Source organism: Rhamphochromis longiceps, linkage group LG17 (genome assembly GCF_057381845.1).
Source record: "Rhamphochromis longiceps isolate RC_006_pf linkage group LG17, R_longiceps_female_GT1.1, whole genome shotgun sequence".
In the NCBI taxonomy this organism is placed as follows: Eukaryota; Metazoa; Chordata; class Actinopteri; order Cichliformes; family Cichlidae; genus Rhamphochromis; species Rhamphochromis longiceps.
This window is the reverse complement of record NC_140573.1, coordinates 21,470,955-21,615,133: the sequence shown is the minus strand read 5'-3', so window position 1 is coordinate 21,615,133 and position 144,179 is coordinate 21,470,955. Positions and strand designations below refer to the sequence as shown.

At 39.2% G+C, this 144,179-nt stretch overlaps 7 protein-coding genes across 9 annotated transcripts in view; 2 read left to right on the top strand and 5 right to left on the bottom strand.

Annotated features, from left to right (window-relative positions):
- LOC146649661 (bestrophin-3-like) overlaps positions 1-3,416 on the top strand; it is a 14,201-nt gene extending 10,785 nt beyond the window's left edge. Inside the window, exons 11-13 of the mRNA XM_085385935.1 lie at positions 1,212-1,330; positions 1,487-1,744; positions 1,910-3,416. Coding sequence (XP_085242061.1) covers positions 1,212-1,330; positions 1,487-1,744; positions 1,910-2,285 — 753 coding nt within the window. The 3' untranslated portion in view covers positions 2,286-3,416. The remainder of the gene's footprint in view (positions 1-1,211; positions 1,331-1,486; positions 1,745-1,909) is intronic.
- Positions 3,417-3,688: 272 nt separating this feature from the next.
- nots (nothepsin) lies at positions 3,689-10,309 on the bottom strand. The gene is made up of 9 exons (XM_085385936.1): positions 7,920-10,309; positions 7,508-7,688; positions 6,803-6,920; positions 6,438-6,556; positions 6,081-6,280; positions 5,129-5,254; positions 4,844-4,988; positions 4,539-4,637; positions 3,689-4,069 (listed from the first exon to the last, which is right to left on the bottom strand). Exons 1-9 carry the CDS (start codon positions 7,973-7,975, stop codon positions 3,893-3,895), a joined length of 1,221 nt encoding a protein of 406 aa, XP_085242062.1. The 5' UTR covers positions 7,976-10,309; the 3' UTR covers positions 3,689-3,892.
- A 142-nt stretch (positions 10,310-10,451) lies between these two features.
- Positions 10,452-20,531, bottom strand: cct2 (chaperonin containing TCP1, subunit 2 (beta)). Its single transcript, XM_085385934.1, has 16 exons — positions 20,448-20,531; positions 19,592-19,666; positions 19,432-19,497; positions 19,224-19,335; positions 16,311-16,387; positions 16,086-16,198; positions 15,797-15,999; positions 15,616-15,716; positions 15,361-15,488; positions 14,401-14,504; positions 14,150-14,269; positions 13,946-14,074; positions 13,327-13,430; positions 12,226-12,325; positions 10,892-11,033; positions 10,452-10,812 (listed from the first exon to the last, which is right to left on the bottom strand). The coding sequence occupies exons 1-16, from the start codon at positions 20,448-20,450 to the stop codon at positions 10,782-10,784; spliced, it is 1,608 nt and encodes a 535-aa protein (XP_085242060.1). The 5' UTR covers positions 20,451-20,531; the 3' UTR covers positions 10,452-10,781.
- Positions 20,532-21,061: 530 nt separating this feature from the next.
- LOC146649658 (uncharacterized) lies at positions 21,062-30,944 on the bottom strand. Of its 2 annotated transcripts, none has more exons than XM_085387476.1 (5): positions 30,845-30,944; positions 29,280-29,341; positions 27,447-27,612; positions 22,629-22,808; positions 21,062-21,359 (listed from the first exon to the last, which is right to left on the bottom strand). In XM_085387476.1, the coding sequence occupies exons 1-5, from the start codon at positions 30,860-30,862 to the stop codon at positions 21,237-21,239; spliced, it is 549 nt and encodes a 182-aa protein (XP_085243602.1). In that variant the 5' UTR covers positions 30,863-30,944; the 3' UTR covers positions 21,062-21,236. The 2 variants fall into 2 exon arrangements, with proteins under 2 accessions (XP_085243602.1, XP_085243603.1); XM_085387477.1 differs by having other exon boundaries at positions 22,666-22,808.
- Positions 30,945-33,101: 2,157 nt separating this feature from the next.
- On the bottom strand, positions 33,102-56,280 carry myrfl (myelin regulatory factor like). The gene is made up of 24 exons (XM_085387097.1): positions 56,045-56,280; positions 54,299-54,440; positions 53,168-53,261; positions 52,516-52,577; positions 51,525-51,975; positions 50,730-50,942; positions 50,448-50,643; positions 46,638-46,714; positions 46,122-46,232; positions 45,949-46,039; positions 45,645-45,845; positions 45,223-45,331; positions 44,615-44,724; positions 44,132-44,277; positions 41,595-41,756; positions 41,441-41,512; positions 40,470-40,516; positions 40,097-40,252; positions 39,954-40,001; positions 36,992-37,076; positions 35,752-35,826; positions 35,406-35,517; positions 33,605-33,676; positions 33,102-33,302 (listed from the first exon to the last, which is right to left on the bottom strand). The coding sequence occupies exons 2-24, from the start codon at positions 54,369-54,371 to the stop codon at positions 33,210-33,212; spliced, it is 2,856 nt and encodes a 951-aa protein (XP_085243223.1). The 5' UTR covers positions 54,372-54,440; positions 56,045-56,280; the 3' UTR covers positions 33,102-33,209.
- Positions 56,281-61,526: 5,246 nt separating this feature from the next.
- On the bottom strand, positions 61,527-115,240 carry LOC146649656 (leucine-rich repeat-containing G protein-coupled receptor 5-like). 2 transcript variants are annotated; one of them, XM_085386206.1, is made up of 20 exons: positions 114,330-115,240; positions 100,193-100,264; positions 97,284-97,355; positions 95,051-95,122; positions 86,972-87,187; positions 85,533-85,604; positions 80,085-80,153; positions 79,689-79,760; positions 79,132-79,203; positions 76,966-77,034; positions 74,358-74,429; positions 74,034-74,099; positions 71,663-71,734; positions 70,738-70,809; positions 70,196-70,321; positions 69,660-69,802; positions 68,211-68,291; positions 67,508-67,751; positions 66,767-66,921; positions 61,527-65,646 (listed from the first exon to the last, which is right to left on the bottom strand). In XM_085386206.1, the coding sequence occupies exons 1-20, from the start codon at positions 114,605-114,607 to the stop codon at positions 64,925-64,927; spliced, it is 2,817 nt and encodes a 938-aa protein (XP_085242332.1). In that variant the 5' UTR covers positions 114,608-115,240; the 3' UTR covers positions 61,527-64,924. The 2 variants fall into 2 exon arrangements, with proteins under 2 accessions (XP_085242332.1, XP_085242331.1); XM_085386205.1 differs by having other exon boundaries at positions 68,211-68,294; positions 114,330-115,238.
- A 6,450-nt stretch (positions 115,241-121,690) lies between these two features.
- Positions 121,691-136,780, top strand: rab21 (RAB21, member RAS oncogene family). Its single transcript, XM_085386608.1, has 7 exons — positions 121,691-121,834; positions 127,123-127,182; positions 127,265-127,372; positions 128,012-128,075; positions 133,382-133,436; positions 133,618-133,706; positions 134,199-136,780. The coding sequence occupies exons 1-7, from the start codon at positions 121,700-121,702 to the stop codon at positions 134,336-134,338; spliced, it is 651 nt and encodes a 216-aa protein (XP_085242734.1). The 5' UTR covers positions 121,691-121,699; the 3' UTR covers positions 134,339-136,780.
- The last annotated feature ends 7,399 nt before the right edge of the window (positions 136,781-144,179 follow it).

Here is a 144,179-nt window from a genome sequence, read left to right as displayed (position 1 = left end):
TATGACAACCTCGTACTGTAGATGGATTATCTCAGTTGTTCTCCTGAGTGAAATTTGGTCCGTTTACAGCATCCTGCCATGCGATTGCCTTTGCCCCTAACCATCGGGTGGTTTTATCGAGTGGAAAAAAGTTAACATTCATCCCCCAGCTTCATTGTGTTTATGTTATGCTAACATAGCTGTGTTGCTAGCGATCACATGGCACATCATTATATACCAGCTAGCCCAACTTCAGTAAACCTACAAAAGTCACTGCTGTTTAGTTTTCTGTCTTGGGTCTGTTGGAAGTGATAGCAGAGCTGTACGTTTTAATTTTTTCAGTAATCTCTCAGTCAGAACATTACATATTCTGTTTTGATGGGTGCCTGGATGTTAAACTTAATTGTTACATCTGGTAAAGCAGCAACGCTGATCATTTTATTAAAGATGAAATAATTTAGACAGTTTGTAACGCTCAGTGATGCCGCAGTGTTTTGGACCTGAAGCGGACGCGTTTTGGTCCGAGATTACCCCGCGAGACTCCTGACTATGGTAGCCATAATGCTCCGACAATCCATCAAGTGGTGTGGCTTCTTAGCTTACCAAAGTCATACTAAAACATCTTTTGACAGATTTTTTGAGTGCCGTATACCACATAAAATCGGTTCGAGGTCAGTAAGCACAACCAGAAGTCATACATATGGCGCACCGGATTATAAGGCGCACTGTTGATTTTTGAGAAAATTAAAGGATTTTAAGTGCGTCTTATAGTGCAGAAAATACCGTAACCCCTGTGTGGTAAACCCTAAGGCTTTAAATTGTTCTAAATGCTTTGTTGCTGGTGATTTTTTTCTGCACTCGGACCTGTTTGATGTCACAGAGAAGGGATGTTCCTTTTTTGGTCATCAGATTCACAGAAACCCCACCCACGTTGTGTCAAAGCTGTTAATTTATGAGGGGCAGCCAATCAGAAAAATGTTGGCTTATAGGGATGGTGACCTTAAAGGGATGGCTTGTTTGATAAGTAAGATGGACTGAAGGACACCATCAAAGTCCAGTAAATGATACATAAGAATGATTTTTGAACTGTGAATCATACAAAGCTACTCTTGTACAGAAGAAGAATAAAAATATAGAACAATTTGAAACCTGTTAAATTTAAAGCTTTGACATTAGGTACTAATGATAAAGTCTTTAAGTTCAGATTCTGAGTATATTTTTAATGTTTGCAGGTTTTGGGTCGGGTCCGCCGTCTGCTTAGTGTTCAGGAACCTCCTGACCTCCGACCCCCTCGACCCATCTTCAAACGACATAGCAGTGATGCAACTGGCAGTTTCTTCCCAGATGTCAGGTATTAGAATATTTAAAGCATGAATAGATGTGTAACTGGTATCCTACTGATAGTACCAAAGGTTCCTATTTAATAATTTATATATTAAGATCCAGCTGTCCACAGATTACAATGATCTGATCTTTTATGTTTTCTGTTGGTCATTTCTAAATCCAGGGTCAATGCAGGACCAGGGATCAATGTTCCACTGTCCTCGCTGTTCATGTCTCAGCCTTCCATGGACACTTTGTCCACCTTAAGGGAGGTCAACAGCAACCCACCCTCACCGGAAAGCTCCATTTCTGTTTTCCCCCAGCTTGTCATCAGCCCTCCATTATGTGGTGACGTTTGCCAGAATGTGGATTCGTATACCAAACCTCAGAATGGCCTGAATCCTTCCCCCACTGATGAAGCCCCAGGCTCAGAAACCCTAAGGTGATCAGCCAGTGTCCTTTTTAACGATATTCAACTCCATGTTCGGCCATCAAACTTCATTTTGAGATAAAAGGTTTTGAAAATTTAATAATTATACCCCAGTATTTTATAATCTTAGACTTGCCCTTTAGGTGAGAATTAATTTTTTTCTTTTTGTATTTCCAGGACTGCGTCCTCTCTCTGTTGTTCCCCCACTCAACTTGGGCCCAAAGAATTTCGGTGGACAACTGTCAATGGCCATAATCGTCAGCCAACCAAACCACGGGGGCGTCAGTTCTCACTCCAGTTCTCCAGGCAGACTTCAAAGGCATCGGTCCGCAGCCTGCCAAGTCCTAAAGGACTGGGGCGGCGGAGAAAAGGACTGGCTCGATTCCAGTCCAGGAGATCCCCTGGTCCAACCTCAGACACTCTGCAGCTCCCTGACCCCGATTACGACTTCCAGGGAATAACAGGGACTCAGGAGGATGAGAAGGAAGAAACCAACGACAATGAAGAGGTCAAAAACACCAGCTCCCAATCAGAGAGTTTCGAAAAGAAATAAGAACCAGCCACAACTTCAGCTGTTCAGTAAGACCAAACTGAGTAACATGAATACCCACGTTGCCTAAGAAGAAGACTCTTTAATGTTGTTGTTGTTTTTAACCAAAAATACTTGGAAAACAGGATATACATGGCCTCTTAAGGGATGTATTTAAGCTAGGTTTTTGGGTTTATCAGTTGTTGCCACCATGATCTATCAAAAATAAACCGCAAACAACTATTCTTCAGTTCTAGCATGAACCCCCATTTTAATCCTGTGAGGTTTAACTTATTATTAAAGATAAATACTCCTGACCCCGCTGACAATGTTTAATAGCATGTAGTGTTTTTTTTAAGAAATGTTCTCCCAAGCTTCCTCATTCTAGCAATCAAATCATTTTATAATTAAATCAATCATTGTAGTAACACACATCAAAAACAATGTTCCCCCCCCCCAAAAAAGCCCCCCAAAAACAGATCTTCTCATACAGTTACTGAAAAATATTTTTATCCAACAATATATTTATGCCCAATCTTAATTACTTGACTGAAATACCTTGGAAATTGAACAAGTTTAAAACTTGTACCCTTGTAAACCCTTGTACTAAATGGTGAACTTCAAATTTAAAATGGGAAATCATGAATCACTGTGATGAGCCAGACTCTGGATGGTTAAACACTGAAATCCATCACTTAGATCATTCATTTTGCCATCTCAATTCAGGAACTTCATCCAGGGCAACTGCCGATTTAAGCTAATTATCTGCATATTCATCTACAGTCCAAATGCAATTTTTTTTTCCATAAAGATGCATAAAAATTGTGCTGTTTAACTCACCATATGGTGTTTTGTGTGAATTTTCTTTTCCCTGAATTTTTGTATCAGAATTTGCAAATTAAGCATGGCCCAATGAGACGTTAAGTAGCACATTAAAAAGAAATTTGCTGGAATTACTCTTTAATCCTGGTATTCCAAAGATTACAAAACCCCCATAGATGATTCCTTAAAAAATTAGAAATGAGGCAAAATGAGACAAAATAATCAACAATTATTAGAGTTGAAACGTGTGCAAAAACCCCCAAACAAACAACAACAAAAAAAAAAACAAGCCTATGTATCTTTGTGATTTTTCTAGCTGAAGAATAATTTCCAGCCCACATGAGAACATTTCAAGTTAGCTGTTTATGCTGAAAGAATGGGGGGGAGGGGGAGGGGGGTTTCTCATCCACTTCAATAAACTCTTCTTGGAAGCCATCTGGTGGCCATTAGAGGAACTGTAACACTTAATGAAACACTGGTACTCAGGGGATAAGAACAAAATCTTCTTTCTTTCCGTGATTACTGTAAATCACACGTGCTTTTGTAAATGTAGATAAAGTGATGAATGTACAATCCCTGTTGCTGCTGTTAAATCTCCAATAACTGTACCTTTTCAAATAAAATGTTAACTTTGTGGTCATTGGGGCAGAAGTAATGGCTAATGTATTGTCAGCAATATTCAGCAGTTTCTAGACAGTTGTTTGTCCTTGATGTATTTGGAGAATGATGTGAGAACAATAATAGGCCAGAGAATGACAAAATGCTTTTCAATTGTGCAGTATTTATTTACTGTTGAGTTCGCCAATAAGTTATGGTTCAGGAGAGTGTTTGGCACGTGCTAAGCCGACCCGGTCATGTCCTTTATCAAAGATGGAGTAGTACTCTGTCAGAAATACATCTCCCAGAATCCACTGAGGGTCTGTGCTGGAATAAATGTCCATAGCCTGGAAACCGCTGAAACAGAACTCATTCCTGCCAAGTGTCTCCTGATAATGACAAAAAGTGGATTGTGTAGTTGTTTAGTAGCTTCATGTATAAAAGAGACATTCTATTTCTTAAGCAATTTTAATTGTTAGTAAAAATATGAAAGTATATAAAATAAATATAGCTGCCAAATTACTAAATTTGCACTTAAGTCTCAATGTATTAATGATCTATTTATGATTTTTTTTATGTGGTTTCTTCTAGGCGTGAGGTAAAAAAAAAAAAAAAAAAGCAAAGAATCTATAAACAGAAGTTTAAATGCTAGCTGCATTTCAAAACAATCTCTGATTTCAGCCATTTGACAGGTGCATCATTAAAATAATAAAATAATATGCATTTTTGAATACGCCAAAACAATTACCCTTCCTACTATTTTATCAAAAAAATAAAGAAAGAAAAAGAAAATAAAAAGAAAGAGAAGACTGGCAGCTGTTCTAACACAAGCTAAAGAAAACAATAAGCCTTCCTTACCTTCCTGATGTACTGTTCACTTGTTAGTGTGTACTCTGTTCCATTCAGGACAAAAGTCACCTGAGGCAAACTGGACAACCTGGCACAGTCGATAACAAACTGAAACACACAAAATGAGGAGTGACATGCTGAAAAAATTCAGTTACGGTAGTCATATAGTATTCTCAAGAAATATCTGATATTGTTTTTGAAGCAGGAATAAGTAGTAGGTCTAAGTGTCCCCTCTGTAGGTTAAACATCTTCTTTGAAAAAGTCATAACTTTCTCTGGTCTTTCAGTAGACTATGAGATGACATATTTTGGTACCTCTCCCAAGTTTGAGGGTGTTGCTCCAATCAGCTGTTGGAGCCTCAGAATGTCATTGGTTGGTCCAGCAATGAGGGAAGTTCCAGTATCAACAATCGCCTGACATCCACTTGGACAAAACAAGTTCACACCTTGTACTGCTACACTGAAATATTAAGCATTTTTATGTTTCTATTAATGAATGTCTTCACAAGAAAGGGTAAAGGTCTTGTGCCATTTCCCCTACTGTAAGTGGTTCATAGTACACTGCCAAAGTGCTGTGCTGTTGGGATATGAAAAATGTACCTGTCCATCTTGATCTGCCAATACCCCTTGGCAGTGACAGGATGCCAGTTGATTGGTCCAATATACAGCGCTTCGTTTGTTCCACCTAACAACAATTCCCCTGCTGGATTGGTACGGCCGGTTTTTCTGCGGGCACAAAACTCACATTTACGTAAACAAAAGATAAGAACTCTCATATTAAAAACAACAAATACATTTATATCCCTCAAGAAGTACAGCATCTCTGTCGAGTGCCTAACCAGATACTCTTGGACTGGACCCCTGAATGCTTAAATAATTACAACCATGTGGATCTTCCTGGTTCACCTGGTGATTGTTCTTCTTTATCCTAACATGTCTATGATCGAAATTGTAGAATTACCCTGTCGTACTTAAGCATACTTAGAAGCCATAAGACCTCCCTAAACATCAAGTATCTCTGAAACACTGCTCACCAGATGCTCTTGTCAGTGAAGCCAAGCGGATTTGTTCTGATATCACTGTAGATGGTAGGAAGTCTATAAGTCTTGGACCTAGACACAGACTAGGCAGACCCTATTTAAAAAACTGAAACCTTGGGAAAAACTCTCATCTCCACAGCTCACAGTAAAACCCCTTTGAACTTCCTGGTTACCCTTGACCTTTCCATTTCTCTGTGGCTATCTCTTGCTCTGCCTTTCCCTCTTGACCAACCAAAACTCTATCAAAACTTAAGAACTAGTTGTGAAACTTCTGCCTGTTTCAAAGCATGATTTTTAAAGCTGCTTACCCAGAAATTCTAAAAATAAACCCTCTTAACATCTACAATGTAAGAGTAAACCCATCCATATTTTCAGCAGGGCTGCCAACAACCAGGTGGGTAGTAAGAGGTTAATAGACAGGAAGAAGTAATTATCCTCCCTCTCATGCTCCTCTGAGCATGACAATGAGCATCTAATTGAGGTGAAATGGTGAGCTCCTGATATGAATGCACCTGCTCAGGTAAAAGGAGAACACTGGCTGGTCCACAAGCTTCTGTGCAATCATGTTGTCAAAAACATTGGTGCCCAGAATCTCTGCAAGGGATTGGTAACTCATTCCCAGAACACCGTCAAACTTCGCCGTCAGGAATGATTCACTAGGTTCGAAAACGGACTCCCCAAACTCTTGGTTCAGGATGGTTAGACCACCAATCTGGAACAAGTTGATTAAGATAAAACAGTACTCCTTTAGTTGTGCCTGAATGTCAAACTGAGTTTGATGGATGAAAATATTTTTGAAATTAATCGTGGCAGCTGTTAGTTAATTTTAATACTGAAGTTTAGCTTTTTAATTTTGAGAGCTTTTGGACCTTCAGTGTGTCTCTGGCCATAGTTCCAAGCAGGTGACCTGATCCGTAGTAAATCCCAAATCTCCGACCATCATGCCTGAACGAAGCTGATTTAAATGCCTTGAAACGCTTGTGGAGCGCTGTGAATGCAAACACACACATAGACATTATCTTTTCTTATATTCATTACATGTTATTTACTTTATGTGGACTTGCCTTTGTCAGATTTATGTGCCTACAACATCTTTATACAAGTACACACAGACACACACAGACTTTGAACTTCTTATCAGACTGGAACAAAATAAACCAAAGTCAGGCTGCCCTGACCTGCAAATGCAACACTGGTGTTGTGTGGTATTGTGTGGTGCTATGTAAGGTGTTACCGCAGGCCTCGCTGATGCAGTAGGATGATGGCACCCAGAGGTCAGCTGATCCAGTGTCAAAAATCACAGAAAAGTTCTGCTCTGGAGTCCCCAAACTGATCTCACCATAAAACTGAGCCTGAAACGCAGCAGGGGCACAAAGTGTGGCTGAGATTTTAATTTGAAAAATTCTGAGATAAATAAAAAGGTAGCTGGTTGTGACATGCTCATGCTAATGTTAGCATGTATGCTAACATATTTTGGCCAGCTTGGCACTCCCTTTGTTTTCATAGTATAAATTAGTTAAGTTAGTTTCTATTCAGTAAACTGGGCTGTGTTGTTTTCATTTTAAAGCTTCTATATGTAGGAAATAACTACGTCTTACTTTGGGAACATATATCTTGTGAGGACATAAAGAATGGAAATGCAGTACAAATGATAACTTTTTATTTATTATTTCTTTTATTTCTGCTTCTGTAATAATACTTAATACTGCTTCTGTCCAGCTTGAGTTGCATACTTAGGACATACTGATATTTCGGAACTGAGCAACTTTCCCTTAAATCTGATAATCATTCTTAACAAATCAGCATATTTATGAACAACACTGACCCCTAGAGGAATATTTAAATCACTGTAACAAGGTTAAAACTTCTCACTGGATATTTTGATAATAGCTGAAGGCTTTGAACCAGCAACCCTAACTCTCAGCGTTGTTCTTCTTACATCCATGAAGTTGTAGATCCTCTCGCTGGTGCGTCCGAGCCTCAGTGACGGCATGCTGGACGGGAAGCACTGAGCGTAACGGCGATTAATCATGTCAGGGGCGTGATCCTTCAGGAACTCATTCAGCAGGCCATCAGCTCGCAATCGAGTACGAATTGAGCGCGTCCGTCTAAGAGGTATGCTGACGATGGAACATTTTAGTATCTCTGTAAACTTTTTATATCAAATTGTCTTTTTTGATTTGAAAACAGTTGGCCTAGTTTTGGCTCAACAGAGGAAGGTCCACTAAACAGCACCTCGATAAATGTACAACAAAGAAGAAAATCAGACTTTATATTGTTAAATCCCTGGTGGATGGACAGCTGTTAATATAAAGAGAACAACCATATTAACAAAGGTGTAATTGTCCTACCTGACCAGCGCTGAGGTCATCCATGTTAAAAACAGCAGGAGCAGCAGCCTGAACATGTCTGTATCTGCCAGTCTGAGAGACTGCTGTTTGGCACCCGATGGGGACGTTTATCAGACTGAACTGTAAGTCTGATTGGATCTGAGTCTGTGAATAAACTGTGAGAAGGTCCACCCCCAAAAGCTTAAACAGACAGAAGAGGTCTTTATTATTCAGTTATTTGATCACAGAAGATTTTAGATTACGTGGATCAACAAGTATTTAAGTCATCCATGGCTCTCTCAGCTACCAATACAGCATATGTCCAAATCTGGGAGGTCAAGGCTTTTTTTAATGTATTATTTTTTATTATTAAACTAGCAACCTGACTTGAGCCCCTTAGACTCCCATGTTAAAACTTTACAGCAGAAAAAAAGACGTTTGATTTCCCCTTTATATGTAAACCTGTTTAAATTATTTAAACAGGTTTACAAATTAAATTGTATAAAGGTTTAAACTTTGCATTATTAGAGGCGTGACCTCTTTGACTGACAGGTGGATGGTGACACGGCTGAAGCTGCTGACTGTCTGCTAGATTTAACTTCAGCTAGCTGGAGTCCCTGAACTGGACCTCTGTTATGGCCACCAGAGGGCACCAAACATTTTTCTGGATGTTACTAATAAAGCCCGCTAAATTTTATACCCGCCCTGCAGTGGCTTGTTAACTGCGATGTACGATAAAGTTGGCATCAAATTGACATCATATGCATAGCAACCATTTCTACAAGTTAAACAACTCTTGCTTTTTGTAACATGGCGCGTTGTGCTTTTACTGCTGCCGCTGGGTTGAAGGCACGAGTGTAAGATAGTGTTGATTTTAATGATTTATCAGTACAGTACGCTCAGAGACTCATACAGATTCAAAGATGAAAAAAGCTTTGCTCCAGTTATTAAATCTTTCCCTGTTTCTTTTAACAAATGTTAATGTGGCGCTACCATCTGGTGCTGACACCTACTGTTCAGGAGACTCAGCGGCCAGAACAGCGAGCAGAAATCAATGTGTAATGATGTCACAGACGGCATGAGAGTAACATGGTGGGTATACTGGCACCTTTAGCTGGTAACTTAGCACCATGCCATCAAGATATGGTCAAATGGATGACACCATCTTGCCAGGATGTTATTAGACTAATATTATATTAAATTAGTATTTTTAAACTGTTGGGCTGAGTGTTGTCCATTATTAACACCCATCTTCTGACTGGGAATGTTCCAGCTGACTTTAAACATGCCATACTGCTTTTAATGATCTCCAAACTCCTTTTCTCTGTTGTTTGTCACCAGCTTCAGCTCCAGGACCGGGTACTTGCTACTTTCAGATCCAAGTGCTGCATTACACACAGTGGATTATTGCATGCTTGTCTGTAGACTGGAGAGTTGTGAAAGCATTACAGGAACTGCTCTTTAGCAGTTTAAATCTTATTTTAACCAGCAGACATTTTTTCTGTGGGTGGCTTTTCAGCATCACCTACTCCCCTCACACTGTTATTCAGATGACTCACAAACCTACCCTCCTCCCAAGAACAACCTTGCTGAGATACAATCCCAGATACCTCTAAACATCTTCAATCTGAATGAGCAAAAAACAGAAGTGACCCTCACTCCTCGTGTAAATGGGAACTTTCTAAAATTACAGAACCCCCTTTACAAAAAAGAAAAAAAAAAACCCCTGGGTGTGCTTTATGACAACAACAATAGCATTTTATGTGTTTTCTGGCACTGAATGAGCGATTTTTTTTCTAGTTTTAAAGGTTTAAACATTTTTCTATGAAAAGCCATCTGTGTGGTTAAGTCTGATTGAGTAACTGTTGACACTCTGAGGTCTTAGTCACTTTGACCTTAGTAAGTTACTGCAGATCAATCAATAATCAGCACTCCTGATCTTCTGCTTGCTCATTTCCAGGTTATGAAATGTAATTTCTGGAGTATCTCACCACAACAGCTGATCATAAATAAATCTGTATATATTTTACATCTTTATATATAAAAGTACTGATTACGTGCACATGCTCAACGACATGTTACTACAACTGTCACATCAGCCAGTCATAGATGATGTCACAGACACCAGATGGCCATCCAACAGAGGAGCTTTGGGATGTTGCAGAATGAGAGAATTGCATCATGAATGTGAAATGTACTGATGCATGACTGCAGCTGTGCGATGGAATCATGTTAACATGGGCCAAAATATCTGAGGCAGTTCTGAAGGCAAAGGTAAAGCCAGGTAACAGCAAAATGTAACTAATAAAGTAACCAATAAATGCATTACCTTGAAAATGAGTGATAGACTTTCAGTTTCCAAGCTGCTGATCTCAGTAGAACAACTCGATCAGAAACCTGCACCAACCTAATGTACAGTCTGACTAATTATACAAGATTAAATCTGCTTCAGATTTTTTCATTTGCAGTGATTACTTCTATTATTTGGAAAATGTTAAATATAAATGCCAAAGAATGAAAAACTAAATAAATAACAACAACAAAAGAATCAGGTAATGGTGTCCGGTTCATTTATTCAGTAAACAAAACAACGTTCAAACTTCTTTCCTAAGCGTAGCTGGCACCAACCAGCCTCGGCCAACAGCTCAGCTAATGTTAGCATAAAAAACAAAACAGTGTGAAGACTTCTCATCTTCACTTTATGCTGAAACTGCACAGCATAAGCTAGCATTAGCAGAGCCACTGATGTTAGCTGTGTCTGGTGGTTAGCATCAGCCAATTCAACAGAGAAAAAAATTTGACAATTTGATGTAATTTGAACTACACAGAAGTGATAAATAACTAAAGTGATCCCCGTTTGTTTTTTCTCATCCTCCTCTTCCTCTAGCAGGGGTGATGGTCGGGAACTCTCTTCCTACAGAACAGAGATGAAGAGTAAATTTCTGTAACCTGGTACGAACAAACGCAGATGATCTGAAAAGGACTGAACTGACCTGGGTGCAGCTTTGATGATGTTGTCCACTCTTAGGATCATCTCGGCGGCCTCAGACGCGCTCAGCAACATCTGGCGCTTCACTTGGAACGACTCTGTGATGCAGAGATCTACCATGTTTCCCACCGTGCCATCAGACATGTCTGCGGGGAAACACAGACGCTGTTAGACTCTAACAGCTGCTTAACCACCAAATCACAAGAATAAAACAGGAGAAACAGGCATGCTAAGCTAGTCAGCAGTTTAAATTATTCACAATAAAATGTGATTTAAGCTAGGTAGTTAGCCTTCTTTGTAAGATGTTAGCTACCTTTTTATGGTGCAAGTGGTAGTTGTTTGTCTTTTTGTGGCTTTAGCTCAGTTGCTATCCTTTTATGATATTAGCTTTTTGTCTATAACACCAGCGTTAGTTAACTTTTTTTGCAATTTAGCCAAACAGTCATTTTTATTTCACACAGCCTTAGTTAGCATTTTCACCTGTGACTTTAGCTACATAGTTAATCTTTCTAGATTAGGTGTCTCTGCAACATTATCCTGTGACTTTAGCTAAGCATTCGAGCAAGATAACAAGATATTGCACGTCTGTACAACAGTCTTTCGTCAGCTTTCTATGCGTAAGTGTACTTAGGTAGTTAACCATGTTTATGATACTAGCTGTCTATGACATTAACTTTAGTCTGACATTTTTAGGTTTAGCGAAACAGTTAAGTGTCTTTAGCTGTACAACCTTAGCTGTAGTTACTAATTTTTCTGTGTTTAGCTACATAATTGCTCTTTCAATTCCTCTTCAATGTTTGCCATCTTTCTATGCCCTTTTCTATAGTTGACCATCTTTGTAGGATGTTAATTGTTTATGACTTCAGTTAAGTAGTCATGCTGTTTTGATTTTAGCTTTAATTGGCTTTCTATATGTGACTTTAGCTACAATTAGCCAACCTTCTGGGACTTTGGCTTAATAAATAAGCAATTAAAAAAAAAAGTTAGATATTTATATGTTAGCTTAGTTATTTGGCCATCCTTCACTTTAGCCACATAGTTAACCATCTTTCTAAGATGTTCACCCTCTTTATATGATATTAGTTCTAGTCTTTCTAGGATGCATATTTTCTCTCTAGCATTAGCTGCACTTACCCATCTTCATAGGAAGTTAGATTCAGTTGGTATGCAGCTAGCTGTGGTCCTGACTGTGTTAGTAGAGCAGCACAGGTTCAAGGATAAACCTTGATATATATATATTTTTTAAATAAGGCAAACATGTGTTTGTTAATAATTATAGTTATTATTCCTCTAGTTCTGAGATGAGGTGATGTGTGCTTGTCTGTGAGCATCACTCACTCAGTCCAAACGTGGTCTTGTTCTCCTGATGCGCAGCTCTGAGCTGAGCCACCAGGTCGGCGCTGTCGTATCCGGCGTTGTCTGCAATGATGGTTGGCAGCTGGAAGAGGAAGCGGATGATGACACATGAGATCAAAGTCACATGTGGTTGTAATTAGGGCTGCTCGATTATGGCAAAAATGATAATCACGATTATTTTCACTGAAATTGAGATCTCGATTATTTGACGATATTTATTTAACAATAACAATGTATTGAATAATGACTTTAAAGATTGTCAAAAAATAATATAAAATAGTGTGCAAATACTGATAACAGTGCAAATGTTTGCAATATAAAAAATAAATGAAAAATGTAAACATCTATGTTTAGTGAACTTTGCAGTGTTGCTCTGTGGTGCAGCTACGACACTATGTCTACTTGATCCACGTCTGACTCTGCGAACCCATAATGTTTCCAACCACTGAAGCTTTTTTTTAACCTCTCTTTTCAACCAACGGCAGTCACTCTCCTCTCCAAATAACTCAGCTTTCCGAGCTTCCCTCGGGTCCTCTTAATCAGCGGTCCCCAACCCCCAAACGACTCACGGACCGGTACCGGTTTGGTACCGGTCCGTGAGAGTTGAGGCTCAGGTGTGAAATGGTTTCAGGGTTTTTATCGGTTTTCAGCGTTATTTTGTTAACGTTTTTATCGTTTACTTGGTTTTCCTTGGTCTTTTCACGTGTGTTATGAATAAATTTTCTTTTTTTCGGTACCGGTACTAGTTTTATTTTGTTGTATTTATCCGCGACACCTTAAAGGCCGGTCTATGAAAATATTGTCGGGCATAAACCGGTCCGTGGTGCAAAAAAGGTTGGGGACCGCTGCTCTTAATTGTTGTGACACGTGTTCGAAATGCAGAGAGGTGCGCTCGATTTGCCACACGGAGCAGCGCGAGAGTAAAGCACGAGGGAGGGGCTAATAATCGGCTCAGTCATTTTTAATGATCGTTGAAAGCCCAGATCGTAATCGTGATTAAAATTCGATTAATTGAGCAGCCCTAGTTGTAATCAAAGAAATTCCTATAATTTACAATTGTAGAATCGGAGTTTTAGTATTTACCATCCTCAGAGCCTTGGCAAATGACTCCATGGCAACTGACTCCTTTCCTGGCGTCCTGTTGGCCAGATCACTCACAACCTTAGCCATCAGCATCTCAGAGCAGCCTGATGAGAAGGAGAACACGCAGGTGTGAGATGTATTAGTTCATCATTAGGGATGGGAATCAAGAACCGGCTCCCAGTAGTTCAGTTCCCCGGAATTGTAAGTCTGCCTGCTGATCGATCCCACCTATGCTACAATCAGCTGATTTCAGTTCGTGTGCCGGAGAAGGAAAACAGCAGCGCTTTCTGCAGCGTGGATTTAAACATTAATTCTATTTTCATTGCACTAAAGACAGTAAGCACAATGGTAAAGTGGAGACTGCATCCAGGACAGAAACAGCTTTATTATGCTGCTAACACAAATTCCCATCCTTAACTCATTCACTGCCATTGACGTCTATAGCCGTCAATTGCAGTGAATAAGTCAATGGGTTTAACTCATTCACTGCCAATGGCTGGCAGTGAATGAGTTAAGAACCTTAATGTTCCACATGTGCCGCATTTTTTGTGCTCTGCTGTAAGGTGGGTGAAGAATGAGGACAGTGCTGTAGTTTTAGATCAGCTGTATGTGCGCCTACCTCCTCCATAGACCGTGCGTGGCTCCTTCACTGTCTGTGCGAGCACACACAGAGCATCGTGCAGTGAGCGCTCCGCTTCATCCAGGATCTGCTGGGTCGCTCCCCGCAGGACAACGGTGCATGCCTCACCTGAGGAAGAGGAGGAGCTAAAGATGAGTATGTCATTATGAAAAATGAGTTCAAGTCCTCAGTGTGTGTTCGTACCCATGGCAACTCCAGAGAAGTGGATAAGCGTGTCCTCGCCGATCATCACCTCCTCGATCAGCTTGCAGTGCCCAAGCTTCACCAGCTCTGGGTGGTCAAAGGTGGAGGTGATCTCCCCACCTGATCAGATTACATCAGTAATCAGTGAAGGTCACATTTTTTCAAGTATTTAACACATGAAAAAGATTGTAAAACACGCCTTTCGTTAAAGAACAGTTTATTTTTGTGTGTTTCTATATATGCATACACACCGGTGACGAGAGCGAGGCGCTCAATGCCAGCGAAGTCGGCGTGCTCGATGGCCATGACGCCAGCCTGAGCAAAGAGCTGCTCTGGGTAGTTATAGATGAGCTGCCTGTACGAAGGGAAAACAAAACAAACACTGGGGTGAGTGACACTGAGATAAAGTGAGCAACTGTCCCATTGACCACTGCCTCAAACAAACATGGAGGTCATCATGCTGAAGCTGACGAACATGGCTCACTATTTTACACACTGTTAATATTGGATTCTGTATTCTCAGGTTTATTTACACAAAACTAACGCCTTAACCATCTTTGAAATTTGTCTGCATTTTGCTAATTGTGTGTAGGAGATCAGTGAGTAGTAGCCTCATATCCACCAAACAGATTTAGCTGCTGCTGTTTTAAACCCTGTGGGACCGCTTTGTGTTTCATGGGAACACATCAAAATCCAACATGTTGCCAAGAAAAAACATTTAATACATTTTTTTTTAACAAAGAGCACCTTCGACTTTTTAAAACATCCCTGACCAAATTTTAGGCAGCTGTGTTAATCCAGCTATGAAGTGCACAACAAGATGGTGCTATGACAGCCCCTGAATTCTGGCATGCAGGCGTGTCAAATCAAATCAAATCACTTTTATTGTCACATCACATGTGCAGGTACACTGGTACAGCACATGCAAGTGAAATTCTTGTGTGCAAGCTTCACAAGCAACAGGTGTGCAAAATACAATACAATAACAGAAGTGTTTGCATCAACCTCTGATTACACGTGTGAAGTTTGGGCCAGACTGGGCAATAATGCAGCTGCCACGGGCTTTATGAAAAAGTAAAAGAAGCTTCACAGTTCAGCATCACTAAGACTTTCAGGTTAGACTGACAAAAACAATGTGATTAAACCTCGGGGAGGACAGAAGCAGAACACCTGACAGGTTACAGAAACGTGCAATGGCGGTTCAGTCGTACCTGTTGATGAAGCAGTTGATGCCGTGTTTCAGGATTCTGTCGACCTTCTCCTTCATCTTCTCTTTCTCTGCGAGTTCGATCTCTGCGACCTTTGCCGTCGAGTCAACGCGAACCCTGGAGCCGAAGATCTGACAGACGCAGAAACACAAACAATCACGATATCGATCACACAGGAACAGGAAGCATCCGATTTAGATCCTCTCGCTTTCTTTCAGAAACTTGCAACGTCTCCTGACAGTGACCTGGTGTTTTTACCTTGATCTTGTCAGTGTCCATGCCGGTGTTGGCGATCAGGATGTTGACGTTCTCCAGCCTCTTTGGCTGGTTCACTCCGATCTTCTTGTCCAATAGGAAACCTAGACATGCACAACAGACATTAAAGTCCTGCAACCAATCAGGAATGAGACAGGAGATCCGTGACGTTTCATGACCTCACCTTCATCCAGGTAGGAGTCGGTGAGGCTGCCTCCCAGCTTCTTGATGATGTGGATGGCCTCCAAGTTTCCAGAGCCTTTCAGCCTCATGACGGCGTTGACGGCGAGCTTGGCAAAGTGATCTTTGTGGTGAGTGAGCAGCTTGGAGGACAGTGTGGTGCGGGCGATGTTCAGCAGGTCCTCCTGGAAACGAGCTGGGTCGTTGCTATGGAGACCAGAGAGAATGATGAGGCAGGGAAAGCGGAAGGTGAAAGCAAGGAGACAAACACGGACATCTTAATTTTGCCTCACCTGTGGTCGACAGCGGCGTCCCTCAGAGCCTCTCTGGCCGCCTGAGTCGCTTTCCTCCAGCCAGAGATGATAGTCTGTGGGTGGATCTTCCTGGCGATCAGAAGCTCCGCCTCCTGAAATGGCAACACTGACAGCTGAGACTGCAAGCAAGACCCACATGGCCACCACAGCAGGGAACCAGGGTGGCTTTACTTTGAAATCTGAGTCTGACAAATAGGTATTTACCCGCAGCAGCTCTGCAGCGAGCACGGTAACGGAGGTCGTCCCATCTCCGACTTCATCGTCCTGAACTTTGGACATGTCTGCAAACACAATTGTTCTCCCATCAAAACCTCAGATAAAAGGTCTCAGTGTGATATCATTTGATTACAAAGGATCTCTAAATTACACTTAACCCTTTAAAGCCGGTCAGAGCGGGCACGCTCTGTTTTGCGTAACTATTTTTAAATCCCGGTAGCACTGTAACCACTAGGGGTGCAACGATACACAAAATTCACGGTTCGGTTCGGTTCGATACTTTGGTGTCACGGTTCGATATTTTTTCGATACAAAAAAATGTTCATGCATTTTTAATTTGTCATTTATTAAGATTATAATTATATATTTTAACTCAAAAGTACAGTTTTTAAATTTAACCCTAACCCTTGTGCGTGTTTTTTATTTTGACAGCGAATGCGCACCTGCGGACCACTTATGTGCAGCCCTGGTTATTTAGCTCGTCATATCGCAGCCACAGAGATTCTTTTGTCCATGAAACCATAAAGCTGCACTTTCTTTTTGCCTTATAGTCTGATTTGTCATAACTTTTCCGTTTTGTGGTAAGCTTTTCTTTGGCTGTCACTTCTTCACCCTGACCTGTCTTATTTGGCTCAGCAGAACTGAAATGCTTTTACACGCTCACTCACATAAGCTCAGCGATTCTCTGCGCGATCAACCTCTCACATGTTTAAGCTTGCTGCGGGAGATTTCACTTGTCATGTTTGCATAGTAAGCTAACGATTAATAAGACGATGTCAGAGGAATTGGTGCACAAATTATCATCACTCACAGATCAGTGCTGTCGCTCTCTATACACAGTTCACACGATTGCAAAGTGAAAGCAAAAAACAAGCGCAAATTCAAACGCGACTTCAATATGTCACATATTGACAGTGGCTCACCGATGCCAATGACATAATTACCCAGCTACATTTCCGAAAGAATGCAAAAGCATTGACATATATTTTTCCTACAATAGCCCGACGGGCAGGGAAGAGATAGATTTTGGTAGCCCGACTGAAAAAATCGCTAGCTCCGGGACGTCGGGCTAGCGATTTTGCAAGCCCTGTATCTGATTGAGGAATCACATCATCTTTGGAAAAGAGAGTTTATTACAGAGAAATGGCTCTTTCCAAAATAAAAGCTATACTATCGCTTCTTCTGGGCTATATTCTCAGCAGCATATTAAACATATAAGGAGAATCATGTGCTAACAGCTGTCTAAATGACTCGGCTAAAGTTAGTAGCATGCTTGTTGTTTTTGTCTTTGCACTAGGATGATGTAAATGTGCAGTCATATTCGTTGTGTTCCCACTAGTGCTTTCAGGTTAATCTCGTTGAAATGACCTTAATGCCACAACACGGCAAATCTCCGTTAACGAGCTACCGCGGATGGGGCTAGACGGCCAACACCTTAACGAGCTAACTGCGCTAACACACTAGTTCACACCAATGTAATTGAGCATTGCATGGCACATCCAACATACTGTTTTACTTTAGTCCATGACTCGCTTACCTTCAGGGTCATACGTCACATGAAAACCAAAATAATTCCAAACGCCAGATCTGAATGAGGTTCAATTTGCTTGTTGCAAGGAGAGCTTAACTTCTGTCTCGCTAGCTTGCCCTGCGCTCTTCCTTCTGAATATGCTGTCTGTGTTGAGCGCTCAGTGGATCTGCGCTCGACAGTGCAGCCTAGGCGGAGTAGTCTAACGCAGATTCACTGAGCGCTCCACACAGACAGCATCGTCAGAAGGAAAATTGATAAAATAAATTACAAATGTTGTATTGTTCGATACCGAACCGAAAGCACTGTATCGAACGGTTCAATATCGATACGAATATCGTTGCACCCCTAGTAACCACGTAAGCTAGCACAATATTTTTTTTTTGCATATGAGACCGGAGGAGTTGTACTTACATCTTATGCCATCAGCTTGTCCTAGGTCACAGTTTCCTTCCACATATAGCTTTGCAAAAACTGCATAAAAGCACTTGCAGCAACAAAAACACAATATTCCAGAAACACGCTTTGCCGATCTGATCAGCTGTTTGTAACACTTCCATCAGCGCGAACTATCGCATGTCCGCCATGCCCTGCCCGGAACCGGAAGTAACGTCATTTTGCGGAAATGTAGTTTTTTTACCATCAGGGCCTTATGAGCCTATACTGGTGTTTTTAAAAGTTATGTTTGACTTTATGACTTTCTGTGTCGTTTCTGTGGTGCTTAGGACTCATATTGCACTGCTGGAAATAGTTTATTTTGATGCATATGCTGTTTTTTTTGCAAATTTGCACTATAATATTTATTTTCGTTTTTCCTGCAGTGTATAAAAATTGGTGTATTTCACAAATAAAACTATGAAGACACTTAAAATAAATTTCCTGTGGTGGGAAACTATTTTGTGCAACTTTTTTGTATTTAGTTTTGAGGGATAAGCCTCTTAAATTTCTCTAACTAAAAATATATGTTAAAAAAACAAAAACGATTTTAAATTGTTTTGTAGTTTATTGCACTTTTTTGCAATTTATTTAATTACTATACACTTAATGCAGACATATTATTAAAATTTGGGTTATAATGGTTGTATTGATGTATATCAACTTGAAATGCTCCCAAAAATGGCTCTACAGCATGTAAAAATATAATATAAGCTCTGGCGCACTTGGTTCTATGGTAGGTCTTAAAGGGTTAATTAGTATTTTTTACTGTGTCTTAACCAATAAGCATGAACACTCTACTTTAAATCAGCTTTTTTATTCGTTAGCCTACTTTTAGTGAGGTAGTGCAAATTCAGCACCAAGAAACCTTCATTAATGTTTATTTTTTCTTTTAAACCTTTAACCTGGCTCTTAAAGTGTCAAGCGTCTCCACTCACCAACCAGAACTTTGGCAGCTGGGTTGTCGACACCGATAGCTTTCAGGATGGTTGCACCATCATTGGTCACAGTCACTGTGCCACTCTTCCCGCCACCGAGCAGGATCTTATCCTGAAGAGAAAGAGAAACCCTCTGATTACAACTTATTCTTGTGTTTCCTTAGACTAAAATTCTACAGTAGCACTCTTGAGGTTTGAATCAACCTACCATCCCCTTTGGGCCAAGAGTGCTCTTCACCAGATCACCAATAGCGATGGCACCAATAAAAGATGACTAGAGGGAGAAAAATTCAAAGATTTAACTGAACTTGAAACAGAATAAACACATTTTTTTATGGCGAGTATGTATCTCATACAAAGCAACTCACCAGTCGAGCAGTCTCTGCTTTTTCTTCATCTGCTCCATGTTTGAAGATGTTGACCGGGGCCATCGATAAGGACGCCTACAAAGAAAGGCAACAATCAAACAGTCAGTCACTGATTACTGATCATTACAGTAACTTTTGTACAGTTCACAAAAAAGCCACAAAATGTTACACTTTAACAAACTTGAATTAAATGTATATCTATATGTTGCTGCTAGGCGTGCACAGGGTATTTTTTTCCTGCGGCCGTGAAAGCAGCAGCGACAGTCGAGACCCGCCCCTAATACACTAGAAACCGCTAGAAGCTTTTAGACAAATTAATAAGAAAATAAGCACAACGTAAAAATTTAAACATCTCTGTCTCATGTTAGCTGTTTAAACATTTACTTGTCGGTCACGTTCCCTTTTTTCCGCCTATAGCGCAATTAACCAATTATTACCGTCTAGAATTGCTGAGTTGTTCCTCAAACAGTCACAAAGCACAAATGACAACCAACCCTCCGTTAGCATGCTAACGGGTTAAACGAGAGGAACAAGAGCAGCCAGAGGGGCACCAAAGCAACCACACAGATTAGTTTTCTCCGTTCGCTGCCATAAATCTGCCAGCTTCATCACAACCTATGTAATGACACACAGGTCCACATTTAAGCTGTTAGCTTAGCTGCTAGCGCATTCACAACGTCCATGTGCTTGCTTGCCGGTTAGCACCGCCAGCTAATGGGGAGCCAAACTGCCTCTGAAACTGACTAATGACTTAGAAGCTGCTGAACTGAATCTGTAAGCGCTTGTAGACAAATAGGAGCGAATCTGTTTATTTAGACCTGTCCAAAATATTAAAGAAACAACGGTAAAAGCTCACCATAATGTCTAGTATTCAGCGGAGAAGCTGTGCACGCACACTCAAGAAGGGAGGGACGACGCTGTGACGCTGTGACGTACAAACGTAGTGCTGCATTCAGAGTCGGTCACGGAAAACACTCCGTTCCAACATCTGTTCAATTTTACACCCATATACGGTATGTATCATACAGAAGAACAAATATATGATTTTAAACCATAGTCTTCATCAAAGGATTCTTAATGTGGTTTAATTACCTTCGTTTGGGATTTTTAAATTCTAACTTATCCTTGTGTCTACTGTGTTAGTGAGATTAATACACTTGCCCTTTTCAAATGCAGTATATGAAAGGCTCATTTTCTCACACTGAAAGGTGAGGTCTGGTATGACCATAGTATATGATCATATCCAGATCATATTTGAAATATGAAGTATAATATATGTTTTCCCGTGAGCAAAAGCTAGCAAAACTAATCAATAGGTCGTTCACAAAGCAGAGACATCTTTTGACTTCAAAATTAGAAGCACTTAGAAGTACTTTGTGTTAATGAAAGCAAACACTAGGGGGTATCATCAGTCCCTAAAGTTGCGGATAAAAGACACTGCAGTGGACAATAAACACTTTTAATCTCCCCAGTTCTTTATTATTATCATTACATGATGTTATCTAGATGATCAACACACCTGACACAATGATCAGCATCTAAACTAAACTAAAAACAATAAATCAGAAAGTTTTGCCAAGAATGAGGAAATGACATTTATTTGTATGATAAAAAACATAAATAAACGCATATTTTTCCAACAAATTTACAAAGTGTAAGTCATCTCCTCTTCTTCAGTCCCCACCTCCTGCCTTTGCGACTGGGGCCCTGGACTGGCAGACAGTAGATGTGCATGGGAAACGTCTTGAAGTAGCTGCTGACCCAGGGTCTATACAGGGAAAAGATTACACTCAAAAAAGTTAATCATCAGTTAATTATCCCTGACACTGTAAATGTGTCAGGATAAATGCAGCTGTTTTAATTTATCTACTCTTAGACTCATTTATACTTTTTAATTCAGAGCCCAGCCATGTTTCAGGTTAGAAAAAAAATGTTCAGAATTTCTAAATTACCAACAATAAAACCGTTTAATATTTCAACATCCACCATATCAACTTTCTAGGGCTAGGGGTGGGTGAGATTTAGCCACATTTTTCTAGAGACTAGAAGACATTAGATTTCAAATGAAGTCTTTTTCTGTTAAAAGCCCTTCCATTATGATGGTTCGGTAACAAAGCTGTAAGTACAAGGTGATATTATAATAAAAGATCAGACGGCTTGGCTGAAAGAGAAATTTTCTGTAAACTATTTGCTGGTATATAATGATGTGCTACGTGATCGCTGGCGACACAACTATGTTAGCATAACATAAACACAGTGAAGCTGGAAGATGAACGCTAACTTTTTTCCATTCAATAAAAGTTAGCGTGAGGGTTCCCGATGGTTAGAGACAAATGCAATCGCATGGCAGGATGCTGTAAACAGACCAAACTTCAGTCAGGAGAACAACTGAGATAATCCATCCACAATATGAGGTTAGTCATTAATTTACTGCTGCATGGGCTGGGCTGTGGTGACACTGTAAGGTTTTAAAAACCGAACTTTATAATGAAAAGAAAAACCGAGAGAGACAGAAAGTGAACACTGCCTGTTTTTACTGGTTTGTTCAATTTAAATAGAACAAGATACAAAACATTAAAGCATGTTAAAAACACAACAGCCTTAATAAACGCAGAGTAATTTGGACCCGCAATCAGGGTTCATACGTCATCACTTAAAGATCGGACGGTGAAGCTGACAAAGGTTTTTTTTTTCTTTTCTTAAATTTGTGGTTAATGAAGCTGAATGGAAGAGAAATGCAGGGTTAAATAGAGGAGCAACAACAAAAGGAAAACATAAAACATTCAACAGGCTTTTCTGATACATTTTAGAAAGAGGAATTTTAGCAAAATTCCTCAAATCTTTATTTTTACTTGAATATTTCTGAGTCAACCAGCTCAGCTTGAATGAGTTTTATCAGAAATGACTGTTTCTTACAATATTTTAAAGGATTTTAAAGGATCTCTTTTTAACCAGAGTACTCACAGAAAGCAGAGGGTTTTTGTGGAGAGGTTATTTTGTATGCTTTAAAGCAAACAGGCTAAAAATACTACATAACTTTAACTCCTCGGGTGTGTTTGCGTATTTTTGCGTACTTGGTGATCCGCTGGCTGAGACTCAGGTAACAGAGGTTTTGCCACAGCAGCTTGTTTTGCTGTTGACGGAGGAATTCAGCTTCCCGCTGTCGCTCCTCATCCAGCTGCTGAGACTCTCGAAGCTCTTTCTCGATATGAGCTAACTGAAAAAAAAAAGAAAAACCCACTCTAATCACCCAGCACGAGGATGTACATCAAGCTTTAGACACAGAAACATTGATTGATTGATTGATTGATTGATTGATTGATTGGTAATTTATTTCAACATGTGAACAATATACAAGTACATTTAGAAAAGAAATAAGAGAGAAAAAAAATACTATACAAATTACATACAAAAAAACATTCTGATTAATTTACATGTTGAAAGGGAGTGGGAAGAAGTATACACTTATTTAATCCCACCCCTTTGCCATAAATTATCAGTGAATATTTAGTCAGCTTCCTTACTGATATAATTTGTAATAAAAATAGTGAACAGATTTCTGATATACTATATACTATAATATCACATCATGAATTTTTTGTTTGTTTGTTTGTTTTTAAATAGAGACATTCACTTAATTTAAATATTTTCCTTTTCTTTATAGATCGAGAAGATAATATTTTTATAACTCTTTTTGAACTGTTTTATGTTTGGACATTGCTTTAATTCCATATTCAGTTTGTTCCATAGTTTCACTCCATGAACAGAAACACAAAAGCCTTTTCTTGTAGTACGTACCTTCATTGTTTTGAAGTTACAAAAACCCCTTAAATTATAACTTCCTTCTTTCAAAAAAAACATACTCTGAATATTACCTGGCAGTTCTTTATTTTTTGCTTTGAATAGAATTTGTGCTGTTTGGAATTTCACTATATCGTCAATTTTCAATATTTCAGACTGCAAAAATAGTGAGTTTGTATGTTCCCTATAACCTGCATTGTGGATGATTCGAATTGCTTTTTTTTGAAGAGTAAAAAGTGAATGTAATGTGGTTTTATAGTTATTGCCCCAGACCTCTGCACAATAGCTTAAGTATGGTGAAACCAGTGAACAGTAGAGAATATGAAGTGATGTTCTGTCGAATACCTGTTTTGCCTTGTTTAGTACTGCAATGCTTCGTGATACTTTGGAATGAATATATCTTACGTGAGCTCTCCAGTTAAGTTTTTCATCTATTATTACCCCCAGAAATTTATTTTCACTGACTCTTTCAATATCAACACCATTTATTTGAATCTTTGCATTTGTATTTAAACTACTATTTCCAAATAACATCAGTTTAGATTTATTCAAATTTAATGATAATTTGTTTTTATCAAGCCAGAACTTCACTTTACTTATTTCATTAGTCATATCAAATTCAAATTCAATTCAAATTCAAATTTTATTTGTCACACACACACAACCATACACAGTATGACATGGGGGTGAAATGCTTGTAGCTGTACAATGCCCGACCATTAAATGACAGAAGAAAAGTTTTACAATATTTACAATTTAATACAAAAATTTACAAATTAACTTAGGAATTTACAGTAAAGAATGTGCAAATAGCAGAAGAGATTATAAAGATAAGGATTATAAATTATAGGAATTATAGGATTATAGGAAATGTGTGGTGGTGCGTGTGGTGACGTGTGTGAGAGTCCAGTCTTATAGTGACGTCCAGTCCTACACCTGGTTCAGGCCCCGAATAGCCTGGGGGAAGAAGCTCCTCTTCATTCTCTCTGTTTTGGCCTTAAGGGAGCGGAAGCGCTTCCCAGACCTCAACAGTGAGAAGAGTCCATTGTTGGGATGGGAGAGGTCCATCATAATCTTCCTAGCTTTGGACTTGCACCGCTTGGTGTAGATGGACAGCAGGTCAGGGAGCTCTGATTGAATTATCCTCCAATAAATTCTGCAGATCATCACCAGAGCAAAAAATGTTTGTATCGTCAGCAAAGAGAACCATTTTTAATACTTTGGACACTTTACAGATGTCGTTAATGTACAAGTTGAAGAATTTTGGACCCAAAACTGACCCTTGGGGTACACCACAAGCAATGTCCATACATAAGGAGCAACCACCATTTATTTTCACAAACTGCTTTCTGTCACTTAAATAACTCCGGACCCAATCTAAAACTACCCCTCTGACACCATAACGTTCCAGTTTTCTTATTAATATATCATGATCTATAGTGTCAAATGCCTTTCTCAAGTCTATGAATAACTCAGCCACATATTGCTTTTTGTCTATGGAATTTGTGATGTATTCTATTGAATGTAATAGTGCCGATGATGTTGATCTGCTTGATCTGAATCCGTACTGACTCTCAGTGAGTAGTTTATGTTTATCTATAAATTTTTCCAGTCTGTTTTTAAGCAGTTTTTCAAGAACTTTTGAGAATTGAGGTAGTAAAGAGACAGGCCTGTAGTTTGTGAAATGGTGTTTGTTTCCAGATTTGTATAGAGGTATAACTTTTGCTATTTTCATTCTGTCTGGAAATCGACCAGTTTGAAATGATAAATTACAGATGTATGTAAATGGTTTTATAATAGCCTCAATGACTCTTTTAACCACTATCATATCAATATCATTACAATCCAAAGATTTGTGATTTTTACATTTTTTGACAATTTCAAGAACTTCATTTTCATCAACGGCTGTGAGAAACATAGAATATGGATTTCTGTCAATCAGTGTATCGGGTTTTTCTTGTGCTTTCCCAGGATGAGTGATTGTTCTTGCTAAATTTGGTCCAGCAGTTACAAAGAATTCATTGAGACTATTTGCCACAACATCCATACATTTTATAACACTGTTCAGGATTTCCCATAATCTTTTATTATTATTTCTATTTATATCTAATTGCTTCTTATAGTATTCCTTTTTACTAAATCTAAGTACCGTATTTCCCGGACTACAAAGCGCACCTGAATATTAGCCGCACAAGCTAAAATCAGGGGAAAATCCTGTTTTGTACATACATTAGCCGCACCTGACTAAAAGCCGCAGGTGTTTCAATATTGACTTATCATATGTAAGAGAATATGCACAAAGCGAATTGTCAGGAAAGAGATGGCTGTTTGGAGACACACCCCTTTTATTAATATTTTGAAAAACAAGTTATGGGTACATATTTGCACATGTGCTGTGCTTCATAAATGAGTAACAAATGTAGTACATAACAGTAACCTACAGCACACCAGAAAAATAGATTCGGACTACCTTTTAGGCTCAGGTGCAGTGACACGGCTTTAACAAGAAGAAAAGTCAGTCATTCACCACCATCTTCCTGCGCACTAAAACCACCAAAGTCCTCTTCTCCAGTGTCGGAAACGAACAGGCTCAGGATGGCTTCGTCATCCACTCTCAGCTTCTTTCCTTCGTTGTCACTTTCAAAACCAAAGATAATCCTCATTGTCATTGTCAGTGTCGGAGTCGAACACCCTCTGAAGGGCCGTGGCGGTGTCCTCCTCTTCATCATGCAGCAGTCCAGCCCTTCGAAATCCGTTGGTGATCGTGGATGTTTGCACACTTTTCCACGCTGTCAGAATCCACCGGTAGAGTTGAGCACAACTTGCTTTTCGCAAGTTTATCGCCGCTCATCATCCACGACTCCCGCTGAACGCGTAGCGCTACTTTGAAGTTTGTTTTTCGCGCTACTTGTACGGCACTATGTTGCCTGGCGGATGGACATGTGACCAACATACCACTCTTGAACCCCGATCCTTCCGCCAGGCAACGTAGTGCCGTACAACAGCGGAACAAACAAAACAAATCGTCTTACGATATGACAAAAATCATGGAAAATCCATAGAAAAGCCGCACCTGACTAAAAGCCGCAGGGTTCAAAGCTTGTGCAAAAAGTAGCGGCTTATAGCCCGACAATTACGGTATATTAGTTAACCTATTTTTATATCTTTTGTATCTGATTTCAGCATCTTTAGTTCTCGTTCTTAAGAACTCTCTGTATAGAGCATTTTTCTTTATACATGCATTTTGCAGACCTTTTGTTATCCATGGACAGTCCATATATTTCTGTTTCCTACTATATTGCTTTATTGGACAGTTGGTATTGTACAGTAATGTAAATATTCTAAGGAATTTATTATAAGCACTATTAACGTCCTGTTCCTGATATACTTCACCCCAGTTTTCCTTCAATAAATCTTTTTTAAATGCATTCATTCTTTCTTCTGTTCTTACTCGTCTGTACTCTTTTTTACTGTCCATTTTATTGATCTTGTAATTCCTATCATAGATTGTAAAAATTCCTAGCAAGGTTTAGCTTATCAGTTAATTCCATTTTCTGGGCAAAGTTCCAAGAAAGTATTTTATTTTGGTATTCATACATTAATTTAGCTGATAAAAATGATTTATAAATACTAATAAATTAATTAATTCACATCTCTCTTCAAATGTAAACACTGTGTATAAGTCACAGTTCACAGTTTGTCCGCTTTCTTGTGATTGGCCGTTTTAATTTGAAGAACATAGACTATCGAATTTTATGAAGTAAGAGTAACAAAGTAACAAAAAGAAAAAAAAATTATAAGGTTTAAAACTGACTGTCTTTAAATATACCCATACCCAAATGTTACAGGCACAGCTAGCTAGATCGTTTTGTCTTGTCTTTTTTAAAACATATTTTTTACATTGTGCAGTATTAAGTCTTAAAATCAGTATTTATCTGGTATTTATATATTAAATATACCTCAGAAATTGTAGTGGGTGAGCTGCTTCATCTTGATCTTCTTCTAACAATCAACCAGCTGTGATGTGAATTTGTAATATCTTTGTAAACATTACCTCCTCCAGCAGACTCCTGTTGTCCTCCAGCTTCTCCTGTTGGCTGCCCAGAGGCAGCGAGGCTGGATCATCAGACGGACTCCTCTCTTCCTGTCTCTCCACCACACGTGCTTTCCTTCTTTCGCCTTTCTGCTGCTGCTGGATGATTGGCGGCAGGAAACAGGAACTGACAGAGCAGGAGGGAGAGTGATGAGTTCACATTTCAGCCCATCATGTCTTAATCTTGTCAAGCTGACAGTGCGTGCTGATTGGCATAGCAATTAACACACAGACACACACAGAAATTTGCCATCCTATCTTTGTGTGGACCCATGTTAATATCATGTTCTCAGGACCAAAACTGATTTTAAACATGAACCCTAAAAACCAAGTCGGAACTCTCAAAGAGCCCTTTGAAGATTAAATCTTTATAAAAGAGCTAAGCCTCACAAAGACATATAGTCACACGTACGCACGCACGCACACACACACACACACACACGCACGCACGCACGCACACACACACACACACACACACACACTGTGACACACAAACTCCTCCATGTAAACCAGTTTCCATTCAGATTTGTTTACACAGTGGGTCTGATCACAGTAAAGTATCCCTCTGCCAAGGTTGTGCTTCAGTGCAGATTATCTCTCTCTTACACACACACACACACACACACACACACACACACACACACACACACACACACACACGGTTATCAGATTGAACTGCCCTGACTGAGTTTCCAGGTCCTCTATTGCCAGCAGCAATGTTTCCATCCAAGTTTAGTTTGGATGACTTTGCTTTATAGTTCTTATTTTTAATTTTTTTAACCACTTTACTAACCACCAAAATCTAAGTTGTGCTTTTATTCTCTTTTGGAAATTTGAACCTTCTATTCCTATTATTTAATCAATTTAAGTCAATAGTTAAGGCTAATCGATTGTTCATTTTGTGTTTTTAACGAGCTATTTTATTAAATACATGCAGTATAAATGCTAACCCTAAACCTTCCCCAGTGTTCTCTTACTGCGTTGTTTCATGCAGATCATAAAAACAACAACCTGATTTCTGAATGAAATAAATTATAAATCATCAGCATTAAAATGTTTCCTGCTAGAGAGATGTTGGACTCTAACTCCAATCCTCCTCCTTGTTTAGGATTTTATATGACTATTACTTATGCAATTAAGAGGCCATTGTGGGGACATAACTAATGGAAGCTTATTTACAGGGAAACTTAAGTATAATTAATATTGCTTATAATCTTGATTTAGAGAGCTTATATAAATCTCTGTTGCAGATTTTATTTGATGCTCAGAGTTCAGCTGTGGGTTTAATGGTCTGTTATTAAAAATTGAAAACATATCAAATTATGTTATGAAATGGACACATATACTCAACATTTACATGATATGCACTACTTTGCTTTGCTTACTGCTTTCATTAATCGTCAGGTGGTGCGTCGCTATGAATAGATAGATGGCACTGTCTGCTTCAAAAGATGCTCCAATGTATCCTCTGCTAAAGGAGGTAACAAAGGAAGCACACATGCGCCTTTCCTTAGCATCTAGAGAAATCAAACAGCTCTTAATACAGATACTCCCAGGTCAATTTGCTCAGTTAGGAGCCTTCCTATGTGAAATGATGACAACAATGATGTGCACGAACGCACTATCAAGACTGTCCCCCTCCCCTTTTAGCCTCTCTTCCTGCTTGTGTAATCCTACCTTTGCCTGGTAGCTTCTTAATCAGACTCGTTTGTTTCAGATCAATTTGTCATTTCCTGTTTTTTCTTTCTTTCTTTTCTTTCTATCGGTGGTGTATCTCTTCACCTGACCGGTTACCTGTGCTCTCTGCTGTCCGACTCCTCCTGAATCTGAGAGAGATGTCGAGCTCCGATCCGGCCCTGCAACACACACACACACACACACACACACACACACACACACACACACACACACACACACACACACACGCATGCACGCACACAGAGGGTAGAGTGTCAGTTAATTACATGTTGTCAGAGGACAGACGGAAGCCTGGAAAAGAAGGAGACAGTTACCGTGGTGACAGGAGACATCTGTCCATCAGTCTCCGGGCTGACAGACGACACCAGACACACACACACACACACAGAGTAGAGATTAGGTGGTTATATCGGCTCAGGAACGCTACACCTGGTTTTTGTCTTTTTTGTTTTGTGTAGATTTACCTCACTGGTCCAACCAAATTAACCCAGAGAGGTCACTCCAGTCCTGAATGACCTCACAAGCTCTCAGCTGATGCTTTTGTTTGTTACCCAAGGCCTTTGAGTACCAGTCTGTATGAACTCACCATCAGTGTAATATACATTACAAAGTGGTAGTGTTAAATATGCAAAATGTAGATTTAAATTTTAACAGGTTGGGCCATCTTTGCAGCAACAACTGCAATCAAGCATTTTTGACAACAGTCAATAAGTCTTTGAGATCTCTGTGGAGGAATTTTGGCCCAATCTTTTTTGCAGAATTCTACAATTACAACAAGTCATACAGGTCCTCAAGTAGCAAAGCAGCCTCAGACCAGGATACTACTACCACCATGTTTGACTGTGATGTTCTTTTTATGAATTGCTGTGTTAGTTTTGCTCCAGATTTAATGTAACCCAAACTTTCCAAAAAGTTTAGCTTTTGTGTCATCAGTCCACAGAATATTTCCCCCCAAAACTTGGGGGTTCATCAAGATGCTTTTTGGTAATGTCAGACAAGCCTTTGTGCTCTTTTTAGTCAGCAGGGGTTTTCTCCATGGAAGTCTCCCATGGATGCCAGTTTTGCCCAGTCTCTTTTATTATTGAGGCAATGATCCACTCAGACTACTTCTGGTAGGCTGGTCACTCCTGGGTAGGTTCACAGATGTTCCATGTTTTCTCCATTTGTGAATAACGGTCTTTGTAACCCTTTCCAGACTGATAGATATCAAACACTTTGTTTCTCAGCTGTTTGTTTCTTTAGATTGTAACAGGATCTGTTGATTTTTGAGATCTTGAAACCTACTTCACTTTGTCACGCAGGTTCTACTTAAGTAATCTAATCTAAGTGTGACTAATGAAATTGTACTCAGCTATCCAAACAAATATGGTTGATCACACTTAACTCGTGATTTTTAACTCAGGACCAGATAGGCTTGGATTATTTTTTTCCTTTATTAATAGAGGGAATCATCATTTTAACTAACTGTTATGATATGAAACTCACGTAATTCAATCTGCATTCAGTGTCAAAATCAAAAGTCAACGGACCCATGCAGCAGCTGAGAGCTTAGGCTTTCTGTTTTCCTTATAATTTTTAAAAATAATGTTCAATACAGCATTTTTTTTAGTAACCACAAATAATGTATTTAAATAAAGAAAAACAACTCAGCAGATACTTACAATGTGCTGAGAGTCCATCTTGGTCCTTTGCTTTGTCTCTGTCCTGCAACTTTAGCTTCCTCTGTGCAGCTGAGCTGGTTCACTCAGATGCCTAATTAGCTTGGTGTTTCTGCTGCACCTCCTCCACCTGAATTAGTCATCAGTGTGTGTTTGTGTGTGTGTGTGTGTGTGTGTGTGTGTGTGCTTTCTGCTGAACAAACTCACATGGTCAAGAAACCAGATTCTCTTAAAAAATTATGTTCATACATACAGCACTTTGAATCATTCAGTGACTTTTAAAGGTGGCCTCTACATATTTTTGATGAAATACAGCAGTCGAGCCTAGAAATAATAAATACGCAAGCAAGCATGAGCATTACTTTGAGATAGGATGTTTCTAATTTGTATTACTTTAATTTTGAATGCATCTCCTTGATGTTTGTGTTAGCATGTTTCATCTTTCAAGTAGGAAACTTTCAGTTTTGCATTTTTTACCTCTGAGCTCGTAGAATTCAAGAGGAAAACACTTTTCCCAACAAAATGTGACCAGTCTGTTTTAGAGTAAATACACACTGCACGCTGGATTTATGATGGAGGAGCCCATTTGTGAAGCTAAAACTGGCCGTAAACATAAAGTTAAATTTTTTACCCAATAGTGGTGCAATATAGAAAGTCAGTAATTACAAGGTTTGATTACAGGTTGAAGTCAGGACCACGTTTACACTATGGTAATGCATAGAAAGTGGCACATCCCCATAAACTTGAATGTTGAATATAAAACTTACGAATTCTAAAAACACTTAACATTATATTTAAATGATTCAATAATCATTTTGTAACTAAGTGTTACAATCCCTGATAAAACATTGCTTCAAATGGTGAAAGTCTTGAGGAATGGCACCCGGAAACTTTACCAACAGGACACATCGTCGTGTGCCTCAACTTCAAAGGGTGTTTCGGTCTTTTATCACAAGCTATTCTGCCATTTCCTTGGTTAGGTTTATAGATAATATTTAAATATTTAAAATGAACTTTTATTATTTTAGGAAATGATGATTACAGTTATAAACCAAGACAAGTTAACCCTATGGCCATATTTGCATTTTGTATGCGTAAACTAGGAGGATAGGAGTGTTTGGCATTTGCCAGAGAACACCAAGATTGGCATCTTCGCCACTGGTGACCTGTGCTCTTCACAGATGAAAGTAGGTTCACACTGAGCACATGTGACAGATGTGACAGAGTCTGGAGACACCGTGGAGAATGTTCTGCTGCCTGCTTGTGTCAGCAGTTCCTGCAAGACAAAGCATTGATGCTATGGACTGGCCCGCCCGTTCCCCCAGACCTGAATCCAAGTGGACATATCTGGGACATCATGTCCCGCCTGATCCAGGAGTTGGCAGATGCTTTAGTCCAGGACTTGGGAGAAGATCCCTCAACAGATAATCCATCATCTCATCAGGAGCATACCCAAGCATTGTAAGGAGGTCATACAGGCACGTGGAGGCCACGCACACTACTGAGCCTCATTTTGGCATGTTTTAAAGGCATTACATCAAAGTTGGATCAGCCTGCAGTGTGTTTTTTTTTTTTTCAATTTTAATTTTGAGCGTGACTCACAATATGGACCTCCATGGGTTGCTAAATTTGATTTCCATTGATAAATTTTGTGTGATTTTTTTGTCAGCACATTCAACTATCTGAAGAAACAAAGTATTTAATATAAATTATTCATTCATTCTCATCTGGGATGTCGTGTGTATATAAGGATTTTTATATCTATCTACATTTTAACAGTTTCACAGACACAAGGAGGTAAAATTGCTCATATCAAAGAAAAACAAAAACAAATATTTGAGAAAAGGCAGAAAAATAGACAATTTAAAAATGCATATAAAAAACAAATTTTCACATGGCAGAAATATACTTTTTTTTAAATCTCGATGATCCCCGCATGTGTGCCTACACTTATCCTGTCTGAACTGCAGTCACAGTAAATCCCATCTCTGACTCCCCCTCTCTGATTGGAAGATGGGTCGTTGTAATGTTTTTTATTTTTGGCATTTCCATGTTTGCCAGTCTGTGTAAAAGTTAGCACAAAACAAAGATATGAGTAAAATACATTAAATAATACAACGTCAAAGTTAATGTTTTCAACTTGTCGTTTTTTTGTTTTTTTTTTAATTAACCAGCCATTTTTCTAGAATAACAAACCTGCCCCCCCATCCCCCACCCCACCCCGCGAAACCCCCCAAAACAAAACAACCAAACATAAAAACTTGCAGAAGTGATTGGAGCATACTTGGATTTCTCTAATTGTCATCTTTGCAGAAATAAAGCAAATTTTCCATAAACATGTTTTTGTAATTTGTCTGTAATTATGTTTCTAAAATTCCGTGCAGTGTCTGTAGAAGTAGAAGTGGTAGTCTGTGAAGAGCGCCCCTGCGTATTGATAGTTGGTACTGCAGTCTGCTTGACCCTGAAGAAAGATATTGATAAGCATATACATTATTATAGCCCAACAGTCTGTAGGATCCATGTTTCTGTGAAAATATTTATATAAATAACATCAATAATGAAAATTTCTATGACAGGCAACATAAAATAAAATGTTTTTATAACACTAATGTTTCCATCAATGTTCTTAGTAAAAGTGAGGATTGTTTAAATAGTGTTTTCATGTTCATGCAGCAAGAAGAGGACTGTGTGTCTTTAAGGTTTCATAACCAGTGAAATGTAGGTCTTTTATAGAAGAAAAATTTATAATTTTTGGTTTCTTACAGCCACTGTTGAGCGGAAGTGATACCAGCTTTGATAAAGGCGAGCCACATGAAGAGGCCATTCATGTTCCCCCTGCCGAAAAAAGGCCAAAAAAGGTCAGTTACTATTTATTCAGCAAAACCTCTAATTTTCAATGGAAACAGTAAAAAAATGTCACATTAAGGTCAGAAAAACAATTATTTGAAGCTAATTCTGAATGAATGTTATCATGATCACTTCTTTGCTCATTTGGGGAATTAGCCCATAAAAGTGAAAAATGGCCATACCTACTCAGATAGCAATTAAGAGCCTGGTTGCTGCAACTCATCTGCCAGTTCTCCTCCTTGACAAGTGTAGCATGGGCCACAGATGCCCACACTACACTTGTCATGAACCATAAGAAGTCTGGCTTGTGACATTTGGGCCAATTGATACCGAAGTGCTAAAAGTACCCCAGATTTTATATGTTTGTAAGATTGGAAGGAATATTAGTAAAATTCTCATTTTGTCTTAAGAAGATAAGCCAAACTCATCACTTCATATTAGAAGAAAGAAAAAGGCTTCAAACTTCCCCAAATGAACTAAATTCATTCCCAAAGTTAGAAGTTCGAAATTATTCTGAATTATTGATGAAGCTTTACTTAATTTTTGAGAATAATTAAATGGTTTTTGATAAATATAATATAGTTTTTAAGAGACTTAGTATTTAACTTTAAAACAAGGGCAAAATCAAACGATTTCTACAGCTGGGTTGATTTTCATCAGTGCTGCCCTTGATAATTACTTTGACAAGGCTGAAAATTCACTCAAAGTAAGTTTCACAGATCCAGATAAGTTTATTTCTTCTTTTTTATTCCAGAATCAGGACTGATTCATTTCATGCCTCAAAACTCACTTAGTAGAAAGAAAACCTCGACATAAATGTAAACGTATGACAAAGTATTCGTATGTTTGGTCTTCTGGACAGTCCTCTGTATATCAAGGTTTAAGTGTTACTGTGATTAGCATGTTGTCATCCCACTGTGAAGAAAACCTGCCACACATTCATTATTCATCAGTGATTGGCCCACACTTCCTGCATTATTAACTGCCACAGTGACTGAGTTAGTGAACTGGAACCTCAGCGACCCTCAAAACAAATTTCTGCCTAACTGCCGAACAACCCAGGCCTGATAAATGGAAGAAAACTGATGAATGGGTGGATTGATTTTGACCAGCAATGTAACAAAAAAAACGATGAAAAATGATCCATTAATTTGCATCTTCACACAGGCTTTTGTGTTTTAATACACAGCGTCACAGTAAACAATTAGATATTAAACACATTTCTGTATTGTCTCATATTTATAACATAGACATAGTAAACAATAATTTTTATATATATATATATATATATATATATATATATATATATATATATATATATATATATATATATATATATATATATATATATATATTTAATTTTCATGAATTAGAGCACACCATTCTACTTTTTTATTTTTTTTTTAAGTTCCAAAGTCTGGATGAATTTAATCTATTAAAACATTTTTTTCAAATTTCATGTAAATGATAAGAAGTTATACTTAATATTGACTTATATTCTTAAAGATGAAAAAGCCTTAAATTAATGAAAAACAACGAGGAGATTCCCTTATTTTAAAAATGGCATTTATGTTCTAAAGAAGATAAAAGCTCAGATTACAAATAAAGAAAAACCCTGTTAATTATCCTATTGTTTTGTGTGAAGCTTTTACATTTACATTTATACTTGCATGCTGTATATAAGTGACGTTTAGGGAAACAGATTATTGATTCTGACCTGTGTATTTGATGGGTATCTGCTGTCAGACACAGCGCTGATATCCAGCTGAGCAGAACAGACTGTGGACTCATCAAAATTGCACAGATGGACTACCAACTCCTCTGTAGAGCTACATAAACCAGACACAGATTTATATACACAAACAGAAAATAACATTTATGTCAATTTATTTCAATGTCGCATGTAAATTGGCATTTGAAAATCTAAAGTGTCATTCCAACATTAGCAGATAAAAAGGGAATAGATTAAGCTTAAATATAAATAATAAGAATAAGAATAACAAGAATAATAATATTAATAATACATGTTTTAATAGCATGTGTGAGTATATTAGGATACTTACTTCATGAGCAGGGTTACTTTCATGTTGACAGGAACAAACTCACTGACAGGAACTCTGAAGATGTATCGACTGGGGCTTAAAGGAAACAACAGAAGTATAACGTTATTTATTTTTACTACATATTTAATTAATAGCACGAGGTAGCATGTATCATTACTGAGGACCTGCCAAAATTTAATTGAGATTTTACTGGCATTTAAGATTAAAGGTCTTTTTGACTTTGACATCGACATCCACTCCACATGCACAGTCAAGCATTACTGCAGCCTGTTTTCTTAAAATATCATTTAAGTTTATATGATTTACATAAATGTAAATCACGCAGAACTTTACTGTCTCAAGTTTAAATCTCTCTTACAACAAACTACCTTTTCACAGTCTTCTCACTCTTTTTACAAAAGTGTCTCCTTGATAAAGATCTAAGAAGGACGTCCAGTAGATGGAGACAGTTACATCACAAAGGTGTGAAAACTTTCACTGTGGAACTATTTTGCAATAATTGAGTCTATATAAAGACATTTAACGTAGTGCTTTAGAAGAGAGTGACATGACTCTCAAAGAATCCTATAGTGAACTTTATGGGAGAACTCTCCAACAGCAAAGGTAATAATAAGAGCATTTTATTTGTGCATGCTTTTTAAGGCACTCAGGGACACCTTACAAGCAATTATATACCAAAATCACAAGCATTACAGATAAAATAACAGTTGGCAAGCGCCATAGAAATAAAATGTTGACATAGGAAAACCTCAGCAGATTTTTTACAACTTGCTGGTGATAGAAGTATAACAAGGAACTCCTTAAAATTAAAATTTACGAGATTTGAAATTAAATTTTGCTAGTGGTTCTCTACATGTTCATATTCATATTCCGTGACCACTGAAAATAAAGGCAATAGTTAAAATGACAGCTCAAAGGTGTAGAGTGGCCAAAGAAGATTTTGGGAGTGCATTCTTTCTTTGTTACGCCCACGATCCACACAAAGAATAAACAAGGGCCACCAATTTGCCCACGAGCTGCACTTGGAGAGCCATGGGCTTAGGATGAGATTTAACCCATAAATGTTTGATATTGGGACAAAGTCCACTTTATTTGGCTCTCATGGTGAATCTGGTTATTTAACAAGCTCGCAAAAGCTGAAACACCCTTTTTACAGCAGTGTTATCAAATGAAGAATATACTAAACAGTCTATAACCTGCATACAATCACAGTGTGTTTATGTTCGCTTTCTCTACTTACCCACATTCGTCTCTTAGGCAGTATTTTCTGTCAATCACCAGCTGGCTTTCTTTGATCGTGATAGAGTGGATAGTGGTGTTCGTCCCTGATAGAAACAGAAAAACAGATGTATATATATTTTTTTTTTTTTAAAGAAAAAGAACAAAGAAAATCATAGGAGCATTACTGGTGTCACTCAGACTGCAGTTCTCATGCAAGTAAATGATGATAAATGAAAAATTATGAAATTTATGACCAGAAACAGCATCAAAAATCCAAGTCCAGGAATTCAAGGTTCAAGTTTAACATGTAATAAACATCCTTTATTTTAGTGGACTAGAAACATTAGGCAATGCATCATCTTCCCTGTGACCCAGTATATACTGCTGCTACATGCACTTATGAAACCTCATGCCAATCAGGTTCAGATCAGGCAGGGCACTCACACTCCAAGTCTCACTGTTATTGCCCAAAAGACTGTTCCCCAACCCAAAACCACAAGGAATGTCATGGACATCAAGAAAGGGGAGGAGAGAGAGGAGGCTACATGTGGGCAAATAATGTAAAAAATGGCTCCTAGGAACATTTGGTGTTGTTCTTACTCTAGTTCTTACATTAAGTTACATATTGCAGCAATAGATGGCAGAAGAGCAACCACCGCCCAAACACTGTGGACCCACGAATTGGTTTTATATTGGTTTTCTGGGTATATTTTTTGGCTTTTTCTCTGCTCATTTTTGCTGTGTAAGATTATAACTTTCAAGGATTTGGCTTCCTTCCTATTCTAGTACATCTACATGGAAGAGAGATAAACGCATTGTGGCCAGCCTCTCTCCTCTCAAGATTAGCATAAAAAAGCATAAAAAATCCAGTTATTTACTAAATGCATGGATTAGAGGCGAGCTGCTGATAACATTGGGACTGAAGGAGGAGGGCTTGACGGCTAGGCCACACAACCAAGCAGGCCTTCAGAGGGAACACGATCGGCATCAGCGGGACTGAAAAGCAGCTGGAGCTGGGAGGGTCTCCTCCCTGACTCCATCCAAGCTCTGTTTGCCTTCTAAGTAATACTGATACACAGCAAATTCAAAAGTGTTAAATGTTTTGGTGTTAATAGTCTTCTTGCAAAAGTAGAGTTAATTTTACTCTAAGCAGAGTCACATTCTTTTAATGTAACTCTGAGGTGTAAAATGATAGTAGTTAAAATCAAGTGTTAAAAATGAGTGTTTCTCTGTCAAATCTGGAGGTGTTACAATGGAAACATTAACTCTTGACCTCTTAACTCTGAACTCCTAGAGGGGCTATGACACCAATAGAGTAAATTCACAGACTCCGCCCCCAGCACGGCTCCAATCGAAGCTGAAGTGAAGCCGTTTCAGAACATTTTGCTCTACATATTTGAGTTGTTTGCCATGCTTGGTAAGTCATTTTTCAAAGATTGTTTCAATTATTATTATGAGCTTTTACTTCTGTGGCTCTTTGGAGTTGAGACAAAGCTGTGTGAAAGGCATTAGCCATGTTGCTCGCTGATAGCATAATATTCTGTTTTAGCTAGCTGAAAGGTATTGTTTGCGGGCAAATACCACAGCCTTGAAAAAAGCTTGCATGTGAATTTTCAGTCAAACTTTTGGTCAAATACACCTAAAACAATGTCTAGAATGTGAAATGTTGGTATAATGGTGCTACTTGAAGCCTGAAAACGATCGCCCATAAAAAAAAAAACGAGCAAACAGCAGTAGCTGACGTCCTGACTGGGTTCTACGTTAGCATAGATCCCTCCAGAGTTTTGTGCACACGGTTTAGGTAAAAATTAAAAAGGTTGAGGTTTTACATTTAGTTCAGTATTACCTGTTGCCTGTGTCCTTGTCTTTTGGGAAAATACTTTACGCAAGTAATGGCTCAAAGAGGATTCCTTTTTTTTTTTTTACTGTGCTGCAATTGTTTACTGGATTATTTGTGCCATTAATTAGTGTCAACTAATTTTTATTCGATCTCCGCACAGGATATGCTTGTGAAGATGGAATATGGGGGAGAGCAGAAGTGCGTTGAAGTTCCACAAAGGGATGAATGAAGGACATGCATATTGTATTGAAGAAATAAGTGATGAGAATGCTGTTATTTGCATTTACCATGTCAGACCTTTTGATAAACAAAATTCTAATGAAAGTGAGAACATGTATACTGTTACATCTTTCAGAAAATGTTTTGAAATTGTGGTGCACAGTTCAGAATAAATGTTTTTCAAAAACCATTGCATCTTTTTAGTAAATGTTTATTTCCAAAAGAAATTTCTAGAAGTTCAGAACAGTAAAATTCCCGCTTTTTAGAATGAATTAGAAGATAACTCTTACGTAGTTAAACTAAAATACTCTTTGAGAGTTAATATATAAACTCTTAACACCAAGTGTTAAATTATCAACTCCAGACAGATTTGGTGTTTAACACTAAATCAGAGTTAACGTACCAACTCTCCAAAAAGAGTTAAATTAACACTCTCTGGTGTGGACCCATATAGACACTTTAATAGTGTTGAAATCAAATCCGACAGTGTTAATTTGGACATGCTGGATTTGCTGTGTAGGATCAGAAACCCGAACTATTTAAACAGATGTCCCTATAGCCAGTTTTGGCAACTGAAGATTGATCCACCAAGGCATCTGCTTACAATCAGTCCACAAAGTATTAAACCCCTATGGCTCCTCCTGTGGGACCAGAGGAGGATTGAGCCATTTGGTGCATTCATGCTGAACCCAGAGGAGTTGCATGCATTAAGACCCGGTGTGCTCTGAAACCGAGCTCTCGCCCACTGCCAGGCCCAGGCCTAGGCTGGGGTACTAGTATCTCTGGTCGAGGTGAGGCTTCATGAATCCTTGTTGAAGGATCTTTTGAATAACACTTTGTTTTTCCCTTCTAAGTTAAAATCAGTCAAAGATCTCTCAATAACTTTAATATATGAATTGAAACTATATAAAATTTTACTCACAGTCTCCAGCACTTTTCAGTTGTCCATAAAAATCTTCAATGTTTTTTTCTGAGGAGCAGAAATATCAAATGGTGAACCAAAAATCAGTTATGATGAAATTTTCTTTTAACGTAAGCAAGAACTAGAGAGTGAAATGACTTTACCTTTCATAACAGGTATTTCTGTTGATTTGGAGATGTTGATGTTTGAGTTAGTGGTTCCCTCTGTTGATGAAGGGCAGCAGTACACCTTATCACAGTATAGCAGATCACAGAAGTCCACAGCAGGGGGCCAGAGGCCAGGACTACCAGTTGGCAGGACTGGAAGAGATTTATCGTATTATTACTTTGTTTTCTCTGTTGCCACTGCTATTGGAATTCAGAAGCACTGAAAAAGCTCTGAAATAATTTAATCCGAGTATTTAGGTGAGTGTATTTAGGTCTCTATCTGATCTCTAAATGCTTATAATACTATTTAAACCATTATTTGTCTTTGTCCTTTTGGCTTTAGACTCAGTGTTAAAAGGCATAACATTACCTGTGCTGGTCCATGATGAGGTTTGCAGAGGAGTCTCAGTAGTATTACTAACACACAAAAACATAAAACTTGTTGGTTAACATAACAATAATAATGGAGACAAGCTAACAAGTACTACATTTCAGAACTTTTTAGCACCCTTCATTTTCATTTGTCATTTCAAGGGGTAAATAATGCTGGAGCTTGCCAAACAAACAAACTTTGACACTTAAAAATAGTCCAAGTCCAATAAAATGATCAGTGTGGCTGTCTCCCCTGGTGCTATAATAAAGTCTGGATATTTAGGATTTTTTTTTTGCTTTACAAAGTGAAGTAGAGTTATCAGGAAGCTAGCCAACTAATAGAAATTTGAAGATGATATATTACGTTCTGACCAAAATATGTATAAAATAACTAAACTGTACAGCATTTCTGTGACGATGGACATAAATGAAGACAAAAAACAAAATACCAGTTATGTTTGGAGGGTTAGTTAAGGGCCATTTCACACATGAGGCTACCTGGTGGCTACGGAACAATGGCAAGGCTAACGTAAGAGAAGAGGGTAGACTTCTTCTCAATAAATGTCCATATTGAGACAAATGTCATCATATAGCATAAATGCATCAAAAACAATCAGAACAGCCAAGAGAATCTCACGCGAATCTCTGAGATGACCTATCTACAACAAGAGGATAGTTATTGATCTGTTATGGTGTGGTTTCCATTACTTTCTCTGTGAAAGTTCTAAAATCCACTGGAAGTTTAACCAGCCTGAGAATGATTCTTTTGGAAGTATTCAAATAAATGCACAGTAGGTTTCAAACAAACAAAAACAAAAATGCCCTGCACATGACGTGACCAGGGGGAGGGGGCTAGCAAAAAATGTTTGGGAACCACTGCCTTAGTGTATCTGAAACAACATATGTAATGATGGTGATCTGGAACTGTTTCAGTGACGAGGAATCACTATGAAAGCTGTTATTGTTTACCTGTTTCCAGGAATGGTTCCAAAATCTTCCTCCTTCACGTTAACTAGGTATAGAGTGGTGATGGAGATGACACTGCACACACAAACACATTACAAAATAGAATTTCTTTCTTTCTTAATTTAACATATCATTTCTAAGTGACATCATATCTCACCAGAAAGCCATAGTGGCCAGCAGAGCGAAGACGCTTATCTGGAAGACTTTATGCCGCAGGCACCGACTGTATTTGTGACTTTTCTCCTCCCTTTGCACTTTTTCAGTCTTACATGCATCAGGTATTGATATTGTCGACATGCTGCTGTGTTTCTGAGGTCTCCTGTTAGAAATAACATAAACACTGCTTCATTTTCAAATCACAGAATAAATTTTCCCAAAAAAAGGAAGAAAATTAAAACTCTACTCCTGCTCCTGAAATCCATCCCTCCACATGCTTCTTGAAGGATGGAAGATAGAGCTCCTTCAAGATTATAACAATAAACTATATTTATTTGAATAGTGATGAGTCTATCCATGACATTTAGCAAAGTTAAGAGGTTATTTTGTACAGAGGTGAACGACAGTCCTTCAACTTTCTACAGGGATATCGGCTTAAGGTACTATATACATTTCTTAAGATGCGTTTCAACTAGCCCAAGATAAGACCTAAAGCTATAGTAACTGATCCCTTGGATGTTATATCATCTGTTACCTGTGGTGATTTCTTGTCTATTAATGCCTTTCAATGTTACCCACAGTAGCCTTCAGAATCTCAGTTGTCCTTGACCTGTGCTTTGCACTGATATAGTACAGTAATGTTGCAATAAAGACTTCATGAGTCATTTTCCATGGTGCTATATACTTTGTAGTAGGACTCTGCCTTTAGACATAAACATAATGGAGTTATTTTAAGAGAAATTATGAAATGCATCCTTTTAAATATTAGATTTCCTTTAAAGGATGCCATTTTATGATATTGTAATATTCTGTTTTGATCCATTTTAGCATTCAACAACTTGTGAAATTGAACTCATAAATGTAACAGTTAAGAAGGTTTGCTAAGACAAACCCTTTCACTTAGTTGAATGGAAAAGGTTTGCTTGACATTTTTGCAAATGTGTTAAAAATAAAGAATACAATTATTACAAGTACATACATAACAATCAAAATTTAGCTCAAGTGCATCATGTTTCCTCTGATAATCTGTCAGATGTTTCTGTAAGTCATTTGGAGTCCACCTGTGGTCCAAGAAATTGTTTGTAGACCTCTGAGATAGGATTGTAACTAGGCACAGATATGGGAATTGGTACAGAGAAAGGTCTGCAACACTGAAATCTCCAGTGAACACAGCGGCCTCCATCATTCAAAAACAGAAGAAGTTTGGAACCAACAGGATTCTTCCTAGAGCTGACCACCAGCCAGTCTAAGTAATTGGCTTAGAAGGACCTTAGTCAGGGAGGTGACCAAGAACTCAAGGGTCACTCTGACAGAGAGCCTTTGTTGCTCTGTGGAGAGAGGAAAACCTTCCAGAAGGACAATCATTTCTGCAGCTCCCACCAATGATGATGAGTGGCCAGACAGAATCCACTCCTCAGTAAATGGCACCTGAAGGATGTTCAGACCATGAAAAACAAAATTCTCTTTGACTTGAATGCCAAGTGTTTTCTGGAATAAACCAGGCACTGCTTATTACCTGGCCAAAACCATCTCTACTGTAGTGGTGGCAGCGTAATGCTGCAGAGATGTTTTTCAGCAGCAGGAAGCGGGACACTAGAAAGGAGTAATGAAAAGATGAATGCACTGTATAGAGAATTGGTGAAAACCTGCTCTAGATCACTCTGGACCTTGGACTGGGGTGAAGGGTCATCTTCCAACTGGACAGCGACCCTAAGCACAGAGCCAAGATAACAAAGGAGCGGCCTCAGGACCACTCTGTGAAAGTCCTGGCCGAGCCAGCGCCCGACTTGAACCTCATTAAATATTTCTGAAGAAATCAGAAAATGTGCACCAACACTCCCCATCCAACCTGATGAAACTTGAGAGGTTCTACAAAGAAGAATGGCAGAACTGCCTAAATATAGGCGTGCAAAGATTGTCCCATCATACTCAAAAATACTTGTCAGCCATTTTACGCTACTCTTTCAAGAATTCTTGAAATAGAAAGACGACTTCAATTTAAGACTGAAGAATTCACTTGGATGAGTGACAAAACATTTCTCCCACTGAAAACGCAACATCCAGATGAACAAAATGAAATTTCAGGCATTTCCTTACCTGGATGATTGGGCATGCATCAAAAAATTTCTTGGGTTAACTCTGCCTAATATTAGATTTTGTTTGATCATCTGAAACATCTGTGAACAAGTGTGGCAAATATGCTGAAACTAAGAAATCAGGAAGGGGTCAAGTGCTTTCTCATACCACTGGAAGTGGTTCTTCCATGGCTAGGGCTGTTCTCCCTGATAGACACAGCATTTGGTGATGTGCATGGCTTCAAGACTTCAGACTGTCATCAACTGCAAAATATCTTTATCGAAGCAGAACAATCCTTATCGGTTTGAGCCTCACAAAATGAAAACTGTGTATGAAAGCAGCTTAACACAGTTTTGTTGAATCTCCCAAACCTGAATTCTTCACACAAGAAGTGTGTGAAAAAGTGTCATTCTCTGAATACATATGGATGTAACTAAGTGATAGATGGATGAAGGTAAATACCCAGTGGATCGTAGACTACCCGTCAGACTCTTCAGCTTTGCCAGTCGACGGTTCCAGACCTCAAGTTCGTTGATACGAGTTTCCAGGTTGTCAGTGAGCTTTGACAGCTGCTGCACTGCGCCCACATTTTCCATGAAGATCTGCTCCTGGAAGAGGAGAGGGAGGGCATTAGTGCTGGTTGCTAAGATCACTGCAGGATGTAGTTGTCAGGCAACCATTATACTTTCAAAATGTTATCTTAAATATTTCTTCTAATGACAACCATTTTTTTCCTTGTGTTGTGTGTGCATGCAACCAATGTAAGATTTGAAAATCACTAAAGTAACCTAAATTTGGTTGTATTTGAAGAGTAGCATAAATGTAGAGTATCAGTAAAAAAACAAAACACACACACACACACACACACGCACACACACACACACACATATATATATATATTAGGGGTGCAACAATACACAAAATTCATATGTAAGCACTTCTTACCTTGTCCACCATGAGGAAGTTATTAATTTTCTCTCCGTCAGAACAGATGACATCTCCAACATCTTTCACTGCAGAAGGCAGCAGCTCTTTCACCTCCTGAGCTATAATACCTTAATATCAGAAGACACATGGATAAATATAGTATATATATTTTATATATATATATATTGATATATTTTTCATATTATTTTGTTATAGTATTAAAATCCATATTTTTGGGGGTAAATTTACTGGTGTATAGAGCTTGACCCAAGACTAGACGACTGGCTACCCAAAGGGTTGCTTCATAAAGTGTCTCATGACATGAAGATGGTCACCCAAATGTTGTGTTCTTATCACCACATTGTTGTCATCTTGTCACCAAATGTGTGCATGGTGAATGCAGTTGTAAGGTCACAATTTGGTGCTCAATTGATTTGCCAAATATATAAATATATATAAATATTGTGGGATTTGTACAAAATATTTATAGACACCATATTGATGTTGGCACTCGCAATGCCCTAGGCAATGTTTATGCAACGTTTCATCAAGATTGGGCCACTCGTCTCAGAGGAGAATAGAAAGATTCAAACATATGGTATGATCAGCATGATGAATTGCAGCACCTGTCTGGTGGGTGTGGTCTATTCCCATTTTGGAAGCAAACTCTGGTTTATAATCAAACTCGACTATCTTCATCTGATTAATTCTCTTCAGCTGCTGCTCAGAGTCGACCTAATAAGCAAAAAGAGGAACACATTTTTGGTCATTTTTAATGTGTAAAGTCAGAGGGACAATAGGACAAACAGAATTCAGCTGAACCACTGAATAAATGCCAAAGATATCAGTGGTGGTCTTTAAGACATTGCCTTTTTTAATTATACTAAAACTACTTAACTGTCGATTCAGATTCTACAGATTTCTGTGCTGATGTAGATACTACTACAGAAGACTAGAGAGTCGAACATCAACCACAAATGAAAAAGCTACCTGCTACAAATGGACAAAACTCATCATTTAGATATTCAGATAATGAAATTTTTTTCACCTGCTGTATGTTCTCCTTAGCGCGACAGTCAGATGGCTGCATGATGGTGCCCATCACTTTGGCATTACCGCAGACAACCAGTGCCTCATCAGGGGAGTCGGTGTTGATGCCCACCCGACCCTGACACACCAAATCTTCTTGCACCACTCCGCGCTGCCACATTGTGTCCCCATCCGTCTCAAACTGACCAGGGTTAGACGCCTGTGGCAAAGATTTATTTATTTTTAATGGAATCTTAAACTTTTTAATACAGTCATTGAGTTATTGGTTTATCAATTTTTGGTTCATAGATGTATTTTTTTACCCTGACAATAATCTTCTCCGACACCAAAGCTGTCAGGGGAAAACTCTCATCTTTGACTACAGCATACAGACCAACCACCATCTGAAAATACCTGAATAAGCACAAACAATTATTATTGTTATCTACTGCTGTTATGCCTTCATTAATTTTTTTATATTTATACATTTACAAACCTCTGGTCAGGGTTTGGTTTGCCTTTTTTTCGCATGTTGTTGGCCGTCGTCTCGCTGAAGTGCAGTCGGCCAAGTGTTACTCTGGTTATTTTGCCACCGGGTAGACTGACCCTGGAAGTTTTGATAGCATTATGTTTAAAATGCTGTATTTGCCACATTTTTAACTCTATCATCTGCCATTTGGTAGTCTAGATAGCTTGCCAGAGGCTAAATAATTTGACAACAAAGGCCTAAATCAAATCAATCCATACAAGGTCTTCTGCTTATCGAATTCAGGATAAGACAGTTTTGGTCTTGAAAAATGGAGTGTTGGAAAAAAAATGGAATGCTCTAAAATGCTTTTCTCCTTCAACACCCAGCTGCTTTCTTAAACATTGAACTGCTGTACATCATACTGTACTGTCTTCCATGAAGACAATAAGGCTCAAACATTATTCAGGCAAAAGAAAAGCTTTTCTACAGTAGTTAAGTCATATGTATCTGGTCAAAAATATGGACTTTAATACTGTTACATACCTGACTGGATGAAAGGGTTTTTTGCTGCGGTCAGGTTGAGATTGTTCAATGGTCACAAGGTGACTTGGAGTTTCCAGCTTTGATAAGAAGGAGACAAACAAACATTACACAGATGAGTAATGTCGGAAAGCATACTAAGTATTTGCATGTATGAATTGGGTGGACAATACCAAAGTGCTGTCAAAGGATGGTAGGAACAAGATTTTAGACCTGAACACGGCAGAAATGAGCTACAAGAGCTTTGGGGTCCTTAGGGACTAGTAAAGCGCTATATAAATACAGGCCATTTACCATTTACCAAGAGCATCAGTAAGAAGCTTGATGAGAAGGTGGCAAGTGTTATTGTGATTATTTGGAAATCAAATAAATAGAAGATGACCATCAAATGTCCAGTCTGGAGCTCCATGCAAGAGGTTGCCTCATGGATCATAAGAAAGGTGGTGGTTTAGTCCAAAACTACAGGTGAGCAGTGTTGGTCAAGTTACTTGAAAAAAGTAATCAGTAACTAATTACTGATTACTTCCCCCAAAAAGTAATCCTGTTACTTTACTGATTACTTTTTCAAAAGTAATTAATTACTTAGTTACTTAGTTACTTTTTAAAAACACGATTTACAACCTGAAGAGGTGATAAAGCGATAGGTCTTTCAGCCCAATTCTACTTTTTCTACATAATCCATCATACAAAATGTAATCAAATGGAAAGGTCTCTTTTCAAAACTTGTTTTATTAGTTTTAATCTTTTAACTTTATGCATCAAGCAAAAATGTAATTATATGCAACATTCTCTGACTGGAAGAAATTTGTTTAATATTTAAACCTAATTTCTGCACATTCCAGCACAAAAAATAGTTTTTTTTGTGTGTGTGTTTACACTCACTCTTTCAAACAGATGCAAGTAAAACACAGCAGAAAATGAATAAAATCAAAGACTAGTGGTCCTTTTGCTCTATTTTCACCTGTAAAGCGGGAGTAGGGTAGGCGGAGGTTTACCCTGGTGCAGGTGTGCCGCAGTTATCAGTGGAAGAATCCGCGAGTTTCTCTGTGAGTTTCCCATTACGTCGTAGTGCACTCGGTGCTTGCTTGGAAGTTTAGGGGGGTTTTTTTCGCTGAAAAAGAAGTTTTCTTCCCACGCACAGCGGACACTAATGTTTTTGTCACTTTTTATGGAATCAAACTCAAAATAAGGTCAGTATTTCCACGCTTTAAACGCTGCACGCTCATACTCTCTCCCGCACTCGATATGTTATCCATTGTTGATCTGCACACAGCTGTTGTCACAAACGTGGCACTCGCTTACGTCACTGTCATGAAACATTCTGTTCTGTTTTACCAGGAATGTATTAGTCAAACCAAATCTGCTTTTTACTCTGCTATTGTCTGCTCAAGTGAGAACTCTACCAAGACCCTTTTCTCACTATTCAACTCTTTTAACAGGCCACCTGATTCTCTCCCTGCTCATCTCTATTCATCTAACTTCTGTGATGCTCTAATGCTATTCTTTATTGATAAAATTCATAAAATACACTTAGACCTGGACCCTAATGCTCAATGTAGCTTCTCTGTCCTAACTTCTCCCCCTTCTCACTTCCTCTCTGTTTTTCAACTTCCATCCTTAGCTGATATTGCTGATCTCATCCATAAATCAAAGCCTTCTACCTGCCAGCTCGATCCTATCCCCACTGTCCTCGTCAAAGCCTGCTTACTCCCTCTCCTTCCCCTCATATCTGCTATTATTCACTCTTCACTCACCCTTGGAACTGTTCCTGCTTCCTTCAAAGTTGCTGCTATTACCCCAATTCTGAAAAAAACTGGTCTAGATCCCAACAACTTTAATAATTTTCGTCCTATCTCCAATCTACCATTTCTCTCAAAAATCCTTGAAAAAATAGTTGCTTCACAAGTCCATCTTCACCTAACTGATAATAACCTTTACGAACAGTTCCAGTCTGGCTTTCGTCCTCTACATAGCACTGAAACTGCTCTTATAAAAATAACAAACGACCTTCTTATAGCAGCTGATTCTGGTCTCCTCTCCATCCTTATCCTTCTTGATCTGAGTGCAGCTTTTGACACCATCTCTCATCCCATTCTCCTTAGCAGATTAGCTTCTATTGGTCTCTCTCACACTCCACTAGCCTGGTTTAAATCATACCTATCTGACCGCACTCAGTTCATTCAATTAAAATCCTTCACTTCTCAGCTTTCTCCTTTATCCACTGGGGTGCCCCAGGGATCTGTCCTCGGGCCCCTTCTTTTCATCATCTACCTTCTTCCACTCTGACATATTTTTCGTAAATATAATATTCAGTTCCACTGCTACGCCGATGACACCCAGCTCTATCTCTCTACCAAACCTGACTCTACTCTTCCTCCACCCTCCCTCATCCTCTGTCTAGCTGAACTTAATTCTTGGTTCTCCTCCAACTTTCTTAAACTCAACAGCAATAAATCGGAACTTCTTCTGGTTGGCACTAAACGACTGCTATCCAGAATTAACAATTTCTCTCTCACCATCAATAACTCGCTGGTCCCTATCTCTCCCTCTGTGAAAAGCTTGGGTGTCATTCTCGATAGCACATTATCCTTTAACTCACATATCAATAATATTACACGTGCAGCATATTTCCAACTCCGTAACATTAATCGCCTCCGCCCCTTCCTCACACCTCACGCCACTGCCATTCTCATCCATAATCTTGTTATCTCTAGAATTGACTACTGCAACTCATTATTATTTGGCCTTACACAAAAATCTATCAACAAGCTCCAACGTGTCCAGAACTCTGCTGCCCGTATTATTACTAGGACTTCTTCTACCCACCACATCTCCCCAATCCTGAAGCAACTTCACTGGCTCCCGGTCAAATTTCGCATCCATTTTAAAATAATTCTGTATACATTCAAGGCTATTCATTCTCTCTCTCCACCGTACCTCTCTGACTTATTACAGATGAAGCTCCCATCCCGCTGCCTCAGATCTTCATCTTCTCTTTCTCTCTCTGTTCCCTCTGCTCGTCTGATCACAATGGGAGGGAGGGCCTTTAGCTGCTCTGCCCCTCGACTTTGGAATTCCCTACCCCCGGACCTCAGAAATATTAGTTCATTCTCTCTTTTTAAGTCCACCCTCAAAACTCATCTGTTTAAAATTGCCTATTCTTAAATTTCTGTATGTTTTAACTTTTATCTTCTATTTTTATCATTGTGTATATTTCCAGTTTTTATCTGTTGTACAGTGTCCTTGGGTGCTTTGAAAGGCACTATTTAAATAAAATGTATTATTATTATTATTATTATTATTCTCGCGAAAAAAAAAAACGGTTTTAGTAATGCAGTAACGCAGCATTCCTATGAGAAAGTAATGGTAATCTAATTACCGTTTTTGCAATAGTAATCCCTTACTTTACTCGTTACTTGGAAAAAAGTAATCGGATTACAGTAACGCATTACAAGTAACGCGTTACTGCCCATCTCTGCAGGTGAGGAGTTTATTAATGATCTAAAAGCAAAACACCATAATGGACTGAAATCTTGCAGCGCCTGCAAGGTCTTTGGCACTCACTGTGTTTGGCAGAATGGAGGTGGGAACATAATACTTTGAGGCTGTGTTTCTCCTACGGGCACAGGATGACTTCACCCCACTGAAGTTATCTTGTACCCTTAGCCATGTAATGTTCATTGGCCCCTCAATGGAGTTTCACCATTTTCATATAGTATTATTATGCATGTAAACCTCCTTTGATTTAAAACTAATGTTTAATGTCTGCATGATTATTTTTCCTTCTCTAACTGAAAGTAAATCTATACACACCTTTACCCCGAACACTTTTATCTGGAAAAAGTCGATTTCCTGTGGCCCACTGGCCGTTTTGATGTACTGTGGCTCTGCATCCACACCAATGTGAACAGTGACCTGAAAGTGGTTCTTCTTTTGGCAAACAAAGGACTCGTCAGCTGTGGAGTAGTTGAAGCCTTTATCTGTATCAACGTGGTAGGCAGGAGGAGACCTAAAACACAGTGATGCTGGTAAACCATGTTGTAGGTCAAGAAAGGCTATCTTTGCAGTAAGAGACTGGGTTGATCCTTGACTCACAGTGTCTGGTAGTTGCTGTCGTGCAAAGTGCTCCACTGTTCTGGCCTGTACTGTTCCCAAGATAGTAGTTGATAGGATCCCACACCCATTCCACCAACACTTGCAGTGCTCCCCACACCACCATGAGTTCCTTCACCATCAGAGCTGGAGGTGCCAACTCCTGCAGATGGTTCCTCAGACTCTGATCTCCTCCTTTTTTTCCTCTCTAAGGTGCTGAAACAGGAGAAGACAGATTCAAAGCTCCAATGGAGTGCCACAGGGCTTAATCTTAGGTCCACTGCTATTTCCTTTTTACATGCTTCATCTTCGTGGCATTTTTATGCCAATAATATGTACACACACATTTTTATATCAATAACAGTCTTCTGTGTATACCAATAGCAACTGTAGCATACTATATTATGTGACTTAATGGGATTAAATTCTAAATGTCAAAAACTTTCCGCATTTCAACAATAATTTAATATTTATTTTAACTGATTAAACTCCATTCACTTGTTCTGGCTGTCAATCAGTCTAAATTCAAGAATATTTTCTCAGCCTTCTTTTGCAGACTCACTCTGTCATTGCAGAACTGATTTAAAATGTAAGTAATTCAGGACTGTCTCTAAAACACATGCCATGCCTTCTTTATCTTTATGGTTTGGATTGTATCCCATGGTTTCTGTTACCTTGCTGTCAACTTTTAGGACTATTTATTCAGACTGTCATTTACATGATAACAATTCCACCTATTGTAAAATAAAATTACCACATTGTGACATCATAGCGTCATAAAGCTGAATATCTGCTTACCAGGTTTGTAGTGTGGAGGCAGAACCCAGCATATGGGTTGGAGAGGGTGTGGTTAGATTTGGGAGCAAGCCTGGTCCAGTGCATGCTGTGGTATAGATGTTTGAAGGTGGTAAAGGTGGAGAAGGAGGTGTGGGTGGGGTGTAAGATTGCGAGTATTTCTCTGAACTTAGATAGCGTGATTGTCCAGGTGAGTTATGTGTGTGGTGCTGCTGCAGAGGAGCAGGTGGTCCAGGTGGAGCAGGAGGGGCAGGTGGACTCCCAGACTTGATATAAGTGTTTGTGAGTCCCAAAATACAAAGCTGATCATGAGTCAGCTCGCTGGGGTTGGAGGGGGCAGGCCGTCGACCCTTAAAGTGACAGGAGGAGGAAGCAGCAGATGCATTTGTGGGTTGAAATGCCTCCTGCGTGGTTGGCTGGTTGGACCAATAGGATGACATGTAGCGGAGGTTCCCTGATTAGAGAAGAAAATGTCTTACAAAAGCTTTTTTGTTTCATAAATTATTTGCGATAAAACATGATTATTATGAGCCTCAAGTCATTGTTATTTTTATATCTTGAACAATTAGCACAGATGTGCATATGCCTGATGTTTGGGAGGTCTCTTTGCTGGCACAATCATCACAACAAGAGCAACCAGTCACTCACTCCCAAGGTAACAGGTTTGTAGTTTTTTCACACATAACGAGGAAGATTACACTTGTTGGAATTAATAATTTGTACTAGATTATTAGATTACAAGTGAAGAACGCTTCTGCAGACTCAAGGGGCTGTTAAAGTTGTGCGGTGTTGTAATTATTATTTCAGTTATGAATAGCTATAAAGGGGTCACCATGTGTGCTTGATCAGGTTTGCTTTTCAAATGTTAATAAAACCAGCGCTCTTGTCAGCGTGCGGTCTATGGGAGAAAGGAATGTGAAAAAACGAAATTTGTTGTCTCTTAAAATGCAAATATTGCATATAAAAATGCATGTCTGATGTCTGTAAATGGTACCTGGAATCTGTGCAGGTGACCAGGCCTCTGAGCCCGAATCAGGAGGAGACTCAGGCAGCATGCTGGGAGGAACAAAACAACATGAAGAGCAATTCTTATTCATATTTAATATAAGTGTTTAATTGTGTTATGCATTTACAGCCTTCCCTTTGGTGATAACAACCAGCTGAACACTGACTTAATGTTTGTTGTCTAACAGAATCTCCTCCAGGGAGAAATGATGATATTCATATTTAGTTCTGCAGCTTCAGGATGAGCTGTTTCATGCAGCAAAATACGAGGAAACCTTCTGCACCTGATAGTGAACTTTGTAACTGAGATATATTCAAATGATTATCAGGCAATTAAAATATTGAAATACAGTCAGGACTTCATTTTATAGACCCTACATCATAACTGTAGGGTCATGACCCTAACAGGAGGAGAACTGAGTTCATGCTGTCAGACAGAAATAAAATCGGATAATTGTACCTCAAAGCCACTCTCAGAAAAATACGCAAAAAAGTACAAAATTAGAGAGGTATTAAAAAAAGGTTCCTATCCACATTAAAGGACATTTCAAATGTTTAAACCTCCCTTTTCACCTCCAAAAGAGCAACAGATGAAAAACATGATCTCAAAGTGTCGATGTGTCTTTGAGGGTGACTCTTACAAGCTGATGGGGTCCACATCGTTGCTGAGGTACTGCTCCAGGATGCTCGTGTCAACCGCGACAGAGCTGTCCAACACACCGCTCACATCCTGACCTGAACACACACGCACGCACACACACACACACACACACACACACAGAGGAAATTACAACGACATTTTCACAGTCGTCACAAACACAAACTAAATGTTAAAGAGTTCAGATTTTCACCTCCAGATTTTAATCCTTCCATTACAGTAGTTTTGCATGATCCACAGTTCACAATAAAAGCCATCCTTCCAGCCAGCCTTACAGTTTAAGCCATCTTTCTCTGATTGACAGCCCCTCATAAACAAGCAGAGCTGCGTGGCTGAAATAACCGCATTAGGAATATCTGCTCTCTATGACATCAAACAGATCCAATAGTATTTGAAACTCTGGTGATGTTTATCACAAGTATATGAGCTACATGACAGAAAATAAAGAAAAGCAGAGCAGAGGCATCGTAATAATTTGTTCCATTATTTATCAAAAGTCCCTCTGATATAATCAGTGGTGTTGAATAACATCCAGTTTCACACGTGATAAAGTTCACCTACACACACACTGATCAATAATTTTTGATCTTATCAGCTTTGTGACAATATGGAACTAGATAAGGTACTGTACATGTGGCCAGTTAACCTACTGACAGTTGGTGGGTTTCTATTTTTAGGGTCAGACTAAAAGTGAAGGCTAAAATGAAATGAAACTCACAGACAACAATGAACTGCTCAGATTTTCAGGACTCTTTTAGATCATGGGAATGTTTCTGTAGAAATCCTTAAGAATTTCTGAACTGTCCTTATTGAGGATCTTAACTTCCCAGTAACTCATCCAAACCTTCTTCCAAGCTCATCTTTAGAAGTCCATACAACCCTCTTAATAACAGGTTTATCAAGCGTTCCTGGAACTGTCACATTACCAACCTTAAAGTCACCTCACAAGAGAATTTTATCCTGCTTAAAGACATCAGCACTTTCACCGGAAAATCCTCAACCATCCTTACGGATTCTTACAGCACGACCCACCCCTTAAATCCAAACCTCAGGCTTTCACTCATTCTGTGATATTCGCAGGTGACGTGCTGCTAATGTTAGGAGGATATCCCACCATTGAAGAACTGCTGCAGCGCCTCGTTCTCTCCCAGGACCTGGGCTGGCAGCCGGCTGGCTTCAGGATCCATTCAGCACAGTAGGGGGCGCTGCAGTGGCAGAGCACGGGATGAGGAGAAAGTCCAGCAGAGCTCTTCACACTGAGAATAAACAAAAAGGTAAATTTTTATTGAATTATTATTATTTTTACCAGCACACACAACAACAGGGCGATGATGTTAATAACCGCTGCATGTTGACGATGTTTGTGCAAAGCTTTTTTGGCCCACCGTCCAAGAAGGAGGAAGGGTGCATACAGACTTACATATATGCATGCATCATTATAGTGAGATTAAAGAGACAAAATGTGATCACAACATAAAATACTTGAGGCTGAGCTCAAACTAAAAAGCAGCAAAACTTGAAGCACAGACTGTAAATAACCTGCTTTTTGGAGCGTTTTGGTTGTCGCCATGTTGGTGTTTGGAGCTAGAAATGACTTGACTTGGAAGAGAGGATGCAATGCCACACTAGGAGCTACTGGTGGACTGCTTGGTTAGTGAGCTGCATACATGAATGTTGTGATTGCCATCAAAGACTGAAGAAAAGGCAGATTGTTTACTTGTTTACCACACACATAGATCCTGCCACACAGATTAACCACACAGCAAGGGATTTTAGTTAACTGCACCATTCAGTGTGAAAAGGCAGCTGTGGCTCAGGAGGTAAAGCAAATGACCTGCCAGCAGAAGGTCAGATCCTGAACACCAAATTGCTCTTGATGCTTGTCTGTGTGTGTTTGAGAGACCATTAGGTATAACTGTGTGTCAGTGGGTGAATGTAGTTAAATGTGCTTTAACTGCTTGGGGTAGAAACTCATTTCTTTACATTTAACAAAACACACCATCGTTCCTGACTTTAACCTTTATCTGTATTTGTTGTCTGAATCACAGAAAGCAGTCACGCCACCATCCACGCTATGTTTGCAGATGAACCACAGTCAGGTGGACGTGTCAGTATCTTAGAAAGAACTACTGACTTCTCTTCATTGGCTCCCTGTTATTGAATATGTTACCAAACAGACAGACACCTTCTCTACTTTTAAGATTAAACTTAAAACTTTCCTTTTTGATAAAGCGTTTAGTTAGCGCTGTATCAGGCGATCCTGAATCTGATCTGCATTTAATCATTACTTGTTAGTAATCTCTGGCTCTCTTCCACAGCACGTCTTTGTCCTGTCACCCCCAAATGGTCACGGAAGACCACTGCCCGTACCTGAGCCTGGTTCTGCTTGATGTTATTTCCTGTAAAAAGGGAGTTTTTCCTTCCCACTGTTGCCAAGTGCTCATAGTTTTCTCTGCATTATTGTATAGTCTTTTATAAAAAGCACTGTCAGGTGACTGTTGCTGTGATTAAGTACTGTATAACTGAAATTGAATTGAATTAAAGCTGCCTGCTTTAACCTGTTTTTTGTTTTGAAGATGGACAGCTGCTCCATCTAATCACCTGCAGGGAAAAGGCCTTCTTAGAGAAAGCCTATACACAAATACAGCATACATCCATTTATGATTGCTTTAATTATGTATTTATAATTTCAGTTCATTCATCAACTTACTCTGAAAATGGTTAAAAGCAGAAAAGTGAGAACACACTTGATTTGTTTTTATTGGTAATGCGTGTCTGACGACACCTGCAGTCAATAAATCACCTGAAATGTCCTGTTTAAACAGCTCAGATCTGCTGGGACATGTTTGTTCAAACACACCTGTCTGCAAGATGGCCGCCAGTCAGTGGTGATTTCAGACTTTATCCAAGCTGCTGTCTTCAGGTACAATCCATGTGTAAGGACGGATTCAGTGTTCCATGTTTCAGATCCTCAAAGACTCCCCAAAGTGTCCACTGTTCCTCGTCTTTCTCTGTGTGTGCAGCCGAGGGAAATCCCTCCTTTAAAGAATAAAAATGTTTTCTTGTGGTTGTATGCGGTGCTGTGTGGATTGTCTCTGTCTGTCAGCTGGACTTTGAGCTTTGAACAGGAAGAGGCATTCGCACACCTGACAGAGGCGGACATCCATAAACCAGCCAGTCATATTCTGGAAGCACACGCATGCCGAGCCTCTCTGTAAATGTTGCTGTACTTTCTTTCTCCTCATCACCTCGTGATGTTTCACAAAGCTGAATGAAAGCATCCACACATCAGAGGCTGCTGTTTCTGTCTTTGCTATGCAGAAATTCAAGTTCGCATTTATACATCTGCGAAGCTGAGGGTGTAACGTGTGATTAAGTGGTTCGGTGTGAGTTTCAAACAATTACATTTCTGTACTCTGATGAATATTCCCTCCGACACACCACACGTGATCTGTTTATTGGCTGTTTGGCTTCAAACGTCAGATTCAGACCGCAAAGAGTCGATAATTCAGGGGTTTGTGGGGCGTGGTGGTGGTGTGACTGTACCTGCAGGCAGAAATGTGCCACATATGTAGTTCAGACAAATTTGTCTGAGTTACATAATCTGTAACCTATAGCCTATAACAAAAAGGTATTTTACATGCTTCTCTTTTAAATTTCTCCTGAATAGCCCAGTATCTATTTCCTCATGAGTCATGACACTTTCTCTACTGTCAGTCTGCTACGTTAACTACAGCCCTCTGACTACAGCCATACTTCAGTTGATGACTCTTAAACACTGTTTACCTGTTGTACACATAATGTCAAAGCTGTGATTTCTTCTCATTTTCCTGATAGATTTAGTTCATTTTAGGAATTTTAAAACTATTTAAAAACACAGAGATTTGCAGTAAATTCCCTAAAGAAAGCTGGTTTAAAACATCAAGATCACCATTCAAATTAAATTTCTTTCAGGGAAGATCCAAAACCTCTTCGGTGGTCACCAGCAGGATTTATTTAAAGAAAAACAAAACCGTAAATCTCTGAAATATCATCCTGCTTCTTTTTGTGGAAATAACCTCAAATTTGCAGGAAAATCCTGCAGCTGTGGCTTGGGCTGCCTGCTGATGCTAATACTTAAGCAGTGAGTCCTTGGTCCAGTGTCTGGCTGACCCTCCTTTACTGAATGTTAAAGAATTGAATGTTAAAGAACAGGGAAACCTTCAACCACGCAGTACTTTTGAGCTCATGCTGTGTCATTGTTTGACCAGCAGGTGGCAGCAGAGACTGAACTGTCATCAGTCTGATAATGAAAAAATGGCGTAATGACGTTTTTAACCTAATAAATAATTACATATATAGCAAATGGTTCACATCAGTTGATCAGTGCCTCTCCATCTGGCCAGCAGGTGGTGCTGCAGGACTACAAATTGCTCAGTCAAACTGTGGCTTCACAGGCTGACAAGTCAACCATAAGGAGTCAAACACAAAAAAGTGAACACATGAAGACAATAAAAGAGCAGTTTTGATGCTGCCCTGTAACTGGAAAAGTTTTTCCTAAAGAATTATGATATATGTCACACACAGCCACAACAAAAATATATTCACAGTAGGAAAGTGCTTCACAATTTAAAGGAAAGTGACACATTAAAGATATTATAGACGTGTACACACATACGAGTTGTGAAGCAGCCAGTAGTAAAAGACACATTCCCAGAATAAACTAAAATGAGTACGGTGTTTAAGAACAGGCAGGCCTATGAAAACAAGCTTTCACATGATTAAAGCAAACCACAGATTAAACTGAACTGACGTGCTGAGGAATTTAAAACTGCATTATTTCTAATGACCAGCGGGGGGCAACTGCTCTGAGTGCAAAGAGAAAATGGCCCTCGGCTCTTTGGATTTCTGACCTCAGCATTCAGTTTCCTCATGAGCGCGTTAGCTCACTTGCTCGTGTATGCAACATGATTTTTGTTTAGTAAAATACAAAAATATCAAAGTGTTAGTCAATCAGTGTGAAGTATGAGATTCATGCCATCAAGTCCAGTTTTAAAATGTTAAAATACTAAAAAGGTGATGCCATCTTTTATATACAGTCTGTCCTTTACTTTAAACTTTGGAGCTGTGGAGGTCTCAGTAACAAAAAAGAAGTATTAGTGTTATTATGTCAATTACTTCTACTTAATTATGTGACCTTTAAGCCTTAAATGTGGAGATTGAACTGTAATCAGTAGAAATCCATCAGAGAAGCAGCAGACACACCTATTTTTGCTAGAGGCAAATGATCTACTCGGGTTTGTTTGTAAGCCATCGACTGGGATCGTTAAACAAATTCACCTCAGCCACAGTTCACGATGAGTCAGTGCTCCGGTACTTTGTGGTTTGTTCTGGGTAATTGTGCGATTGTTTTAAGAAATAATCAGTGTGACTCACGTCACTCTGGTTTTCTTCACCCGATGGGTTTGAGTTCCACAGCAGATAGGAAAAAAAAGAAAGTTTCTAACAGCTGACTCACACAGAAAACTTTAATGAAACACAAAATGCTCTCATTGGTGAGCTTGTAGGAACACAAAGTGCGTCACCAGCACAGATTCAGAACTTCTGCATCAAAAGACTTAATTTCAATAAATCAGATCACCATGAAAACTGACAACATTCTGACACATTTTTAGTTTTTTTGAAATTTTGACTTTAAATCTGCAAATGAGGCTTCGTTTATTTAAATGTTCACACATCTGCAGAGTTTTCCAGAGCAGAAATCCCAACACTGGACAAATGCAGTCTTAAAATTATTGATCTCTTTTCATAATCTGGTGGACCCAAAAATGCATACATACACAGAGTTTAGTATCTATCTTATGACAAACCCATAGGGCCAACTCCATCTCCACCCTACCCAGCTGAGTCACAATTAAGACAGTTAAAGTGTGTGTTAATTAAGAGGTAGTCAAAGCAGGAACTTCCAATCAGAATCTCTATGTACCTGATCCATCATCCTGTTCCAACATGGCTCTGCACCAGTGCAGAAAGCAAGGTCCATAAAGACATGGATGAGAAACTTTGGTGTGAGGCCTGAGTCCTGACCTCTGTAAGTACTGCAGGTGATTTGTATGGAGTAGCAGGTGTGGGAGCTATTGGGGATCCAACAGGAATCAGTGAGTAGACAAACCTCTCAGAAAACTGTACATGTACACGTGATAATGACTAGAAGAAAGAGAGAATCCAGAGGCGAGATGTATGTATATATATATATATATATATATATATATATATATATATATATATATATATATATATATATATATATATATATATATATATATATTGTAGGGCAAATGTGATTGTGCTCAAATTTGCAACATCCCATAATCACTGTCCATTAGATCAGAAGCAACATAGACTAACTAAAACCACCAAACAATGAGAAATTATGAACAAATGATACAAAACGATACAAAATGACCAAAACATGATAAGATTATCTCAAATGAAATAAAAACAATCACCAAGAAAAGTGTGGAGGTTTACTTGTCCACATGTAGCTATCAGTCAGTTTTTGGGCCTCAGGTATGATTAAAAGAAACCCAACAGTGAGCAGAGAAGGAGACGTTTGGGTTACCTGAGTCTGTTTGAGGCACAGCTTTAGTGTGGTGGCTAACAAACTGCTCACTGATGAACGTATGGTGCAGCTCTGGATTGTTTGTAAGGTCAGTGAAGAAGTTACAGAGGCTAAAAGGTGAGTCGTGAGCATTTTTATCAATGCCGATCCCCCGAGAGAAACTTCAGAAGTGCACAATCCGTGTGTTATGATTTATCCTCCTCATCATCGTCATAATCCTCCATCAGTCAGTGATCTGAATGTCAAACAGGCTGCAGTGACTCATTCTCGCAAAAATAGGGTTTAAGTTTAGACAATTACACAGAGGTTCGCGGCGGAGCACAGTGTGCTCTGCGTTTGTCGGCAGACTCGTAGAGTCATCGTTCCACATCGGTGGAGAAGATTTAAAAACGAGCGAGGGAATCCTGACCTTTTCACGCGTCAGCAGCTTCTGCTCCAATGTCTTCAGTCAGCTGTGAAGGTTCGTCATCAGTCTCTCTGAAAGCGACAGCGGTGGAGTCATTCATTAAACATCAAGAATGTCACCAAGTGCTCAAGTGTGACAGACATCACTCCAGCTATCCTGTAAAGTGCTGATTTATTCTTGACTCCAGAGAGAATGTTTTGCTTTTTACTCCAAATTTCAGTTTTCTGCTTTGTTTTACAGACGTCAGTAAATAAACTAAAGAACTGGATTTAGTATCTGTCAGCACAAGATGATACTGATGCGAGACGTGCTTGGTGCGTGTAATTTGATAACACAAAGTAGGAAGCACAAATAAGTCTTCATAACAGCTTAGTTTGCTAGTCTTAAAAAAACATTCTGATTGGGTTTCTCACGCTGAGTTGGTTCAACACATCGTCCCTTGATTGAGTAAATCTGAGAAGATTTATTATCTATTTATCTAGGATTGTGTGGAATTTCGTGTCTTAACATCATTTTCCATAGCTGAATGCCAAAAACAGTTTTTCCTGTATTGACCACTGGAGGCTCCAGCAGTGAGTCAGCCCCTATAGACTGCAATGTAAAATATTCTACTTTAGATCCTGATACAAACACCGTTTTGGTCTATGTATTTAAGGTAATGTAACAGCTGTGCACAGGTCATCTTTTTCAATTTAGGGGCGTGGCCTCTTTGACAGAAAGCTAAGTGGTGACAGCTGTAGCTGCTAGCTGTATGCTATACTACACCTAAGCTAATTGGAGTTCCTGAACTTGACCTCTGGACTGTGTTTGTGCTGTTAGAGCCTTTTGGAGCATTTTTAATTACATAATTTGACCAATATAATGGCTGATGTGAAATTATTGTACTAACAGACTGTTCAAGAAGTCCATGTTCTGGTTCTCTGGTGAGTGAGTGGGATTTTATTCTGATGTTAATGATTACCATTTGGTAGGTATCTTTGTCTGTGCAATATAATCACTTTTGGTTCTAAAGAATCTCACTTGGCAGTGGCCAAAACACTAAAGCTTCACTGAAGCTTCAACAAGCCATCTCATGGGTGACACAGTGGCTTCTGTCTTTTATATATAGTTTGTGGCACCTTTACTTGCAGGCTCTTACTCCACCACTGGGTCTGCATCTGACTGCTGTGGCTCCCATGAGGTTCTGACTGAGTGGCTGTTGGTGAGACTCAGAGGATAAGTTCCCATAGGTTTCTATGTTGGTTATGTTTCAAAATAATACACATATATACAAGACAGTTTGACTGTCATTTATTTGTTCTGTTCTTTCTGGAAAAAAATAGAGAGACAGCTCAGTGCAGTTTAGGCCACACACCTTTATTCATGTCACAAAACTAAAACTTCATTCTCAGTTTTACAAATTAAAACAAAAGACACTCAAATATTTTACAGTCGTTTACAAGATAACCAGAAATCAGGTGAAAGGATGAAGTTTGAACCATTCAGGTTTTAACAAAGCTTATGAACTTCTTTATTTTTATTTATTTTAAGTGCTGGTCATAGAAAAGTGCAGCAGTCAAACTGCCACAGAGCACACATACAAACAGTCATGCTTTTCTTTATTTCTTTTTTCCTCTTTTTTGTTAAATTTGCTCTGGTGCTATATCTGAACAAAGTGGGCGGAGCCAGAGACACCACCCATATCTTTTTTTTTTTTTACACAAACAGCACATTGATTGTTTGTTTTTTTTTAATCTTGTTTTTCACCCTCAAGCTCACATTAAATTTGGGTGGAAGCTCATGCAGATCATGCAGGATGTGGACAATGACCATGCAGCACACTTACTTTAAATATCATTATCTGAAACCCAGTTTACACACAGTCATTTCATTTGTTTGAAAGTTAAAACCAAGTAGCAGCTTCTTAAGCTCAAAGGTGAAGCTAAAATCTGCAGTTCCTCTAATGTCCACTAGAGGCTCTAGCAGTGAGTAAACCCCATAAGCTCCCACATTAACACGTCCAGCTTTACAGCAGAAACAAACATGTTTTTGTTGGTCTCTATAGATAATTTCCCCCTTCATAATAACTGTAAGTGGGGAGAATGTTTTTGTAACTCACCTGTTCAAATTTTATTAAGGCTTACTAAGTTTCTGCTGCTATGGGTGTGGCCTCTTTGGCAGGTGGATACACATATAGATGGTTGTAGCTGCCAGGCTTCACCTCAGCTAACTGGGGTCGGTGAGGAGCATTTTTAAAGGCTTGCTTAGAAACATGTGATGAAAAAAAATAAATTACAAAAATTGTAAGGCCAAAATGTTACAGACTTTACTTGAAATGGAAACACCAAACACGGAAAATGAACCAAATAAACCGCTCAGTGGATACTGAATGGTGTAAATGTCAAAGTACAAATGAGATCTTTTTGATTGATTCAGTTGATTTGGGACAGCTAGCAGTGGACAGTTGTTGCCTCAGTGGAAGTAGTTTCCCTGGATCTTCACAATGAGGGTAAAATGAAGTGTGAGGTTGACAGGAGGCAGAGTACAGAGGACTAATGCAGAGGACTGTTGTGGTTCAGAGGAATCTGAGCCTAAAGGCAACATTTCTGATTTACCAGACCACTTTCTAGACCTGGGAATGACCATCTGGACTGTAGTGCTTAACTTGTTGTGAACAGTCTACTATTTAGGGTTAAGTTCAGATTCACATCTATACTTTTATTTGGAATTTTCACCTCTGCAGAAGTCGTAGAAACAGAAGTGAACGAAGGTAAAACATTTAATTTGAAAGGCAGCATCTTGTTTCTTTAAGTGAGCTTGTTTAGCATTTGGCTAAACTACAACCGAACCCTAGCGCCAGCAGTAAGCGTTTCACCAGTGACCTGGTGGATGTTTAGAGGTCAATCTGTCGCCACCGCAAACCTGACTTCAAATTACTTACAAGAAAAGAAAAAAAGAATGGATGAATTCACAGATGAGCTTAATAATGCTCATTGAGGTGCACATGTATGACAGTATAAATTAAACTGAAGAGAAAATCAAATGTTGACATTGGGCCAAAATGAACAAACATTAAAAAATGAAAGATTTCTCACAGTCTACACAGAAAGAAAAAGATTGTCACAGTAGCTTGTATTTACAACAATATGTACACACATTTACTGTACATACACCCACACACACACACACACACACACACACACACACACATGCAGCATCCTTTTGCTCAAGTAAATTACTTTTGTACATCTGGGTAAAATTATGCTTCCTTAGTCCAAAACAAGAAGTGTAAATGCTCCTGATTACTGAAGGTACATGAGATCGGATCTTTCTAATGTAAACCCATTTGGAGAGTTAAAAGTGTCAAATGGAGACAGTAGACAAGGCTTAAATCGAGAGAGAAAGCATGTTTTACAGATTTAGCCTGTTTAAGGTGGATTAAGGGCTCAAAGGTACATTCCTCCATGCTGAATCATTTGCCACAGGACACTTGGTTCAATATGAACCTTCTGTTTCTTATTCCTATGATCCCAAGTCTTTTAATCTTTAAGTACTTACCACCAGAACACAATCTAGAGCGAGTTGCACCTGAAACACCAGGTGTCCCCCTTTCATTTACTAGCATCATTAACCTTTAAAGCTGCAGTGACTGTGCGAATATTATGAATCATGCATGAGCTGTTAACTCACACTAGATGTTTTGATGACCCTTACTGCAGCCCGAAGCTCATCTTGTGTCCTGCTCGCACTCTTACATTCAGTATTCTGACATCATAATGCGACCATGTTTAATTTGAACACTCATGATTGGGAGAGGAGATGGTTTACTCCGTTTGGAGGACCAGTTGTGATGTTTTTCCCAGGTGTTGAACACGAGCTTCAGCTCTCCGTCTCCTGACGCCTGTTTTCAGGATGGACTGTGACGACACTCACAAGGACGCTGCACTTTTCACACACACCCGCGAAAACATGAGCTGTTACCAGAAGCATGCGGGGCAACATTTGGTAACACTGCGCTGTAAATTGTGTCATATTTCAAAATAAAAGCTGCTGAATTTATACCCTTGATAATGCGTGTGTTTCTGTGTGTGGGTGTCTGTCCTCGTCAATAAGATTAATGGACCAAACATAGGTCCCATCTTCTCCTGCTTTTCCTAATTTGTACTTCTTCAGAGTTTTGCCTTTGCCTTGGACAGTTTGCTGCAGGAGAAAAAAAAAGATGGTGGAGAAGGTAGACAACAACAGAAACTGGTGGGGAGTTCATGGTGAGCACCCTTCATTTCCTTTCACCATCCTTTGCTACATTTGCTGCCTCACAGTCCTGTCAGTCAGTCTGCTGTGGATTATACATACGGTACATGTTTGTGTTGGTTTTGTCTCACTTGACAAAGCCTTGATGTGCCTTCTGCAGCCATCAGTTTTCATTATTCTCATGGTTGTGTGTCTGAAAATAATTTGTGACTGTATTAAATGTTGGTCACTGCTTTAAACCCATTAGGACAGGACAGATAAAGTAAAACAGGACCTGGGACACACTTTTTTTCACAGAAAATTACACTAAATCAGCTGATTTCCCTACATGAAGAAATCCCATCCAAACAGGGCTTGGTCATCTGTTACACTTAATAATACTTTACTTTATAGTTAGTTACAGCTAATCAGGGGCTCTTTGATTGCAGTGACCAGCTGGCACAACGTTTTCTTATTTACCTTTTGTCAAGTGAGACTTGAAACCTTTTGTGTTTGTGTTCAGTTTATTGAAGTGTCGCTAAATGTTGTGCGTCACTCTTTGCTTTTCCTTGTCCCACTTCCTCGTCTTCTTCTTTGACACCTCCGACAAGTACCAGCACCTGCGTCGAGTCACATGACTGTTTCTCTGCATCCTCGTCGTACGCTAAATCCAGTGTGCATGGCCTCAGACCTCCAGCTCCGCCTCCTCCTCTTCTCGGCCTGCGTAGCTTCAGTAGTGCCACGCCCTTGCAGGTGCATTTGGCCAGTGCGGCCAGTTCCTCCCTGGCGAGCGGGTTGAAGAGGAGGTAGAGCAGAGGGTTGACACAGGCTGGCAGTGGGGCAACAAGCAGCAGAACCCCCTTCGCTGCCTCTGGTCCAGCGGCTGGTAGGCGCAGGAGGGAGGAGAACGTAAGGAAGGCAACAGGGAGGTAGAGGAGGCAGTCAGAGAAGAGCAGCCAAGCCACATGTCGCGTCAATGCTGCTTCCTCCTCTGAGCTGGGTGGAGTCTTGTGGGCGCGACAGTAGAGATGAGTGTAGGAGAACGTCATGAGAAGGAAGCAGAGGGAGTCGAAGAGCACCAGAGACACGGAGAAGGCTAAGGACGACGATGATGATGAGGAAGGTAGCGGTAAACAGAGAGAGGTGCTGCTGTGTCCGGCCACCAGGGAGGGCATTGTGACAGTGAAGCCCAACAGGAAACACAGACAGATGGAAACACGGAAGGATAACGGCGATGAAGAGTGACCTGGATTTTTTTTAAAAAGAAAAAAAAAAGAGTGAAATCAGAAATCAACTTTTAAGAGTGTCTGAATGTTGGCAGATGAAAATAATAATATGTGCTGGATATCAATGACAAAAAAAATTTTGCTTTGAAAACTGTATGTAGACAGTAAACATGTAGACATGTTAAAGTCAATATCCAAATTAAAGTACTGATGAGCTGTTAAAGATGAGTTTAAGCAAAGAATGTCTTTTAGGCTATTTTTATTAATCATGAAGCCAAAAGTCATCTGGACAGAAAAGTTGATTCTGTTTATCTGGACGTAGCGTTTTCAGTGGGAGAAGCGTTTCATCACACATACAAGTGACTTCTTCAGTCTCAGCTGACTGCAGGTTTCCACAACCTTATAAACAGTACCTTTGAATAATGATGGAAACTAACCCACTGAATGAACAATGATAAGGACGCACACATCCTGGACAGGGAGGAACGCTGGTGTGAGCGGGGAGTCAAGGAGGCCATTTATGTAAAAAGGGAAAGACCTAAGTCGAGGAGGGGGCCTAAGGGCACCTCTTTCACCATCTTACAATGCTGTGATTGCAGCCAACTCTCTCTGAGGTACTCATGGCCACTGATCAATGGTCACTGGTCTCCATCTGAAAGCGCTACATCCAGATGAACAGAATCAGCTTTTTGGGATTTACTTACCTGCAGCATGCATCAAAACACAAAATGTCATCACTTTGGTGAAATTAGTTCCCCAAAATCATACAAGTTCACTTTCTTTAAAATTCAATTAGGGTTTGGTGGCTTTAATTTTTATCTCTGAGTTTGGTGATGCCTGATGTTTTTGGATATAAGAACAGTGTCATCTGCATAAAAATAAGCTTTGCAGATTTTGAATATATAACATGATGAAATGTACAGTTTTGGCATATAGAACTGTGTCATCTATGTAAAAAAATTACATAATTTTTTCACATGAAATTATGTAATGTGCATAAAAAATATGTTATATCTGTGGCATATAAAATAGTTGTGTTGCTTTGTAAAAATCGACTTGGACACATTTGGGTGGTAGAGACAATAATGTTGGTGTAGAGGGTAAATAAAAGCTGCTGGATCTACATATATGTTTCCTCACCACTGTTGCTAGCAGTTTTGCTGTGTCCTACAGTGGTGGCCACGCATCGCTCTAGAGCTGCAACGGTAAGGAGGAAGAGGCTGGTCTGTGACGCAAACACACAAAGGAACCCACTGAGTCGACACAGGAAGCTGCTCTCCCACTTTGCCCCGTACCTGGAACATACAATGTCAAAACACATCTGTCTCCACTCATAAAATCTTCGATTGTTTTGTTTTTGTTCACCACTATACACTCAGGTTTAGTACTCATCACTACATCTTATATACAACAGATGGGTAGTCTCTCTGACAGATGTGATACATGTATTTTATTGTTTATCTATAAGGTTCCTATTGGCAAGCTTCTCATGCCAATAGGAATGACAAGCTTGTCCTAAGACTCCAGAGTGCTCTCACTGTATCTATCACTACCCTGCCTGTTTTTGAGAATCTCAGAAATCAACTGTTCCCTGCTTCCAGAATAAATCCACAATGTCTCACGAGTCCCCAAAAATTACGTCATTGTCTGGATTCCTGTGTGCCCAAGGTCCCTGTAATCCACAGTGCTTTCAAAGCATTCTAATCCGACTGATTTTAAGGTAATTAAAAACACTCTTTGGAAAAGTAGTCCCAAATTCCTCTAATAATCAATCCCTAATTTCCTTAATACATACAGTATATCCCCCCTTCTCCTTGATCTCCTCCTAAATCCCTCGAGTGATACCCAGAGTCCCCAGTCTGTTCTGGTTTGGTGTCCTACCTCCAGAAGCTCCCGAATGTCCAAGCGTCCACTGCCGCCAACCAGCCGCTCCACACTCCCATCAGGCCATTCACCAGGGCAAGTAAGCCAATCAGTAGTTTGGGGGGAGTGAGAGAAGTGGCTGGAGAAAAGAAGACTGAAAGGACGACAAGACTGTTGCTGACCAATGAGATTGCTGCGATAAGCCAAACCCCACCACGGATCATCCAGCTGCCGAGCAGGTGGAGGCAGGGACGGAAAGGTCCTGCAGGAAACATAAACCATTAACACGATCTTTTAAATGTTTTTGTACACACAACTAGTATTTATGCTTCTGTAATGATAAAAGTCCCTTCCTGCAGCGCCCTCTGGTGTTTTACATTTAAAACAAGTATTTATTTTTAATTAAAACAAAGATATAAGATATGGATATACAGAAATGATTGTAAGCCAAAGAAGTGTGCCTCTAAGCTCTTATGTGCAACTGAGTTGTTTTTAAAATGTAGAAATGTAGAGCTGAGATTTTTCTCACAGATAAAGATTTAAGTAATTAATCCTCATAGGTAATGTAGCACTGATGATAAAGACTCAGCTATCATAGAGGTGCTGTTGATTTGATTCTCTAAAACTAATAAAATCTGTTTCAGAGTTGTGTTTCCTTAATTTTCATATAACAGATGTGTGTTTATTGTGTTTTAATTTGACAGACAGGGGTTTTTGGTACCTGGTGCCGGGCTGCAGTGGACTGAGTGTTGGGGTTTGGGCTCATCTTCCAACTCCATCAGGAAATCTTCCCAATCTTGATCTACTGCAGAGACACAGTGAGGACAGCAGTACGTTGGTTTTATTTCTACTTTTAGTGGAAAAACAAGCATCCCTAAGTCAAAGCTGAATGAAAAAACAACTTTGAACTGGTGATCAGCCAAATTTGAAACTGGAAACTTTATATTTTTATTTTTATGGGAAATTTTGATTACACCTCATATTAAATCTTACATAAAGCTCATGGAACTTTCCACTTTCCACCCATTCATTACCTGCTTTCCACTCTGACCAAGCTTCTTTTAAAAAAAAACAGTTTTGTATCTAATGAAGAAAAATGATGACCTGAATAAAATTTTAGGGCTGACCTGTGTAGAGGAGTGCCTCAAATCTCTGCTGGATTCTTCCCCTTTTTTTCTATAAATGCTTAACAAGCTCCATGTTGTAGTTTTGATTGACAAAAAAATAGAAACAAACTAACACTGTCCAGTGTTCTAAGTCCCATCTTAAAGGGGGTACCCCGAGGAAGGGTTTTCTGAGGAGTTAAATAAGGTGCAACCTCTGCCACTGAAACATGAAGCGGAAAACTGCAGTTCCTCTAGTGGCCACTTGAGGCGGTTCCAAAAGCGTGTCAGTTCCCATAGTCTCCCATGCTAAAATATCCAACTTTACAGCAGTAATAAACACATTTAAAGCGTGCTACTAAACAGTTGTGGCATCTATAGAAAAATTTCCAGTCCGGGGGAAATTGAGACTTAAAATTTAGTGACATGCTAGCTCTCTGCTAGGTCCATTAACTGGATTCCATGAACTGGCAGTCTGGACTGTATTTGTGCTCATGGAGCCTTTTGGAGAATTTCTAATGGAATTAACCAACAAATAATATGTTTGCTGTACAGTTAATTATCCAAATAGACTATCCAAAAAGAGTGTGCCCCTGGTTTTGGTCTTTTACTTGAAGCAAAACAGTTAGTGTTGTCTGAATTCACCCTCTTGCTCACCTCTTGATCACCTCTGGCTCAAGATAAAGAGGCGGACAGCTGTCTCCATGAAGTTAAAGCTAAAGCAGAGGCTTAAAATGTGAAGCCCACAAACCAGCAAGTAGTTATGTCTACCTCTTATTAATACACTGATCAGGCATAACATAACATCTGTCCCCCTAGTGCTGTCAAAACCACCCTGACCCAACCTGGAAGATGTGCTGAGGTATCTGGCACCAAGATTTTAGCAGCATCCTTTAACACCTGTAAGTTGTGAGGTCACATAAAATTTGAAGACGGCATGTTCACTTGCCATGATTAAGCGATATCAGTATAATTCATGTCACCTGTCAGTGGTTATGATGTTATGCCTGGTGTATGTAATCATTTGGTTCCTCAGGTGAAAACTTCCATTGTGTGTTGGGGTTCACCTTGGCTGGAAAGGATAGCTGCATCTCTTCCAGCTGAGTCTCTTGCTTCCTCTCTCTCCCAGGACAAACCTCCTGCACCTCCACCTCTCCGCTCACAGGAGATGAAGGCACAGCACTGGAAGGCGTAGGGAAGCTCCATCACCCTGAGCACACACAGACGCACACAGTGATAAACACCTCTATCTGTCCAAACATGGCTCAAATAAATTCATTTTATTGCACCTGCTGTTCAGTGGAATGTCCCTTTAGATGCTTTCCATCAGAGATGGAGGAGACAGATTACACTGTGTGTGTGAGTGAGTGTGTGAATCTGCGTGTGTGTGACATCTAAACACTACAGGAGTTAATCAGCAGCAAAGTGGCTGTTAATTCAAACCTTTTCCTAAATCACATCAGCAGTGTTTGCATTGCAGGACAGATTTGTGGATAAGTCTGCTTCCTGATAACCATGTTGGAGGTCCTGCATCACAGTCTGGTGGTACGTGGACGTCTCTTAATACAAATATGTCTTCCTTTGTTTATGAGTGAATGCCCACCTGACTCGAGGCAGATCCTCTTGGGCTATTAGTTCCATCAGCTGCTGGTTTCCAGCCAGACGCAGGTGAGTCAAACTCTGCAGGCCACTCAGAGGCAGAGAGGAAAGCTGATTGGATGACAAGTCACTGCAAAAACAGAGGAAACCAGTGTGGAAACCAGTTAATTATATTCTATAACTAATTCAGATAAATTTAAGGAAAACAGGCCATTTTCCCGTCTCCTGGACATCTATAGGTTACAATCTCACACAAACCACAAATCTTCAACTTAAAATGACATATTTAAGGGCAGTTGAACATATTTGCTGAAAATTTAGCAGCTGTTTTAACGTGCTTCCTCAACTTTTCAATCAAAAATGGTTTTCCAGGCACCCATTCAGCTCACGAGTTTGTGAACGACCTGTGCTGCGCTTCTTTGTCTACTTCCTCTCCCTGCTTTCCTGTCCACTCTCCACTACTACGCTATCTAATTTTTATAAAAGGAATTTTTAAAAAATGGTTTCAAAACTACTAACCAATGTTCAGACAGATAAAGAACTCACAGTTTGGTGAGAGCAGGGAGAGCAGAGAACGAGTTTGGCTTCACTGATGACAGTCGATTCCAGGACAAATCACTGCAGGATAGAAAAACATGAAGTCAGAAAACAAACCAGCAGTCATGTGATCAGAAATACTGATTTATGATAATAAAAAATATGTCAGTTAAATCTACAAGAAGTTAGTTCTGCTAAATACTAGCCGTGGTGCCTGAGATTTAGTTGCTTTTTCCTTAACAGAAAGAACTCTGATGTTCTTCTGGTTGTCAACCCAGTCTGCAGGGTTTGTGGAAATATGTAAAAAATCAATGCGTTTCATCTTCTTTTGAATTTTTCATGATTGTATTTTAGCCTATGAATACCTTGTGTGCAGACACATAACCTTCTCTGTATTTTTTGTCCAGTTTTGTTTACTCCACTTTAATCTGTTGGTAAACTTTGTACGCTGACCTGATCTCTGCTGTTGCGTAGGCTGTTAGTTCGGATTAAAGCGAAAGCACCGCAGGCCTACGAAACAGCAGGTCTTTGTTTCTAATCCCAGAATAAAAGAAACTGTGCACATAATACTCTTACGTCTGTAATACCATAATAAAATTAGCAGTAATGTTAAGAGAGGCATGTCTCGTTTCTCAGTTTGAGATGCTGTAATACTGGAGGCTGCAAATAGTCCTAACCCTAATAGTCCTAAGTGTAGTGTTAGTATGAGCTGTAGTATCAGGTGTAGTGCTGTACAGATTCTTGTCTTTGTTCCAAACCATAGCATCAAACCTGTCCCATCCACAAGCGGACCACCTGGATGACTAAGTGAGTTTCCATTTGGAAATACTTACAGAGGGATCTCTGCTCAGGATCTGCTGGCCAATTAAATTGGCGATGTGTGTCTGTGTGTGTGTGTGTGTGTGTGTGTGTGCGTGTGTGTTTGCATGCTTACAGTGAGCGTAGTGATAGCAGACCAGCGAATGTGTTTTCCTCCAGTTTTTCTACCACATTGTGATGCAGATCACTGAAAAACACACACATGTTTGTATTTCTATCTTTGAGAGGACCATCGCTCATATGATGCATTCACATGCCGCTCCATCAACCTGAGTTCTCGGGCTGTAAATGAAACATGGTTTATGGAGAAGGTTTGGATGAAAGGCTGGAGTGTGTGGAGAAATGCCAGCTAGTCTGGTTGGTTTAATGAAGGTAACTCCAGGTCCCTCTATTCATTGTTCAGTAAAATTACAAAACCTCCAGACACATTCTCCTCCCACATGTATTCTGTTGATTTTTGCAACTCTCTTGTGCTCTTTTTTCTCTTTTTTCACTTGTAAAATCTCAGACATTCACCGTCAACTTAACTCTTTAGGAGCTCCTGACTCTGAAGTAGACTTCCTGGTTCCCCTACTGTCTTCCTGTGAGTTATTTTCAAGCTTTACTCTTCCCTCCATAACTGACGTATCTAATCTCATTAAAAAATCTAAGTCATCCACCTGTCAACTTGACCCTCTCCCTACTGTGTTAGTTAAAGCCTGTCTTCCCTTGTTAGCACCTCTCATAACCAATATTATTCATTCCTCCCTGAACACTGGGATTGTTCCTGAAGCACTGAAAAAGGCTTCTGTTATCCCAATTCTCAAAAAGCCTGGTGCAGACCCCAATAACTTTGATAATCTTCACCCTATATCAAATCTCCCCTTTATTTCAAAAATTCTTGAAAAAGTTGTCGCTGCCCAGCTTCATTTACATCTCAATGACCATAATCTCTATGAACAATTTCAATCTGGTTTCCGCCCCAATCATAGCACAGAAACTGCTCTGTTAAGAATTACCAATGACCTTCTGATGGCAGCTGATTCTGGTCTCCTATCCATTCTCATCCTTCTTGATCTTAGTGCGGCGTTTGATACCATTTCTCTCCTGAACCGGTTAGCATCCATTGGTATTAGTCACACCCCCCTTGCCTGGTTTACCTGCTATCTCTCAGACCGCACTCAGTTTATCCTTAAATATCCTTTAATTTAAATCCCATTCCTCAACTCTCCATCCTGTTTCTGCTGGTGTGTCCCAGGGTTCAGTATTAGGGCCTCTTTTATTCATTATTCATATGCTTTCTCTTGGTTATATATTCCAAAAATATAATATCAATTTTCACTGTTATGCCGATGACACCCAGCTCTACCTTTCTTCTAAACCCAATTCATCTCTCCCACCTACCTCCCTCTCAAACTGTCTTATTGAGATTAGATCCTGGTTCTCCTCCAATTTTCTCAAACTTAACAGTAATAAAACTGAAGTTTTACTTGTTGGTACACCATCTATCTTAACCACATCCCACAGTTTTTCCATTAACATTGAAAATGCTCCTACCCTTCCCTCCCCTCAGGTTAAGAGTTTGGGTGTCATACTTGATAATACTCTTTCATTCCAGTCTCACATTAATTACATAACCCGGTCTGCTTTACGTAATATTAACTGACTCTGTCCCTTCCTTACTCCTCATGCTGCTGCCATCCTTGTCCATAGTCTTATTACGTCCCGTATTGATTACTGTAATTCCCTCCTATTTGGTCTCCCTAAAAGGTCCTTTCATAAACTCCAACTTCTTCAAAATTCTGTAGCTCGGGTCATAACTTGCACTCCGTTAAATGCTCATATTACCCCAGTTCTCTGTTTTGTAATTTTAACTTATTTTATGTATTTTATGACTACTGTTCATTTTATTAATTGTGTTTTTTGTAAGGTGACCTTGGGTTTCTGAAAGGCGCCCTCAAATAAAATGTATTATTATCATTATTATTATTATTATTGATTAGTTGTATCCATAAGCTGTATGGGTGCTTCACACGGGCACACATACTGTACCTGCTAAATAATAGATAAAATGGGGGGTGCCACTTGATCTAACTCATATCCCCCGAAAACTAAATCTGAAGCCCTGAACTGTACAAACTCTCAACTCTCACTGTGCAAAATGTCCTCACAAGGCCCAGAACTCACTGCGGTCCTCACAAAAACAGACATACATGTACACACACATATTAGCCATCGTTGTTTCCATTACATCACTAAAGAATCTGTTTTACAGCAAGTGTTTCCTGAATGACCTGATTGGTCAGAAATAGACTATGAGGGTGATAATTATTCCCACAATGCACAGCTGTCTGTACTTTATTGATTGTTATGGTAACTTCAGATTTAATAACTGTGTCTTAAAAGCTTCACGGGCAAAAAATAAGCTATATCCGACCCTCCCAAAAAAGGCAATAAAACATTAAGAAGAACAGTTTAATTAAATGTAAAATGAACATTAAACTCACATTTTTCGAATGCTCTCACAGCCGGAAAAGCTGGGAAGAGTCTGGATTTGATTATAGGAGAGATCGCTGCAGAGGGAGAGAGTGAGTTGAAGCTGTCAGCACCGTAATTTCCTATACACACTGAACACATCACAGCAGCTCCCAGCATACAAGCCAAGACTTAAAAAAATATCTGAAATAAATGAAGCAACAGCAGATATGATTTGATGGACAGACATGAATAGTCCCTGATGATATACAGGGCCTTCAGGGACCACCTTCAGCCTGAGTTCAGTGTTCAGAGACATGCAGAGATGTGGATGTAATTGTTGTGTTTGGACTCACAGCAGCTGCAGCTTTGGAAGCTGCTCACAAACCGAACTGGGCAATGAGGTGATTTGAGCTCCGGTGATAGTCCTACACACAGAGAGATAAAACAGAACTAGTTTTCCACGGGAGCAATTTAGAAGTACATTAAAAATGTGTTATGTATTCACAGCCCTGTTTCTAATAAGAAGAAACAGGGCTGTGAATCTTGTGAAAATGAAACAACCTAAAAGATAAAATGCTAAAACTTGGAATTTTTAAGTTTTTTCCCCTTACAGATATTACATTAATATTACAAATTTATCATCAGCAACATGTTTAAAAAGAATGTGCCAGGGAATATTTCACAGTGTGATGCCTTCGACCTTCTTTAAAAAGAGTTCTTGCTTGTTGCAAGTTAGCTAGCTGCTCCATAGATCTGGACTGCCTTTGTCATATATTTAGTTTCATATTGTTCCAGATGTTTTTAAAGGGCTGGGATACATGCAGAATGTGGTTTGGTATTGCTATCCTGAAATATGCACGTCTTTCTCGTACAGAAACGCTGGGAATCTGGGTGGTGACATATGTTTCTTCAAAGTCTGTAGAAACCGTTGAACATCAATGCTGCTGTCACGGATGAACAAGATACTCCCCCCACAGGCACTAATGCCTCTGCAATACCATCATGGAGGATGGCATGGTCTTGCGTAAATAAGCAAGGTCTTCATCTGGATGCATTTGTTTTTTAAGTAGGATTATACAACTTTCTCAGCCTGATCGTGACGTTTAAAAAAAATAAATAGGAAAACTGTTAGATTTTTTAATTTTTAACATTAAATAAGGTACAAGAAGTAAGGGAATTTGTGTTTGGTTGATTATTTCTTTATTGTGACAGTGCTTCTTGGCAGTAAATGTTATACTGTTGAAAAACTTGTTTATTTCCCCTTAAATGGTGCCACACTTGTAAGGAAATGAATTTGTTGGTTGAGCAGCAGAGTTGAGTATGTGGTTTGCACCCATGAAAAAATTGACAAATCTTCTCTGCCAATGACAAACAGCTTATTCTGCTTTTGGCTTTTGTTTTGAGTTTATTGTACTCCAGGTGTTGGAGGCAATCTTAAAGCAGAAAGACATTGAGATAAGGTTCTGCAACTTGTAGCAATCCCATATCTCCACAGTCTGGGACCAAACTCTATACTCCAAGATGACAGTATTTGCCCCCACAGAGCGGAGTTTATCAGAGACCACATCCAGAATTTGGGAGTGGAGAGGACGTAACGACCTGCCTGCAGTCTTGACCTCAACCCCACTGAACTCTTGTGAGATAAGCCTGGCTGTGCTGCTCCTGTCAGAGTGACAAACACACCCACACTGACCGACTTGCGGCAAATGCTAGTTGAAGAATGGGATGTCATCTCTCAGCAGTGCGTGTCCAAGCTCGTGACAAGCATGACGAGGAGGTGCCAGGCTGTCGTAGCTGCACATGGTACTTCCACATGCTACCTGTTTGTTTAATGAACAAATTGTTTCTTCAGACTTCACTCATCCAATCCAGTAAACGACACCAGACAAGAGTCGGTAGCAGAATAAGATGTTTGGCACTGGCAAAGAAGATCTGAGTTTTTCATGGGGGCAACCCACAGATGCATTTTCCTTGAAAATGTGGCTCCACATCAGAGGAAAAGGGGAAATAAACAGGCTTCCTAGTGCTATAAGATTTATTGCTAGAAAGTTTGTTACAACAAAAAAAACAATCTGCCAAACACAGATTCTTTTGGCCTGTAAAGCCTTTAAGAAAGTGATTAAATCTGAAATTAAGTTATTGTTGTCTTTGAACCATTTTCAATTTATTGTAGTCTTGTTTTTTTTGGAAACAGGTTAGTACACAACATGTTTGGGTATATTGTATTGTAAATTGTGTAAAATAAACTGTATATGCTTGTTAAATAGCATGTAGAAACATTGTGATGTGTCCAGGGGCGTCCACAGTGCATTACACTTTACAGCCATGTGTTGAGGTGCTTTGAAGTTGCATTAAGGTTGGAATGACTCCCTTATCCACATGACTGAAATGAAGCCAGTACAGTAATGAGTAATACGGTGAGCGGTCCAAGCTCATTATATGAAAAATAAATCATCAATATGGAAAAGTCTGATTAAAGAAAAGCAGCTACGTGCAGACTTTGGATTCACAGGATGAAACAGGATGTTGGAGAGGGGGGTTAACACTGGAGGGGGTCAAATGGAAGAATGTGGGACGGTTTGTTTGGTTGGACTTTTTATTTCCACCTACTGGTTCAGCGTGAGGTTACTGTTAAATACACACTGCTTTCAGAAATGAGCTTAAATGGAAAAAGACAAGAAAATAAACACAGCCAAGGTGTTTATTGTGACACGGAAAAGTGGGTCACAACAAGAAGAAAGAAGGGTTTTAATTTCACGCCGAGCTGCAGAAAAATAAAGTTACAGTCTGTCAGATAGAATAATAATTGCTGTGTATTAATAACAGCAGTGTGATTTGGGGTGTTCAGCTCTCAGAAACACACTCGGATATGAAACATTCCTGTGTGTGTGTGTGTGTGTGTGTGTGTGTGTGTGTGTGTGTGTGTGTGTGTGTGTGTGTGTGTGTGCGCGTGTCACTTACAGGCTCTCCAGGCTTTTGGTTCCCGTCAGATCTGGAAACTCAGTGAGATCTGCAGCTCCATTCAGAGATCTGAGAGTTGGACACGGAAAGAGCGTTTAAGCTAAGAGAAGCAGAGAATGATTTACTGCGTTTCATTATTTGCGTAATTAACATCTGCACTGAACAAAAGGGCAACAGGGAGGTTGAGTCTGCATGTCATATATGCTCAGCGATTACTTGATATTTCTCATCTAAAGCTGTCAACACTTGGATCTGTCATGGGGCGGATCTGTGAGGTTCAAAGACAGAAGCTTCAACTTCAGTTTATCAGTGCTGCTTCTTCTTCTTTCAGCTGCTCCCTTCAGGGGTCACCACAGGGAATCACTTAACCCACTCTCACCCAAACCCCCCATCCTCCTCAGCCACACCACCCTCTGCATGTCCTCCTTCACTTCAATAGTTCTGTCACCACCAGCTTGGCCTCCTGTCTTTTTTTCCAGTGCCACCGTCTCCAAACCAAACATCACAGCAGGTCTCACTACCATCTTGTAAACCTTGCCTTTCAGTCTTGGTGCTCTCCTTCTGCTACAGTCGGCCATTGCTTTGGATGGTATTTAAACTCAGTTTATGGATATGTTCATTGGAAACCACTGAATCTGTCTTTAGTGGCTGAAGGAAAGGGCAGATGGACATCTCTTTGACTCCACAGCTACTGCTTTATGCCATCCATACATCCAGATGTAAGACATTTTGGTCCAGCATCTTATGTTGTCATTCCATTTTGCTTTGATGCAGAGCTGAAACTTCTGAGGCAATGGAAGATACCTCTACCATACTAAGGGCCTGTGAAAGGCCAGCAGGCATTTTGATCATCCTTGATGGTCCTACAAGAGGTGGCTAACTTTGTAATAGCTGCTGCCATGCTCTACCTTCAGAGTATATCTCTGTGGCACTACTGAAACTGGTCTTGGAGCGTGAATGGAGTGCATTTACAGCTTGGTTTTGAAAGATTTTACTAATGATATATTCCTAAAACAAAATCAGAAAAATGTAATTTGTTTTCCTGAAATAAAGATAACTTAAGGACTTGTGATGCTGCATGAAGGGTCCAGCAAAATGTCTTCAGGTGCCGTGTTGAAAGAAATAAAAAAGAAACAACTATCTCACATCCTTAACGTGTTGACCGGAAATCCAGAGCAGAAATGATGTAATACTGATAATATACATATCTGTGACAAGATTGTTAGACAGAAATTTGGGTCATGGGCATTATTGCCTCATCTTATTTGGAACTTTATTCATGTTTAATGAACATCCATCAATCGAACAGAAGATGTACAGTGATTAATAAATTTATTAGCGCACCACCCAATGGAAGGATATGCCATAGCTATCCTAAATGCACAGTATTGGTAATTACTGAAATCACGTTTTATGTTTCTGTAATCGGTTAATCAGCCTGTATGAACAAGCTTGGTAATTCTTAAATACTTGCTTAAATATTTAAATACTTTACTTGCATTCCTGAACAGAAAAAATATATATTTTAATTTGTTGAATGTTGTGCTTTCAAGTGCAGTGTGTTGGCTTAAATTTGGAATGCAGTTTGTTTTTGCCTAATAAGTAACAATATAAATGTAGTTTTGCAGATGTTTTGGACAGATGTCTAAAATACCTGTTGTTTTCTTGTTTTTTTGGGGGGGTAAAATTCCCTGCTCCTTTTATTGACTTCTAATAATGGAAGAAAGTTCCCATATTTATGTAGACATGTTTAAAAAATTGCTCCTTGATATCAGTTTCACTTTTAGTTTAAGCCTGTTTGTCTAGAAATGATCATTTGGACCTTTATGAATATTATCGGCTCATAAAGTTCGAGGAGTTTATGTTATGCCAGCCTCCTCTTTGAATGGCTGGAAGGAGTTTCTGGTGTGAAGGTGAAGGTCCTTACAGTTCAATCTAAATTCAGATTCAAGAATATTTAGAAAAGATTCAGTAGTTTTAACTGACTCATTGCTTTGAGACTTATTTATGTCTCTGATCTTGATTAGGCAGAAGTAAAAATGTCTCTATTCTATTGTTTGTCAGGCAGAAAAGTCCCAAAACATACTGAAGCACTTAACAGGTTTAGTTAAATCTATAAAAGTGCTGTGCTGTGTTATTTGTGTGTTGAATTTGAGTGTTTCTCACAGCATGCGAAGCTCTGGTAGGTTCTGGAAGGCCGAGCGTCCGACAGAGTGAATTGGGTTGTCATAAAAAAATCTGCAAAACATCCACAAAAACACGTTTTTCATCTCAGGCTGCAGTGAGAAGCTAACAAGTGTTAAACAGAGGTTAGCAAAATTACTTAAGATGCTGGATATAAACATGGAGACAGCCACCATGCTATTGTAGCTTTTTGATTTCTCATACGACAGGGGATCGAACTGAGAAACCGAGGGGCTCTTCATGCCCCACCCTAAAACATAATAAAACATGTTTCATGATCTTTTTAAAAAAAATTATTATCACTAATAATTATCACCGAGCATAAACATAATGTTTAGTTCAACAAAACTCATCAGCAAAGTTTTTATCAAGGTGACAACGGAGTAAGAAGAAGGATCATCATTCATGACTGTCACTATCTTAAGGATATAAAAAATAACAGATGAATTTAGCAGATTATTGATTTTATCCTCATTAATTTTGGAACCAGGAAGTAAAAAATATTGCAATCTGTTGAATCTGTTATTAGTTGTACCTACATGGTGTTCAGTAAAGGGTTCCCAGTGAAGGCGTGCTCCGGGATAGACTGGATGTTGTTGCTATGGAATCCGCTAAACGGGAAGATAAAGGAAATTAGTTTCCACCATGTGTTATTATAAAAGTTCCTTCCTTCATTTCATCATTATTACTGGGAAGCTTCCCTCGCCCTTCTCGTTATTTTGATGACAGTCGTGATTGATTGAACTAACTTTCAGGGAAATTTTTTTATTGATTTTGTCCTTTTTTCTTTTTCATCAAATATGTAAACAGTCAAGCATAAGATGCTGTCCACATCTTGCCTCATATGCTAAAATTTGCTAAACCGGAGAACCTGAGCTAGCCATGTCTGCTGTGGATAAACAGATGCCTTTTTCAATCAGTCGGTTGAGACTCACAGCTCCTTGAGGTGGCTGAGTGATCGTATGGCTGTGGGAAACTCCACCAGGCTGTTGAAGTTCAGATCTCTGAGGAAGAAAAAGAGAGATTTCCTTATGTAGCGTCTTCTGCAGCGCCCCTTGGTGTGTAAATGCCAAGGTGCTAAAAAGTTCTGCTGAACTTTGTTGAATTAATTACCTTTCACATCAGTAAAGAAGAAAACTAATATGTCTGTAATATTTCTGACAATAAAATGTTTATAAATTAGAATAATGTTTGTTTCAAAAAAAAAAAAAATTGGATTTGTCACCAGTAGCAGGAAGCACCAGTTATACTGGCAATGGCAAAGTCTAGGCTAGAAATACAATCTCTGTACTGAGAATTGTGGACTCTCAATTTGAACATAAATCCCATATTAGTATTGATAAATCTCAAATTGAGAGTATAGTGTAAAGTAGAGATGGCACGATACCACTTTTTCATGTCCGATACCGATAATGATATCATAAATTTGGATATCTGCTGATACCGATATGTATCCGATATAGTGTTTTTTAATCAATAAAACTGTTTTTTTAATATCTTGCTGCTTTTTGTATAAGTTCATACTCAAGTTAAAAAAAAAAAACACTAAAGCTATTCTGTCATACCTGTATGCAAAAAATACACTGCACCCAAAATATTTCATAGTTCAGCAAAACTGATCAATCTAATAAACTTAAACCTGCACCATCCTCCCTATTCTGGTATTTTAAAGAGTACTTAGCAGAAATATTAAGCAACCTAACTAATAGGGTTCTAAAACTCCCAGCAAAAACCACCCCCAGCAAAAACCACGAATAAATTCTTTACAAATCCTACCATGTGGATTCATGGATTTTTTTTTCACATTCTGTCTCTCACAGTTGAAGTGTACCTCTGGTGCAAATTACTGACCTCTGTCATCATTTTAAGTGGGGGAACTTGCACAATCGGTGGCTGACTAAATACGTTTTTGCCCCACTGTATGTAGAAAAGGATCCTGGTGTGCAAAGTAATATTAAATCAATTCTAACAACAGATTATCAAGCTTAAAGGTGCTGCTGTTGTTCAGCCGCTGGTTTCCTCTTTCTGGAGCGAAGTGGGCGATAGACAAGCAAGAGAGACGGACTCGTGACAGAAAAGCCGATCAGCTGATCATTGATCAGTTTCATGATTGAAGTAGCAGCAGGAGAGGGAGGGAGAGAGAGGCAGTCGTTCCATATATCGGTTGTTAAGCTTAACTCGGCAATGGTTTACAAACATTCAGAGACGAACTTACACATTTGCTTTACTTCTCTCTGGGATCACTTCCTCGGAAATGCCGGATTGGTAGCGAGGCTACAAATACACACAGCCGCTCTATCACGTGAGGCATACTGCTGCCACGTGCTACGGTTATTTTGTGAGGTGCTTTTTTGTTATTTAATGGATCGGATTACATTTTTTTATTTCTCTCCAATATCCGATCCAGTAATTTACGTCAGTATCGGACAGATACCGATACGTAATATCGGATTGGTCCATCTGTAGTGTAAAGTATATAGAAGTATATACACTTTATATATAACTCTGTACTCTTAATGATAACCTTTAGATTGGGAATATAGCATGGTAAACACCTGCCCTTGGGGAATAATATACTTTAAACAAGGAATGTTGGGAAGCAAATAGCACCAAAGTCACACCAATAATCTAAACTGGAAATTTCATCTCCAGACTGGTAACTGCTTCACATTTAGAAAACCAGCTCTACACTGGGAATTATGTTAGTTCTATTACAAAAAAGCAGTTTTTAAGAAGCTGTGGGAATGTCAGCTTTATATTAGAAAAGTGTTTCACGTAAATGTTTGGGTTTCAAGTTTGATGTTTAGCTTAATCTTTTTTTCCCCGTCTTTTGAGTTTATTAAAGAAACATTTAACTGTGCCTCCCTCTTTTGCTCTTTTCTTTCATCACCAGCAGAGACTAGAGCATTCTTCAAGTCCACACATGGCTTCAATTAGGTTCTCTCATCCATCTCTGGGATGCAGGTGGCTATTATACACACTGTGTGTGGAATGAAGCTGCCACATTGTGAAAAATACCATTAAATTGAAATTGCTTCCGTCTGGTTCTGAGTGTGTGAGTACATGTGTGTGTCCGGGGGACGATCAGGAACAACAATAACTGGTATGCTTTCTGTTTTCCAAGGTTATTATTGATGGAGCTTGGACGTTTGGGATTGGATGAGAGATTTTTCAGACATCTACAATCAGGTTAGGATTTTTGGATTTGTGGCTGGGTTTGTATCAAGCCTTCTTGTTTCTGTCTCTCATAGATTACTTTAGTTTTGATGTAATGATTCGGTTTTTTGTAATGAATGTATTTACAGAGATAGGAAAATTAATAAACCTTTGCCTTGAAGTTAAGCAAATAATTTGTTACATTAAATAGTAAATAGTAATCAAATATCATTTTAGCTTAAATTCTGCCTCCGAATAATTGTGTCTTCCATGTCCATGTAACAAGTGTTTTCTTTTATTACTTTGTACTTTGATTTATAGCGTTATAGATGCACATCAGTTAGCATGATTAGCCCCAGCCTTGCTAATGCTTGCTACACTTAGTAAGCTAATCTATTTATCCTCTAAACAGGAAATATTGAGTCAAATTTGTAATGTTAACTCTCAATGTTTTGAAGCGTAACATCAGGGGCAAGAACGATTACGTTGGAAATATTAATCTGGGATATGATCGGTCAAAACTTGGACTAAAGGCTGTGCTAAAAATCCTGTGAGAGGTTATGAGTCATCATAGGCATTAAGGCTAACTCTAATTTAGGACAATTTTGTTAATGAAAGTCAGCTCAAGATTTGGACATCTGCTGCCCTATGACAACTGGGATAAGCTCCAACCCAATGAATAAATGGGAAAAAAATGGATGGATGGATGGATGGACGACCATTATCAAATCTGGATTAGGAACATCAGCCATGCTCGACACAAGCTTTGGATATTATCATTTTTAGATAGTCTGTACTGGAATGGTTGGCTCTTGGATAAACACCTTTACAGTGGGAATGGTGAGCTCTGCACACAGAGTGATAAACCTTAGCCAGTGAACTTGAAGAGTTCAAAGACAGACCCAATGAATGGGAAATACAGCAGGTGGAAATAAACCCAACTGATCCCTTAAGACTTGGTTTTCATTGACATATATTACTTTCTCTACTGAAAATAATTAAGAACATGCTATGGCTCATTATCTTGACTGTCAGGTGTCAGTCAGCATGGTGGTTTTTATTTTTGTGGGTTGGGTCATGTTACCCACAAACAGTCTCAAAGGTTTGTGTGGAGATGTTTTGAGAGCTGGATTTTGGTCTTCTGTTCACCACTGTTTCCGTCACTTACTGGAACCAGAAAATCTTAATTTGGCCAAAAGGGAGGAGGCCTACATGAAACATGAAAGAATGTTCTTCCACAAGTCGGATGTGTTTTCCTTTAGGTCTGATCAGAGCTTGGTTGCATTAATTTTTTTTCTGCTCTCATATCCGTTTTCCTGGTCCCTCTCTGTCTGTGTTTGTAGCTTCAGATGAACACGAGTCTCTGCTCTGGTTTATTATTGCTCATCATACAGGTACACAGCCTCCCAACACGCATACACACACAAACACATGCTGCCCATGAATGTGTGTGTGCATGAATAGTAATTATGATTAGCATACAGCCCAGGCCACACACAGAGCCAGCTAAGCGCACACAGAAGTATTTCCAAATGAAGTCCGTGTATGTTTGTGTGTTTAAACCTGCTTCTCTGGTTGACTGAGAAAACAGAAACATTTCTATCCACACACACATTCCTCAGATTATACGCACACACACAACATAAACACACACACACACAGGTTAATCTGCTCTGTCTCCATTTAATATTTCCATGTAAAATGCTTACTGGTGACGGCAGAAACAACTGGTATCTCGCCATAAAGCGTGTACTGGCTTGGATTGCAAATGGTTAAAATAAGATTGATGATCATTTTAAGAGCGAGCATTTCTCAGAAAATTCCCACATGTGTTTCTGTTCAAGCACGCGCCATTTTTTAGATCTTTTAAAATCAGCTGTATGTGGAGCTCATGATGCTGCTAGCCATCAGTAAACTGTACTGTATATTAATAATATACCTACAAATGACACAAATAGATGTTTTGATCTTGGACAAGTTGGTTGTAAAAAATATGTTTATGACAAAATAGAATATAAATCTAAAAAAAGCGTCTAACTTCTGTGATAAAGGTGAGGTTTTTACAGCCTATTTTTAGTCTTCCTCCCTGTATTAGTTAATTTCTGCCTTTATTTTGAAAGTCAGCAGCCTTTCATGTTTTTACTTCCTTCCTTTGTTCTTTTCCCACCCTGCTCACGGTCTTTATTGAGTTTCTCCCTCAATCTTTGTCTTCATCATCAATTCTTGCTCTCGAGTTTCTTGAGCCCTCCAATGACCCTGAGTTGGATAAAGGAAAGAAAATTGATGTTTTTCCATTGTGTGGATCTTATTGTTTATCTGAAAGCTCCAGATTCTTTATTTTTTCCATCAGCCTGACTGACCTGTCTCCTTGGTGTCTATAATTTGGATTGTTTACTAAGTTGAACAAAATAAATATGACGGCTCATCAAACAGACTGCAACTTAAGAAATCAAGAACAAACATGAAGAAACGTCAACACGTTGTGTTTTACGTGTTTTTGCAGCCTTTTTCTATTTGCTGGTGTTGCATTGCAGTTGATCTCACAGGGCCACTGTAAAGTGCCATTATATACATTGAGCCTGAATATACATATATGACAGAAAACAACATTAAAAAAATAAATGTATCAGATTTATCAATTGTTTTTTTTCTTCGTTTAACGTTTATTTATTACTTACTGCAGGGATCTCAAACTTTCTCCTGATAGTCAGAATTTGGCGTAATCCAGTCCAGCCCACTGAATGCCTTTGCAAACTGAAATAAATGCAGGGATGGAGTGCATAATTTTCAAACTAGATGTGGGCTCCAACTTATCAAAAAAAGATCATCAAGGTGTTTATTCTCTTCAAAGCCACAGATCTGAACTGTCGGCAGTTTTACAGTCTTACCATAGCTTGCCTTACCACATCAAAATAAAATATGTACGCTAAAGAGCAGTGCTAACATTGCTCTTTAAGGCTTTCTCTGGAGCTTTGCTGGTACTTTCTCTTTGTTTCCTTATATCTTTGTGCTAAGGTAGGCTAAAGATGAAACTCTTGAAAAGAAAGAAAAAAGATTCCTCCAAATCAGTGCAGGTTCTTTGAACATAAATCCCATTAAGGATCCTCTACAAATGTAAAAATTAAGGCTCTCTCATCTCCTAACCCTTCACCCTGACCCCAACTCAACCCTGACTGCTCCAACTCCTGCTCACACGCACTCACACGAGCGCACACACAGAAACTCACAGCGTCTCCAAACTGTGGAGTCCGTGGAAGCAGTTCGGTCCCATGGAAACGATCCTATTGTTGTTGAGATGCCTGGGGAGAGAGAGAGCGAGAGACTGATGGACTAATGAAGCAGACAAAGACTGTGTGTGTGTGCGTGTGTGTGTGCGTTCTTTCAAAGGGGCCCAGGAGTCTCTCAAGAAGGTTTTTTTCTTTTGGTAATTTCATGCAAATTAGCTTCAAACCGATTGGACAAAAGCAATGACAGCAGACTTCAATGCTGCCGCGCTGAATGCCATCACACAAACAGAGAGCTTGCATGTTATTAAGGAGCTAATACAGACGGACGGGGACAGTCGCTTCCACGGTTGAACTTAATGCTCCTAACAAAAACACACACAGATAAAAACAAAAACACTACCCAAAAAGTGGAAAAGAGTTTCTGTAAGCCTGCATATGAAGAATAGATCTGATTTAAATCCTGATGTTTTAAGGTCAGTAAACTTAAGTTAAGCTTTTTGAAATGAGTTTAAATTAAATTACACCACACACAACTATTTTTCTGAATCTGAAGCAGATATATGGGCAAAGAATGAATTTTTATTTATCATTTAACTCATTTACAAAATTTTCAACTTTAAAATATATAGATACATTTTTAAAAAGATAAAACAAATTTAAGCTAAACTGTTGTAAGATGGTAGTCGGTGGTTATACCGCACCATCATTTTGGTAAACGAGATTCTCCTTTTGATCTCCTCACAGAGTGTTTGCCTGACTTAAACTTGATTGGTAAATGAAAATCATACTACAAGCAGGAAATAAATGAAATCCATTTGACCATGAAAAATCTTTTTCTCCCTTTTGCTACAGATTCTTTATGTTTATATACAAATCTCAGAAATCAGTTTCTGAGATTACAGCTACTGGATCTATGCTAAAAAATGTCTCAATTATAACAGAATAACAAAGTAAGATAGCCTACTAATAAACTATCTACCTAAATCTAATGTATGGTATGTTTGCTATGGACAACCACTGTTGGATTTACTCATAAATAAACCAAATTTAGCCAGCTCCTTTCATTGGTAACCAGCCTAGTTTAACAGCAAATCTACTACCAACACCATTAGTTAACTGGTCCTCCAAGACGGTCCTGTAAACATTCCAACCATTGTAGATAGTTGGAATGTACAGGCTATCCTGTATATATTGTACATACTATTGTTTGAGTACTTACGATTGTTTTTTTGTACTTTTTATATTTTACATTTATATTTATTATTGAAACTTGCACCAAGGGAGTGGCACTCCAATTTCGTTGTACTCTGTACAATGACAATAAAGGCTATTCTATTCTATTTCTATTCTATTCAATGGAACCCTAGTGTCACATAAGGTGTTCTACTCTATTCTACTCTATTTGTTTGCTCTGGATAACCCAAGTTGTGTATACATACAGCACCACCAGGCGGCCCAGCTTGCTGAAGGCATGGTCGGGGATGTGGCTGATGTGGTTGAGGGCAAGTGTCATGGCCTGCAGGGCAGGGAGCTCGCCCAGCGCCTCCACTGGGACCTCCCTCAGAGAGTTATCATCCAGCCAGAGGTGACGGAGTGAACGCAGGCCGGAGAAACAGCCAGCGGGAACACTAGAGATATGATTGGCGTCCAGTCGGCTATGAAGAGATATACACACTGAATTTAAATGTACATTCAAGCAAACAGTTATGTGTACATATATATGTAAATGCATTTATGAAGTTTCACAGTTTCACACACACAATCTACACCCATTTTAGCTCCTACCTCAAAGCACACTGTGCGCTGTCGATCCTACGTGCTGCACAATAATATTCAATATTTACTGTTATATTCACATAGATCATCACGATGATGTTGTTTATTATATTGCTCTTTTTTTTTGCTTGCTCTCTCTTTTTTCTTTCTCAACAGTTGATCCAGGTGATTGATATGTGTATTTTTTGTCTGTTTGTTTTGTTGGTTTTTGTTTTTTGCCCTTCATCACCGTTCCTCTTGCCTGCTGTTTTTCTTTCCCTCTTTCTTTCTCCCTTTTCTTTCCCCCAGTCAAGTCTGTCCCATGTGTAGCAAGTGAAAATAAAATAAAATAAACAATAAAAGCAAAGGTGAATCAAAAAGACCAATACAGCAAGGCCGGGATGATCCATTTGGTAAAATAAATCTGTTGGGCATCTTTCTTTGCCTTTAGACAATAATTCTGATGGCAAAAGAACCAAACGGGACAGGCGGGGAAAAAAAAGTTTCACTGAGCAATTCTGTATACATATTGCCAATGAGTCAGGTTGGTGCAAACACATAACTGTATATAATATGCAGAATGTAAGATTTTTGGTACTAAAAGTTTTTTGCTCTTTGCCAGTAAACGAGAGGTAATTTCAAAACCCGATGATCCTATAATATTTGCACATAGGAAAGGATGGCTAGCTAGCTCCAGATATCAGATAGAAACATCAGAAATCTTAAACTATTGGCCATTATCCCCAGAGACTGGGACGATTCCCAGATTGGTTTAATCAATAAATTAGGGACAAGATTTAGGGTTGGCTCCAAAATTAAATTTTCTGTTTGGAGGTATTTAGAAATCTAGCAACGTTTCTGATTCAACTGTAGAAACATAAAAATTAATAAACAGCCTTTTAAATTGAAGAGTTTTCTTTTTCTTTAAACTAACAACATACAGTACAAAAAAGTGCAGTTACTAAAAAAAATGGTAAAAAAAAACAAAACCCCAAAACAAAACAACAACAACAACAAAACAAAAACAAAGACTAAATTTAGTGATGGAACCTTCGACTTCTGGGCCCTATTTCAGGAAGCCGGTTTAGTGCAAACTCTGAGTAAGTATACCCTGGGTTAACGAAAACTCTGGGTTTTCGGTTTCACAAAGCGAGTTTAGATTAATTCTGAGTGAGTTACTATGACGACACACTCCGTGAAGCTAACCTGCCCCCTAGCAGGTTTACTTCAACTAACCCTGACGTTCTCCGCCTCTTTGTCAGAAACCTGACTGTAGGAAGTGTCAGACATGGCGTGTCCCTTCCTTGAAGGGCCAGTAGATGTTGAAACCCAAATTCTCCGCAGAGCTCTCCGCCGGGAGAGAGTGATTAGAGCGCGTTTGGACATTTTATCATTTCCTGATGATTTCCTGTGTGAACGTTACCGTTTTTCAGCACAATCTATAATTTATTTGAATAACATCCTCAGGCCTAATATTGCTCATGTGACACATCGCGGACATCCTCTCAGTTCTGTACATATTATTTGTATTGCACTTCGGTTTTTTGCAAACGGGAGCTTTCTGTATAATATTGGTGACGCTGAGCACGTTTCCAAGGCTACCGTCTGTCGGGCAGTCAGGAATGTTACAGTTGCACTGAAACGTCTCCTGTACTCGTTTGTGGTGTTCCCCGGTCATAGACCCACAAGATTTATCAAAGAGGGATGCCACAAAATTGCAGGTATCAGGATGAACAAAACTTAATGTATGATGTGGTGATACTTGAACTACTACTTAAATTTTACATTTATTCTCACGGTTCCCAGGCGTGATTGGCTGTATAGATGGCACTCACATTCCAATCATTGCTCCTTCAGTAAATGAAGGAGACTATGTGAACAGGAAGTCTTTCCACAGCATTAATGTACAGGTACATAGTTCCCTGTAGCATTTCAAACTAACAAATTATTTCATTATAGTAATGGATGCTAATTTGTGTTCTCTGCACTGTGAAGATCATATGTGATGCTGCCAACATTATCACAAATATGGAAGCCAACTGCTCAGCCTCTGTGAGTGGTGGTGGTGGAGGACCTCCACCTGTTTTTCGGGCCTCCGCTTTTTTTTCTGTTGGCTATAACGGGTCACATTTGAGCATACAGAGTAAGCAAATATGTACTTGTAATGTGCTCAGATAATTTCAATAAGTGCTTACAGAGGGGAAATTAATGTAGCCTCTAACTGTAATTGATTTACATGGGACAAACAGACCAAGCACTATGGCTCATAATACAATTACACCTCACCTGTTTGGACTATATTTTTATATTTCATTTTTACTTGCTGCCAGGAACGTTTGGGGCCTGTTGGGTTGCACCTGCGCTCACGTCACATCACAAAATAAAATGTATAAAATATAAAATAAAATAAAATATAATAAAATAACGTGTTAAATGGGTGGAAATCCCTAGATCAATGTTTAAATTAACACTCACGCATTGACTCTGTCGGCTATGTTTTGCCATGCATGCTCCCTTTCTTTTGCAGCTGAGGCTGTGTTACTTTTTTTCCGCAAAATTTGCATGTTATCGGCATATGCTGCCATCAGAATTTCGGCCTCAAGCGCTGTAAAATACATTGACCGCGCCTTCTTTCCCTCCGTCTCCATGGTGACTCGCTTAATCTGTGCTCCACTAATCAGGGCTTTATGTCACGGACCCGGCTCTGGAGGACTCGGGGGTCCGTGACCAGTTTTGACTGTTGTTATTGTTGTTAGTATTATTATTATTTGGTGATGTGTGCTTTCTCCACAATGCTGTGTTAGTCTGTGTCCCACTCGTATGTATAGGCAGGGTGTGGGTGTATACGTGTGTATGTCTGCGGGTGTGGCTGGAGGATGGAGCACAGCCACCTGCAGGCCTGATAGGTGTGGCCCTGCGAAGGACTGGCCACACCTGAAGTTCCTGCCACACCTGTTGGTGATCAGGGCTCGTCGGGGGAGCTACTTAGGAGAGTGTTGGAGCTCCCACCGGCGCGGGATCATTGAGTTATCGTACCAAGTTAGTGTGTCAGCATATGTCTGTGTTGTTCGTATATGCCCGCCGAGGGTTAGTGTTGACGGCTGCCTCTATGGTTTCCCTGCAGGAGGAAGAGTGGTCCAGAAAGGCAGCACGCACGGGGTGTGCGGAAACACAACAGCGGGGAGCACGAGCACAGACGTCGGAGGGAAGCACGCACACGGGGTTCAAGGGAGCAACGGGGAGTTATTGTGTTTACAGTTTTTCACTGTGAATAAAGAGCACTGTTTGCATCGCAGAGTCTGCGTTTTGGGTCCTCCTTTCCCCACATCCCCACGGTCTGCCAGCCAGACCGTGACACTTTATGTATCCTCGTGCTTTAACTTGGGGTTAAAGCAACTCCGCGTTGACTGAACTAATTGTTATCAGCCTTTCTGAATCCGAATATTCCGAGTTGGACAGTTCGGGGTTACTCAACCCTGAGTATCGTTTTTCACTCTGAGTTTTCTAAACCGGCTTCCTGAAATAGGGCCCTGCTCTGCAGATAACATACTAATTTCTCATTTTTAATAAAAAGTACAAAAAACCCAGCCATCCTTTCTGCAATTTTTAACTTAATACGGCATTATAGTTACATAATTAAGACACTTTAGAACTAATAACTCTCTTTACTGATTAAATTATTATTAAATTATTCACATAATAACAGAAAACATCTACTTTTTGAGATGCACAATAAAAGCTCTATGTTTAGAGACTCAAAATGCAAAACTGAAGGCTTCACTTCACTGTCTGTTCAAGAGGAACATTAGAAATCAAGTGTTTGACCAGCAGCAAAGGAATGATCGGCAGGCTGCTCAAGCACCACTCAACCAGCCTCTCGGCTCTCAGGTCAAATGAAGGTATTTTAATGACCACACTTATTACTCATGTGATTGTGTGGATTTTGTGAGTCGGACAAAGGCATAGCTCTCAAAAAGCAGGAAAATTAAAACAATAAGCCTTAATAAGTGAGTGACTGAACATTTGTTAGGCAGTGGTATTAAACAATGCAAAGACGCAAAAATAATTGCTTAATTATTTGAACTGAAGCATTTAAAGGTCCATTTTAATTTGTTTGTGTCTTGTTTATGTGTTAATTAACTTCTATACACATGTTACAGCATCAAAACATTTTTTTCAGTCTTACCACCCTGTTTGATTTTTAACTGTGTTGCTCAAAGAGAGGTTGTTAGGTAGAGCTGGATCAGGTGACCCTGAACCCTCTCTTAGTTACGCTGCAATAGACACTGACCACTTCTTCTTCACTCATCTGTTTTCACTCTTCATGAGTTTATACACCACTGTTTAATCATTACCTAATTCATTTTAAATTCTGGCTCTCTTTCACAGTGTGTCTTTTGTTCTGTTTCCTTCCCCTCACCCCAGCTGGTTGCAGATGGCTGCTCCTTCTTAAGCATTGTTCTGTAAGAGATTTCTTCCTGTTAAAAGGGAGTTTTGCCTTCTCACTGTTGCCAAGTGCTTGCTCATAAACTGAGTCATCTGATTGTTGGGGTTTCCTCTTTACACAACAATTTAGGGGCTGAGGCAACATTTGTTGTGTTTAGCACTATATAAATACAACTTATTTGAATATTATAATACATAAATACTTGGTATAGCCTTTCCTGTTTTTTATAATATGAATAAAATCTGATAGACAGTGTTTTAATATTTCCCAATATGGAACATTTTACCTTTAACACCTGTTGATTTGTGCTCTGAATCAGGGAAGTTTGATTCAGATATAGATGTTGCATATAGGATAAATGATAATTCTGCTAATGCTACATGCTCAGATTAAACTCAGTGATTGACTGATTGGGTGTGGAGATATTTGAGATATTGGCACAGAGATGTCTAAGGGTCTGGTCTTAATTTACTAATTGACCAGTTTAATATTAATTTTAAAAAGTTACTGAATATCATTCAGTTCCCTTTTACTGACTTTTGCTGTCTTGAGTTCAGGCAGAAAACTCACAGCTCTTTTGCAGGCTGTGCAACATAAACATGCAAGATCTGTAGATATAAAGAGAGAGCTGACTGTATGTTCATCCTAACAGTAGTTCCTCTGTTCACATGGAGAGAGAAGAGAAGGATGGGACTTCACATAATTGTCCATTAGATAAATGAGAGAGACCTTAGACCAAAAGAAAGACTCAGACGTCTCCATTCTTATACCCTTATCTCCCCCCCCCCCCCCCCCCCGAACACACACACACACACACACACACACACACACACACACACACACACACACACACAGAGCGAGAGAGAGGTACAGTTTCAGTATAATTACTGTGTGTTATCAGGCTCAGAGAACACACTCGCTGCACTACATACATTAATATACTGAGCCGTGTGTGTGAGACAGATTCCTTTCCACCAAAGAGTAAAATGAAACGAAGGGATTAGTGCAGCGCTCCCTTTTTTGCGCTACAGACCGGTTTATACCTTTAAGCTGTCGCGGATAAATACAACAAAATGAAACCAGTACTGGTAGCAAAAAAAGGAAGATTTATTCATCACCAGTGTTGGTCAAGTTAATTGAAAAAGGTTATCAGTAACTAATCACTGATTACTTCCCCCAAAAAGTAATCCTGTTACTTTACTGATTACTTATTTTCAAAAGTAATTAATTGTTAGTTACTTAGTTACTTTTTAAAAACACGATTTACAACCTGAATAGGTAATAAAGAAATCATTCAGCCCAATTCTACTTTTACTGCATAATCCATCATATAAAATGTAATCAAATGGAAAGGTCCCTTTTTAAAACTTGTTTTATTAGTTTTAATCTTTTAACTTTATGCATCAAGCAAAAATTCAATTATATGCAACATTCTCTGACTGGAAGAAATTTGTTTAACATTTAAACCTATTTTCTGCACATCCCAGCACATAAAATAAAATATTTTTTTGTGTTTACACTCAGTCTTTCAAATAGATGCAAGTAAAACAGCAGAAAATATCAAAGACTCAGTGGTCCTGTTGCTCTATTTTCACCTGTATAGCAGGCAGAGGATTACCCTGGTGCAGATGTGCCGCAGCAGTCAGTGGAAGAATCTGCGAGTTTGTCTATGAATTTCACATTCCGTCGTAGCGCACTTGGTGCTTGCTTGGAAGTTAAGGGTTTTTTCGCTGTAAAAATAAGTTTTCTTCCCACGCAGTGAACAGCGGACGCTAATGTTTTTGTCACTTTTTACGGAATCAAACTCAAAGTAAGGTCAGTACTTCCACGCTTTAAACACTGCACGCTCATACTCTCTCCCGCACTCGATATATGATCCATTGTTTATCTGCACACAGCTGTTTCCACGAATGTCGTACTCGCTTACGTCATTGTCACTCTTGCAAAAAAAATCACAGTTTTAGTAATGCAGTAACGCGGCGTGCTTACGGGAAAGTAACAGTAATCTAATTACCTTTTTTTGCAATAGTAATCCCTTACATTACTTGAAAAAAGTAATCGGATTACAGTAACACGTTACGCGTTACTGCCCATCTCTTTTCATAACACATTCAAAGACCCAGGGAAACCGAGTTAACCCTTCAAACCCTGACCTAATTTACCCTTTAAACCAGGGGAAGACAACTCCAGGCCTTATGAGCAGATGTCCTGCAGGTTTTAGATGTGTCCTTGATCTAACACAGCTGATTCAAATGGCTAAATTACCTCCGCAACATGTCTTGAAGTTCCCCAGAGGCCTGGTAATGAACTACTCATTTGATTCAGGTGTGTTGACCCAGGGTGAGATCTAAAACCAGCAGGACACCGGCCCTCGGGGCCTGGAGTTGCCCATCCTTGCTGAAAATGCTAACCGTCACCCGTGATGGGTTAGGGTTTAAAGGGTTAACAACAAAAACGATAAAAAAATAACAATTAAAACAGATAAAAACTCTGAAAACTCAACTCTCGCGGCCCGGTACCAAACGACTTGGGTTGAGGACCGCTGGATTAGTGTGTCTATATGTGTATTATTCATTTTTTGTAGGAAAATTAAGCCATTTTAATATCGCATGGACTTATTATTGGTTATTGGTAACTTTATTGTCCCTAACGGGAAATTGATTTGCAGTATGTCCGTACAAACAAACAAACAGACAACCAACACATCACATACACACTCCAAAATAATATAATATAATATAATATAATATAAGCCTGAGAAAACAACCTAGATTTTTCATCAAAAAAGTACAATGTGCAATGGCAACAACACTTATGGTTTAGTGTTATTAACTATGATAATAGCAGTAGGTACAAAAGACAATCTATGTCTCTTTGTCTTCACTGCAGGCACTTTATAACGACGACCTGATGGAAGCAGTTGAAAATCATTAAAGAGAGGATGATCTGAGCACAACAGGACAGAGGTTGCCTTCCTCAGCACATAAAAACATATGTGCTGAGGAATATGTTAAAAACATGTTTTAACAAATGTTCCCATAAGATACATCAATAGCACAAAGACAGAGGGTGTAGTTTAACTTGGGGTTAAAGTTAGGTTAAAGGTATAGTTATATTAAGCATAGATTCAAAATTAGGTTTACATAAGACAAATGATTATAGCACACAAAGGAATTTAAGAGAAACTAAAATAATACACAGTATTAATAAAAGCTAAAATGTGTGGTCAGTAAAATGGCACGGTATATTTATAAAGTAAGAATTAACATAATATAATACACGAAACTAAAAAAAACCAAAGTGAAATGTGACTCACAGTGACTGCAGGTTGTGCAGGTTGTTGAAGGCTTCAGCAGGAACAGATCTCAACTGGTTGTTTTGAAGCATCCTGTAAAAACGCAATCAAAACTTTAACAAAAAGTGTTAAACGCAACAAAACAACACAAAGATGGTTTACAAGGACCACATTTTGGGAAATACTAGAGTCGCATGTATATCTACAGGATAATCAGAAGCCAGTAATCTTAGCATAAAGTCTGGAAATTAAGGAAATAGATTAAAAGTGGTGAATAACTATTTTTATACTTGTCTGTGTTGTGTTGTGATTTTTAAAAAAATATTTTAGTTTATAATATTGGTTTGTTAAAGGATATATCCTCCTTTTCTTCAAGACATGTTTGTATATTAAGTAATAAATCAGACTTCATAGATAAACATACCTGGGTGTCATCTGCATAGCAAACAAACATGTATTCTGTGTTATCTAAAATATTGTCTATGCCTTTCAAAACTGCAGCTTTCACTGCCAATGCTCCTGGTTGCAGAGTGACTAAAAATAGACTTCTTACTCTGTTTTGGCCTGTATATGCTTGCATATTTTTTTTATGTTGATAGGTTATGTTCTTTTAGATCAAAACCCATTAAGTGCAACAATAAACATGATGTTAATGAAATGAAAAAGTATTTAAAGTATACTATATACTAAGTAAAGTATTAAAAAAGTTTAATACCAGATAAATATCTGTAAAGTACCAAATAATTCTATGAATACAAAGATGTTTATACTTAATAGTAATATTGACATGTTGTGTTGGCTTCAATACAAGACTCAAATATATTTTGAGGCTCCCTACAGATTTTGGGGACAAAATAATTAGCTCAAAATGGCTCTTTAGATTGTAGAAGTTACTGGCCCATGAAAATATAATAGGCCCTAGTGCACAACCCTGTGGAACTCCATTTATTACAGAATTTGTTTTGTAAATCTTTTAGAAGTTTCTGTGTTACCTGGAAACTTATTTTCTTGCTTTCTTTCTGTGTTGGTCAATCCCAATTATTTTATGAAGTCTAACAATAAAACAAAAAATGTGAAACGTCCATTCATAAAACACAGCCAGCTGTGGCTCAGGAGGAAGAGCGGGTCTCTCTCAATCAGAAGGTGAGATGTTTAATCTCTAGTTACTTCAGCCAGCATGTCAAAGTCTTTTTGGACAAGATATCGACCCCTGAGTTGTCCCTGATTAATCCGTGTGAGTGGGTGTGTCAAGGTGCATAGGCATAAAAAAACAATTGCATGAATGTGTATGATATTGGGTGAATGAGGCTTGTAATTAAAAAGCCCTTTGTGTGTTCAGTTTGAGTAGAAAAATGCTTTACCAAATACCAAGTTTCAAGACTAATAATGTGTATGATTGTAGCTTTTAGAAATATTATAAAGACAGTACTATAAAGTGCTGCAATAACAGGAGTTCAACAGTCCCAATGTTTACAGATCAATAAAATAGAAAATTAACTGACCCAGAAATGAACAGAGAGAAGAATGAAAGACAACAGAATAATGTGTTGGTACGAGCGAATGTGTAAAATGTAAACAGGGAACAGAAGTGTTGTTCCAAACTGCAGAAACTGTGCACTAAACCGAGACACACATGAAATCTTCAAAGTGTCTCTGTGAATGATTAGCACCAGTAAACATACCACACAATATTCCAGTGTTTGTGTGCGTGCTTGTGTGTGTGTGTGTCCGGGGGGTAGGAGGTGGGTGAGGGTTGTGGAGAGGGTGGGGTTGAGTTGCTATCTTTCTGAGGACCCTTATCAGTTTTAAACAATCGTAATCTGTTAGATCGCACCTTTATCACTGATGCTTTATGCACCCCGATGTAAACCGTATACAGCTCTTATCTTACTCCAGTCCCATTTATCTTTGAACATGTGTGAAGTCTCCAGTGAAGTTTCACTGCTTGCACAATGACAATAAAGCTCTCTGATGCATCTTGGCCAATCTTTACAAATTCAAAGGACGTTTAAAGGTCAAGATCAAGTTTGAAGGAACAGATCTTAATACAGGTAGAGAATAGCCCAGTAAAAATAGCCCAGCAGAGACAGTATAATGGGATTAAACAGTCTAGGTTAAACACCAAAAACCAATAAATGTTTTTTTTTTTAGTGTTTAACCAGGATGTTCTTTTAGGAACATATTCACATAACAATCATAAAATGTGTATGTTTGCTGAGGCATCATGCCAGTGAGGAAATATGTGTGAACTTACAGCACTTTGAGGTTGTAGAGGCCAGTGAACGCTCCTCTGGGGATGAAGGTCAGATCATTTCCCGCCAAACGCCTGAGACACAGAGAGAGAGAGATTATAAGCATTATTGACTTCAGATCATTTTTGGCCAAATTAGCATAAAAATGAACTAAATGAGGGATGTGTTTACAAATGGAAAATATTTTTTAATGTTTCTATGAGGAGTCCAAAGTGAATGTTTTTTGTGTACAGCCATGAATATCTTTTACCCCAAAGCACCATGTCAGCCTATAAACAGCCTCCAAATATGAAAATGAAACATGTACCGGTATGAGAAAAGGTGTCCTCTTCAGTGTTCCAAGTAAACTTCAGATGAAGTGCCACCATCACCTTTCAGCGTGTCCACCCCCATCAGAGATGGGCCAACCAATCAAAGCTGCTGCATTCATGCTAACAAAGTGTCTCAAAAAGAGGGCTTTTACTATTCTTTTACACTTTGGCAGTGGGTCCTTAGTGCTTTTGGTGCTTGCTGTTGTAGGTGGAGGCATTTACAAAGGAGTATTAGACATTAAGAACATTGTTTTAAGATAAATTATTATTGTTCATGTTGAGAATAAAGTGGGAATACGGAGGTTAAAATTGTTTCAAGTCAAACAGCTGCCACGGCTGCTATACTCTACAAAATACCATTTCAACTTTAATCTCAAAATTTTGGATTTATTCTCAAAATGAATAATAATAATGAAAAAAAAAATCCTTTTCATTCCTAATGTAGAACTCATACTCCGCTGTGGGTATTTCCTCAATTATGAGCCTGTTGTTTGTTGTTTTACTTCTTCAGACGGGACGTCAGAACACAGTCCAGGTGAGGATGTTAACAGCAAATCCTTGAGCTTGCAGGGTTTACTGCAACCAACATTTATCTTAATATTTTGAAACGTTTCCGAGTTTAATGCAAAAATATGACATCTTATATGCTGAATATGACAGCATCTTATCTCATCTTTAGAAGATGCCATTCCTAAGCAATTAAAATTTAGAGCTGCTTGGATACAGTCTGCAAGATGAACTGATGAATTTGTTTCCAAAAACTCACAAGTTTAGCTTTAAGACTCGCACTGAGCATCATCTTTTAGACAAGTTGACAGTCAGACATCAGGTGTGTTTGGGGATCCGTGTTTCCAGCACACACGGTGCTTTCATTTCAAACCAACAGCAAAACACTGACCCACAGTGGGTCCTGTAGGTCTGTATGTTTTTCAGGGGCCACACAAAGTTCAGCCAGTCTGCCTACACCCAGCATGCATCTGTGCGGTGTCCTATCGCCGCAGTGACGTTTCTCACGCTGCGGTGACAAATATCACACACACACACAGACACATACAGCTGGCAGCAGAGCATAACAGCAGTCAGAGTCATGTTCAGGTCCCTGTGAGGTCAGCCTCGCTGTCTCTCGGCTCCCCAGCTTTAAGGAAATGTTCGTACAGGACGTGGCGGCTGCTAGGTGAGGAGAGATGGGATTACATATCATCTCCTCACAGATACATGAGCTCAACGCCCGCTCAGACACCCTCACTTTCATCCATCTCAGTCCATCGCCCACCAACAAGAGTTCGTAAGATATCTGATCATGTGTGGAGACTTGAAGGATGATAAAGAAGAAAACATATACAAGGTGTGGAGAGGAGATTCTGAGAACAGGTTCTTAAAAGCTACAAGCCTGGTTTAAGTTAGCCTGATTGTTGGTTCAAGGTCATCTTTTCGTGCACCTCTGGACCATTTTTAGAGAGGCTTCTACTTTTAGAGCAGCTATTAGCGGTGTCATCGTGTCACCTTGCACTTGTACCTCTGTGATATATGCTGAATCTTCTCCATTGTTTCGAAATGGCAAGACTTCTTCTGAGTCTACACCAGTGGCGGCTGGCCCATAGGGGGCGCTCGGGCTCCGCCCCCCCAAATGTGGAGGAGTAAAAATATATATTTTTAAAAAATTCATCAATGATAGTTTTACTATGTGTGTGCCCATATACAGCCAGGCGTATTTTAACATTTTCACCAGCTGACTCATTAAAGTTCAACCAACAAACGGTGTTTTTCTTCTTCTGGGGCGCTCGTCAAAGCGCCCTTGATATGCAGCGAAATAGCCTATCATTAAATGGTTGCCAGGGGAAAATAATAAATATTTGACCTATCAGCGTCGCTGAATTAAATGGTTTGGGGGCGCTTAAAATTGCGCCCCTGCAGAAAACGCGCGAAGATTTGCTGTTCTAGAATTTTACCTCAGTCAGTAGCCTAAGTGAGCTATAAGGTCAGAGAGAGACGATGGCAGCGGTATTGTTAACGGTTGAGGCACAGCCTCCCCCAAATTCGGTTAGATCGCTTCTAACCTACCCTTTTGCCAGAAGGACAATGGCAGAAAAACTGCAAGTTAAAGAGTTGGGACCTGACAAGCCCGAAATTCAACTAACCCAGGCAACGAAGGAGAAGTCAAAAGCATACAACAGGACTTTTTGTCGGAGTTGGTTCCAGCGCAAGTCGTGGCTGACAGGCTGTGGAACAGCTAATGCACTTTTTTGTTTCCCGTGCATACTGTTCAAAAGTGAGTTGTGAGTACAGTTGTTGTTTTCAATAGTTATTTTTCATTCATTCAAAAAAAAAAAAAAAAATCTGTTCATGTTCATTTTTACAAATCTATACAAATGGCCAGAATATGGTTGTTCATTTTAAATTTAAATTTAAATTGTGTTGTTTGATGTACTCATTAAATGGGTCATTTTAGTCGATATCATAAAAATTGCCCCCCCTGAGATTTTTTTCAGGAGCCGCCACTGGTCTACACTGACTTCAAGTAAGTCTTCAGGAAATAAGTACAGGTTGTGTAAAGGCCCTCTGAAATGATGAAAACATGACCATGTGTTTGTGTGACTCACAGCTCCTCCAGGAAGTGCAGGTTGGACAGAGCTCCGCTGGATAACACAGTCAGATTATTCATACTGAGATCACTGCAGAGACACAGAGAGAGAGAGAGAGACTGTTAGTGTCGCTCTATCTTTAGCTTTAGTCAGTCACATCTGACCTTTTGGCTCAGATGTGACTGACACACCTGGATTTGTAAGTACAGAAACAACAGAGCATAAACTAATAAAAAGTCATCCAATACATATTAATGAATCAGTGTTGACTGTAAAAATAATGACACACATTGAAAATAAACAGAATTATTTAGACTTATGAATTATTAAAGAACCACAGAGACCTGTTTATGCTCAGACACAGGAACCATTCAACAGCCTTCGCACGTAAAAACATTTAGTCTGACAACCTCTGGGAGCCCCGTTACGCATATATTTCCACATTTGTGAAGACCCCTCATGCTGAACCCAAACTAATGTCCCGCTGTTAATGTAGGGGAGCCAATCAGAAAAATGATGGCTTTAATAGGAAGCACTAAAACAAATCGCTTCAGACAGAAGATCTGAACTGAAGGGCTGCACGAAGGCCCAGTATAAGATTAAAAAGGATTATTTTGCAATTTCAATCACACAAATCCAGTCTAGCAGAGTTCAGGGTAAAAACGAGGTGGACATGAGTGTAGCGGTTTCCTATGCACAGAGTTAGACATACAAGCACATAAACACACCCATGCAGGACTTCCCGCCTCTTTTAAGGCCGGTGAAAGGAATGAGTCAACACACACCTGAGTGAGAAACAAGACAGGAGTAGAAATTACTGGAAACACTGAAAGCAGGAGAGCCGGAGGAAAGAAAGGAGCAGGTTTCCCTCCTTCACGCTTGCTCACAGTGACCTCAGCCAAACTCAAACACTTTTATCTTCCCTGTTCCTTCACGTTATCTTAGCTCAAGAACTTTGAATCACTAGTGACAGCTCTGATTTGTACACAGATCTGTGTTGTTTCCCACTAAAAAAGACTCACAGAAATCTACAGTAATGGTCTCTGTATTCTGATCTTCAGATTTATGCGCTGCAGTTAAATAAACACTCTCAGACAAAGCTTTAGTCCAACCGCTTGCTAGCTGCTTTAACTCGTGTTTGCTAAAGCTATTTTGTTAAGTTAATATCAATAACTTTTAATCTCTTGACGCGTGATGAATAACCCAGGTAAGGAAATCCAAGGAGGTTGATTCAGTTCACCTGAACACAAATTTCAGTGGGAGAAACACTTCATCCCTCATCCAAGCAACTTTCAGCCTGAGCCTGGAGAAGTGACTTCAGACTTTAATGAAGATGTAGTTTTAGACTTTAATTAAATTTAAATTGGCGAGTCAAAATATTTCACCCACACACAGATGTTATGAAGTCTTAATTAAAGTTTTTGTCCAAACACCAATACCATAAAACAAGCCTCCAGTAAAAGTATTTTCTTTGAGTGAAATGGACCTGAAAATAAAATAAATGAATAAATAAACAAACACAAAGGCTGATAAAAAAAAACATTTGGGGCATTCTGAAAGAGAAAAGCTACCGCATAAAGTGGAAAATCATCCATTAAGTTACAAAATAATTGTAAACAGATGAAAACTGAACACAGAAAAATAAATTACAATTAAATTAAAGATTTTTTACAAAGAGAAGCAAATGACTACAAGTGAAACAATCTGATTATAAGGACACAGCGCATTCACAGAATTACCGAAAAGAAACAAACAAACAACCAAAAAAAAACCCCACACACTACATCACTATCATAACCCACGCATACACACCTGTGCATCCACACACCTCAACACTATGTCAGGAATGTGATCTCATCTGTTTACTAGCAAGGCTGCAGAAACAGAAAAAAAATCATCAGCATGTTGGTTAATTTTTTATTTATTAATTTTTTTGCTCGACAATTCACGTTTGGGGCGCTGTCGTGAATATTTTTGGAACTTTTATGGCTCCACGGCTCAAAAGCAAAGTCAAAACAAGCCGACATCGGTGCTTGTGATTGGCTGCAGGGACACCGTTTGTTGTATGTTGTGTTTGTGTGCAGCCATGACGTTCTTCCTCCTTTCTTTTCTTCTCTTATCTGAACCGTCTATTTTCTGCTCTCTGATAACTATCGGCAGGTAGCGTCTTTCCAGGAGGGCTCGGGTCTGAAAGGAAGCCGAGACAGACTGTCTCTGTCTTTAACACACACACACAGAGAGAGAGAGAGGGTGTGTCTGCAGGTTGAATACACCGGTTGTTAAGGAACTTTCTCAACACTCCATAAAACCTGTTAATGTGTGTCCACAGGTAGTCTGGTCGCACAGACAGACACACACAGAGCGCCTCTGTTTAGCTTTATTTTAGCAGAATGCTCCTTTACTCTTGAGCAGACTAACGCCGTTATGGCTGATTGGCTTTTACTGCCGCTCACAAAAACACCAGCACATTTCATTCACTCATTCATTCATAAAGATAAATATGTAGTCGTGTAGGCTGCGTGTGAGCGTGCTTCAACACACCGGGCTGTTCATTAGTCAGGCGGAGGCCTCTGCATGTGCCCACATACAGAACATTAACATAAACAGAAATCGCTGTATGTGTTTCTTTATGATTGCAAATGTGATTTTACTTAAAGCTGCTTATTTCCAGCTTTAAATGTTTTTAATACTTGGGCTCTATTAGAGCAGCTTTGTATGATTCATATTTCAAAATAATCCTTTTTCATCTTATAATGAGCCTTGATTTTAGTCCCTCAGCTCATCCACTGTCTGAAAGAAGCAGTTTTACTGCCATTTGTTCACTTGTTAGGACAACTTATTCTGATTGGCTCCTTCTCACAAACAAGAGGTTTGAACAGCAGCTGGGTGTGGCTTCTGTGCTTCGATAGCTAGAGGTGTGTGTAGAGCTAGAAGTGGGTGTGCAAGTGACTCACTTTTGGAGCCTCAAGTGGACATTAGAGGAACTGCGAGTTTTGGGACTTCCACATTTGGCTGTATTTTTTGGTCTCGGAGGTTCCTGATCATTAGAGTATTCGGAAGCCTTTTGGTTCACAGGGTTACATTTAAAGAGATGCTTAATAGGAACATCTACTGCAACAAACAAGTTAAAGCAGATTGGAATCTGAAGATATGAATGAGTTAAAAAGGTTTTTACTTAATACAAAAGTTCAACTTTAAGAATAGTACATTTTTAGAACAGTTTTTTACTTTCATGAATCTCCATATTATCAAACAGTAAGGTCTCTCCCCTGTAACATTAGCTGCTGGATCACCATTAGCTCTTGGCACAGACATGGAGCACCATATGCTGTCGTATTATGTTATCACATCAGCACCATCCTAAGGATCTCTGGAGGGTCACTACATGTTTAGCGCAACATGACACTGACCGTCAGTGGAGATCAAGTCTGGAGCATGAAAAAGAAAAAGCTGTTAATGAAAATTACTTGATAAGTTTATTAGTTTGGTAACTTTTGGTTTGTTTTTTCTTGTTTAAAGAAAATTGCAACAAAACACAAAACCATCAGTTCATAACAATCATTGTCACCTTTACATATCTTTCCTCGAACACCTGCTCTCCTCGGCTCGGTTTTTAGGGTTTTCCATTACGTGGTAATACCTGGTACCAGGTACTTTTTTTGGGCAGGCTTCCAAGCAAGCTGAGTCAAGCCAAAACTGTGACATCAACACAACACATGACAAAAATTTGCCAGGGAGTAACATCACTAGATGAGTCATGAGAGCTACACGCAAACCAACAGTGCGGTCTAATGTCGAGAAACAGACGCTTACCACCAGTTTAGCAGTCAGTGTACAATCGCCCTGATCTCCTCGATTGTTGTGTTTGTGTTTATGTTGCACAAAAATGATGTAACGGGACTTTTGCGTTGCTATAGCACCAGCTCGTACAGCTCATACATTGAGTTGGTACTCAATTGTGATGGCAAACTTGAACTAAACCGAGTAGTCTTGTAGACGCTCGAGGAAAAGAGGAATTACTGCTGTGTTGTTGCTGTGCGTGCCGTCACTGATGTTGTCGTTGTTGTTGTGACTGTACTGTACATGAATGAATCTGCATGTGTGTAAGATTCCTATTGAAAGTGAAGAAGGTTTTCAGATGAAGAGATAGTTGCACAATGATATAGTTTTAGTCTTGCTTGTTTGTTCCAGAGGGTGTGCTGACACTGCACCTCAGCCTACAGACTCACACAGCAAACATTATGTTTTCTTTTTAATTGACTCTTTCCTCTCCACACTGAGAGAAAACCCACAGAACAGCACCCACCGCCTCACCAGTTCAATCATTTCTACCCTTTATTATTGTAATTATCTAATACACCATCAAAGAAAAATGTTCCGCTCAGAGTAACAGCAAGAAAAGCAGCATATTTACAGGTGGAATCATTTATTTAGAAAGCACTGATGACCGAGGTCCAGAGGCTGTTTTCACTGCCACACAGATTCGAAATCGAAAGAAAGTTGACTGAAAGCAGCAGACAGACAACAGTGTGTCCTATGTTTTGATTTCCTTCACGGAATACACACCCAACCACACACACACACACACACGCACGCACGCACGCACGCACGCACGCACGCACGCACACACACGACTTTGCAATGAAGATGAGATGATGATGACAATGGGAGTAGGTATTGTTGTGCTTTAACAATAAGTAAACATCCAGCACTGATTAGCATGCTGACAGTATAAACATACACAGGAACTACAAACTGTGTTTGTTGTCTGACTGAAGGCCAGAGCTTTTATTTTGAAATTGCCAAGTTTCCTGTGCACTCTGACTCAATGTTTCTGTCAAATACCGGAAACAAAGTTATTATGGAATTTATAACAAAAACAACAATGATATTATTATCATCATTGTTGTTTTATACTACTACTACTACTACTACTAATAATAATAATAATAATAATAATAATAATTACATTTAAAATAGTTAAAAAGGGTGAAATATTTTACAAATAAATTCAAAATTAAGTATATCTAGAAATTAGACTTAAGAAATTAAATACTGTTTTTTATATCTGTATATATTTTTATATGTTTTATTGCAAAATATATACAAAATTATGTTTATTTCATGGATAATAGAACAAAAAGAAACAAATTTAAAGAGATTTATGAAAAGTTTGAATGTTTTTGCTGCAAAAAAAAAAGATTTATGTTCTGATTGAAGATATTTTGCATATACAATGTAAAATTATGCCAATCTGCCTTTAAACCTGCTCGTTTTTACAAAAATAAAGTTACATCTTGTACATTTCTATAACAATAAGTTCCTAAAAAAAATTTTTTTATTTTATGTTTTTTAAAGCACATCTTATTTTTCTAAATAGGGGAGGGGTTTTCTAAATGTTTGAGATGAAAGTATTTTTAATATAAACCAAAAACATGTTTTACCGTTATTTTTTTTCTTTTTGTTTAAATATTTTATTTAATTTGTATTTCATTGCTGTCTTATAACTGGAGAGCACTTTAGCACTGTGGTGTTTGCTCTGCTCTATAAATAGAGTTGAATTGGATTTGATTGGATTGATTAACCCTTTAAGACCTACCATAGAACCAAGTCCGCCAGAGCTTATATTATATTTTTACATGCTGTGGAGCCATTTTTGGGAGCATTTCAAGTTGCTATACATCAATACAACCATTATAGCCCAGATTTTAATGATATGTATCCATTAAGTGCATAGTAATTACATAAATTGCAAAAAAGTGCAATAAACTACAAAAAAATTGAAAATCGTTTTTGCTTTTTTAACATATATTTGTAGTTAGAGAAATTTAAGAGGCTTATCCCTCAAAACTGTAAATACAAAAAAGTTGCACAAAATAGTTTCCCACCACAGGAAATTTATTTTGAGTGTCTTCATAGTTTTATTTTTGAAATACACCAATTTTTTATACACTGCAGGAAAAACGAAAATAAATATTATAATGCAAATTTGCAAAAAAGCAGCACATGCATCAAAATAAACTATTTCCAGCAGTGCAATATGAGTCCTCAGCATCCCAGAAACGACACAGAAAGTTATAAAGTCAAAGATAAGTTTTAAAAAGACCAGTATAGGCCCTGAGGCCCTGATCGCAAAAAAGACTACATTTCTGCGAAAATGACGTCACTTCCGGTTTCGGGCAGGTAATGGCGGAAATGCAAAAGTTCGTGCTGACGTCTATTCCAACGTAGGAAGTGTTATGAACAGCTGATCGGATCGGTAAAGCGTGTTTCTGGAATATTATGTTTTTGTTCCTGCAAGCGCTTTTTATGCAGTTTTTGCAAAGCTTTATGTGGAAGGAAACCGTGACCTAGGACAAGCTGATGGCATAAGATGTAAGTACAACTCCTCCGGTTTCATATGCAAAAAAAATTTTTGCGCTAGCTTACGTGGTTGCAGTGCTACTGGGATTTAAAAATAGTTACGCAAAACAGAGCGTGTCCGCTCCGATCGGCTCTAAAGGTTTAATAAAGATTTAATAACTGCAGGGTTTTTGGGGCAATAAAGTGCATGAAGTCAAGAATTTAAGGAAAATGTTGAATTACTCTGAAATATTTTGAAGATAAATTGTAATACTTTATGAACTTCCCAGAAACTCTTTCAGGATCTTTGACTTTTTCTGGACCTTGAAGTACAGCAAACTGTTGATACTGTAAATTTAAAGTACCGGATCAAAACTTTTCCAAAAGATCTTTAAGGCAGACGCTTGAATATTTTCTGAGTTGTTTTTTTTCTGGAGGAGAAAGAGAGGCACATATGAAGAACAAGGCGAACAGAAGGATGAAAGAAAAGACGAATACATTATCCATGTTGTGTGTTTTTCCCTCTCGATGTTGTGGTGGACGAAGCTTTGTGTGTGTGTTGTCTATTTTCCGTCTCCTCAGGCTCAAACTGATGGATATCAGACGATTATTCAAATGTCAGCGGGCTGCAGAAAGACAAACTCTGGAGAAAAAAAAGAAAAGGGAACTGTGTAGTTTGGAGGCGTAGTGTGACAGCGAGGCCTCTCTCAGTTTTTGTCTTTTTTTGCTCTTTCTTTTTGCCTTTCTTTCAGTCTTTCGGGGGTGGGTCAGCGGGGGGCCCCCCGAGGCGAGAGAACATCAGGAGGTTTATTCCCCGGTCGGTTCAATCAGTCTGTGTCGTCTCCTCCAAAAGGAAAAGATACCTCAAGATAAACAGCAGCTCTGTCAGATCTGTGTTTGTGTGTCCACGAAGGTAACCTGAGGCGCAGATGATCGCCTAAAACGAGCTGCTCAGTCAGTGAAATAAGAACAAATGTTTATGAATCTAGACATCAAGAGTTTATCTGTCTAAGACATTAGTTCTGGTCCCCTGTGTAGCAAAAATGCTCAGAGCTTTAGAAACAGTACAAAAGTCTGAAGGTGTGACGATCCGTGTTTTTAACGTAGTAGCAGAGATAAGAGAGAGCAACAACGTGAAGCTGCAGCAATGAGGAAAGCTGCAATCACAGCTTCAAAAATGTGTTTGCTTCTTCTTACCAAAGATGCAAACAGCAGTCAGGACCAGGCTGTACCTGTAATCAAATCTCTCACCACGGGATAAAAACAGGATGTTTTCCAAATCATTTGAAGCTATAAGCATTTAAAAATAGTAAATGTTCGTAATAACAAAGATTCAGACAAGTTCCTGTGCAAATAGACAAAGCTGCAAGTTAAATGTTGGTGGTCCTTGGGTCCTCAGGCAGCGCTGCATTAAAAACAGACCTGATTCTGTGGTGGGTACTCCTGCATGGGCTCAGGAACACTTCTGAAAACCATCATCATCATCGAACACAGTTCATCTCTGCATCCCAAATTAAACATGAAAAGGTACTACAAGCCTCATTCATCCAACACTTTACTCCATCCCTTAAGCTTTTCCTATCATGCACACAGTAACACTCAGATTCATACATCAGAAGCAGTTGCTTAAGGACAATTCAACATGTGGACTGAATGTGCCAAATATCAAGCAACCAACCTTCCAGTTACGACATAATCCAATCTACCTCCTGAGCCACAGCCTCCTACAAGTTTAAAATAGGATACAGAAATGTCACCAACCGCCTTTCCTGGGAAAAAAACTGATTTAAGATGGCAAAGTGGAAAACCGTCCTGTAGTCTGGCCAAAAAACCGGAGATTCTTTTAGGACATCTAAGAAAAGCGCAACAATCACACCACAGTTCAAATCCAGCATTCATGTTGGTAATACCACTAATGCTGAGTGATCTACAGTTTCTTGGACCAACATATGCTGTCATCCATTTTATTTTTTTATTATTTCAGCAACATAATCCCATCAGATAGTTCAACACAAGTTACAGGGAGGCATTTAGTCCAGGTGGGATGCTCAGTCTGTGAAGGCACCATTAATAGTGAAAGATGTGCAAAGTTTGGTGGAACATAAACCGCTAAATAAACCTTTGTCTTCTCCGAAAAGCAAGACTGTAAAAATATATTCTACTTGTTTTAGACAACGGGTAAAGAACCAGCTGCCTGCAGTCCAGACATGTCACCTACTGAAAACATTTAGAAGATTAAAGAGCTGAAAAATCTGACAATCAGGTCCTGAGCTGTCAAGCAGTTAACACTAAGTTTTCAGGACTACAGGAATCAAAATGAGCTCACATTTTCAATATACAGTGTAATCTCATCCTTTCATTACCATTTTTTTAGTGTCCAAAGTTTTTCTAAAAGCGAGATAAAGGAACCACATTCATTGTGCCTGCATTTAGCAATTTAACGCAGCCTTTTAAAACAGCTTCAGTAATATCAGTGTAGCTTACTTGCTGGGATGTTTTGACCTCAGATTTTAAGATCTAGGAGTAGAAATGTCCAAGCACTGATGAACATTTTTATTGTGGCCTCACGGTTGTGGAGTTTAAATCAATTATCTCTGATAGCTTAAGGCTATTTCAGTATCACTTTCTATTGTCTGCCTGACCTCTCCCATACCCCCACAGGAAGACAGGTAGTCCATTTACCTGTCTGTCACGTCCTCTTTTAACTAACTGTGTGAGTGTGCAGTGGACCGTGGCATCCACAAGGACCATCTGATGACAGCTGAGCTCAAACCAATGGAGCTCCCTCACACTAAGACTCCACTAGTGCAGACGTGCAAACACTCAGGACTGTAAACGGGCTACCTACCTTCCTGTGATGTCACGTGAAAGGTCAGGAAGTTCACTCTTGCTAAACATCTGCATTACCTGGAAATTCATTTAATTTTAGAGCTGTTAGTGTAGGAAAGTGCAGACATGATTTATATGCTCAGGGCTCGGGATGTCCAATATGGCTGCCAGAAGGGGCGTGGCTACAGAAACCTTCATATATACATCAGTCCATTCATCACATTGAGGCTAAATGCATTCCTGTGTTGCTGCTGTCAGTCACACGTAGAATAGAGACTTCCAGGCCCATTCAGACTTCAGGCAGCTCTGCTTAGGCATGCAGCAAGTGTATGCACACACACACACACACACACACACACACAAAGGCATTGACAGATGGCAGTATTCAGACTGACGGCGGTCAAACAGACAGACAGACTGAAGGAGATTGTAAAGCGACTCTGAGATCAGTTGCTTTCCTCAGAAGGTCCCTTAAAGTTCTCACAACAAACCAGGAGGCACAAAATCACAACAGGACATTCGAGCTGATATTTTAATTGATTGTTTCTGGTTTCAAAAAAGTGACATAACAAGTCCTGATCATAGACAACAACAAACTCATCAACTGTTTGTCATCAACAGTTTTCATCTGTTTGAATCAAAACTTTTGCTTTCAAGATCTGTTGCATCAAATTGATAACAAAAAGCTGAGTATAGTTGTTTCTCTTTGATGGTGTTCTACGGCTTCTTGTATACCAGGGGTGCCCAATCCCAGTCCTCGAGATCTACTATCCTGCAGCTTTTAGATGCATCCCTACTCCAACACAGCTGAATCAAATGGTGTGATTACCTCTTCAGCATGCCATCAAGTTTGGCAAAGGCCTGATAACAAGGCATTCAGTTGATTCAGGTGTGTCAGAAGAAGGATGCGTCTAAAAGCTGCAGGACGGTAGCTCTCGAGGACTGGGATTGGGCACCCCTGTTGTATACTATAAGCACGTGCTCAGGAGGACTGAATTTAAGACAAACCCAACTTATGAGAAGCGCTTCAATTCACCCAGAGGACACTAAGGAGAGAGCAGCTTCTCAAAAAAGGTTTTCGTAAATAAAAATGAATTTTTAAAACCTTTTTTGGAAATAAATGCAATTGGTCAACCTATTATTCTTTAATTTGTCTTAAAGTGAAGCTGATTTTGTCCTTATATTGCTAACATTCTGCTGACATATGCTAATTGGCCATTGAATTGGCCAAGTATTTAAATTGGGGCATGTTCTCTTCATACCAGTTACTATTAATAAACTGAGCGTAGCGTTAGTTCAGGTCAAGTCAAGCCACAAACACCATCAGTCTTAAGCCTTTTACATATTCACATCTTCATATCCAGTCGGTGAATCTTATACCGTGGGCATATTTAGGCTGCTTTAGACCACCTACAGTTGCGGCACATCTGCAAGCCACTTTGCAAACCACTTCCATCTGGCTCCTCCTTTTCATGCTGTTCCGAATTAATCAATGTCATTGATGTGGTTGCACTGCTGCTCTCCCCACGGCTGACTTTCAGACAGAAGGTATTTTCTGTTGATCCTTGTTTGATATGTGGAAAAAAATTTAAAGTGGCCTAATGTCCCCAATTTTCTAGGTTACAAATATCAAAAACAGAATAGAAATGGACACATTTGTTTAACGCCAGAAAAAAGGACTATATCGCAAATGTATTATAATTTGAAGGTTTCATTTGAAGATATTACATTAATGCATATTCTTTTCAAAGTGAGCAGCTGACTTTAAACTGTTTGGACAGGTGTGGACTATTCCTTTGTAATTTCTTCATCAATTAAGCAGTTTTGATTTCCAGCATTTACATTTAGTAATAATAAAAATAACTCATGTTTAGTTTTAGGTTTTTAGAGCAGGTCCCTTCTGTGGATGCAGGGTTTTGTTGGGTTTTTTTTGCACCAAAACAAAAATGTAAAAATTTATCTGGTTAGTCTCCAAAACAAAGAAAGACACAGGAACTCCTTGATGTTTTGTTGGATTCGATTCCTGATTGGAGCTTTAATAAAGACACAAAGACTCTTTGATTGGCAGTCGCTGTGTGAGTGGGTTTGTGTGTGTCCATCTGCCTGTCGTGGACGAACTGTAAGGAAAGTGCTTTCACTGTGAAGCACACACACACACACACACACACACACACACACACACACACACACACACACACACACACACACACACACACACACACGGCTGTTCTGAATAGGGGAAGGTTTTCTTTAATGAGAGTGAAATTTAAATCCTGGACATTGTGCTGCTTTGCAGCTACAGCCAAGACGAGCAGGTTTTCCTTCCACACACACACAAAGTACAATGACGTAATGCTTTTGCAGAAGCTGAAACAAGTCTGGTATCGAGGCCGATGACCTGCTGTGAGGTGAAATGGATTTGAATTCATTTAAGTGTCTTGCTTTAACAGTAGTTTACACTCAAGTAGAAACACTAAAACTTCGCAAATACTGTTGTTACATGGCCACAGAAATCTGTAGAACTTCTTTAAGCAGCCATAAAACGTCTTCCCGGAGGACACCAGAAGCCTCAAAAAAACCTGTGGAACCTCTTTCAAAAGTCCAGAATAACTTTCTAAGACTCACTGAAGCTGAAAAGAAGTCCTCAAGGATCAAACATCAAACTTTTTGTATACGTTCACTTTGGAGTGTATTCTTCAAAGACTTTCCCAGTCGTCTACATTTAAAATTCCACTGAGTCCATTTTTCGGGCTGTTTAGCTTTTATTATGATGCGATCCAATAAGCTGTCATAGCACCCAAGCTTCCATTAATCTTTAAGGACCCCTTTCAGGTGTTCCTGAAAGTTTAGCGTTTCTGTAAAACTAAATGAAATGTCTCTAAGCACACCTGAAAACTCCCTCCTCAAAAACAATGAAACAGCTTGAATTGTTCCAGGAGCCTCTTTAGAGATCACTGAATGTGACGAAACGTCCTTAAACATCAAACCTCTTTATTTACCTTCATGTGCACCCTAGGATCCACAACCAAAACTTCCTGAAGAACGCCTGGAGCTTCTGCAAAACTCTTTCACCAGCTGCACCTCTTGAGAAATCCCTCTAACCTTCTCAAAACCTCCAGGAAACTCTACATTTGTGGGCTAAACTCAAGGATCTGTTAATCCTCTATCAGAAGACACCAAATTGTCTTCTGATGTTTCAACACCCTTGAAACATTGTCAGTCCACACATTCCTGTTTGCCTGTAGAGGAATAAATTAAAAGTCCTTTAAAGAATCTTCAATGTCTCTAAATGTATGTTAGAATTCTACAATCCTAAAGCTTCAGAGAAACTATCAAAACATCTACAAGAATTCCCTGATATCCCTGATGTACTTGAGAAGTCTCTTTTAAGGATCACAGAAGCAAAGAAAAAACTCCAATACATTCCTAGGTATTGCCAAGGGATAACTTCCTGATAAACGAGGTAATCTTCTTCAAAGGTCTTGAAACCTTATTAAAACTGTTCTTATACTCTTCAAAGTTGATAATCTGTCGATCATCCAATTATTTTTTCCAGTCAGCACAACCATTTAGAAAACTTTAAGAACTCCTTCAACAGGTTCCTGAAACAATTAAAAATCTCTTAAATGCCTTTAAAGAATGAAACCTGAAATATCAGAGCTCCTTTAAAACTGCTGAAACCTCTCCAAATTTGTCTAAACGTAGAAAGAATAGAATCACTTGAAAAACTCCAGGAGCTTCTTCAATGAGTCTTGGCTGAAAACGGTTTCCGAAATAACACCTGTCCTGATGTTGGCACTCTTACCCTGCAGTCTGTGCAATGTACCTGGTTATAGATTCAGCTAAGACATGAACTTTTAAGTGTTAAGGCCGGACTCATAAAATCCGTGTAATATTTCAAGCATAAAAAATATTTTTTGGACTCACCTATTCTTAACACTTAGAGTCCCCCGAGAGCAGCCATTTGGCAGCTGTTCACAACACCGCCGTAATTTTGATGGACGAATTTGCGGCATTTATTATTTTTTGTACCTCAGACATACACATAGACACTGCTCAGGTCAGTAGGCTCTCTGAAATTATTTCTATGCCTTCTCTTACGTGGTCCGAACCCTGCTAACGAGAGTTCATACTGCCCCACCAACATCCTGAAATGTGCACAAAAGCAGCTGTGCAACACAGATTCAACTCCTGGGTCAAACCATGAAACTGACCCTACCTCTGCCTTCTCCTGAGAATTAGATGAACCCAGAATCTCAGTTTCTTCCTTTTCTTGTTTAGAAACATCAGGACCAGCTCTTCATCGCTTGGTGTCCACTTCATTTTTTTCACAGTGTGTGTTTTTTGAGGGTGAATTTTCTGTAAAAAATGCAACAAGTTCAGATCTGAAAAATTCTGAATGTCGTGTCCCTGTTTGTCCTCGGTGTGTAATGGCTTTTACTCAAATTTTAATTCTTTAAGTTATATAAAAAATAATCCTACTGCAGCAGTTAGTGAAGAGAGCAAAGGTGTTTTTGTATCAGGCTGTGAACGTGTTTTCTCTCCTCTAACGTTGGACATTGTAATATGGGAATCTATGGGGACTGACCCACTGTTGGAGACTGCCTCAAGTGGGCATTCGGGGAACTGCAGCTTCATTTGTGCTGTGGTTGAATTTGGGAACTTATTTTTGTCTCCAGGTGTAAATTCAGTGATGCACTCTGGGTCTCTGCAGATTAAATGTTTTTCCTTAAACATCATGAACCACAGCACCTGACATGCACCCGAAAAACAGGCACAGAGGACAGGTGTTCCGTTTCTCACCACTACATAACATCACCCGTGCGCGCGCAGGCACGCTCACACACACACACACACACACACACACACACACACACACACACACACACACACACACACACACACACACACAACACTTACTTTGTGCAGACTTTGGATCAACAGGTTACCTTAAAGAAAACGAAAACCTTCGCTGCTGACTTACAGGTAAGATGTGAAGACGCTCAGGTTGCTCGGTATTTCCCGGAGGCCCAGGTCCGAACAGTCCACCCAGTGCAGCAGCCCGTCCACCTCACACCGGCAGCGGCCAGGGCAGCTGGTCCGCCCCGCTCTCCCGACCTCGTCCCCGGAGCTGTTCAACCCAGCTGCAGCTCTCTGCACCGCGGGCACGGCGGAGCTCCGCATCTCCAGCTCAGCCCCGGCGCTCCTGAAGCCCACCGAGAGCAGCGCAAAGGCGGCTAGGACAGGCACAAACCCTAGCATGTCCTGCGTGGTCTGTCTCCGCAGGGTGAAAGTTTCAGTCAGAAGTGATGTGGAAATATAAAGTTGCAGCCTGGGATCCGGATCACGTTGTGGTGGTTTTTGGTCCCTACTCACCAGAAGCAAACTGGAAACCGCTCAGTTTTAACTTCCTCTGATCCGGATGTAAAGTGGAGCACAAAGAGGATTTGAAGAGTGGAATAAAAGTGCAGGTTGTCTGAAGTTTGGTCGCTTTCCAGGCTGAACGCGTGGAGCTGCACAGCAAGAGTGTGCGTGTGTGTGTCCCTCCACTCACTCTACAGGAGTGTGTAAACCGTGGTTCACTTTATATAGGCGGTGTGTCTCTGCTTCTGCGTGTGCCGTGATTTTTAATAGCAGCAGTGAAAAAACAAGTAAATATTAAAATCCACAGAGCATGTCCCTCATTATTTATGTCACATGCATGTCCCCCCCCAATAAAAACGTACAGGAGAGGATTAACTTCAGTTTCCTTCACATAAAAAAGTAATTTCCACCACAAATTGATATAGGACATTTATTATCTACTTTTTATTTACTTTAGTATTTATTCTTATTATTTCTACTGTTTTAACTATTGTTTAGTAGCATGCTTCTTATAACAAGACCTAGGAAACTTCCTCACACCCACAGTCGGTCGCTGAGCCTGGCTCTGCCAGAGGTTTCTTCCCGTTAAAAGTAAGTTTTTCCTTCCCTCTGTCAGCAAAGTGCTTGCTCATCGAGCTCTTCATTTTGTTGTTGGGGATTTCTCTCTGTTATTGTAGGGTCTTTACAATATAAAGCAATTCGATGCAACTGATGTTATGATTTGGTGCTATATAAATAAAACTCAATTAAACCGAATCCTTTCAAATGGTTTAATGAAGCTGAGTCTGTTAAAAATTAGAGTCTGAGGTTTAAATTTTCCTCAGAAAGGACCCCAAAATCCATCTGATTAGTGCATCCTTCCAAGTGCTCAAAGGAAACTTGCACTCACATTTGAAACTCACTTCTTATAAGCTGTGGAAACATGAAAGACATTTAAAGAATTTCATGCATTTTATGCATAAACTTGCAGGGTTTTTTTTTTTTTAAATGATGTTGATAATGAGCTGAACCATCTTCTCCATCTCTTTGCTCTTGGCCTGCAGTGCCACCAACGAGCCTAGCTTGTTCGCTCTGCAACAGAGTTGCCCCCCCTAACAGCTATTTGTCTCATAGCTGATGTTGATATGCTTATTTATTGTAGCTATTTTTTCTCTTTTACATTCCATTGAAACAAAACATAACTATAACAAATAACTTAACAGTGCTAATGTTTTTCAGCTGTTAATCACAGTATTTTTTTAACCTGTCTGCAAAAAATTAGGGTTGCACAAAACAGTCTCAGCAAGTAATCTTGTTATTCATATTCCAGAGCCCTGTGCTACAAAGCAAGCTCATCATAGCCAGCATAGCTTTCATTACCTTCACTTATCCTGATATCAGCAATCAGGCTCAGAGGTCACATGTCAACTCTGTAAGTCAGCCCAGGTTTCAATAGTCAAGCTACAAGAAAGGGGTGGTGCTGGCAGCACCTGACCAATCACAAAGAGGGATAAATGTGCTGGCAGCAGAGCAAGGAAGAGAAAAGTACAGTATTAGAATAATATGAAGCGATTATAAACGCAATACAGACGGAAAGTAACACAGCTGCTGGCAAATAAGCTGTATGAGTATTAGTAACAGGAAAAGCACCAAATGGCAGTTTAGTACTTAAAATGCTGTATGAACATGTGCACACTAAAACTGGAAAAATATTAGTATTTGAAGCCAAAGAAAGCTGACAGTACATGTTAACATGTAGCAGCCCTGTTATTACAAATCATAAAATCTGATATGTTATAATTATTACCTCATTAAATTATTATTTAGATGTGCATTTAATTTCATTCTATAAATACAATGTAAACATTTAATGGAATGTTTAGTATGTTTAGTATGCATTCACCTTATACTGAGCTCATTTAGTCTAAGTCATTGAATAATATATATATCATCCTGCTATTTGTGCACAGAGGTCTGAAGGATCTTCCGGGAATGGTGACACTATTTTCTGGAGTATCGATTAGCTTGTAGCCAGTGATTTCATACCTGTTGGTCTTTAAACTTGAATATATTATCTCTGGGCCCTTCATAATAAAGAGCCACGGTTAAATTTCATGAACTGATTGTCAACTGATTCATATACACCAATGGAAGATTTTTGACTTTTAAAGGATGGAAAATAGTAGTTTTGGAGCTTTTGGTGAATTATTGAATCCCACATCAGGACAGGAGATTTTTTTAAATAAATAAAACTGTTCAGCTGTGATTAGAAAAGATTATGTTTGAATACTGGAATACACCATAATGAGGGTTTCAGGTATTTTGTATTTGGAGGTTTTTGGGGCACTTCACCCAGAACACGAGGGGCTAGAAAAAAACCTTTTTTCTGCATGGAGAGGCTCAGTGAGGTCACAGCATTGTAATTAAAGTAATTAAACTCAGCCATAACAGACTGATTTCCTTTCTGATTTGCTGTCAGATTCTTTTCAGGTTGTTTTGCTTTTCATTTGTCTAATTTGTGTATTTTTCATCTTCTTAGTCTCTTTCTTTTATTTTATATTTATTGGAGGGTGTTTGCTTTGATTTGTGTCTCTTTGTGGTCAATGCATCAACAATCCAGCTTTTTGAGTAAAAACATAAATTTCACATGTAATAAATTGGTTGAATGTTGTGATTTATTTCTTGTTTATATTCTTCTTATATATACTCAACCATCTACATTATTAGGTAGACCTTTTCAGCTGCTTGTAAACAGAAATATATGATTTACCATCACATCACAGCAGCTCAAAGCTTTTAGGCATAAAGACATGGTCAAGACGACCCACTGAAGCAGGCTACAGCAGCAGAAGGCCACACCAGGTGGTGCTTCTGTCAGCTAAGAACATGAAACTAAGACTACAGTTTTCACAGGTTGACTAAAACTGGAGACTAGAAGATGGAAAAATGTTGTCTGGTCTAGTAAGTCTCCAGTTCTTCTGCGACATTCAGGACGTAGGATTAGAATTTGGGGCAAGCAAGAAAGCATCCATCCTACCTTCTGTCAAAGGTCAGGCTGCTTTTAGTTTCCATCCCCTGAAGACCAAAACAGTCCATCTAATGATGCTGCTTCTAGCAGAATAACGCACCATAGCACGAAGGTCAAATCATCTATAACTGGTTTCTTGAACAATGAGTTCACTGTACTCAAATATCCTCCACATCAGCAGATCTCAGTCAAACAGAGCACCTTTTGAGATTGGAGTTGGAACGGGAGATTCACTCATGGATGTGGAGCTGACAAATCTGCAGCAACTGTGTGATGCTGTCACATTTACAAGAACCAAAATCTCTGAGAAATGTTTCCAACATGAAGAATTAAAGCAGCTCTGAAGGCAAAAAAAACAATCAAATCCAGCACTAGCAAGGTGTACCTAACAAATTGGTCAGTAATCTGATGATATACTTGTTCAGTATATCGAGGCAGAGTAATGCTAGCCTGACTTTTAGGGATTCCTGGTAATTCAGCCTTCCATGAACCCTGAAATCAGAAAAGTCTGATCTCTCACATCTCCCCACAAGGCCTGAAAACAACTTAAGTCCTCACAAAGTCAGGTAAACCTGTACACTAATTTGATGTTAATGGTTAGCAGTTCTGAGATCCTGCTGCAAGTTTCAAGGAAATAAGACACAAAGGGGTGGGGGTGAGGTAAAGCTGACATATAATAGTTGTCACCACACACACACACACACACACACACACACACACACACACACACACACACACACACACACACACACACACACACACACAACATGATGCAACAGTATGAAGAAACCTGTGTGAAAGCAGGAAAGATTTCTGTCTTTCTGATTAGTTAAATGACAAAAAAAACAGAACTCATGGGAAAAATTCAGAAATGTAAATTTGCAAGAAAAAAATGAAATATTTATGAAGGAAACTATTTTTATTTTGTGACCAGGTTGCTTCACTTTGTCTGGACCACAGTGATAAATCACCTAGTTTAAAAGAAAGACTCCCTGACATACAAACTTATGTTAATCTTTCAGTTTCTATGTTGTTTATTTTATTTCTGTGATGACATGTTTGATAATTTTGCACCTTGTGTCTACGTTGTATCTCTTTTCTGTCTGTTTCCTTGTGGTTTGGCTGCATTCATTTTTCTTTCAAGTTCTTTTTTTGTAATTGCTTTGCATATTTTTTGCAGCTTTTTGTTTCTCTTTAGCATCGCTTTGTGTCTTTGCTGTCATTTTCAGTATATTTCTGAACATTCTGCATCTCTTTTTTTGTCATTTGTGCTTCTTTTGTGTTTGTTTTTCAGGTTTTTGTTGATATTTTTGTCTTGTCTGTTCTGTTTGTGTGATGTTTCAGTTTTTGGTTTTTTGTTTTATTTCCATATTTTATTGAAACCTTTTTTTGGTCATTTGTTTTTTTCTGTGTCATTTTGCATGTATCCCTCTTTTGTTTGTTGTGTTTGATGCTTTGTTTCCTCTCTGTGGTCACTCTGGGCCTGTCTCTGGTCTTTTTAAGCTTCTTTGTACTTGAGGTTGTTTTGCAGCTTTTGTTCTTTTCTTCCACCCTCCTAAACATGAATCTGTTCCTGTTTTCAATGGGACTCTGCCCTCTAGTGGCTAAGCAGCTTCACTGCAGTCAGAGACGGAAAAACAAGTTGGTTTTTTGTTTCCATGCGTCCTTGAAGGCGTCCAACAGGAAAACCAGGCTCGTGTCAGGGCTGTAAAACTCCACATGACAGCTCTTTATATTTCATCATCTGAGGTTTATATGAAAAATAAAAGAAGCAAAGCATGCTGGATGTTGGAGTTATTAGATGTTTGATTTTTTTTAATTTCATATACAGATAAACATGTAACCTTATTATCTGACTTTGATCTTTGAACTTTCTCGTCGATTTTATTCAACATGAGTTTTTTCCAAGACAAAAATGCTTAATATTTTTCTTATAATTTCACTTAGCAGATCAACATTTTCATTTTTATCTCATAATTTGTACTAAGTACAACTGTTGACTTTTTCCATCTAAAAATTAATTTGAGTTCATTACTAACCAAATCACACAAATTTTGTTTTACATTTTTTAACCATTTTTATTTTCAAGTCGTCAATAATGGTTTTCATGTCATATTTAAAGACTATTTTATAGCTTTGATTGGAGCAGTAGAAACTGACAATTACTTTGCAAAAAATTTCAGCTATTTATATTGCTTTTTATGTGAAATTATCACTTTTTAAATAATTTATCTCATTTTTTATTTAAAAAAGGCAAAACATTAAAACACTTATTATTCTCATAATTTTAAGACACTGAATACAATTCTGTAGTTTTTGTCTCATGTTTTTGACTTGTTCTGCAAAAAGCTCTCTTTTTTCCCTTTTAGCTCAGGAGTTGCATGTTGAACCACAGACTGGATATAAATATTAAACATAAATATGCTTTACAGTCTGTGATGAGCCAACAGCGCTGACGGAGCTCATCATGTGACTCTGCAGCGAGGAGCTCTCACTCTGCTGCTGCTTCAGAGGCCCAGGCAGTGCCGATCGACCAGCAAAGAAGGAATTTCACAAATCCAGAGACAAATACGGCAAGAAAGGTTCAGAAATAAAACATATGAAATAAAGAAGTAAAATGTTAAAATTATTCACAAATCAAAAATGTATATTTTATGTAATTTTTACATCGTCTTCTTCCTTTTCTGTATTTTTTTTAACATTAAAGGTTCAAGGCTACTTTATTTGTACCTGTAGGTAAATTTAGTTTACAAAAAATGATAGCATTTGCCATCCCCACAAAACACACACACGTATTGAATAAAATATCAAAGTTACTCTTACTGTTTTGATATCTTATGTAATTATTTTGGCGTCTTTAATTATTTTTTATTTTTAATTAATTTTTCCCCCTGAATGTTTGAGGATTATCAGACCGTTTAGACTCCTAGAGATGATTATTCTTCTTTCAGCTGCTCCTTTAGGATCATTTTCCTGTATACCATCCAAGCCTTTGTTTTTGTTTTTTTTAAATTTTGAGTTCTTTCTGTGGTTATTTTGACACAACACAGTCATGTTTGACTTTATTTCTGTCATTACATTTCACGTTTTCATGTTCATATCAATTTTACTTTTATTTTTCCTCTGATATTTAGACTTTCTACTTTTTGTTTTAAAAAGTGCAACATCACAACAGTCATCTTGAGGTGCGTTATGCTATGAGATCAAGAGCTTACAATAACACAGAGAAGTGGCGACAGCAGGAAAGAAAAACTCCCTTTTAACAGGAATAAACCTCCAAAACAACCAGGCTTAGGAAGGGGCAGCAGCCTGCTGCGACATTTTAAAATGAGTTTCCACCTGCTTCTCTCATGTTAAATTCTCTGAAGTTTTAATTCTACTGTTTTTATTTTTCCATTTACGTTTTTTTTATCCATTTGTCATCGTTATTTGTAATTTTAACTTTTTCGATTAAAGCTTTTCTATTTTCAAAGTTTCAATGTCTTCTATTTTAAGACATTTAAGTTGAACGTTCTATTTTCCTCAAACTTTGGTATCTATCTTTCTTTTGATTCCTTAAATGTAGTATTTCCATCGCTCTCCCTGCGTTGTGTCTTTACAGACAACAGGACGAAAACAAAGGTGCTCAGTGAGTCCTCCTCCGAGCAGACACGATCTTTGGTTGAGCTAGCCGGCTAACTGTTAGCTGAGAGAGACGCCATTAGTTGGGTGAAAATCAGGCTTTGGCCACAGGGTGAAACGCGATCTGTCTCTGGGTTTGGACTCGCTTCCCTCCGAGCTGCGAGTAGATTCCGGTAGAAGTCGGGTCCGTGTGTGCTGTCGAGCTGTCCCTCTCATGATTTTAGCTCCTTTTTTGAAGTCGGAAGCTGATGTGAGCTGCGCAGGACTTCATTTCCGACTGGGTTAGCATTAGCAGCGCTAGCCTTAAAACGCCCGTTTTGCGGATAAAAGCGGAGGATTTGTGCGAGTTTTAACTGCCAGCCATGGCGGCGGCGAACAGCGGCAAGACCTATTCGTTTAAGGTGGTGCTGCTCGGGGAGGGCTGCGTGGGGAAGACGTCGCTGGTGCTCAGATACTGCGAGAACAAATTCAACGACAAACACATCACAACTCTACAGGTAAGAGGGGCGGAGGAGCCGGGCTCGTGCTTGTCATCGCGTTGCAGGTGGCAGGTGGAGGGGAGTCTTGTGTTTCCTGACCCGGGCCTGCCGGGGGAGCGGAGTTATTGCGAAATATCGGCGGTGTTGTGGCTGTAACCGGATCCGATGACGGAGGGGAAAGTCAGGTGTTTTTCCGGGAGATTTACGGTCATAAACAGCCAGAAATACATCTGATACACCTGACTTCACTCACTGTTTTCACCACGGGTGCTTTAATCTCCAAGGGGGGCCAGGGGCAAAAGAGAGTAGCTGTGGCCCCACAGGAACCCCCAACAGAGCATTTTAAAGCTTTTAGTGGTGTAGCAAAGACAGGAAGCATGAGGGAAGAGAGGTGAGGAGATGAAGAGACACGGGTGAAACAAGTGAAGGTGACCTGCACAATCTGTTTGATTATAAAAACGAAAGCTTGTACAGGTGAAGGATTGGGGGGGGGGGGGGGGAGTGTGAGGAAGCTTACTTGACTTGAAGCTGAAGTGCCTCTCACCTGCATTCTTTCTAGTGACCAGCAGGTGGAGCCTCCTGGTGATTATGTAGAAGTCTATCAGAAAACAGTCCTTCCTCTAGCGTCCTCTTTGAGCTCTGCAAACACGTTTCTGATGACTATATAATGTCAGTCTGTAGATTAACGTTCTACTGAATTCAACTTGATATTCGTTTAGTAAATAAAGGCCAAATTAGAGTCCAAAAGGACCAATAAGATGGGACTGATTTAGGGTACGGGTGACCTTGTGATTGACCAGTTTAGTCAATGATACAGTATGATCACGTGATGTCTCGGATTCTCAATACAGCTGTGTGAAACTGCAAATTTCAGTATTGATCTGATATCAAGTAAATACAGACCCAGTTTTGCTGATACAATACCAATACGTAAAAGCAGGTTATATATGGGAGACCGGTGTGTCATGATTCATGAGATGAAATGTTGTCAATATGCAAACTCTGAACACTAAATCCTTGTGATTTGACTTTCCACAATAATTAATTAGTTTCTGTGTATTTAGAATCTGAGGCTTTTGGAAACCTGGGATAAAATGTTTCTGCCTCTAAAGGACTTCAAACCAACAGAAGCAGAAGACCGCAATTTCTTTCCCTCATTTCTTGTTGCATACGATGATGATTTGAGAGTCAAATGAAACTGAAACTTCGCTGCTTTTCTTTCACCGTCAGCGTGTAACTGACTCCTGCAGTGCAGATGTGTCTGGGCATGTGGGACTGCTTCGCTCACCTGTGGAATGATTTCTGTCTGCTCTGCTGTCAGGTGTAAATGCGCTGCTCAGCTTCCAGCAACATCTCACCGAGGAGCAGAAGCTCAAAGGAAACAGCAGGAAAACCCTGCAGGTTTCCGTGTGGCTGCTACTGTTTTACAAGCAGTCCTCTGGCCGCCGTCTGCTGATACCTGTCCCAGCTCTTTGAGTCAGGATTAGACCATTGATAAGGATTCACCACACTTTATTTATTAATTTACCTTTGAACATTATAGATTTATTGAACATCGAGGTGGATGGGTGAGAGTTTTCCTGGTGTGTAGTTGTGCTCTGACCGGCAAGTGCGAAAAAGCAGCAAAGGTGAGACCCTGTGAGGCAAAGGCAGAAACCTTTACCTCCTTTATCTCCACGCTGCTGAGTGGACACTCTTTCCTTCATCTTTGAGTCACTTTGAGCTTTCCCCACTGCAAATTGAAGTTGGGGGGGGGGTGGATAATTAGAATAATAGGACCTTTTTCTTTCTCTTTTTTTTAAGGAACTATTTAAAAAATGCTTTCAAGAGGAAAAAAAAAAAAAACAACACTTCCAAGTGCAGATGTGTTTTTAAATAAAACATTTGGGAGATTTATTTGAGTTCACACCTTGTGGAAAATTAATCAATTAAAAATAGGCCAGTTTCATATAAATAACACGTAGCAGTGGCTGAATAACTTACAAATATAAATAATAATCATGAAAACTATTTGTATGGAATTATGCCTTCATTTCACTGCGCTGTGATCTTGTGTCCTTTCATTAAGACGCAGGCAGCAATCAACCGTCCAGCTCAGGGTCCACAATATATAGATATTTATTTCAAAATAAAAGCATATTAGATGATACCTTTCTCACTGTTTAGTGTGATTTCTGTTTCTGAACATCACTGCAGAGCTTCTCCATATCAGGGCTGTAAGAAGTCACTTTAATATTCACACAGGACTGCAGAGTGTCATCAGTGAGGACACGGTGCTGTTTGGACTTCATGCAGTTTATGCTGAGAAAACCTGCTTGCTTAAGTATGTTGCTCCAAAGATGAACACGACTGCGAAATATAGAGTGAAATTACATAGAGCGAAGTGTTGCAATATTGTACAATGTGAGCCACAAGCATAGGCGTAAGTTTTATAAATGTGTGCAACGATTTGTGTAACTTTCGAGGACTTACGCACGCACTCGCGCTCAATCCCCACAGAAATGCAGAGCAATCTGCCCTCAACTAAAACAATTTCACAAATGTGTTCATCCAAACCTGAATAATTACTGATCATTTACGCACAATTTATTAATTTCAGCTTCACAAACCAGATAAGCTTTTTGCTGTCAAAAACCTTTCTGTACAATTGTTAAAACTACACATAACATTTCACTAGCTCGCTCACAAAACCTTAAATACGTGCGGAAGAATCACCTGATACGCAAAGATCATGTCACACACCCACTTGGGGTTTGATGCTTAGTGCTCAACTTATAGCAAAGTGCAGAGATGGAGAGAGGCGTCAGACCAGCAGAACTTTATTCACCTGGAGGCGGTGAACACAGTGACCACCTCAGTACTAACATTTCACTCACAGCTGAGCCCGTTAGGCTCTCTTTGCAGGCAGTAGTTAATACTTTTCTTTTTCTCCCTCTGTGAACTTTATACTGTAGATGTTACTCTGACTCTTACTTAAACTCTGCTTAATGAGGATGTGTGGAGTTGCTGAAAGGCATTGTGGGGGATGTAGGCTGGGGAAGGATGTGGGTTCGCCACAAACTCCGTTCACCGCAGAGTAAAAATGCAGTCTTTGTGTTTGCTTCGTGGCCTCGGCTGTTTGGAGGATCCTTGTTGAGGACGAGGATCAGCAAGCCCTCCAGGTTTTCCGTGGACAGCGTCGCAGTCACATGGTCATGTGAATGAACCTCAGCATCACACTTGCAAGGCTCATGTCTACGCTCACTCTCATGTGACGCACAAAGGGGCATCCCAGCTGATTGCAGAGTCTGCTGGCCGTGGATGAAGGATCATCTCACTGAAGCTTAAAGTGTGAGCACAGCATGAGTGTCAAACGAAGCATCTCAGTGTTCTTTAGATGAGAGGATTAGGAGAAACTTCCAGAGGCTGTTGATGGTTTGTTTTCGCCAGCACGAGCTCTGCATTATCGAACTGTTATGATTTGTCATGGGACTGTGAAGAAAAGTGTCTGTGTGTATGCATTTTCCAGTCATCCTCTCAGTTCAGAAGGATTTAAAGATGTTTATTAGCAGTGCCGCTGATGGACATCGCTGAGTTTAGGGAGTTTAAACCAGTTCCTGCTGTTTGTTTCACCTGCTGTAGGTTTACCCAGAACCAGTACTTTATATTAAAATGATAAAACTGGCTCAACTTGTGGTCATTTTCAACTAACTGGTCTGATAATTGTCTGAATCATTATCCAACTCTGGATTTAGCATTTCAGTCATGTAGCAGACAGTTTTTGGAAGTAAACAGAAAAAGCACATAAAAGGAAAACTGGTTTAAAATTGAAGTAAACAGTTGGGGGAATTAGAATCACTTACTGATTTCATTTTTGGCACGTTTGGGCCTCCGTAGATTTGGTTTAAACCTCAGAGGTCAGAGCACTCGTGGAGCAGTGCAGTCAGCTGACCGACGTCACATTTACACACTAATTCCAACCTTAATCACATACTGTCACAGCCCCACTCTCAGCCTTCCTCTCACCTCTCCACCATAAATCTCTCCCCTCTGCTCCGTCCAGCCGTCACGTAAATTCTACTGCTGATGTTGAAATCTTAATCTCGGGTTTGACTTTCCCAGAGAACGCTTCAATAAATCATACGTGACTGGGACGGAGGGGAAAAGCCACAGCCTGCTGCTCGGCAGGACTTTGGTCTTTGGTTTATTGCTGCGCAGACTGTCGACAGAAATCAGTTGACAGGTTAACATAAAACTTGCAGATGTTTTTGTGGTAAAATGTGAGAAGTTACAAAAGTTGTTGCAGAAGGCTGATTTTAGCAGAGATGCTCGTAAATTATTGGTTTAACTTCTGGTCAAAGGGCACGTGCACAGAGCTGAAGCGGTTTCAGAATATGTTTGGGGATTTATCTGCTAAAATAATCTCAGACTTTATTTTTTTTTTCACCATCCACCAGTTTATTGTGCATATTTTCTACTGTTTAGTTTCTATTTTATTTTCTAGCGCTTATGTTTTACTATCTCCAGTCCAAAAAAAAGTGTGAGAGTGTAAAATGTAAATTAGAAATGGAAAAAAACCCAGAATGCAATGATTTGAAAATGTCATGAACCCATGTTTTATTCACAACAGAAAACAGGACACGTATAAAAGTTTAAAATGAGAAAATGAACCATTCAGCTGCATCAATGCTGAAAGGTACACACAGATAACAGAGCATCTGCTCCCGTCCAGGCAGGGAAGGCCTTCATATTTCAGCAGACCTGCCTGCAATTAGGACCTTACACCAGCTGAAAACAGCATCAGCATCGCGAATTGAAAAATATGGCAAAGCAGCAACAACAGCAGCCCAGATGTTTTACAGACTGTAGTTAAAAGAAGAGAGGATGCTGCAGTGTGGGCAACATGCCAGTTTTATTGAGACATGTTGCTGGTATCAAATTCAAAATGATTTCATATTTTTTATTAAAATGTTTCATTTTCTCAGTTTAAACGTTTCTCTCTTTTATTGTAAATCGAGATTCATGGATTTACAAATCATTACATTCTGTTTTTATTTACATTTACATGACAAACTGTCTTGTGTTTTTGATATTTTAGTATTTTTAATTGGTGAGATGCTTTATTTTATTTAGTTTAATGGAAATTCATTGAGCTTTTTTTCTGCTGCTTTATTTTGTTTAGTATCTTATTTAACATTTTATCCAATTTTTATTTTGTGTTTTTTAGTTGTTGAGCTACCTTTCAATATTACTTTGCTCAGTTGAATCTTATTCAAATTGAGTTTGTGACATTATTAAAATAATCATGTTGTCCTCTTCCTACGCAGGCGTCCTTCCTCACAAAGAAGCTGAACATCACAGGAAAAAGAGTAAACCTCGCCATATGGGTAAGGCTGCATTCAAAGTAGTTTTTATTCTCCTGATCTTCTGAATAAAGGTTTTGGATGTTAACGTTGTCTGGTTGTGCAGGACACAGCGGGTCAGGAGCGCTTCCACGCCTTAGGTCCCATCTACTACAGAGACTCCAATGGAGCCATACTAGTGTACGACATAACAGATGAAGACTCCTTTCAGAAGGTACTTTTGAAAACGAAAGTTTGATGATCCAACATCGTAAAAGCAGACTTTCGACAGCATGTCATTATGGAAATGACAAAACAGCAGTGGAAACTAAACTCGTAACAAACAAATAACCAGTTTTGTGTCCTTTTATCCACAACCTTGGAGCAGCTATATAGAAGCTTTACAGTTCATCCAGGAAGTAAAATTTCTTTTTAAATAATTTACAAAAAGTAAAAGACAGTTTACATGGCTGCTGGTGATCACTTGATCCTCTGGATTGAAAAAGGTCGATCCAAAACAATCAGTGTTTTGTTATGGACAAATGCTGAAAAGTTCATTAAAGAAATGGTATTTAATTTAAACTTTTAGGACCTACTCTGAATTGCCCGGCTATAGTTTAGTAATCAGAACTGAAAAGTGCAGTCAGAGTATTTCCAGTCTTAAGATGAGTAAACATTAAGATTGAAACATCTTACAAATAAAAAGTTTAGTCTGTCTGTGGGTCTTTGGATGTTAAACCCTTTGTTTCTCAGAATGTTAATTATGATCATAATGTTTCTCTTGCAGTTCCTGTCTGCATTATAATTACTTCATTATTTGTATCTTGGTTTTATGAAGGGTTTATTTGACCTGAGTGCTTTGTTGTCGTTGCAGGTGAAGAACTGGGTGAAAGAGTTGAGGAAAATGTTGGGGAACGAGATTTGTTTATGTATAGTAGGTAAGTTATCAGAAAGTGGTGGAGACCCAAAAGGGAGCTAAAAGAGATGAACACAAAGATTACTGAAAATTAGAACTGGTTTAATTTTTTTTTAATGGAAGTAAAGAATAAGTTAATGAAAACCAAGTGGGCAAAAATATTGATTATTAAAAGTGCAAAGGAGATTTGGTTCATTTTAAATAGGTGCTGTGTCTCTGTAGGGTTGTGATTACTGCCTGCATTCTGCCCATCTTCCATCTACAATGGAAACACGGTCCAGGCGTCCAGTTCAGGGACTCCAGTTAGCTAAGGTGAAGCCTAGCAGACAGCTAGCAGCTAGAACAGCTGTAGCTGTCAGTCAAAGAGGCCACGCCCCTAATAATACATACTTTAAGCCTTTAAAAAATACAAATTAAGGAGTTATAAAGATATGAAAAGAAATGACCTTTAGAGTCCAGTTTGTGTGTTGGGCTGTAAACATATTTATCTCTGCTGTAAAGCTGGAAATTGTAACATGGGAGCCTCTAGTGGACATTTGAGGAACTGCATGGTTTGGTACCTACTCAATGGTTTTCATTTTCACCCTGTAGACCAGGCCTCGAGGGCCCGTGTCCTGCTGGTTTTGGATCTCACCCTGGGTCAACACACCTGAATCAAATGATTAGTTCATTACCAGGCCTCTGGAGAACTTAAAGACATGTTGAGGAGGTAATTTAGCATCTAAATCAGCTGTGTTGGATCAAGGACACATCTAAAACCGGCAGGACACTGGCCTTCGAGGCCTTGAGTTTCCCCACCCCTGCTGTAGACAGACACCTTAAAACAAGGGAGCCTGGGGGCCGGAATCGCCCCAGCAGGAAAGTGTGAAGGAGGACATACATTTTGGACTTTAAACTGTATTTCATAAATTTTACAGCTTTTCCCACTGATGCCCAACATCACTCCCACACCCGATCATATCACAGTAATAAAGTAACTGATAAATTATCATATCATAGATCACATCTACTATTGAAATGTTTTCTGGTTATTTTTTATTATAAAACAAACCCACTACATAAACGGAGTTTGACATCCCTGTATTAAAAGGAAGCTGGCTGAAATTAAGTGAAATGATCCTTTAAGGTGTCACCAGCAGCACACTGACTTAAATATCAGCGATGACTCGTCTCTCTCGCATCAACACTGTTTTTTTGGGGGGTTTTTTCTGATGTGGTTATATAGATAAATAGAAGTAGATTTAAGGGTTGGCTGGGAGTTTGGTAAATTGTGTGGTTCATGTGAACACATGAGCTGAGGAGGAAAACAGAGAAAATAAACCTCATGAGCAGCGTTTGTTTTTAAGATTTCATGTCACGCACACTGGACGTTTGGGCCTCCTCTGTTGCTCCTGTTGCCATAGCTGCTAAATATATGATGTTGTTAGTCCGTGTGTGGCTTCATGGGGGCAATTTGTACAGTTATAACTGGATTATGTTGGTGATGTTGCGTTTGTCATGTGTTTGTACCCTATCGTACAGTTATCAAATCTGTTGTTTGGAAATTTTGATTTTGCTTTTAATTAGACTCCACATCACATGAGCACTTCAAAGTGCTCCCTCTGAGCTGAGCGCTGCATCGTTAACGTACCTGTTACATCCAGTTCACAGTTCAGATGCCTGCACAGAAATATTCAAATCATTACTGTGGGTGTTTGCATCTATAAATAGATATCACATTCAGCTCGGGTGGATTTGCATGCAGCTATCAGTAGCTGAGAAAATAACTTCTCAGCTTTAACACTCAGCGTTATAAATATTTTTCAGTGTTGTACTTTTATAAAAACCTCTGTGTACTTCAGAAGGTGCATGTTTTCGTCAGTGGCTGGTGGAGACTAGTGATGGGAATTCCGGCTCTCTTTAGAAAACCGTCTGTTTTGGCTCGGCTCACTAAAAGCAGCCAGCTCTTTCGGCTCCTAACTGGCTCTTCAGTTGTTTTGTTGCTTTAATTAATTTATTATCAACTCGTATATGTGTGTATATGTATATGTATATATGTGTGTGTGTGTGTGTGTGTGTGTGTGTGTGTGTGTGTGTATATATATGTGTGTGTGTGTGTGTGTGTGTGTGTGTGTGTGTATATATATATGTGTGTGTGTATGTATGTGTATGTGTGTGTGTGTGTGTGTGTATATATATATGTGTGTGTGTGTGTGTGTGTGTGTGTATATATATGTGTGTGTGTGTGTATGTGTGTGTGTGTGTGTGTGTGTGTGTGTGTGTATATATATATATATACACACACACACACACACACACACACACACACACATATACATATATATGTATATATGTATATATGTGTGTGTGTGTGTGTGTGTATTAGGGGTGCAACGATACACAAAATTCACGGTTCGGTTCGGTTCGATACTTTGGTGTCACGGTTCGATATTTTTTCGATACAAAAAAATGTTCATGCCTTTTTTAATTTGTCATTTATTAAGATTATAATTATATATTTTAACTCAAAAGTACAGTTTTTAAATTTAACCCTAACCCTTGTGCGTGTTTTTTATTTTGACAGTGAATGCGCACCTGCGGACCACTTATGTGCAGCCCTGGTTATTTAGCTTGTCATATTGCAGCCACAGAAATTCTTTTGTCCATGAAACCATAAAGCTGCACTTTCTTTTTGCCTTATAGTCTGATTTGTCATAACTTTTCCGTTTTGTGGTAAGCTTTTCTTTGGCTGTCACTTCTTCACCCTGACCTGTCTTATTTGGCTCAGCAGAACTAAAATATATATCCTGCTGCTTTTACACACGCACTCACATAAGCTCAGCGATTCTCTGCGCGATCAACCTCTCACATGTTTAAGCTTGCTGCGGGAGATTTCACTTGTCATGTTTGCATAGTAAGCTACCGATTAATAAGACGATGTCAGAGGAATTGGTGCACAAATTATCATCACTCACAGATCAGTGCTGTCGCTCTCTATACACAGTTCGCACGATTGCAAAGTGAAAGCAAAAAAACAAGCACAAATTCAAACACGATTTCAATATGTCACATATTGACAGTGGCTCACCGATGCCAATGACATAATTACCCAGCTACATTTCTGAAAGAATGCAAAAGCATTGACATATATTTTTCCTTCCTACAATAGCCCGACGGGCAGGGAAGAGGTAGATTTTGGTAGCCCGACTGAAAAAAATCGCTAGCCCCGGGACGTCGGGCTAGCGATATTGCAAGCCCTGTATCTGATTGAGGAATCACTCATCTTTGGAAAAGAGAGTTTATTACAGAGAAATGTCTCTTTCCAAAATAAAAGCTATACTATCCGCTTCTTCTGGGCTATATTCTCAGCAGCATATTAAACATATAAGGAGAATCATGTGCTAACAGCTGTCTAAATGACTCGGCTAAAGTTAGTAGCATGCTTGTTGTTTTTGTCTTTGCACTAGGATGATGTAAATGTGCAGTCATATTTGTTGTGTTCCCACTAGTGCTTTCAGGTTAATCTCGTTGAAATGACCTTAACGCCACAACACGGGAAATCTCCGTTAACGAGCTACCGCCGATCGCTCCGTGCATGGGGCTAGACGGCCAACACGTTAACGAGCTAACTGCGCTAACACACTAGTTCCCACCCATGTAATTGAGCATTGCATGGCACATCCAACATACTGTTTTACTTTAGTCCATGACTCGCTTACCTTCAGGGTCATACGTCACATGAAAACCAAAATAATTCCAAACGCCAGATCTGAATGAGGGTGCGGGAGGTCCATGTTGCAAGGAGAGCTTAACTTCTGTCTCGCTAGCTTGCCCTGCGCTCTTCCTTCTGACTATGCTGTCTGTGTTGAGCGCTCAGTGGATCTGCGCTCGACAGTGCAGCCTAGGCGGAGTAGTCGAACGCAGATTCACTGAGCGCTCAACACAGACAGCATCGTCAGAAGGAAAGTTGATAAAATAAATTACAAATGTTGTATTGTTCGATACATATGCGTACCGAACCGAAAGCACTGTATCGAACGGTTCAATATCGATACGAATATCGTTGCACCCCTAGTGTGTGTGTGTGTGTGTGTGTGTGTGTGTGTGTGTGTGTGTGTGTGTATACGGTGGCCCCTAGACCGAATCAGAGCTAAAAGTGAACCTAAGCACTAAATATTAACTTTTGTGAGGAAGCTGGAGAGCTTTTAGAGAGCAATGATCAGTGCTTATATCAGTGGAATAAATGACTGTCAGAGTGAAAGTGCTCACTGTAGCTTTGGTTTCAAGAATTTGAATGAATGTCTGATCACATCAGACTTATGAGGAACAATGTGGTTTCTGTCTCTGTTGTGGAACACTGCGAAAGCTCTTCATCCTCATGAGGATATATGAGGATCTGTGGGAGTTCACAATCATTCTGTAATTTCTGGACTCACAAACCTCCTACTGGGAGTGTTCAGGAGTGTGTGGTATATTCCTTGTACAGCTGTAGTGAGAGCGCAGTTGGCATCATGCTCGTTCTCAGTAGGTATTGCTCTCTGACAGAGCTGCTCTCTGTATGTAGCTATTGTTTGTTTTTCGTTGGTAGTTTTTCTGGACAGAATTTCTCATCTGTTCACAGACGATGTAGTTCTTTAACTTTATTGAGCGGCAACTTCCACCTGACTCTGGGGCGAGGTCAGATGTGAAGTGGGAGGGAAAAACGTGAGCACCTCCACATCTGAGGTTGTGGTTCTTGGTTGCTGCTCTAAGTGGAGTTCAGTATCTCAGGATATTTTTGAATGTGTGAGCAAAGGAGGGAGCGAGAGCTGTACCAATTTGTTGTTATGAAGAGAGCTGAGTGTGAAAGTGAAGCTGGTGATTTACCGGTCGATCCACATTCCCAGCTCAGCTCTGGGTAGTGACTGAAACAATAAGATGACAGATACAAGTGCCAGAAAACATTTTTGTGACAGCTCTCTTTTAGAGACAAGGTGAGGTGGGGCTCAGAGTAGAGCCGCACCTCCTCCAGATTAAAAGGAGTCAGCTCAGGTGGTTTTGGGCACCTCAACTAGAAGGAGAGCCTGGGGCGGACCCAGGAGCAGGTTTGGGAATGCCTTAGTGCTCCACCGGGAGAGCTGGTGGAAGTGGCTGTGTGCAGGCAAGTCTGAGCATTTCTGCATAGACTGATGGAGACCCGTCCATCATTCGGACATGTGATTGACTACTTTTGCATGCAACTCTCTGACTGTGTAATGATTATCTTTGGTTGACTACAACTGCTAATCACAGATTATAAAGTATAATGTGATGTGACCTTAAAATGATTCTTAAATTGGGCATTTTACTGAAGGTTTGTTTTCTTTGCAGGTAATAAAATAGATTTGGACAAAGACAGACATGTTTCAGTGGAAGAGGCTGAGAGGTAACAACTGCTGCTTATTAGTCAATAATAATACTTTTATTATTAGTAGAAAATATAATGAAGAAAAATTAAAGTGAGCATCATTATTTTATATTTCCCACGCCGAGCTGCTCAGCTGTGAGCAGCGACGATGTCCTGAGTCTGAGCAAAGTTTAATGGCCACTCTCATGTTCGTGTGCAGTTATGCCGAGTCGGTGGGAGCCAAACACTACCACACATCAGCCAAGCTAAATAAAGGCATCGAGGAACTCTTTCTGGATCTGTGTAAAAGTAAGACCGACAGCATCTTTAATTTTTTTTCACAATACAAAAAGATCAAAGAGCAGCAAACTTTATATTTTTTGGAGGCTTAAGGAACAACTTTTACAACATATTTTTGTTTAAGGCGGACATGATTTATTCTTTAATTATAAAACACATTTTGTTAAATCGCTTGATTTCCTGGCAGCTTGTCCAAATCACATTAGTTAATCACATTAACCATATCCCTAGACATTTTGTCATAGACAGGTGCAGTTCTGTCCAGGATTGGCTGATTAGATGTTTGTGATCACACTAAACAGGTTAACTGAACAAATAGGCCAATGAGTGAATTCTGTTCATTTGACACAAAGTTTCTGTCAATAATTCTAAGGTTGAAATCAGTGGTGTGCAAATATGTGTGCAGAATTCAAATCCGTAGGAAACAGGGCGTAAAAAAAACCTTTCTTTGAAACTCGGGATCTGACCTTTGACCTCTGAACTGGTCTACTGTGTTTTCAGGGATGATGGAAACTGCACAGGCTGAGGAGAGGTTGAAGGGCAACGGAGCCAGCCAATCAGCATCAAGTAGGCGGGGTGTACAGATTGTTGATGATGAACCACAGGCCACGCCCGCTGGAGGCTGCTGCTCCTCTGGCTAACACACACACACACAAGCACACACACACCTTCTCTCTGTGCTTGCAGACATAATATCCACACACACATTTTCCAGTGTCTGTCGGTCCGCTCTACTGTAATCTGCTGTGTCCATTCAGCGCCGCCTCTGCTGCTAAGGAGCATGGGAAATCATATTTAAATTTGTTTAATCTGTGTTCCCTTCAAAATAAAAGTACCTGGAGTCCTTATGATTAAAAGGAGTGTGTGTTCAGTGATTAAATCACTTTCTTTAATGATAATAACTCCCCATGTTAGTTTGTCGTTGATAAACGTCCATCTGCAGCTGTTTGTGTGTTTGTACTAAACATTATTAATAAAAGACATGAAATCATTCTGAGGACAGAAAGTTGAGTCTCAGGCTTTTAACACAGATTTTTGTTTTTGTGTATTGGGGGAAATAGGGGTTTAACGCACACACACCCAAGCGCACACACATACATATAATACTACCCCCATTAATCTTCATGTTTATCTGAAGCATGTTTTCAAACTAAGAGGAGGAACACAGGACTGGCTGTTTGTGGTGCAGCGGCTCCACCTGCTGGTCAAAAGTTAAACTGCAGTGAATTGGTAAAACATCAAAAATGAGTTTAAATGTTTACTTTCGGATGTTAAAACACTGAAAGAATACAGGGTGTTGCTTTTCATAACACGGCTGTCCAATCCACATTTTCTTTTTTAGAGGAAGACTCACACAAGTGGCTGTAAGACGATGAATATAGAAACTCAGCAGAGTCGGGTCACATAATTGTTAAATGGTGCTGTGCAGCGTGACATCACTTAGGCTACGTTCACACTGCAGGCGAAAGCGCATCAAATACGATTTTTTGACCCTATGCGACCCATATCCGATCATGGTATGACAGTGTGAACGGCACAAATCCGATATTTTCAAATCCGATCTGGGTCACTTTCGTATGTGGTACTGAATCCGATACATATCCGATGTTTCAGAAAGCGACTGCTGTTTGAACGGTCAAGTCGCATTAAATCCGTCTTTTACGTCACTGACACAAGACGGACGCCAATTATCAGCTCCGGAGAAGCGCCCGAGAAGACATCGCGAACGCTTCCTGGCCATCCGGTGAAACTGCTGGGAAGACAACGCTGGAGAAACGTGAACATTTTATTTGTACTGTATAATCTGCAGACTCTGACAGAAATCTGCAACTATCCTTTGAAGCACCGCTCCTCTAAAACAGCAATAAGGATAATTATTAGGTTATTTACATTATTATGTAAATAACAAAATAACTTAAAGCAAAAATTGGGAAACGTGAAGTCCGAAGTCTTTATATTAAGGGCCACCTGTCAAACAATACTGTTTGCTCTGGGTCTAAACAGAGCGCGTTGTGTGTGACGTCTTCTTTTGCGCATGCGGGCCGCTTTGAGCGTTCACACTAGAGCGCGTTTGCTGTCACATTTTATTTGTAGTGTGAACGAGCAGACAAAAAATCGGATTTGATCAAAAAATCTGAATTGAGCATTAAGACCTGCAGTGTGAACGTAGCCTTAGTCAGGTGGACAAGGACTCTACGGAGCATGCTCTGTGGGTGCAGAACAAGCCCTCCGAGACCTTGAGCCACATTTTAATAGTGAATTTTGTAATTTGATTTAAAGAGGGAAGAAAATATGTGAAGTCAGATTTTGATCGAAGCAGGAAGCTGTTAAACACATTGCTAAGAAGCAGAACTGCAGTTATAGATTCCCAAAATAAAAATAATATGAAAACAGATGTGTCTAAACTGAATAATAGAAAAGAAACGTGGGAAATGGAAAATTTATTGCTGAAACAGATTCTTGGTTTGTAAAGGAAGTAAAACAATCTTTTGTATTAAAAGTGCTGAAAAATCGAAATGTATTAAAAAAAAGGCTATTCCTCACATTTAGTCAGTTATTACATTTGATCGGTAATATAGCCAGTAAAATCTCAGAAAAGTGATTAGTGACGTGTTTAAATGACTTACATGTGAAAGTGTAATGATATTTAGAGGTCCTATTGACAGGGAAGAAGGTCTTTATGGTGTAAAGTAACAGTAAATGGCACTTTTGATGATCAAATGATTAGAAATGGGAAATTAAAACATTTTTGTTAAATGAGGGAGCACTGCCTCAGTGTCTCAACTGATTGTGCTTACGTCGCCCCCCAGTGGCAATTCTGAGACAGAAAAAAGGTATTTAATTTAAAATTACTGAAAACTGAAACTCAGTTGAATGTTCACATTAGAGAAACTGGAGTACATGATTCTTTCTCTTATTTTTTGAAGAAAAAAAAAAGAAAACCCCATGTTTTAATGGGTTTTACACACACACACACACAGACACACACACTTATTGAATTGATACTGTGCATGTCTGATTTCTGTAACCAAGTTTGTCTGACTTTTCGAAAAAATAAAAAGCACTGACAATGCTGAAAATTTATTCATATTCTCATAGCAGTGATGAAATCTGCCCAAGTTTTCTCTCTTTTGTCTCAGCTGTGAACTACTGTTTTTTTTCCCCACTGCATTTGTCGCTCCAGTCATCTCTGCTCCATGAAAAACATTGTACACAAAAATACATAAAACACAGTGAGTGAATTGGTTCTTGCAGAAGAAGAAGAAAACAAAAATGATATTCTTCCCAAAAAAATAACAGATTGTTTTGGAAGTGTCACTTTTTTCAAACTGCTTGTTTTTTCATCATTTTTTTTTTTTTTAAGATGAATGATTTGTACCCAAAAGCAATGCTCAGACTTTTGTCTTCAAAGGGTAACCTTTTCCAGTGTTGCACACACTGATATGGAGTCCCAAAGAGCTAAAAATTAACAAATCACAAACTGAACAATATGGCCAGAAAAATGTTGCTACCTATATCACTTTGGTTTATCTTTCAGCTAAAGTTATGAACTCTGCAGGTTGATGTTGGTCTCGGAAAATGAGCTCATTACAAAAAACCCTCCAGGAAACAAACGCAGTCAAAGTGAGAGGAAAATACACCCTCAACACCTTTCAGTTCAAAGGTTTTGCATATCAGGAAATACAAGAACTTCTATAAAAGCAGACAGTTGCTGTTCTGGAGCATTCGGGTGTGTGTTAACAAAATACCTACAAGCATCAACATCAGTCTTTGAAGGGTGAAAAGGTCATCGCCAAACAATTTGACACCCATCTTTGTACACCGAGAAAGACTGTTGCCAGCCAGGTAATAAGTGAAAGTCCCAGTAAATTCAGAACGTGGAGTGTTCAGCGAAACTGAAAAAAAAAAACAAGTGCTCCATCTACAGGCCTCAGTTAGCATGTTAAAGGTTATATGACATTACAAATAGAAAAGGAAGAAACAAGCATGTCTTGTTTGGAAGGGTTGCCAGGAGAAAGTCTCTTTTGTCTAAAAGAAATATGACAGCTGCTCAGGTTTGCAAAGTTGCATCTGAGCAAACCTGAAGAGTTCTGGAACAATGTCTTTTGGACAGACGAGACTTAAGCGTTTGGCCATAATGCCCAGAGCCTTGTTTGGTGAAAGCCAGATACAGCATATCAGTGCAAATGACTTATTTCTACTTAAAGCTTAAAGGTAGTGGTGGAGAAGAGTGGACTGAAATTCCTCCAAAACAATGTGAGAACTGATAAAGTCATGCAGAAAACCATTATTTCTTAGTTTATTGTTGCCAAAGCGCATGCTACTGAATCATGGGTGAAGTTATTTCTCACACTGCTTCTACATTTTTGCTTGTTTTTTGTTTTGTTTTAAAAAAAAACCCTCTGTAATATGACATGTTGTTCTTCATCTCGTGATTTTAAAACCTAGAAGACTAGATTTTATTTTTTAAATTAAATACTCATGCAAAACCTGAGACAGTAAAACATCCTGGATTTACACCAACACCATCTTTAGCTCCTTAGATTTCTCCTTTAACTCCTAATGGACATCCTGATTTTTATGCTGGTGTGTGTGAAAGATAGATGTCATTCATTGGACCCACTTTTTTGTGAAAACAGACTAAATTTAGGAAAAGAAAATAGAAACAACAGAAATCATGACATTCTTTTCTAAGTAAATATGATTCTAAAGGTGCCATTGACATGAACCTTTCACCAGATGTAGGTAACAACCCATCCAATCCACACATGCCAAAAAAAAATCAAACCTTAGATGTTCATAAATTATGTGAAATGGCGTAGTGAAAAAGCACTGAACGCATAAAGAAAGGGAAGTGTAAAAATGCATCGAGTGTCTTGACTCCAGCTGAAATCAGCTGGTTCAGTCCCAACTGATGACCTAAAAAAACTGTCTCATTACCAAGGTGTCACACAAGAAACATCTCATAATGGGTAAAACCAACAAGCTCTCTCAAGATCTTCACAACCTTATTGTTGCAAAACTTTTAAACCAGTGAATGTTCCAGTGAGCGCTGTTGGGGCCATAATCCCACCACAACCACGTGCTCCTCGCAAAACTTCAGACAGAAGTGAAAATAATTATCAGAAGAGTTATCCAGGAGCCAAGGAGCGTTTGTGGAGAGCTAGACATGAAGGTCAGCAGGTACAATTCCAGCGACATGGCCTGTATGCACGCTCAACGCGCAAGACTCCATTGAGGTGTGTTTAAGGTTTACTGAAGAACATTTAACCAGCCTGTGAAATACTAGGAGAATATAGTCTCATCAGATGAGACCAAAATTAGTCTTTGGATGTCATAATACACAAACCATGTTAGGTCAGAAGGCACTGTATGTTGCCTTAGGAACATCAAAACACCGCACCAACTGTGAAGTCTGGAGATGGGAACATCACAGTGTGGGGCTGTTTTTCAACATACCTCAGAGCAGAAACAAACTAAAAATGTTTTTATAGACAACAGTGTTCCCATCACTCCTTCTACTTGTAACATATTCAAACTATATTAGTGGGTGATATTTCAGCTCCGTGTTATCAAGCCAGTTGGAAGCATAATATCAATTTTAATACCATTAATGAAGTTGTTAATAATACAAGTATTAGTTGCTATAGATACAGCATTAAATTCTTAAATAGAGCTTTTATTAAGCCTCCTTGTATGTTTTGAATCAATGAAATTTTAATTGGCATGAGTTAATTTGTCTTTCAAATATGACAAACACTGGGTGTGAGCATTTAAGAAGTGTAATCTTAAATTACAGGGGGTGATGGTGGCATTAAGGGTTTAATGTACACTTGTGCACACTGGGTCTTTGAGGTTTCAAGGTGAGAATGACTCAGACTCCTGTTTTTCACGTGTGACCTAATCGACTTCAGAGCACACATCTCCACCTGCAAGTGATAAAGTCCCACCTCAGTATCTGGTAATTTCTTAATCTGGGAAGCCCCTTCTAATATGTCTTTATTGGATTCTTTTACAACTGTGTCGTTTTATGTAGTGTCTGTTCTCCAGTGTTTTTTTATATCGAATCAAAGACGTTTAAAATATAAACATCGATTAGTCTTTCTTTAAATATCTTATATAAATATAAAAAAAACTTACTGCACTCTGTAAGTTTATAGTCAAGTCATTTTTATATTAACGCCACACATTTAGAAAACCAGCAGAGAGTGGGAGTTCTGTAAACGCTATGACCTATTTCTAAGTAACCACTTACAAAAACACAAAAAGATTTAAAAGAATTCTTACCGACCTGCTTTCAACTTCCTCTCGTCTAGGTGCACCTCTTTGTGGTTCAGAAACTGTGATGTGAAAATGATGTCCCCCAGAAATGTTCTTTACCAAAATCTCAACTGCTTGAAGTTAAAGGCCATGACGTCTGCTAACCTTCCTGCAGTCACGAAATGGCAACATGCTTCAAAGAAAAAATCAGATTCATATAGATATACATTTATTTATGTATTACATTTATAAATGATGTAAACTGTACTTAAAAGGTGTACGTGACATTGTTCTAAGATATTTTAGTGCAACAGTATTTGCTATCAAACTACATAACATTTGTTCTTTTTAGACTTCTGATAAAGAAATTAAAGGTAAACAATATCTAGTGTCATATATATCAGTCATCTATAAAGTAACTGAGCACTTTATCAGGAACACTGTATTAAAAACTCTTTAAAAACTCTCACTTTGGAGGTTGTGATCCTTTTCCACATTACAGGTGACGGCTGCACATCCAAAAAATCAATCACTGCTCAGCCACACTTCAGTTCTGTTTACTGGATTATGATTTGCTAAATGAGTTGATTAAGCCTGACAAACTCAGCGCCATAACTCCCAAACAAATTTGAGATACATTTTTCTTTTTTGAATGATGCTTTTATCATTATTGTGGAAACGGCTGTTAGACTGCAGTAATGTTTGTGTGGCATTTTATTTCAGTGTGAGATGCTCCAGTGTGGTGATGTGTGAGTGTTGCTCATTGCGGCGTTTTGAGAGGTGTGCTGTTCTTCAAGATATGGCATTCAAACCACTAAGATGATATTAGATCAACCAAAGAAAACTTCACCACCACAGACTGATTCTCTCATACATGCAGATCCAGTTTCCTTTTTTAGTTGACAGCAGCGGCATGCGGTGGGGTCTGCTGCATCATTTTCAATGCTGGACATTTTTGTGCATTCAGTGGTGGTTATTTGAGGACACTGCTGTGTTCAGCTTAGAGACGGCACGATACCACCTTTTTATGTCCGATACCGATATCATAAATTTGGATATCTGCCGATACCGACATGAATCCGATATAGTGTTTTTTAATCAATAAAACTGTTTTTTTTATATCTTGCTGCATTTTGTATAAGTTCATACTCAAGTTTAAAAAAAAAAACAACAACAATAAAGCTATTCTGTTATACCTGTATGCAAAAAAAATAGTTCATAGTTTTCACAATACTAATCAATCTAATAAACTTAAACCTACACCATCCTCCCTATTCTGGTATTTTAAAGAGTACTTAGTGGAAATATTAAACAACCTAACTAATAGGGTTCCAACTCCCAGCAACAAAAAAATAAATTAATAAATTAAAAAAAGGGAACCACCCTCCACCTCATGATGCTTAATCGACATAATCAACCTTAATTGGATGCAGTGTGGAAAAAATTGCACAGAAACCAATTATTTTTCAAAAATAATTAAATAGATTCAACATCTTTCTTCAACAGAATTGCAGACTGCACAGCCTTCCCAAAGTACTATAGCTTGCTAGGGCAGCGGTCCCCAACCCCCGGGCCTCGGACCGGTACCGGTCCGTGAGCCGTTTGGTACCGGGCCGCGAGAGTTGAGGCTCAGGTGTGAAATGTATAGTTTTCAGGGTTTTAATCGGTTTTCAGCGTTATTTTGTTATCGTTTTTATCGTTTACACGGTTTTCCTTGGTCTTTTCACGTGTGTTATGAATAAATCTTTTTTTCGGTACCGGTACTAGTTTTATTTTGTTGTATTTATCCGCGACACCTTAAGAGGCCGGTCCATGAAAATATTGTTGGGTATAAACTGGTCCGTGGCGCAAAAAAGGTTGGGGACCGCTGTACTAGGGTATATTAGACTTAATAGTTACTATATACAGTAATGGACTCCTATTCATTTTACATCAAATTAAAACTTTGGGTGTAAGATTCAGATAATTATTTAATAAAAGCTAGACATGTTAAATGAGAATAAGAAAGAAAAGTATGTCTTTGTGCCCCCTTTTCCCTGTTAATGCCCTACCTGCCCCCCTGGCTAAACTTTGCTAGATCCGCCCCTGCACAGTTACCAGCCGTCAGCTACATAAAAAAAGGATCCTGGTGTAGAAAGTAATATTAAATAAATTCTAACAACAGTTTATCAAGCTTAAACGTGCTGCTGTTGTTCAGCCGCTGGTTTCCTCTTTCTGGTGCGAAGTGGGCCAAAAACAAAGAAGAGAGACAGACTAGTGACAGAAAAGTTTCACGTTTCAGTTTCACGATTGAAGTAGAGGGAGGGAGAGAAAGGCAGTCGCTCCATATATCGGTTAAGCTTAACGTGGGAACGCTTTACAAACATTCAGAGGTGAACTTACGCACTTGCTTTACTTCTCTCTGGGATCACTTCCTCTGAGATGAAATGCCGGGGTGTTAGCGAAGCTCCAAATGCTCAACCAAACCACCGACAGTTCTCGCGCCACAGCCGTTCAATGACATGATGCATACTGCTCCAACATGCTAGCGTTATGAGGAGAGTTATGGCGTGTCGCAAGTTTTGTGAGGTGCTTTTGTGATATTTAATGGATCGGATTACATTTTTTATTTCTCTCTGATATCCAATCCAGTAATTTAGGTCAGTATCGGACCGATACGTAATATCGGATCAGTCCATCTATTGTTCAGCCGTGAATTCTTTTTGTACAGATGCAGAGCAGCACATACAGTTGCATCTTGCAGATTCTAAACTTCCGCACAGTTTTCTCACAGTGTGACAAACCCAAAAAAACAACCAAAAAAACAATCCAGCACACAACCACTGAAAGCTCACACCCACCTGCAGCATGAGAATACAACACCTCGTCTGTGGGTGTGTGTTTTTTTTGTCACATCGAGCTTCGCTGTGATAAAAAAATTTCACATCCTCATGAATGTGCCTTTGGTTGTTATTTGGACACCTTGACCTATTCTTAAAACTATGTTGGTGTATGAGTAATATATAATGAATACATTGGCTAGTATTGCGATTGAGCCAGTGTTTTGATCCTGAATATGACCAGCACGTGGTGCTGCTAACTGAAAAACTAACGCACCACCTCAGTGTAATCGATTTATCCTGTTGACTAGTTCACAAAACCAAGTAGTTTTTAAGTTCCAGAGAGACAACAAAAAGTGTTTGTGACTAGAAAGCAAGTCAACAGATTTGCCTCACTCTATCATTTGAACTATTGAGGTCACCTGATAGAAGATGTGAGTGTGGTTAGAGGCACCTGTGAATTGATCTCAGTACTGCATAGTGGGTGACAGACGGTTGGTGTCATAAACCAGACCCTCTGTTCAAAGATAGTCATTCACAGTGGACATAGATGGCTTCTTCCACTCCTCTTTCAGACTATCTGTCTTCTCTGTCCAAAATGTGAACATTGGCATCCTCGAAAGAGTGACCTTTGTCCTTTAGATGCAGGTGTACTGTCGAGTCTTGTCCTGTCAAGTTGGCTCTTCTATGTTGTGCTTTGAGTTTATGAAGTTGCTGTTGGTTTGGTTTGGTTTCTGGTCAGGTTGTCAACATAGAACAAAAGTGCAACGATGTTTTCGATGATGCTGCTAGCTCTGCTAACAGTCAGCTGACAGTGTACCGAGCTCACAGTCTCGGTGTTCCAGGCTAACTGTTTTTTTTTTACATTAACCAGTTAGATATGTTTACATATTCCACTCTCCGTGTTCCAGATGCTTAGACAAATGCATAGATGCATCAATATTATCTTCAGACAACAATGAAGGAATAATGATTTTAATTAAAATTTTGCCTTGTCTTGTGTCTCCATGTTTCTGTAAATAACAAGCCGACATTTTCCTCACGGCACCACTGACCAGCTTGATATTCCCTCAGTTTACATGCATACAGTACTTCCTGCTCACCTGTCAGCTGTTAAACACCTGCTGCTGATTCTGGAAACACATCACCTGGTGATAGTTGCAGTTTAACGTGGGCAACTGCTCAATATAACGCAAATTTGTGCACAAATTAAGTAGACCTAAATGTAGTTTGTTTTCTGAGCGCAAAAGTGCTGGAGCTTGTGTTTCTCTTAGAGTGACTGATGTGGGTTAAAGATGACAAACAGGATTTAAAAGGAGGAGATGGACACTACAGAGCACTTTATCAGCGGCTGATATCCGGTTACCAGGAACACAGCTTCGCTGAGTTTTAGCAGTCAGTG

What these genes read in the sequence shown, in the direction of transcription:
- nots (XM_085385936.1), bottom strand. Translation starts at nt 7,975, where the DNA reads ATGTTCAGGCTGCTGCTCCTGCTGTTTTTAACATGGATGACCTCAGCG. An exon ending in GGATCTACAACTTCATGGAT is followed by an intron (nt 6,921 to 7,507) that starts GTAAGAAGAACA and finishes GCTGCGTTTCAG; the next exon opens with GCTCAGTTTTATGGTGAGAT. An exon ending in CACCCTCAAACTTGGGAGAG is followed by an intron (nt 4,638 to 4,843) that starts GTACCAAAATAT and finishes TGTGTGTTTCAG; the next exon opens with TTTGTTATCGACTGTGCCAG.
- cct2 (XM_085385934.1), bottom strand. An exon ending in CGACTCCTACCTGGATGAAG is followed by an intron (nt 15,717 to 15,796) that starts GTGAGGTCATGA and finishes GTGCATGTCTAG; the next exon opens with GTTTCCTATTGGACAAGAAG. An exon ending in ACGCACGGTCTATGGAGGAG is followed by an intron (nt 13,431 to 13,945) that starts GTAGGCGCACAT and finishes CCTTCTCATCAG; the next exon opens with GCTGCTCTGAGATGCTGATG.
- LOC146649658 (XM_085387476.1), bottom strand. An exon ending in ACAGGAGTCTGCTGGAGGAG is followed by an intron (nt 22,809 to 27,446) that starts GTAATGTTTACA and finishes TTTTTTTTTCAG; the next exon opens with TTAGCTCATATCGAGAAAGA. An exon ending in AACACACCCGAGGAGTTAAA is followed by an intron (nt 21,360 to 22,628) that starts GTTATGTAGTAT and finishes TTCCCTGTATAG; the next exon opens with ACCCTGGGTCAGCAGCTACT.
- myrfl (XM_085387097.1), bottom strand. Translation starts at nt 54,371, where the DNA reads ATGGATCCTGAAGCCAGCCGGCTGCCAGCCCAGGTCCTGGGAGAGAAC. An exon ending in AAACCAAACCCTGACCAGAG is followed by an intron (nt 46,040 to 46,121) that starts GTTTGTAAATGT and finishes GTGCTTATTCAG; the next exon opens with GTATTTTCAGATGGTGGTTG. An exon ending in GATACCCATCAAATACACAG is followed by an intron (nt 33,677 to 35,405) that starts GTCAGAATCAAT and finishes TTTTTTCGGCAG; the next exon opens with GGGGAACATGAATGGCCTCT.
- LOC146649656 (XM_085386205.1), bottom strand. Translation starts at nt 114,607, where the DNA reads ATGCTAGGGTTTGTGCCTGTCCTAGCCGCCTTTGCGCTGCTCTCGGTG. An exon ending in AGCTATCCTTTCCAGCCAAG is followed by an intron (nt 68,295 to 69,659) that starts GTGAACCCCAAC and finishes GTGTCTCTGCAG; the next exon opens with TAGATCAAGATTGGGAAGAT. An exon ending in ACATTCGGGAGCTTCTGGAG is followed by an intron (nt 66,922 to 67,507) that starts GTAGGACACCAA and finishes TGTATGTTCCAG; the next exon opens with GTACGGGGCAAAGTGGGAGA.
- rab21 (XM_085386608.1), top strand. Translation starts at nt 121,700, where the DNA reads ATGGCGGCGGCGAACAGCGGCAAGACCTATTCGTTTAAGGTGGTGCTG. An exon ending in AACACATCACAACTCTACAG is followed by an intron (nt 121,835 to 127,122) that starts GTAAGAGGGGCG and finishes CTTCCTACGCAG; the next exon opens with GCGTCCTTCCTCACAAAGAA. An exon ending in GAGTAAACCTCGCCATATGG is followed by an intron (nt 127,183 to 127,264) that starts GTAAGGCTGCAT and finishes CTGGTTGTGCAG; the next exon opens with GACACAGCGGGTCAGGAGCG.